Source organism: Pseudonaja textilis, chromosome 8, assembly GCF_049901715.1.
Source record: "Pseudonaja textilis isolate UNSWEBS1 chromosome 8, rPseTex1.2, whole genome shotgun sequence".
NCBI lineage: Eukaryota > Metazoa > Chordata > Lepidosauria > Squamata > Elapidae > Pseudonaja > Pseudonaja textilis.
Genome location: NC_141997.1, coordinates 24,187,196 through 24,299,080, shown reverse-complemented (window position 1 = coordinate 24,299,080; position 111,885 = coordinate 24,187,196). Strand labels below are relative to the sequence as shown.

Sequence of the window (111,885 nt, the reverse complement as noted above, 5' to 3'; positions counted from 1 at the left end):
ACCATCATAGTGTCATCATGTGACATATCACAACTTTTTCCCCTCTTCGCTAAACCGGGCCTGGGGATGGCCAGCATGCGAGACATCTGGCCAGTGGGACATGAATTTGATACCCCTGAACTAGAGCCCTGCTCTAGTCTTTGATTTGTTGTATTGTCTTACACTCCACACTGTCATGATTTAACATCCAATCACGTAATTTAGCATGATGCCTCAACCTTGCTTATTTTATGGTGTCCTCTGCTAAAACTCCTTGTACAAGGACTTACTGATAACCCAGAGCTTGGGTGTCAAACTCGCGGTGTCACGTTGCCATCACGTGATGTTTTGCGATGTTTTTTTCCCTTCGCAGAGCTGGGGTGGGTGTGGCCTGTGTGTGACACATCTGGCCAAGGGGCCGCCAGTTTGACACCCCTGAACTAGAGTATGCTTACTCTAGCTTTATAAATTTCAGTATGATCTCACTATGAAAAATGCTATAATTAAAAACATCTACCTTAACTGAAGTTTTACATAACTCTTACAATAGCCACCAACGTTTGTTACAATTAAGCAAAGACACAGGATTCATTGCATGAGTTATTTGCATAAAACATATTATGCATGCACTTATTCTGGTATCCATCCACCTCCCAAAAAATAACATAACATTTTCTCAAAAAAAAAAAGCCTTTGAAATGGTGTGTTGTGTTAAATTAGCATTAGCATTGGAAAATAAAGTGATGGAAATCTGATTTTTCTCTTCTTTTTCTGTACATTTTTCATTGTGGAAGTCTACTTAAGATTCAAGGTCATTTCCCTTTCTGGTAAAATAGAGCTTTTAAAATCATGTACCAATAGATAAAGCAATTCAAGCAATCAGCAATTTAAAAACATGAATGATTCATATAGCTGACATTGGCTGGCTCCTGCTAAGTGTATACTGGATGAAAATACAGGGTTGTTGTTACACAATGTCCTGGGAATTCTAACTCTTCCAGCTTCTCAATTCAAATAAGCCAGATTACCAAGCAAAATTGTTTGCCAGTGATTAAGCAAGAATTTGTAATAAAATTAATAACATACGCATCAGTTATCAGCTAGATTCTATCCTCTCTCCACAATTAGAGGAGAGATCTTACCATCATCATGGTGATATAGGTGGCAAACAAATTTAATTAATAAAATAAACTTTATATTGGGACTACCTCCAGGATATATTAGAAAATGACTGGTCTAAAGATGCTATTGTCTATGGATTGCCTATCCTGCTTAAAGTGGTGCATAACCAAAAAAAAAAAGGATCTAGTGCCAGCAAATTTTAATTTAACTATATCATCAATCATTTTCTAAAATGCTATCCTGCTGGGGAAAATGATAGCTTTTTATTTTACACTTGAGGTTATATTATGGTTTGTATAAGCATGATTTATTGGATAAGCCACAATGTTTGCCTTCTCAAGAAGTAAAGTTACAAATTATGGCTTATAAATCATGCATCTATCAAACCCAAGGAGTTTAGTATAATGCGTGAATTTAGCCAGGGTAAATATAGACAGAAAATGTTTAACATTTGTATTGTGGGGATATGGGGAGAGATTGTAATCTTGTTTGTTTATTAAAGCAAAAAAATGGGAGAAAATAACCAAATAATCTGGAGCTATAGCCACAAAATAAACTGTGGCACAATACAAGCTTAAAACAGAAATTTTAAGATAGTCATAATCATTCAGCCAACATTTTTAAAGCAACTATTAATATACTTGCCTGGCCATTGTCCAGAATCTGGTAACAGCCTGAGACCACATTTTGCTAACCCAACAACTAATTGGTAACATCCCCAGAGATAGTATTAAAGAGAAACTCTAAAAATGAAGCAAACCTTCCTGTAAAGCAGGAGGCAGTTTAATATAGGCCTGTGTTCCTATCTCATCTTCCTTCTATAGACCAGAGTGTGCTCCTTTATTGGAATCATTTGAGATTTGTCCTCTAGGAGCACTGAAAATGTGCTCATCTGAAGGCTCTTCTACAATTATTTGATGTAACGCTAGAGAATAGCTAATTTCCCTGAGTACACCCCAATTTGTTTGCATCCCAATGTCACCCACATGCTTCCTTAGTAAGAAATAAGAATTTGTTCTCACCCAGTCTGACAATCTAGGCATCTGCTCTAAGGTGCTGCAGTAATTGCCTTCTCCCACATCCATCTAGCTAATTAGTAATATCTTTCCCCGACAGCCAATATTGCTGTCTTCCTTGCATTCAAAGACACCAGAGTGAGGGTTCCGGAAACAACACATAAATCAGCTTACCTAACAGAATTTGACTGCATTTTAAGTAGATTTTATACACTATCTGGTTGATTTATAACATTTTCCCTGCTGCTGCCATTCTCTAAGTTTTGTTGTTGCTTTTAGTGATTGTTGAGGTTTATTTGGCTTCCATGTAGATATATGACTGAAAAATGGACTACAAATACTACTTTGTAAAATTAATATGGTAGAACATTTCAATATTAGCTTTAATGATAAGTCCTTTTACTGGGAAGTTGTGCAAACTGTACACTAAGTGACAATATCCGTTTTTGCATCAAGATGTGATGTGTATAAAAAAAATGTTGAGACTCTAGAAAAAGTACAGAGATGAGCAACCAGGATGATTAGGGGACTGGAGGCTAAAACATACAACAAACGGTTGCAGGAACTGGGCTTGGCTAGTCTAGTAAAGAGAAGGACCAGGGGAGACATGATAGTGGTCTTCCAATATTTGCGGGGCTGCCACAGGGAGGAAGGGGTCAAGCTATTTTCTAAAGCGCCTGTAGGCCAGACAAGGAATAATGGATGGAAACTGAACAAGGAAAGATTTAACCTGGAAATGAGAAACTTTCTGACAGTGAGAACAATCAACCAATGGAACAGCTTGCCCTCGGAAGTTGTGGGAGCGCCATCACTTGAGACTTTCAAGAAGAGATTGGACTGCCATTTGTCAGAAATGGTGTAGGATCTCCCGCTTGGGTGGGGGGTTGGACTAGATGACCTACAAGGCCCCTTCCAACTCTGATTATCTGTAATCTGTCTACTAAATTCAAATGTAAAGATTTATATTAAAATTATTCCATTATTCTGGATGAATCCAATTCAGAATATATTTCAAAAAGAAGTGATAAGCAATGGAGAGCCAGTATTGCCTAGTGGTTAATGCATCAGAGTAGAAACTAGGAGTTTGTGAGTACTAGTCCTGCCTTAGTCACAAAGCCAGCTTGGACCCATCACTCTTTTAGCCCACAATGTCAGGCTTGAGCCACAAGCCAGTTGGTAAATTTGTTACAGCCAATAGATCAACACTTGGTTGATCTGAAAGAAAGTGGACCTTCTATTTGTGGGAAAAGAAAAAAAAAGAAAAAAAATTAAAGCAAGAGCATTAGGACATGAGTTATATGACGAGAGAAAAGCTATTTGTTCTAAGAAGGCATGACTGGGTATAATTTTTTTAAAAAAGAAAAACATTTAAGAAAAACAAGAGATGAAATTTCTGTATGGACTTATTCAACAGATCAGGCACTGCCTAACATAAATTTACTTACTGGCCCATATTTAGGAGACAAGTAAGTAAGGGAGTTTGTTTATCTCTTCACCATTCTCTGTCTTAGAAACAATTAGATAATTAAGTCAAATAATTGAGATGGAACCCTAAAGGGATTGTTTCATTGTTATTTACAATCTAGAACTTCATGTGTTCAAATTATATGGACAACAATGAGAGTTCCATAAAGAACTGTTTTCTTCTGTGACTCATTCCTACCAGGCAGAAACCACTTCCTTTCAATGAACCACTGTACATGAGAGGTTTCCCTTGAGAGGAAGTAAAGAGATTTTGTAATTACCTTAACATAAATGGCAACAGCTAATAAAAACCAGTTCACACATGATTGAACTAGTCCACATTTCCAGGTATTAGACCTTTTTAACCAAACAACCAACATGTCCCAAAGGTGCTTTTTGCAAGAGGCAATTGGACTTTTTGGTTTTTCTTTGAAAACAGGAAAAAAAGAATGCAAATGACCAGCTGTCTGTAAGGAGTAGAAATCCTTCCATTCTCCATGATCCAGTCAGAGCTGAGGAAGCTTCTTAGATGAGAAGCAAAACCAGAAAGTCCAGTTGCTTTTTGAAAAAAACACACCTTTAGGACAACCATGGCCAACATAGAATGTCAGATTGCATGCAACTTTATTTCAGTATAGATTGAAATAAAGCATGGGCAATTGGGCAATGATCGTTTTCTCTCACTATTGTTTCCAAGAGGATTCCCATTCTATCGCCATTCTGTTACAGAAGCAATACATTTCCTCCATCTGCTGGAAAACTGCAAATCTGTTTTTATTTGGAAAATTCTTGTTTATGCCATTTTAGGAGATCTAAGTGAATGTATATGATACAGAAAAGCAAACTAAAAAGGTGTACAACTTTTCCTGTATTTCCTGTTAGACTGTGTTCACATTATATGCTAAACTGTGGTTCACTTAACTCTTATTTGCTGATGCAACATATATATTGTAAAACCATAAACTCAACAGTACTTGAGACTCCCTCTGCAGTCCAAAAACATCCCTAGAGTGAATGAAGCAATTTTAAAAATTAACTTCTGAATTTAGACCAACTTTTCCTATTCAAGTGCCAAAACGAATGCATTGAACCTTCCCCTCCTTAAATTTCCTCCAAAACAGACAACAGATCCCATCCAGTGTAGCACCATCAATGTTTACTTAATCACATAAGAATAATATTACAGCATAAAGTCAAGTCTACACTGACCTGTATTTCTTGAGCCAAACTGTGAAAAAACAGAAACTGTTTTGATCAGTCAGTGTTTATTAAACTCACATTCCCCCCACCACAATGAGGGACTTCTGAAAGCCCTACTCAGCCCTCAAGGTCATTTATCAAGCACCCTTCCAACTATTAGGGTGTCAATCAAGACTGACCTATGCACTGCTCCTATTTAGCTTCTTCATAAAGGCAATAATACCCAGACCATCTAGATTTTCACATAAGCATATACAGTTATCAGAAAACACATTGACAATTTGTTTTATACTAACAGTGAAGTAATTGTCTTGAAATTCCATATACACCTGTAAAGAGCATTGAAGCCTTTGCTCAATATTGTAAAGAAACTAATGTGTAAATAAAATACTATAAAATCAAGGCCACTTTTTAGAGGTTTTGCTTTTGCTTTTTGGAGTATGAATATGAAGAAAACTGAGCAGTTCCCATGCTTCATATACCTGATGGCTAGGTTCCAAGCAGAGGTGGTATTCAGCAGGTTCTGACCAGTTCTGGAGAACCGGTAGCGGAAATTTGGAGTAGTTCAGAGAACTGGCAAATAGCACCCCTGACTGCAGATTTTACGGTATCCTTCCCCTGCCACTCCCACCAAACCACGCCCACAGAACCGGTAGTAAAAAAAAATTGAATCCCACCACTGGTTCCAAGCCTGTGACTTTAAAATGATCTGTGATTGCTAATATTAAGCCATGATTTGTTTAATAAATCAAGATTGGCCAGGTTCATCATATAAGCAAAGCACAAACAGAGGTACCATATTATGGACTGAGGTAATGTGCAAATCCACCCATAAAAAAAACCCCTCTTACACAATTACAAACATTTACAATCAGAAGTCAGAAAGTAGGGTTCAGATCCTGCTTACAGCTTGCCAACATGGGATTTCTGAAGGCTACCCAGAGAAGGTGAAGACAAAAATGTGAATCTTTTGTTCCTCTTCCCCACCCCAAGTTGAAAGATTAGGAGAGAAATTGAAAGTCAGTAAATTTACGAAAAATCCATTCTCTAGGAAAAATAGGGATGGTGCAACGTATAAATATGTGCATTTCTGCATTACATGTAAATACAAAAATGGAGCAAACATGCAAGAAATTAATAGTTATTTTACATAGCAGAACTTGAACATGAATGAAAGGGTAGCTCTGTTAAGAGAATACCACCAGGCTCAGAAGCCGGCTCTGGCTCATGAACTGCTGCTCACTTATATGCCCATTCCTTTGTTCAGGGAAGCTAATGGCTGCACATTACAGGTGCTAAGAATCCAAAGAGAGGAGATGAGGAGCGGTGGGAAGAGATAGTTGAGAGTAATAACTATCCCTTTGAAGATATACACTGTGAATCTGGTCTTTCAGTTGTGGAATGTTATTAGTTAGAATAGGAAAGCTTGAATGTAAGAAGCTGTTCTAAATACGCTGTAATGCACAGTACATATTTCTTGGCTATTCATCACAGCAAATTCAGCATTAATGTTCTGAGAAACAAGAGAGAAAGAGCAAGGAGCAAAAACAAAACATCAGCCTTAGCATTCTTGACGGGCATTTAATGTCTTCCTATAAAGCACTCTTATTCGGCCAGACAGATGCAGTAAATAAACTGAAGACACATGGCCAGGAATGCCATCCTGTGCTACAGGCCAGACCTAAAACAGAATAGATATATCCCCCCAGTGTGTGGGGAGAAGGGGAGGAGGAGGAGGCAGAACTTTGCAAGTTAAGAAAATGATTGACCAGAGGCAAAACTGAAATGGAATCTGGTCCCAGTCTAGAAACTTAGAATTTAATAATTAGGGTAATGATTGGAGTATTAAATTAGGCATGAAATAATAAAAATAACATCTACTTAACAGTAAAAATAATATCTATGACAACCTAGACTTCTGCTGTTTTACCAGTGAATCCATGCTAGTTCTATTAGCTGGGTTTTATATATTATTCATAGTTTAATGAGTAAATCTCAGAACAATTTGGGTCTACAGAACATATCCTGTTTTTAAACCAAATTGGCTTGTTATGTAAAGGTAAAGGTTCAGGTTCCCCTCACTCATATGTGCTAGACTCCAGGGGGTGGTGCTCATCTCCGTTTCAAAGCTGAAGAACCACCACTATACGAAGACATGTCTGTGGTCATATAGCTGGCATAACTAAATGCCAAAAACACATGGGACGCTGTTACCTTCCCACCAAAGGTGGTCCCTATTTTTCTATTTGCATTTTTATGTGCTTTTGAACATAAAAGATTGGCCGAAGCTGGAAAAGTAATGGGAGCTCACCCCATTACACGGCACTAGGGATTCGAGCCGCTGAACTGCCGACATTTTGATTGACAAGCATTTTAGCCACTGAGCCAATAGCATCCCCTGTGTTTGATATATACAACATAGCTACTGTAAATTATATAATGAATTTGAATTAATACAAAATGGGAACCCCGTTCTGTGTTTCTGCAGGGCTGACAAAATGGAAATCACTAATTCTCAGGCTAGAGAGAACTTTTCAATAAACATACTACACTGTTCATGCTCAAAGAAACCTCCAATTATTGATTAATTCAGAAAAGTGGGAGGAAAAAAACTATGAGTTTATATTCAGAGCAAAGATATATAGACACCCTGAAAACTGTGCTCTACACAGAACAACTATTGTGTTGTTATGGCTTCTTTCTGACCTGCAATAACTATTTTAACCTACCTGAATCATGTTGAAGGACCTTCTCAGTAGTCGGATACTGAGTAAATGGTTAAGGCTATGGAAAGTTATGATTTACCACAAGTTCTAGTGTGAAGCCTCATGCTCTTAGCCTAAAATACCTCAAAGAGCTGCTGCAGATGAAGCAAGAGTAACAGAAAAATTATATACAACTTCTTGGAAAAGAGTATTCAATATACAGTATTTTAAAAATATCAGATCCTTGCCTGTCCCAATATTGACAGATTTGTTTTTCAAAGATATGCACTTAGGTGAGTAGTTTTCCAGATATTATTATGGGAAGAAATACATATATGTTGTATTTCCAATGTTTCCTCTGAGTACTTAGTTTTCATAATTATTTTCAATAAGTCTGGATCAACACTCAACAGCTTCAAACTCTCTGGACCTTAATATAAATAAGACGTACTGTGATTTAAAGATAAATGTAAAGTAAAGACACACGTTTCTGGTTCTAACATCAATAGTTCCTGACACTGAGACCATTTTCATGCAGAACATGAGGAAATCTTATATAAATTGTTTTAGAAAATAAACTATACCTTTATAGAGCTATATCATTACATACATAGTTCACATTGCTATTGGTTTTTCTTCCGTTCAATTGTGTCCGATTCTTGATGACTGCCTAGACAAGTCCCTGCAGTTTTCTTGTTAAGGTTCATATGTGGTTTGCCATTGCCTACTTCCTAGGGAAAAGGAACTGATCCAAGGTCATCTAGCTGGCTTTGTGCCTAAGGTGGAACTAGAAGTCAGTTCCACAGTTTCCAGACTGTCTTAACTACAACATCAACTTGGCTCTCACTTACGTTGCTATACAGTTAAGTTAATAGTAACAGATGACAATTATATGCATTTGTATCTGATTTCATGATAAAGACTAAGAAGTTAAGAGCTTTATTTGTGCAAATTCATATTTGTCTACAATGTTATCAAATGTATTATTACCTGCTCCTTTTCCTTAATTTTGGACTGCTAAATAAGATAACAGAAAAATAATCATTCCACTGATCAACATAATCTAAGAGATTGTTTGGAATCTTTGTACTTAATTCTTAGCACTTTATTTATCATTTCCCCCAGTTAGTGTTTAAAAAGCTACTACCAGCTATTCAATTTTTGCTACAGCGATGCCATGACAACTCTCACATGACCTGCAAACACACCACTGTTGTTAGAGCTTTGCTCAAGAAGGTTCCAGCTGATGACTCACACTCCTTCAAGGACTCCAGATTTAGATATACTTTAGGTTGTTTTAAGATGCATCGTGCCTACCAGCCAATTCTGCCATGTGGCAGTAAATATCTTCAGCAGAAGTGGGACAAAGCTACTTATGAAGAACATAAGCAAAAGGTAAGCATAACTTTTTGATAATTAAAGCCGTATGCTCAAAGACAAACTTATTGGAAGGAATAACTTTGCGGTCTACCCAGAATAGGGTCTGTTAGCCACCTCTTCCCTTCCTGTTAATACCTATGCACTGTATGCTGTTCTTCTCAACTTCACACTTTAAGCTAAATACAATTTTAGTACCAGAATTTAGGTAGAAAACACCTTCCAACTTTAGAATATTCAGGGTAATACTTTACCAAAAGTAAAAATGTAACATTTCCCAAAGTGTGGCTACTTTTTGTATTAGTTTCTTGGACAGAGTTATTAATTTCCACGATGAGTCAGCATTAAAGTGATTATCAATGGCATTTATTAATGGTCCTTTCTCTGTCACAATACTCTTCAAGAAATACAGCATCATGTGTCCAGGGGGAAAATACATATGCCACATCACGTTTATTAATAAATTGTCTAAGGCAAAAATCACCAGTGCTGAAAAGATACAGAATTTTATTATAACTAAATTGATTTTACATTAGTAGCATTATTATTACAATTAGTATAAACATATATATAGTGCCAATGTAATTTGATGTTTGTTTTAAAATTAAGATAATAGGAAATATATCCTTGATTTTCCATCCTTAAGATGAAAAACAATCCATTTCAAATCCAATATTGATTTCCTTTATTTTTGAAGTTTACAAGCAATAGTAATCATAGTGCTGAAGTAGAAGGATTGTAGAAAAGTTAACATTTGCAGAAATACTGTACAAATGAGCACATTCACTAATCAGTACTGGAGATCGATTACAGATAGTCCTCAACTTACAACCACAACTGAGTCCAAAATTTTATATTGACAAATATGACAAATATGACAAATTTGTTAAATATGACAAATTTGTTAAGTGAGTTTTGCCCCATTTTTATGACTTTTCTCATCATATTTGTTAAGTGAATCACTGTAGTTTTTCAATTAGTAACACGGTTGTTAATTAATCAAGCTTCCCCATCGACTTTACTTGTCAGAAATTCGCAAAAAGGGGATCATACGACTCTGAGAAAAAATTGTTAAATGAATTTGCTCCACTTTACAATTTTTCTTGAGACATTTGTTAAGTGAATCACTGCCATTGTTAAGTTAGCAACATGGTCGTTATGTGAATCTGGTTTCCCCATTGACTTTGCTTGTCAGAAGGTCACAAAAGGAGACCACATGACTCTGGGATACGGCAACCATTGTACATGTGAGTCAGTTGTTAAGCATCTGAATGTAAATCATGTGACATGAGGATGCGGAAAAGGTCATAGGTGTGAAAAATGGTCCTGAGTCATTTTTTCAATGCCGTTGTTCCATTAAACGGTCAGTAAATGAACTGTTGTAAGTGGAGGACTACCTGTATTCCAGGTGCAACATTGGGGACCACAGGCTTAGAGAAAATTCATAATCAATGTGTTGATCTGTTACCTTCTGATAAATGTGCCGTTTCATGACACTACAGTATAATTCAGCTTGATTCTACAGTATTTAAATATTTACTTCTTAAGACTGATTACAGTTCTACTTTATTATTATTCTGTTCTTATTTAGACCTTAGGCCTTTTACAGTAAATGATAAATAGGCATTCTATAAATATACTGTTCTGGAATGTGTCTTGTAAGAACAAATGTAAAAAATAGCTTTATGTCCATAATGAGATACCAGTAGAGGACATAAAGGATCAAAGATGAATAAATGGGTGCTAGATAGGGGCATACAATAGAGAGAGAGAATTCTAACTGGAAGAGACTGGGATATAGAGTGGGCCAGAAATGTGATGAATTATAAAGATGAAGATGATGATGATGGAGAAATTTCATGTATCTGTATGTAACATACACCTCAGTTCAAACTCATTAAGTTATAATCCTATGAGTAGAATCCTGGGATTAATAGCCACTAAATAAGTATGACTTACTTCTGAGTAAACCTATATAGAGCTGTGTTAGTCAGATGTCACAATTTTGAGACATTTTTCTGTAGGAAAATCTTCCAGAAATAATGAGTATACATGTACAGGATTATGTTACTATGTTATGTTACTATATTATGCTCAAGGCCCTCGCAATGTTTCAATACAAAGTAGTCCTCACTTAACAACTGTTAATTGGAACTGGGATTTCTGTCCCTATGCAATCTGTTTTGTGACTGTATTGTTTGCCATCATCAAGCAAGGATTGCAGGTTGTTAAGTGAGGACCTTCTCATGACTTCCTGCCTGCCTCCAAAAATCACAATCAATAGGACAAAAAAGCAGCAAGTCACAAGACCTGGGTGACTTGCAAGCAAGCCATGGCTGCCGTGGTGCAGTATGAGCATGGCCAGGTGGAAGCGACTACTGCCGGGGGTGGGAGATTGTGCCAGTGGCACAGCAGAAGCATGAACGGGAAGGGGGGCTATTATGTGGCAGTGCCAATGGCTGCAGCAGTACCACACAAGTGCAACTAGTTGAGGGGTGGCTGCTGATAGGCGAAGACAGGGGTGGGTGGGGCTACAGACAGATGCACACAATGGAGTCCCAGAATCTTGCACTCCATAGTCAGACTCCTCAGGAGAAAAAGTTGCAGCAGGAGCAACTTGTGACTTTCCATACCTCCTTCCCCATTGACTTTGCTTGTGGAAAGCTAGATGTGATGCTGCAACCTAGTTGATAAGTGCTTGGGTCATTATCACGAGACTACTGAGTGCTGGAATGTCCAGAAGTTTAACAACCCATCCTAAGCACCACTTATTCAGTGCTATTGTAACTCTGGTCACTAAATTAAGTGAGGGATATCTGTAATCCTGTCACCAGAGAAAAGCTGATAAATAATTATTGCTTACTAAGAGCCAATGGGTTCCACTTAAGTAAGAGCCTTATTGATTCATTATTTCAAGTGAAATTTAAACACCAAAAGAATGTTTTAACCTGCTGCAGATCCTGAGAGCCAAGCCTGTGGTAGACACATCTGCTCCTCCAACATATGGACATCTTCACTTGAAATTAAGAAAACTTAAGGTATGCTGCAATTTATACAAAAAACAGAGACAAGAGGGCTTAAAAGATCATGAGGTACACTATTATAATATAAATATTTATGAACTACAATCAAAATATTTTTTTATTCTGACTTTTTAAAATTTTTATATTTAAATGTCAGCCTTGCAATATTTCAATCAGATAAGAAAAACATTCAGGAGTACTAGTGCCATTTGGTTTGTTTTTTTCTGTGAAATACACCAAGCAAAATATAGATATGTCATGCGTGAAAGAAATAGTATTGATATACATACAGAGTCAGAAAGGAACATAGATAGTCTTCAACTTACAACCACAATTGAGCCCCAAATTTATGTTGTTAAATGAGAAATTTGTTAAGTGAGTTTTTGCCCCATTTTACAGCTTTTCTCATCATATCTGTTAAGGGAATCACTACAGTTGTTAAGTTAGTAACATGGTTGTTAAGTGAATCTGGTTTCCTCATTCACTGTGCTTGTCAGAAGTTCACAAAAGGGGGTTATAAGACTCTGGGATATTGCAACCATCATAAATGTGAGTCAATTGTCAAGCATCTGAATGTAAATCTCGTGATCATGGTGCTGCAATGGTCATAAGTGTGAAAAATGGCCATAAGTCACTTTTTTCAGTGCCATTGTATACGTAGCATTAATGGGGATGGGGTGGAGGGAGGAAAATATTAATTGGATATAAACATGATCTATTAAACTATTCTTTTTTTAATGCCTGAAGCTTGATAAGGACCGTTTGTCTACAATAGAACGAGATAACCATTTGTTACTAAAGAAGATATCTTACATCATGAAGACTGAAGGAAGAGTAGATAATAAAAATGAATATATAACCAAAAGGTAAGATTTGGAGTAAAAATGATGAACAATTATGTAGCTGTAATAGTTGTAATATTATTCTACCTGGAGCAAATCTTACGCTTTTCCCAGATTTAACCTCCTAATTTCTGCTACATCAATTGTTATAATGGTGTGAGAATTGTGTTAGTGGATGTAACATTTAATGTAACATTTACTTGAGATGTAGAGGACTATTGGTTTGAAGCCCAGAAGCACCTTAAAAGAATTAATATTTTATTTACCTAAGCTATAACTTGCATCATTTCATCATTTTTGCTGAAGAAGGGTTTCATCCCATCTTCCAAATAACTGACATAAATAAGTATTACAGATGTTGAGAAACTGCCAGCCAGTCTGGTAGGAGGGGTCAAGATGGGAATTAGCCTTGAGTCCTTGTGCAGCTACAAAAAGCATAAGCCTGCTTCCCCTCTCCTCCCCCTGCCCGGATCCATGAAAGCTTATCTACTTATTCCTGTGGAAGGCAAAGAATCTTGGAGAGTCTTGTAATATAAGCAGACTTAAGCTATTCATGAGTGGCTTTGGTTGCTTGTGCTTCACAGCAGAAAACTTATTACTCCATTTATTTGGTGCCAGGAAAAAAAAAAGAGAACTCCAGCTTTTATTGGTGGATCAATGGACTAATAAAAAAGCTCAGCAAAAAAAAAAACCCCACAGGATAGCTCAGGGGAAAAAAACCAAAAATATTTCTGCTAAGTTTCAAGCTGATAACTTTCTGTGCACTGTATTCTAACCCCTAAGGTACTGAGACTTGCTACTGCAAGTGTAACAATACTATAATTACAGATTAGGGATATTAGAGAGCTAAACAAAGGGAAAATCAAGAAATACATTTGTGCTGGTCAAGAAAACATTCTAATGTTAAAGCTGGTTGCTATGGATTGTATAGGAATGCAATGGCTCAGCCGTTAAAGCTGCTGAGCTTGTCACTGAAAAGCTGACAGCCCGGGTTTGAGACCTGAGCCTGCATGACAGGATGAGCTCCTGTTACCTGCTCCAGTTCTCGTCCACTTAGCATTTCAAAAGCATGCAAATGCAAATCAATAAATAGGTATCACTTCAGTGGGAAGGCAACAGGGTTCCTTGTGCCTCAGTATATAGTCATGCTGGCCACATAACCATAGAAGTCTCTTCAAACAACGCTGGCTCCCACGATTAAGAAACAGGGATGAGCACCAGCCCCTAGAGCCAGACACTAGTGGACAGGAGAAACCTTTACCTTAATGTACTGTATGCATGTATATGCATTTGATCTTGTAACTCTGCACACTTAAGTATTTGAAAAAGTAAAAATAAGTAGTAAAAATAAGAGCTATTTTGGTGATAACTACCAGCCTAATTAAGGGGACACTTTCATGCTATACACATAACTAGATCCATTAAAATTCATTATATTAGAACCTGGGAAGGTTTCTTCTGAGCAGCTTGTTCAATAGCCCAAGATAAAGATTTAATATTTAATATTGTGGGGATGCACCTTTCAGTCCTTGCCAATTTGCAGTATTTTAGATGTTTTACATTAGAACTTCCATCATCCACAGTCATAGTGGAAGATAAGCAGTAGCATGAGTTACATCAATATGAGAGTAACAAAAGAGAGACATGATTTCAGTTTTAAGTTCTTGACAATTAACTGAAGGGGCTTATTATAATGCAGTAAGAACTTATTTTCATTTAGCATTTTGGAGATCGGACAGAATGCTTTTAACTTTTAATGCTTGGATGATTAATTTATTGCACAGAGCTCTTCCTCCCCCCTTTTAGTTTAAACAGAGAAAAACAAGAGCGAGAATTGTTCAGAATAAACCAAGAAAATTGTGCCATTCTGGAAAGAATTGCAAAGTGTAAATCTCGGTACAGTATTCAGGAATGGAGTGAAGATTGGCGAAAGACTAAAAACTACATGAGCAGTATTACAAGATATCCTCCAAGCCTGCATGAGTTGCAGATTCAAAAGGTAATTACTGCTGTTAATTATATACATACCACGCATTTCTGTTAGTCTGTATCTCTAGGTCTTCTGTTGCTAAGCTGTATCTCTTGCAGTTTTTAGGGCAGAACAAACTTGTGCTAATGAAAAGCTGGAAAATTCCATAGTTGTTCCAGTAAGCGTGGAAAACCGTGGGCTGTCAAAGGCAAAATAGAACTGAAGTATCCTATCTTATATATTATTTATTAAATTTCAATATCTGCTATTAACAACTTGAATAACATTTGCTAACCTGTGCTTAGTTCAGGTAGTTTAATGGATTGTAATGGCAACTCACTTTGTTTATAAGAGATGGATTTAGAAGATGTTATGAAACATATATTAAATTATGAGTATGTGGGATATAGAAAGCTGCTAAGATGAAATAAAATTAATCTGTGACTCTACCGGTATTTTGGTTTAATTACTATTAAATATCAATGTAATGGCATTGTGAAAAATTTAGCTAAGAGAATTCAATGTTCAAGCATGCAACCAGAAATGGGTTTGGATTTGGAATGGATTTCTTGGGGAGGCCCTTAACTCTGAATAATGGGATGTTTGGATCTGGGGGAAATCACCGATCATCTTTGTGCTGTGGGATCCAAGGAATACCTGGATTAATTTTTCCTGTCTGCAGCATTGATAGACCCACTGTGAAAGTGAATATTTCAACTACCTATTTTATTTTAATAAGAAAAAAAATGTGACAGTTATCTATCAGATGCTTACTTTCATATACGCACACAGACACATATAATACATAGGCACAAATTTGTCTCATTTGTAGAGTCTTATTTTTTAAGTTTGTATCTTCCTCCAAAGGTCAAGGCAACATGCATGTTCTTGATTCTGCCCCTTCAGATTAGAATCAGGCCTTCCTGGGGCCTCCCTTGCCCTTCAACTGGCAAATGGTTCTTCCACCTGCTTGATCTTTTGGGCTGCACATCTTCTCTGTCTTCTCCTTTCTACAATCTATAAAGGATCTTTTTATGTTTTCTCATTAAATGCTGGCAAAGTGGAAACTTTGTGGGGAATGAAATGAAAATGAGACAGACATTCCTGCTAAAAGAGAAGATGGGGTGGATGATTTCTAAAGCAGGAATAAAAACACCATAGGAGAAAAGAAATAAAGCACCAAATGAGAAAAAAAGAAAAGACATTTCAATTACATAGGACCAATGACCAAAGAAACCTTGTATTGGCCATATTTTGTATTGTATGCATATGAAAATAATTGTTGCTTCACAGTATTTTGGTAATTCATAGGTAATGATTGATCCTTTTGAGCCTCGCATTAAGGAAACATTTCAAATGAGTTCAAACTGATGGGCATGATGTCGAGATTTGGAATGAATCCACTGACTGGTCACGTGAAGCTCCATACATAGAAATTTGCACACACATACGTTTCAATAAGCTTAAGAGTATGGGACCCAAGTTTTAGAATAGAAAACTAATCAATGTTTTTATATCAAATATTATTTGTCTTTTTTTCTTTCAAAATAACATACCACTAAAATTATCTAAAATAACATACTACTAGCACTAAAATTATGCAATCTACTTGCTTTTCCCATCCCTCTAAGGTCAGATTTTATGTACCCAAGTAATTCCTAAAATCCTGGTCTGCTTTAAGATCAACAAAAGCAATTCTTAGATGTTGGAAGCATGGGAAGGCACTTTTCTTCAAAAGGATTTTAAGACTTTTATCTTCATGCAACAAATAGCTTGAAGGGAATAAATTTGAAGTTGCAATGCTTTCTCTGCTTTACCTTAATCCAAAATCTCAAAACATGTCTAAAGCACACATTCCTGAGTCAAGGAATTTTTGCAAGAAAGCAGAGACAATGTAAGTCGTTTCCATACCTGTGAATACCAATACATTCAGTTGAATTGTAGTTCAACTAAAATAAATTAAAGAGCATTGGGACACTGTCTCAACAATCAGAAAGGCAACCAGAAAAGGACCAATATTGTCAAATCCTGCAGCTGTTATAGTTGTAATAGAATTTGTATTAAAATAATCAAGTCCATCAAATTAAAATAATCAAGTAGTTAACTTCTGTAAAATCTGCAAAAATAGTTGAAAATCCTGTCTTTTTGTTTTAAGAAAATGAAGCTATTTTTAACTACAATCATTTATCATTTATAATCACACAGGGACAACATAAGAAAATGTATAAAAAAAGACTGAAAGATAACAAACTGAAAGTTGAACATCTGACAGATAAGCAAGAACAAGGAGTAGAACTAATCCACCAAGACAAAGAACTGAATGAGGATTGTCAAGGAGAAAATCCAATAGAAAAGGCTTAATTTCAATTCTTACATTGGCAGGTCAGACAATGGACATTACACGCTTGAATTCCTGATGCATGGCTATAATTACTGGGAAATTACTATAGTTATAAATATTAAATATGTCTCATAGCATAGGTGAATAATGTTCACACCAGTTATTAAGTATGAATGTATTAGCGGGCTATTAGGGTGGTCATCCTAAGATATTTTCATTAATGATAGTTAATTTAAAAGAGCACTACTTAAGGCTGAATATAATGTATGTGATAGCCAAAATCTTCTTTTCTAAAACAAATGTCACTGTATTAATGAAAATTACAACTGGATAAATGGATGGATAGATTGATGGATGGACAGACAAATATTTAAGGCCATGATAAAGTGTGTTAATAACAGAAATCTCTTTTGTGAATTATACTCTCAGTATGCTAACATATTAATTAAGCAATAGCTCATTAATAAAACAATTTTGATGCTCTGTCATATTTTTTCACATATTCCAGTGGCTTTTCTTTAAAAGTACATTCTGAATTATACTGTCAGAGCTGTGGGATTAAGAAATTTGCTACTTACAATGCAATCCAATGCTTTACTTATGTGAAATATGAATTTAAAAACTAAGCCCTTGGTGACTTCATACATACAATACATCTATATAGTTTTCTTGATAACAATATAGAATTTTAACTTATAGACCAGGAATTCCCAGAGGGTTTCTTATTTAAATATTAATCTCACCTTTTCAATATCACCACTGCCATCTATCTGGGCTCAGAAGATTAGCTAAACATACTGTATATGAAGTATTTATCCGGTTAATACAATGGATGCAGATTTAATTACAAAGCAGAAAGTGATTTCAACTCTAAATAATTCTGAATCTGCCCCACAGAGTAATAGTAAAACCATCATGTTATAATATAAATATTTAAGCACTTGTGGTTTTTAGGATCTGCATCGACAATTAGCATTAACAGTGGATTCTTTTACCACATTCAAGTAGGTGTCAAAAATATACATCAATGTTATTGGTCCCATTCCTCTGAATACATTTCAGGAGTTTTAGCACATTCCTTGTCTAATTTGTGCAACATGCATAGTATACAATTGCAATAGTGTGTGTTCCTTTATTGCTCTTCTTCCTCTTTCCATTGTAAACATTTGGCAACATGAAATCTCATTACTTTTGTATGTAAATATGTTTGATCATTGCCTAGGAAATGGAATCATATGCAGAAGCCTATTTATAATTCAACAAATAAAAGTGTTGATGTACCTTATATTAAGGAACAAAGAACAAGTAAATTACAAACACAGTTGGCAAATTGTAATCCTTCTTCCTGAATAAACATGCTTTGATCAGCAGTGTTGGGTACTTAAATGAGATTAAAGTGCATTGGATGGATCATGTGTCTTTTCCCTCACTTAAGGAAAACCACACACATGAATAGATTTGCAATGCTGACCATAGGCTCCTGCTCTGAGAAGATCCAAAATATACAGAAGCAGAAATTCCAACAAAGGTTTATGTCACAAAAAAAATATCAAAGTTGAAACATAATCCAGAAAGCTACATAAGTAAACTCTCTAGTACTCCAGTCATCATTAAAATAGACTTTCCGTAATAAGCTAATAGTTTATTTTAAAAAAGGAAATTTTACTTTCCAAACACCTTCTGTGTGGGAGTAGATGGTTGCTTGCAGAGGTGGGATTCAATTTTTTTTTAACAACCAGTTCTGTGGCCGTGGCTAGGTGGCCGTGGCTATTTGACTGGGTGGGCGTGGCTTCTTTTTTTTGCAGCAACACCCCCCCCCCCGTTTTTGGGGCCTTCTGGGCCTCAGGGAAGCCTCCGGGCGAGTGGCGTTTTTGCTCCCACAAGGCTTTCCTGGGGCCCAGGAATGAAAAAAAACAGAGCCTGGGGGAGCCGCACAGAACCCCGCTCCCACACTCCATTTTGGGACCTTCTGGGCCTTAGGGAAGCCTCCTGGGGGGTTGCTCCCAGAAGGCTTCCTGGGGCCCAGGAAGGCAAAAAAAAATGGAGCACGGGGTATGTGTGCTACACCCGCCTCCATTTCTTGCCTTCCTGGGCCTCAAGGAAGCCTCCTGGGTGAAGCAGTAAGACAGCTAGGGGAATCCTGGCACAGCTGATCGTTGGGAGGGGGAAAAATACCTTAAGGTGTGACTGGGTGGGGAAAAACGTAGTCAGCAATGTTGGGCATGCGCGTGATGTTGCACATGCGTGTGATGTTGCGCATGTGTGATAAGGACTGCCTGGGCAGGGAGGAGAGGGGTGGGCAGAGAGGGGCAGGTCCAGCCAGGGGCACGATTTGCCAGTTCTCCGAACAGCACAGAATCATAACAACCAGTTCTATAGAATTGGTCTGAACCTGTAGAATTCCACCCTTGGTTGTTTGTTTGCAGTCATAGATTTATCTTTAGATAAAAATTAGAATGGTGTACCTGAAATAAATTTAACATGGACAAATATCATTAAAGGCAAAGTTTATAAACCACCAAATTTCATTTTTGTCTGTGCATTGCTTAGACTCAATGCTTTCTCTTAGCAAATGGGATGGCACATTTTTTAAAAACCTTTTCCCAGAAACTTCATTAATTGAATTCTTTAATTAAAAAAAACATCTTAAAATCTCTGATTAGGATCAGCCCAAGCATTTGCTAATATGGAAAGAAATTCATATGCACACCAGGCATGTTATAAAAGACAACTCAGTAAACCATGTGCAACTGTCTATTTCTAAGCACACATATACTTGTTCCTGGTAAGGGATATAATTAAAATTCCCTTCCATGACCATTGAGAGTAGGATAGAACATCTTTCTAGTGTGAAGGCCCTTCTACAAAGAGCAGGAAATCTACTACAAAAATATTTAAGAGATGGTATAAGATATACTGCCAAGTGGTGATGTACAGTTCAAATCTGGTTTTTGTAACTCTAAGTCAAGCACTTTCTCCTTACGGCTTTTTCTGTACTGAAGATGAATAAGGTGTGGATTAAGAGTCCATAGTACGCCAGGCCAGAGACTATGAACTGCTTGCTGGAGAAGGTGTGTTTATCAAAATGAGAGGGGCAGGGACTTACTCTTAAGTATTTGCTTCAATTTCCACTTCAAATGGCATTTCTGCACAACATCATTTGGGCTGTGTGAGGCATTAACCCATGCAAGGCCTTATAACACATAGACGAGCAACCTGAACTGGAATATTACTGATAACCAGAGAAGCCAGCTGCCAATACAGCAATTAAACTCTTCGATTTACAACCAGAACTGAGCCTCATATTTCCGTTGCTAAGCAAGGTAGTTGTTAAGTGAGTTTTGCCCTATTTTACAACCTTTTTTAAAAATATTTTTTAAAACTATTAAACTAATGGTTATAAACAGAAGACTACTTGTATTCATCACCCAAATCATCACATTATGGCTTAGCTGCATTTTTAAAGCTATATTCAAAAGTTGATCCATGAAGAACACATTGTAGCAGTTTCAGTTTTGAGTTATCATCATATAAGTTACAAAAGCTACGTTTCTGAATAGAAACGCACCAGAGGTGGTATTCAGCAGGTTCTGACCAGTTCTGGAGAACCGGTAGCGGAAATTTTGAGTATTATGGAGAACCGGCAAATACCACCTCTGACTGGAGATTTTACAGTATCCTTCGCCTGCCACGCCCACCAAGCCACGCCCACAGAACCGGTAGTAAAAACATTTGAATCCCACCACTGAAACACACCTATTAAAATATTTCATTGATTTAAATAGCAGCCCATTTCAACTGTATAACTCTGGGTGTCTTACAACAATTTTAAAACTACAAAAAAATCACAGTTAAACCATAGTTTAAAAATATATAAAACCAATATAATTAAATTAACAAAATCCAGCCAGGATCTAAAAACATATTCAGCAATACCACTGCACAATATACCTCTAGATCCCCATGTTCAGTGGCACAGCCAAGTTTTTAAAATCTTGAAGAAGGCAGGTAGAGTCTGGGCCAACCTGACCTCTGGAAGTATGATATTCCACAGAGAGATGATCATCACAGGAAAGCAACAGATAACTCCACCAGTTCCAAATCATATTGCCATTGCTCTGACAGAAAAAAAATTAGACCTGGCATTAAATCATTGGTGCTTGTTGGACAATGGATGAACTGAAACAGGCCCATGCCTGTCATGGTAGTCATGAATTTCTGAACTGTCTCTTACCTCACTTCTATGGAAGTCAGATTAAAGTCTCCCAGAACCATACACCTAAGAAACTCCATCACCAATTCGTTTATGGAGTCAAGGAGCACATGCAGGGAGGTTGCTACACAACAAGGCAACTACAATAGCAAGGGGCTGGGCTTCAAATAATTTAACAACTGGTTCTCTGCCTGGTTGCTGGGTGGGCGTGGCCATGGTGGGCATGGTCTACTTGGCCTCCTGCACCACCCTGGGAGCGAAAACGGGCCACAGGGACCCTGTTTTTTTGCCTTCCCTGGGCTCTGGAGGCTCTCTGAAGGCCGGAAATGGGTCCATTTCCAGCCTTCCGGAGCCACCAGGAGGCCCATTTTTCACCTTCCCAGAGCCTCCACATGGGCCCTGGACCTGTGATCCAAAATGGGTCATGTGGGGACTCCTGGGAGGGGAGGGGTGGGCGGGGCCAGCCAGTTGTCAGAACTACTGGTTTGCCAAACCAGATATAGAATTAACATCCGGTTCAGCCAAACTGGCGCAAACCGGCTGAAGCCCACCCTGATCCCAACTGATCCCTGTTTCTGGCTTATTGAATATGCTACACAGCATGTTCAAATCATGAACCATAGTTTTGGTTCACATAAGACACTAATTCTAAACCAAACCATATTAAGAATTAACATGAAGTTTGAAACAAGTTTTATAAATCAGGAATAGAGTGGCTTTGGTTTTCTTCTCCTATGGTCACCTCCATTTTCTAACTAAATTGTTCTTTCCTAAATTGTTGTTTAAGTAAAGAATTTCAAACTGACAGATCAGCAATATAACATGATTTATTAATTGCTCGGTACCTAATATGTTACATTCATATATTTATTTTCTTCAGGCTAGAATATCAGAATTCACCAAAATCAATTAGGTAGCAATATAACTACTATCCTGAAATATGTAGGCAACAATTACACATGTAAATAAAGTGTTTAGTTCTTCATTCTCAAATATAGTTCAAAAGCATATGGTTCTATTACTACTTGACTTTTAGCCTTCAGCAAAATTTAAATAAATCAAATGCTTTATTTGTTTGGTTTTTTTGTTAAAACAAATCATCAGGTTGCTTGCTAGTAAGTATTTTATCTCTCCATTACTTTGAGGTTACTTTGAGTGGAGTGGTGCGGACCTTGGCCTAGAGATGGAACTCTTGCCTCACAATCAGGAGGCTGGGAGTTCAATCCTAGGTAGCAGCAGATATTTCTCTCTCTGGGCATACTGAGAATATATCTGCTAATCAAAATTCCACATTGGTGACAGGAAAGGCATCTGGCCATTAAAACACTCCGCTAGTTCAATTCAATTGCCCAGACTCCACCCCACAAGGGATTATGGGGTCATTAAATGAAGATGATGATTAGGTTACTTTGAGCTTTTCTGGTGCAAAAAAATTGGAAGGTAAATGTAAACATCAATAAGCCTAAACTACATGGAATGCTATTAGAATGATGGCTAATTGGTAAACATAAATGTTTAAATTGTCTTTTTGTAGTCTGTGGCAATAGTCCAATACTAGTCCGGTTGTATGCTCTATGTTCACCCAAAGCCCATATTCGGGGGAGGGGACAGGGGGGAGATTGTACCAGTTCGGACAGGTTCTATAGAACCGGTTGTTATGGTTCTGTGCAGTTTGGAGAACCAGCAAATTGTGTCCCTGGCTGGCCCGGCCCCTCTCTGCCCCCCCTTCCCTCCCAGTCAGTCCTTATCGCACATGTGCAACATTGTGCACATGCCCAACATCACTGAATGCGTTCTTCCCCGCCCAGTCACTCCGTAAGGTATTTCTTTTTCTTTTTCCCTCTCAATGATCAGCTGTTCCTATGATCAGCTTTGCCAGGATTCCCCTCGGTTATTTACTGCTTTGCCCAGGAGGCTTCCCTGAGGCCCACAGCACCCCGCTTTGCCCTGCTCCATTTTTTTCCTTCCTTTTTTTTAAAAATAATTTTTTATTGGTTTTTAAAACAAACATAAACAAACAAAACATAAAAACATCGAATCATCTTCCATATATGTACATACAGTATGCCGGTTGGTTTACAAAATGTTTTGTGCTTCCATTTCATAGTCTTCAATTATAATTACATTGTATATAATCTCGTATTTTCAATCAATACATTACATTAATATCATTATTAATCAATCATTTGACTATATTTTTATTCATTCATGTTTTCCAAAATGATCATATTTTACTTAATTTGTTTTATGACAATTCAGATTATCATCCCAGATCTATCCTAGAATCATTTTGTAGATATAATAAGAAAAGAATACATCTTTATATATTTATTATTTTCTAAAAGTTTACATATTTCATTACTATATTTTATTGTCTAACCATTGATAGAATAGATCCCAAATTTTATAAAATTGTTTATCATCTTGTTCTCTAATTTCAAATGTCAATCTACTCATTTCAGCACATTCCAATATTTTCTTAATGATTTCCTCCTGTGATGGTATTTTCTCATTTCTCCAGCTTTTAGCAAATACAATCCTAGCCGCTGTTAATACATTTACAATCAGGTATTTCTTTACTATATATTTCAGGTAAAATTCCCAATAAAAATATTTCTGGTTTCAAATCTATATGCTTTTTTGTCATTTTTTCCAACCACGTGTGGATTTTAGTCCAGTATTTTTTAGCATCTGCACAAGTCCACCACATATGGTAATATGAGCCAGGTATCTGATGACGTTTCCAACATTTTTCGGATTTATTCTTGAACATTCTTGCTATTCTTGTCAGGGGAAAGTGCCACCTGTAAAACATCTTATACAAATTTTCTTTATATGCTGTTGACATTGTCATTTTATAATTTTGAGACCACAATTTTTGCCATTTCTCTAGATCAATCCCATATCTAAAATTCTTCCCCCAAGCAATCATAGTTTCTTTAACTTGTTCTTCTTCTAGTTTAATTTCTAATAAATATCCATACAATTTTTTAATCATCTTTTCATCAGTACCTGTCAAAATCTTATCTAAGTCAGTCCATTTATCATAGAAACCTTCTGTTTTAGAATCTTTATCATACCTTGAATGTATTTGCGCATATGAAAACCAATTCATCTTTATACCTTGTTCCTCTAGTTTTTGTATAGATTTAAGTTCACCCTTTTCATTCAATATTTCACCATATCTAACTGTTTGTTCCTTTTTGTATATTATAGGATAAGAAAATGCTTCAATAGTCGATAACCAAACTGGAATTTTCAAATAACATTGTCTTTTAATCTTCTCCCAATTTAACCACAGAGACTCCCGTATATGATGTCTTCTAAAGTACCCCTATGTTTTAGTTCCTTTATACCATAAAAAAGCATGCCACCCCAACAACAGGTCATGTCCTTCTAATATCAAAAATCTAGTATTTCTTAATGCTATCCATTCCTTAACCCAAATCAAATTTGTAGCTTGGTAATACAACTCCCAATTAGGCAAACCAAATCCTCCTCTTATTCTAGCATCTTGCAAAAGCTTTAACTTTATTCTCGCTTTCTTAACTTGCCATATATATTTCAAAACAATTTTATTTAAATCTTCAAATTAGTCTTTTCCAAGCCTAATTGGAATTGTTTGAAACAAATATAAAATTCTGGGTAATATATTCATCTTGATTGTTGATATTCTCCCTATTAATGACAGTTGTAAATTTTCCCATTTCGCCAAATATAGTGCTATCTGCTGTTTAAGTTTGATATAATTATTCTCTTTTAGTGTACTGGATCTTGCTGTCAAGTATATCCCCAAGTTGAAGTCCACAAGTCTTAAAGTTGCCAAGGTTGGACACCCCTGATCTAGATCTTCTTCTTTGTCCTTTCCATTTAATTATCATTGGATTGTGATCTGTCCAAGTACTTGTTTCAATATTTATTTCTTGAATATTAGTTAACAATTCTGTTGACATCCATATCATATCTATTCTGGACCATGATAAGTGTCTATTTGAGTAGAAGGTGTATTGTTTAGTTTTAGCATTTCTTTCTCTCCATGTATCTTTTAATTTTATGTCATCTACCATTTTAAAAAAAGATTTAGGGAGTGTCTTTCTATTTTACTTTATTGTTTTCTGTGATATGTAGTCCAGTTTATTGTCTACAATTCCATTAAAATTTCCCATCATAATTATATTAACATAGTCCAGTTCAACTATTTTCATATGTAATTTTTTATAGAATTCTTCTTGTTCGTCGTTCGGGGCATAAATTGCAATCAGGAGTGTTTTCATATTATTGTCCATTATTTCCACCATTAATATTCTTCTGTCGTCATCAGTATAAATCAATTTCGCTGAGATGGTCTCTTTAATATATAAAACCACTCCTCTTTTCTTACATTGAGTCAAGGAAGTGAATATTTTCCCTAATTTTGGCTGTATCAACAATTGTTCATATTGTTTTTTAATATGCATTTCTTGTAGGCAGATTATATCAAATTTAATTTATCTAATTTATGAAAGATTTTCCTTCTTTTAACGGCTGAGTTAAGTCCATTTATATTAATTGTAATCATTTTTTTCTCTTCCATGGTTATATTTTGTAATTAGGTTTAACAGCTCTCGTGGATCTTGGTTCACGTTGTTCTTTGGCTTCCTCCTTTCCACCTACTCACCTTCTTCTTTTTCAGTCATCATTTGAGAGTCCTCTTGGAATTCAATTAGTAAAATTTCTTTTTCTACCTCTTCCTCCCCTCTGAAAAATTCTGTGTAAAATGATTCAGCTTTCTCAATTGAGTCAATTCTATATCTCTGTTCTTGTCATGTAAACATTAAACCTTCTGGAATCAGCCATCTATAATTCACCTCCTTTTAAAGTAATAATTTCGTCAAGAATCGGTATTCCCTTCTCATCTCTCTCACTCTTCTGGTACTTGTTTCAAGACCACAATCTCCTTATCTTTGTATTTCAATGTTTTCTCTCTTGCCACTTGCAATATTTGCGTTTTAATGGCTTTCTTTGTAAATCTGATGTGAACTTCTCTTGGTAAGCTATTTCTCATCGCATATCTTGTGAAGACTCGATAAACCTCATCTATTCCATCCATCATCTTCTCTTCAGTTATTTCCAAAGCTTCAGCCAATATTTCTATCATTATCTCAGCTAGATTTTGTCCTTTTTCTTCCTCTATGTTTTGAAATCTTAGATAAAATTCTGATCTGTCCATCTCCCATCTCAGCATACCACTTTTATCTTGTTCAACCACAGTTAATCTGTTATCGATGTCTCCAATCTTCTTGTCTCTTTGTTTATCTTCTTCAATTTTTTGGAGTCTCTCATCATACTTCATCATCATTTTTTGGATGTTCTCTACTTTTTCATCGGTTTTCCCTGTTCTTTGTTCAATGTTCTCTATTCTCTTTACAATATTCTCTGATCTTGTTTGAATATTTTGAATTCCTTGCATAATCATCTGCAGGGTCACTTTTTCTTGTTCTTTTTCTTGTCTTAATATTGTCTGTATTGAACATTGTCCTCCAGATGGTGGAGAGGAAGAAGTGGAAGTTGAAGAACCAGGAGCTGTTAATTTCCTACTCATTTTGAGGAGTTCAGAATCTTCAGGTTCTTCTAGACCTTAATCCAGTTGTAAAATAACCAATTGCAGTTCCAAATAAAAATAGTAGGAAAAAAGTAGGAAAATAGTAAGAAAAGAGAAGCCAAATAGTAATAATAATAGAAAAAGAAGAAAAACATTTCTTCAGGTTCTTGTATACCTTAATCCAATCGGTTGGTTAGATGACAGTAAAAATTCAAAAATGAAGGAAAAGACCATAAACACACCATGAACACACACACACACAAAAGTTGTAATATCCTAAAGAAGGTGAAAAAGTGAAGAAAAAGGCTACTCCCTTAAAAAGAAAAGGAAGGGAAGCATTAATACTAAAGCTTTTCCTTTAAAATAAAAAGCAGACATAGAAATTTAACTTCCAAATACAAGAAAAAAACAAATAAAGACAAGTTCCAGAGAGCCAAAAATCCAAATAGCTATTGCAAAAAAAAAAAAGTAAACTGATGAGGAGGGGTAGCACAGCTCAAAAAGAATAAAAAGAGCACACTGCACTTTGTTTGATTATCCAAGGCTCTTGTTATAACTCTCTTCTCCAAAGACTTATCACCTTTTCTTTTCCTAAGCTTCAACACCAGACTTCAGCTGTTGATAGAAACCCAGAAGAGTACCTGTAATAATACTCTCCCGTGCTCTTCCCTCTATTTTATCAAGCAGGCAATGTCCTTGAAACAAAGTCTCAGTTCTTTCTCAGCTTTGTCTGGTCAAAAGAAAAATAGAAGTTGGCAGTGTTACAAAGTTTCTTTAGCTTTCACTTTCCCCCTCCTTTTCCAAGCAAAATATAATAAGAATTAATTAAAAAAAAGAAAAAGATATTTAAAGAATAACTAAAAGGGAGTCTCTGACTTAAAATATTATAAAATCAAAAAGGAGAGAAGAATATATATATAAAAAAACAAACCAGTCCAGTTTCAAAATATAAAATCATGTGTAGGAAATCCAGCAATGAGAAAAAAAAATTACTTTGACATTCCTGTTTAAAATCGCCGCTTAATCACTTCTGTCAAAACTTTTACAGATTCTTTCTTTCCCTTAGGGTGTCCTTTCAAGTCTTAAAATAAAGAAAAAGTTCTCACCAAACCGGCACACTCTCTCTTTCCATTCTCTTTCATTTCGGAGCTGTCCCAACTTCAGCAGCTTTAATGGCTGCTGTTGTGGAGCGGCGGTAGAGACTGAGACGGACACAGGCTTGACTTTTTACAGGCTTTATTCAAGCGAATAAAGGGTTGCTGCAGCTGCCGAGGCTAACTGGCAGTCAGCTGGCAGCAACAGCTGATGCCGTTTGACAGCTTTTATAGCCACCTGTCAAATGGCATCAGCCAATGGGAGCAGTTGGCGCTCCCGCGCAGGCGGCAGACCGGAGTGAGGACCACTGTCAGTCTTTGAACACAGCAGCTGCCTCTTTGCCGCTTTGCCGATATTTTGCGATATCCCTGGGATCGACAGGATGCGGTCTTTACATTCACCGTCTCTTCGGGACAGCTTAGATCCACTTGGACCATCCAGGAGCAAAGATATCAGCTGCGATCTCAGATCTCCAAGATCTCATGCCATATCATCACAACGCAAGCCCCACCCTCAATCATTTTTTTCCTTCCTGAGCCCCAGGGAAGCCTTCTGGGAGCAAAAATGCCCACCAGGAGGCTCCCCTGAGGCCCCGGAGGCCCCAAAACAGAGTGCAGAGGGGTACTGCATTCCCCTATGCTCCATTTTTTTTCCTTCCTGAGCCCCAGGGAAGCCTTCTAGGAACAAAAACGCCCCCAGGAGACTTCCCTGAGGCCCAGGAGGCCCCAAAACGGGGGCGGGTTTCCAAAAAAGAAGAAAAAGAAGCCATGCCCACCCAGTCACATGGCCACGCCCACAGAACCAGTTGTTACAAAATTTGAATCCCACCCCTGGGGGGCGGGGGAAATGTTGTATCCTCAGCTAGTATTGATTTAGTTGCAAACATATAAACTCTCTTCACCAACATGCACTTCAAAATATCTCATTCAGTTTTGAGGAGACAGAGTGAATAGTAGTGGAGAGAATGAGAAAATAAAGAAAGCAGGGGAAAAGGCATATATAGGAGGGTAGTGAAATCCATGAGGCTTTGGGAGACTAAACTGTGCTTGGGGTGGGGCAGAGGGGAAGTAGAACATGCATATTAATCTATAGCCTCTGAGATGCATGTAGTTCTCTGAGCTAAAAATGTTACCCAGACATGATTTATGATTTCTTGCCATGTTATAGCACCATCATGTGGTTATGTGGCTCCCTTTATGAAGGCTCACATTTTAGTACTGTTCCTCTTATTAGAATTAATATAGAATTCCTCTATTAAAGGGCTGTCCAACTTGTGGCCTGCAGGCCAGATTTATCACGCCTGGCCACACCCATGCCCGGTATAGTGAAGGGGGAAAAGTCGCAATATATCATGTGATGATGTCATGATGACACCAGTTTGACACCCCTGCTCTATTACATATATATTTTTAGGTTTATTTTTTTTAATTCTAGCTATTTTAAGCCATGCTAATTGATCATATCTAAATTGTATCAATATTATATTTGCATGTACTGTACTTGTTTCTTATATCTATAAGAAAACTGGAAGGAAAAAACACTTCTCATCATTACTGAACACTGAACATGAAAGCACTACTTGATGGGAAATAGCATTTCAATTTCTGGTCATCCACAGCTAGAAATGACAATTCAATACCCAATCCAGTAGATTATTGTTGTTTCAATTATTCAGTAATTTTGTGGATAAGAGACGTAGTGTATCAGTTAAGATTTTGGACTTGGTCTGGTGTGACCCAAATTCAAGTCCATCCTCAATTGCAGAAGTTTACCAAGTGGCTTTAGGCAGTCAAACTCAACCTTATAGGAATAAAACAGGGGAAGAGGTGCTGTGTATTTCTATCTGAAAGCTGGGGTGTAAATTTAATATGTATTTAACTTGTACTGTAATTGCTGAAATTCCTTTCTTGTTTGCTGATGGTTTACCTTTTTATTTACTTATTTATTTGATTTGTCAATCGCTTACAAGATAATAGGTATAACTATAAACATAAGTAAGAATACAGGAAATAGGTACCAATAAATGGGGACAATAGGACAGGGACGGTAGGCATGCCCCCCCCTTTTTTCTATATATTTTATTTATTTATTTTTATCTTCCTAGTGATGTCCACTTATTAAGAACTAAGTTACACTGGATACAAACAGGAGTTATTTCTGTTTTTTGCATTACTCAATTACTTTTTCTATAAGAAAAAAAACCCCAAATAGCATTAATGAATAAATCATTAACATATAAAAATAATAACTCTGGGACCCACCTATGTCGTTCAAATTAGGAATAAAAAGACTGCTGTCTCTTCTCTACAATTTCTTTCCCTTCTATAAATGATTAAATACCACCACAACAACTACTACTCTTAAAGAGTACCACATTCCTAAGTAAAGCCTAAGCGCACCAAAGTGCCTACCGTCCCTGTCCTATTGTTTCTTTTATTTTTCTTATATGTGTCCATGTATTCATAACTATGTTTTTACTTATACCTATTATCTTGTAAGCAATTGACAAACCAAATAAAATAAATAAAATAAAAAATAAATACTTCACCCTCTGTAGATCGGATATCCTCGGAACGCCAAGCGCAGAGGCCGCGTTTCCGGCGAACGGCACACAGGGCCGTACTGGGGAGGAACGTAATTGCTAACGGACTCGCGAAGCCATGGCGAGAGGAACGCGTTGAGGAGGGAGGCGGGGTGTTAAGTTTCGGAAGCGGCTCACTCGGGGTCAGGAAGACAGCGGCAGTTGCGAGGCGTCCGGTAGCGCCGTGGGGGGCTCCAGGGAACGGGGCAGCCTGGTCACCCGGTTCCTCCCGCGGGCGGGCACGGAAGGGGCATGAATCTGGAGCGCCTGAGGAAGCGGGTGCGGCAATACATCGACCAGGTGAGGGCTTCCGAAGCAGCATCCCTTTGCCTGCCGCCGCCTCTGCCTCTTGGGCGCCGGTCCACGCTTACGGCGTGGACGTGGTCTGGGAAGTGGGGCGAGTGGGACCGTTCCCGGGCGTGGGATGCGGGCCCCGCACGAGCTTTGGGGCTTAGGGCAATCGCCAAAGCAAAGCGCCAGGGAGCTGCGGGTGAGTTTTTGCCTTCCCCTCCTCTCTCTCTGACACTTGCCGCGTCCCAAAGCCGCTTCTTTGTCCCCTGGTTAATTGGAAAGAGAAAGAAGAGCATCGAAGGGCTGTTGAGGCAGGAGCTTCAGAAGAAGGAATGAATGTGCTTTGAACTGCATAAAAATGCCATAGTTTCCCACTATCTGGCCTCGATTTTGATTGATTGCTTGCAAGTCTGAGGATCCGCTATGCTGGTCTGTCTTTGTGGATCTAAAATACATTGAAGTATCATTATTTCAGGACAGGTTAATTGGAAAAAAAAGTCTTATACATAGCTCTGTATACTGATTAACATGGTAAACAAAATACTAGAGAAGCTTATTTTCAAATTCCTTTGCAGGTAGTCCTCAACTTGCCACCAAAATTGAGCTCAAAATTTCCATTGCTGAGCAAGACGGTTGCTAAGTGAGTTTTGCCCCATTTTATGACCTTTCTTGCAGCAGTTGTTAAGTCTATTGCTGCAGTTAAGTTACTACTTATAGTTATTAAGTGAATCTGGCTTCCTCCAGATTTGCCTGTCAGAAGGTTGCAAGACGTTGCACGTGACCCCAGAGCAATTGTCATAAACTGTTGCAATTGTCATAAATACAGGCCAGTTGCCAGCATCTGAATTTTGATCACATGGCCATGGGGATGCTGCAATGGTCATGTGAAAAATAGTCATAAAGCACGTTTCAGTGCCATTTTTAATTTCTGTCATTAAACAAATGCTTTTAGATTGAGGACTACCTGTATTTTCATGAAAATTACTTGATAATCTTTAGCCCTATCAACATTTCTCAACCCAGGTTGCTGCAAAAATAAGATGCAAAAAGAGTGGTGAATTCTGTATAGAGCTCTTTGTTTAGAAGATATGAATACAATAAATATAATATATTTATTAAATATACATATATTTATTAAATATACATATATTTATTAAATATACATATATTTATTTTCTAGTAACAAATTTTAATTATTTATTTCCTAAAAACAGCAACAATATCAAAGTGCTCTATTTTGGGCAGATAAAGTAGCATCATTGTCTCATGGTAAGTTGCATATTTTATCTTATATGTGTATGTGTTTTTAAAAAAATACTTTGTACTTTCCTTTTAATTTTCCCTTACTATATACTGTATTTTTGATGGGTTGGCTATTTTAACTGGGAAAATTAAGAATTAGTGAGCTATACAGATAGTCCTCACAAATAATTTGAAACTATGACAATATTAAAAAGTAATGTTATGGTCTATTCATAGCATCCCTCAGTCATGTGATCACCATTACAATCCATATATGTTGTCGTATTCTGGGCCTGTGGGGTTTTTTTTCCTTTATTTTTTTCCTTTGCAGAGTAGAGAAATTGGAGAGAAAAGAGATTGCAAGAAAATAAGCTGTTTACTCTTCTATGCATCAAAAGCAATGTGATTATATTTGCAGACTGGAGCACTAGGAGGTTTCAAGAGTGTAAGCTGTTGGTTCTTCTACACATGAAAACAATATGATTGTGCCAAAAAGGTCAGGCAAGGAGAGATTGCCTACAGAACTAGTTTGATTTTTTTTTAACCCCTCCCCCGAAGTGGAGAGATTGGAGAAAGAACTGTAAGCTATTTGTATAGTTTAGATGCAGCTCTCAGCCCTTGACTGAGGCATCGTTACATTGCTTTTGGTGTGTACAAGACAGTAAGCTGACCTTGAACAGTCCAAGGGAATGGTTAGGAGGCAAATGACAGTGTGAAATCTATTTCTTGTCTATTTCCAACTGGAAAGCTCAGTTGTGATCATGTGATTTCCCACTTAGGGAATACCTTACTTAGCTGTGCAATTGCTTATCACAAGTAGGGTTGTTAAGTGAGAACTACCTCATATAAAGTCAGTATAGTTGCTTTGTGAGGATGCCCTGGTTTTTGATACTTGGTTTATACTGAGTGCCTACTTTGCTTTCATATGGTTGCAGTGTTTATGCAGATGCATGTGAATTTCAATATTAAGAATTTATAAATGAGTTCAATTTGTATGTGTTAGAAATGTTGTGAATAAAATAATCGGTGTGTATTGTATTGTGAATTAATAGTAACATGCAAATAATGTACAATTGATAAGCTATGTGTAACATTAATTTTTTTGACATGACCGTATGATTATTTTTTAGAAGATCCACAAGACATTTATTGGTTGGCTCAATGTCTTTACCTTACATCACAGTATCACAGGGCAGCACATGCTCTTAGGTCAAGAAAATTAGATAAGGTAAGTGACCACAGACATACTATAGTGCTTCATCTTTAAAAAAATTTATAGCATGTGTGAGAAACTTTTTTTCTTGGTTAGAATATATTTGCTAGGAGCAATGTGTTAAAAGCCTGATAGCAGTAGCAATAGTATTTAGACTTATATACCACTTTACAATCCTCTCTTAAATGGTTTACAGAGTCAGCATATTGCCCCCAACAATCTGGGTCCTCATTTTACCCACCTTGGAAGGATGGAATGTTGAGTCAACCTTGAGCCTGGTGAGATTTGAACTGCCAAATTGTAGTCAGCCGGCAGTCAGCAGAAGAAAGCGGCAGTACTGCACTCTAATCATTGCGCCACCATGGAGCTGGAGATAAAAAATAGTTCAGCCACGCCACCACTTACGCAAATGCTACCACTGTTAGTTTTTTTCCTCTCTTTCCCATGGACACCTCTTTTCCACTGGGCTAGAATTTTGCATTTGGTAAAAAGTTTCTCATTTATAGAGTACATACAGGATTCCTTTGGTATTTTGCTTAAAGCCAGAAAATAGTCCTATAAGTGCAAAACAGGTAGTTCAGTTAAGTTATAGAAGAAATTATAAAATAGAATGAATGTAGAACTGGATAAAGTATCAAGTCCTCTTAATATGGTTCATCTTCAACCGATAACTAATTAGAATTTCTGTTTTGTTTAGTTACATGAAGCATGTCAATACCTTGCAGCTAGATGTCATGTAAGTATTTAGTGAGATACATCAAATTTCTACTAAATTGCCAGTAAGAATAAAAAAATTCACAAATCAAAATTTTAAAGGTTGATTTTGTCTATCTTCTTATTTTAAATAAGCTACAGTTCAGGTGATACTTTAAGCATTATAATTTTCTTAATCTTTTTTCCTTTTGCAAGGATACAAAACTACAGTATTAACAACATTGAATAAACATAAATTCTTTATATGAACAATTTTGTTTATTTTGTTTATTTATTTATTACATTTGGTTGCCACCTGTCTTGCCACAAGGCAACTCAATTGTAACTATGCGAGTTGGTGTAGAAGCATGAGAATAAATAGCTATCTTTGGTTTATTTCTGAAGATATTAATTTTAGAGGAAAATAGAGAAATGGGGAATGGAATTAAAAAGCATGGATAAGATAATTAGAATTCAAAGAATGGAACAAGTGAATGGAAATTGAAGCATTGTACAGATTATGAAACTGAGAAGGTAAGACATAATCTAATATAGTGCAGGGTAGGTAGATATAGGAAGGTAGAATCATCTTTAAACATAAAATTGTGATGTATATGATATATGTGAATTGGTTAAGCAATACTTTATTTTCTACACACTGTTGCTTCAATCATAAATGTTCATACTTGAGTTTCTCTGTGTAGTATGCTGCAAAAGAATATCAGCAGGCTCTTGATATACTTGACATGGAAGAACCAATCAACAAAAGATTGTTTGAAAAATACTTGAAGGATGAAAGTGCAGTGAAAGACTGTTCTAGTGACTGGGAAATTTCACAAACATCAGTAAGTGTTACTTGGGAGTAAGCTTTGGAGGGTGATTGTAAGATCTAACTTTAGCTAGATTAAAATAAAATAAAGTATTTTAGGAGTCTCCATTGTGTCTACATAGACCCATACCTTATTCATATCAACTTCAGTCTGATGTCCTCTAAAAAGGCCTTTCCCAACAAAACTGGAGGGTCCTAAGAGGGGAAAACCAATCTTACAGTAAAAGGATACAAGTGGGTATAATCTTTTTAACTTCCTAATTTAAATAGACAACAAACCACTTTATAGAGCTTTATATAAAAAAAATTGTTGAAAGGCACATATTATTTTAAAAAATATATTTCTCAGATATAGTTTGAGCTCAGTTTCTAACTGAAAACCCGGATTTAGTCTTTGGATTCTAACCATTCTTTCTTATTAGATCAAGAGTTCAATTTGTCTTTTGAGAGGGAAGATCTATGATGCTCTTGATAACAGAACTCTAGCAACATTCAGCTACAAAGAGGCTTTGAAACTTGATGTTTACTGCTTTGAAGCATTTGACCTTTTAACTTCACACCATATGTTAACAGCAGAAGAAGGTTTGGATATATTTTTTCTTCGCAAAATTTAAAAAAATCTTTAAACAGCATATTGTATGTAGAGTCCATTGGTTAGCACATACAAACTAGCTTCACTAATCTTTTTACAAGATTTAGATTTTAGGACATTGCTGAGTACTAGGAGAAAGATTTGCCAATTGCTGCTTTTTTCTGTGTCCTTAAATAAATTGCTGAGATGCTAGTGAAATATAAAACTCTAATAAATGAAAAAAATAGGAACATTTGAATGTTATACAGTTTTTAAACTTTTATCTATTTCATTTTCCTTTCAGAAAAAGAACTACTTGAATCTCTACCTCTTAGAAAACAGTGTATGGAAGAAGAACAAGTATTACTGCATTTTCTGTTTGAGAACAAATTAAAAAAGGTATTTTTTTAAAATAAATATTACAGGTAAATCTTAACTCATGACTTGTTGTTTAATGACCTTTCAAAGTTACCAGGCCTTGGAAATAATGCTTTACGGCCCATAGCATGTGGGGGCTCAAATGGTGAAAGCTGACAAGAAAATTGAAGATTTACAATTTTTATTAATTTATTATATTTGTATCTAACCATCAGAGACTCTTAGTAGTTAACAAAGTATAAAGAAAGACAATTCAAAATATATGCAGTAAGCATAAAAAATAAATACTGATTCAGAATTATAACTCCTCAAAAATAAAAGTCTCATCCAGGGGTTGGCTCATCTTCTATTGCCAGTGGTTAGCATTTTTAAGTAGAGGTGCCTGCTAGAGCAGTGATTCCCTAACCTTTCTGGCTTGGTGGCCCAGCAGGATGAGAGAGGGGATTGTTCTTTGTGAGTGGCAGGCAGGCACGCACAGACATGTGCAGCTCCATTTGTGTGAGTGGTGTGCGTGGGCAGCCACCTCATGCAAGAATGGATTTTTGCGCATGAGCGCAAGCAGCAACCACTTGTGTGTAAGCACAAGCGGCCACCATTCGCATGTAAGCACAAGTGACCGCCATTTGCATGAGGGGAGCTTGCAAGTGCACGCGCTTACCTGCCACTTACACAGCCCGGGTTCTGAACATACCGCAGCCCGGGGGTTGGGGACTCCTGTGCTAGAGTACTGGGGACTTCATCAGAAGCCCTCTGGAAACTATCCAGTTCCAGTGGATATCTGGGGCAGGCATCCAGCGGATTCTGTGCAAGTCACAGAGGTGGCTGTCATTACCATCTATTCTATAGGTATAATCAGAATGTGGGAAAAGGTGATCAAAATCCTTTCACGTGCAGATCACATATCTCTGTAAAAATGAGGCACTTATATAGATTACTTGAGACAAACTGATAGAGGCCTCACCAGATCCAGAAAATAAGACATGGACATGAAAGTCTCTCAGGGACATGAAGGTCCCCCAGAGGCATCGTACTGGGCAGTTGATACACCTCTAGATCTCTAGTGTATCCTTGTGGTTCAATTTTGCTCGCATCCCAGATGGGCATCCCTGATCACAGACCACCAATGCCTCTCTCCACCCCCCCCACCCCCCAAATATAGCAGATTTCTGAAGGACCTGAAACTTGGAATAAATACGGCTTTCCTTTCTTCCTCTATTAAAAAGGACATTCTTAGCATCAGATTAAATTTTTTAAAAAGGATAGGAAAAGTATTCCCTTGGCCATAGCAAGGGTTTATTTAGACAGAGGCCAATATGGGTTGAAGTGCAAAAAAGTAAACAAAGCTGGGAATTCAAAGGCAGATTTAATTTCCTCTAATAGGTTTTTTTGCCCCTAGAACTATAGGGTTTAGGGTTTTTTTCTAGAATTATAATTCCTCAAGAATAAAAGCAGTCTTGAGCACAGCGGCTTAGAGAAACGAACATCTCAGTTTTTAGCAAACAATATGGTTGATTGTGGGTGGGCGTGACTAAGGTCATCAGGCATTAATTGTGACAATGCCATTTGAGGGAGATACTAAATGATACCTTGAATATTTGAACTGTTGAAAAGATAAAAGGTGATGAGTAAATCCATCTTAGTAAACATATCCAGTGGTTTTTGCAAATGTATTTTATCTTACTAAGCAAATATTTATAGAGGAAACAGGCTTTTTGAACTGAGGTGCTATTTGTTTCTCAACTGAAATTTCTTATGCCTTTCAGTACAATAAACCTAGTGAAACACTGATTCCTGAATCTGTAGATGGTCTTCAAGATAATCTCGATGTAGTAGTGTCTCTAGCAGAAAGGCATTATTATAACTGTGATTTTAAAATGTGCTACAAACTTACTTCTGTGTAAGTATTTGCATTTGTGATCTACTTGTGATCATTCTTACATATTTTAGCATCCTTGTGAAATAATTGTTTATCCTGTTTAAAATGGTTAAAAGCTTATCTATTTTAGCTTATAAATATAAAGCAATTAATTATATGCTTATATTCTTTGCTATGTTGGATTCAGTTAAGGATTTGTAATGCAGTACAGTAGGGGATTGTCATGCAAAGAATTAGAATAAGTGGAAATGTCCTTTTCTTAGCTTGTGGTCTTGGAAAGGAACTTCATCCATGGAGAACTCTATGAGGATAAGGCCACTTTGGGGAATGTCAGAGGGAAAATGCTGTGAAGATAGGCTGCCAACACTTTTCTAGTATCAGGAATTTGGCCTATGGCATTCTGGAATTGGAAAAGGAATATTGTCTTCTCTTTTTAAGTAATAGCATTCATGAAATAGTTCTATAGGGGCACAGAATCATCTCTGTAACCCACCTTTACTTTTTATTCTTTTGGGACAGTTGTTCTTAAACTGTTAGACCCACTTAACCCTTTTTCAGTCTTAAATACTACCATTATGCTAAAAAAGAAAAGCAGACTCTGTGTAAGCATCTAGGCGGCAGCAGTCCCAAACTGGAGCCTCAACTCCCAAACAAGCAATTACTAATTGTTCCTTTATCAAGATATGTTGAAATCTCAGCCCTATAAGGTAGACCAGATTAAGAAACCAATATTTGCATTTCCCCCCCCCCTCACTTTTTCTCCATATCAACTAAGGAGGGGTCTTTTCGAGAAGATTAATGAAATTAGTTTCTTGGAATGCGCGGAAGTCCTGCTCTCATGGTGATTGCCTTGGTGGTGGCTCTGCCTCCTGTCCTTCATGGCCATTCTCTATAGCCTCTGCATAAATTTACCTCAGTTTAAGTACAACCATTTTAGCAATGTATCCCTAAACTGGAATCCCAGTTCAAGAACAGTGGGTTTTCTAAGGATGATGCTCTTTCATTCCTCATTTATACTGCTGCAAATGAGCATACCAGTCGCAGCTATTTTTCTTTAGATAAATGTCGGCCTAGCTTTACAAGGTTTCATAGCTATAGAAACTATTCCTGACTAAGGAATTAAGGGAATTTGAATGAAACTAATTATTTGGGTTTGTGTGTTTTAAGAAACTGCAGTCCTTTAGGGATTCCAACTTTAAGATCAATAACCATGTTTTGGTTGTACTTGAAATGACTTTCTAAAAAGTATAATATCTTATTTGGGCTTATTTGTAGAGTAATGGAAAAGGATCCGTTCCACGCCAGTTGTTTACCTGTGCATATTGGGACACTTGTGGAGCTGAACAAAGCAAATGGTGAGAATTTGTTTTATGTATGTTGAAAATGAGCGGATTACTTTTAAAGTTTCCAGGTATTTCCTTTATTTTTATTTTCCTAATGTTGCTTTTATTGTGACTCATGAACAGGAACTTTGTATCTAAAGATACAAATAATTTGTTATTGAGAATAATTGAGTGGGGGAAGAGGTTTTCTGAGGGGAAGGTGATGTAATTGAATGTAGGAGGAGGAAGGGGCTGCACTGCAGAGGAATAAGAGACAACTCGGTGCAGAGATTTTGTGTGAAAGAAAGAGACAGTACCTCCTTATTTGTTCTCAGAGTATATGGTAGAAGCAGATAGTGGAGGCCTGCCAGGCTTAATCTGGCAACATTCTGTTTATAGACACAGAAACAATAAAGAACTCAGCTTTGAAAATACATCATCTGTTATTAGTTTTGGAGCCTGACAGCTGGCAGACTGTAAGCATCTTGGCTTGACCCATGCCTGGAGCAAGGCTTGGGAGCTTAGCAACAATTACACATGCAAAGACTTTTGGAGAAAGACAGGGACTGTATGACACTTTACAATACTTTAATTGCTGAACCCCAAAAACATTTTATGTGGCTCAGCCAATCCTTAAGGATGTAATGAAGTTAAATCTGCTTCACTAGGACAACAGCCTCCAGTTAGTGTTCAGCTGATGACTACCAGCAACCAAAGTTATGATGGTATAAGGGGAACCTATATCTGGTCCTTGATGTTGCAACAGTTAAAGCATTTCTGTGCTCGTGTGATTGCAATTCAGATGCTTGGTAACTGGCTTGCACTTAAAGATGTTCCGCCCAGCAGTCACATGATCACCGTTTGCAGCCTTCTGGGTTCCCACAAGCAAAATCAATGGGAAACCAGCAGTATGCAAATTCCTCTGGTAAGTCAGTCCCACTTCTACTCTTTTTTCTACTGAAGAGTCCCTGGGCAGTAAGGTGAGTGGGGCCTGGATGGGCAGGCAGTATGTGCTTCATCATCCACCCCTTCATTGTACTTCAGCCAATGGGCTGAGAGAGGCTCTGTTTCCTTTCTATATTTGATGGAATGGTTTCCATATTTAATGAATAATATTAACCCAAGAGTTTGCTTGTAAGATTTAATTTCTTTTTCAGACATGGATAAATCATTGCACCATACTTTTGGATCTGCATTAAAAACTTAAAAAGATATTCCTTTTACAAGAAAAAATGATTTTGTGTTTTATAATTAATAATATGTAACTAAAATGAGTCAATATTACATTATTTTTACAGTATTTAATTCACCGTTTTCTAGGTAAGCATGTAGATTTCAGAGCAATCACCAAAACATTGTAACATTGATTCATTTGTATTGGGGAAAAAAACAAGACTTAAAAAGTTGGTAGAGATGAGACTTGTTCAGACACTTGTTTCTAACAAAAATGTTGGCATCTTACAAAATGGAAATTGGAAGTCAATCCAGTAAATTTTTAAAAAGTTTACCTGTGCTACTTCTTAATTAATAAGCAGCTTACATATTATCCTGTTAATTAGTTAAAGTAACTGATATCTGTATATTTTTGAAACTCAAAAAGGAGATTTGGAAATTAGTTTTCATAGCGTAACTTTCTACCACTTGTTCTGATCATTTTGTTATTTTTAATCATGTAAAAATATTTTTAGTCTGGTTTCTTTTCAGTTTACATATGTTTTAAAATCATGATATAATTATTGTGTTTGATGTAAATGGTGCTGAACATATTCATTCTATTTTTCTAGAACTTTTCTATCTCTCTCATAAACTGGTGGATTTGTATCCAAATAATCCTGTAAGTTGTATATTCCTTATTTTTTAATAGTACTGCTATAAGTTAAACAAAAGACCAACATTATTATGTAGATAGTGAAATACATGATATAATATGTCTAGATGAGGATTTTAAAGCTGATTCATGCACAAACATTCAAGAAAGTGTCCAATATAAACACTTCAGTTCAGACACAATTTATGTGAGAAGATTGAAATAAATCTAAATATTTGAATTTGATTAATCTGCCATGACCAGGGACAGCTGTTTTATAATTGTGGAAGTGTGCATCGGAATAATATTCTTTTTTGTAAAGTGGAAAGGCACACAGGCCTTGGACCCTTGCCATGTAAAGAATTTCTGAGGAAAGGTAGACCTTGGCATTAGATTCTCTAGTGAGGTATTGGGGGATTTCCATTCTGGGGAATTAAATATTTGCATTCCATTGTCATATGAAAGTTTGTGGCTGCAGAAAGGTGAGGTTTTGATAGTTTTTCATTAGTTAATCAGATGCTGCAGATTTTTTCCTAGAGGACATTGTTAATAAAAATGCAATATAATAATGCAGTGCTGAGAAGATCAGAAAAAGAAAAGTGAAAATTGTCCCCTCTATGTTTTGTTTTCTATTCAAGCATGTAAAAAAGCAATTATGTTTCCAAGGCCTCAGTAAAATTCTGAGGCAACACAAAATGGAATGGTAGCATAGCTAGGATTCTGGTAGGATATTCTTATTTAAACTAAAGTTACCAATATTACCATATTTAATATAGAATGCAATCGAATGAAAGAGAAGGGGCTATGTTACTACCACGCTGTCTTAAAAGCACACAATACTTATAATGTTATTAGAATCCATTCTGCTTTCTGCATGCCAACTAAGAAAAGATTTTCTTGGCAACAAAATGCTGTGGATTCAGCACTAGAAAAATAAGGAATTGCCTCAAACAGGAGCAAATTTTCAAGAAAGTATACAGAAAAAAAATCACTAATATGTATTTATCAGAGCAAGGCTATTAAAACAGTTAAAAACATACAGTAATAATTTATTAAACGTATACCACCTGATGCTCAACAATTTTGGACAACTTACTACAAATAAATTACAATAAAATATTAAAAGATTAAGAAAAACATGACAAGTGCAGCAGTGGTGGGATTCAATTTTGTTTACTACCGGTTCTGTGGGCGTGGTTTGGTGGGCATGGCAGGGGAAGGATACTGTAAAATGTCCAGTCAGAGGTGGTATTTGCCGGTTCTCCAAACTACTCAAAATTTCCACTACCTGTTCTCCAGAACTGGTCAGAATCTGCTGAATACCACCTCTGAAATGCAGTGAAGGGAAGAGTACAGTATAAACATTTGCATATATGTCTTTTAAAGATACAGAACCACATGTGTCTCTGCGTTTATATACTGTAGTATTATTAGATTCATGAAATGTTACTTTTTCTAATTTATATTACTGTAATAATCTACTCCATGTTCAATTTAATTTTTGGTTTTAGGTCTCTTGGTTTGCTGTAGGATGCTACTATCTCATGGTTGGCCATAAAAATGAACATGCCAGAAGATACCTCAGGTAAGTTTTATTCTTGAGAATTTCAAGCGAAGAATTACGTTTGTCGTTTGTTTTAAAAGAATCTATGTTTTTAAGTATAGCATTTCTGTTAAGAATTATTTACTAGATATTTATAATATTGCAAGTTTAATAAGCTGTTCTTTTGGAAAATTATTTTTTTCTTCTGTTTCAGTAAAGCCACTACACTAGAGAGAACATATGGGCCAGCATGGATAGCATATGGACACTCATTTGCAGTTGAAAGTGAGCACGATCAAGCCATGGCTGCGTATTTCACAGCAGCCCAGCTGATGAAGGGGTATATCAGAATTCCAATTCCCAGGGAATATGAATACAAGTTCTAATCTGGGTTGGTCACTGGGACCAGAAATTTACTTTTCTGAGCTTTCAGACTCATGCTGGGGCACATCTTTAGGAAACTTCTCTCTATTGGAATATGTGCTATGGACTAATCTATGAGTCATATATATGTGGTTTCCTACTGTTTGATTAGCGGGTTGATGGCCGATAATTCGCTGTTGTTTCCTTGTGCTGCCAAGACCTTGCCTCCCAAGTACCTGATAAGCTGGTGGTAAATCAGCACTCCTGACAAGGGGCCCATTTTCCAGGCTTCAATCTTTTCCCTGGCTATTTTTGTACCTGCTCATCCAACAGTCTTAGTAGCTACAAAGTCAAATGTGTTGTCCTTGTTCATTGCAATGTGAGGCTACCAATGAGTTTGGGTCTTCACGTCTGACCGCTCACTCGTATTCTTGCAGGCTGGTGGTTAGCTTCCTCCCCACCTGTCCTACATAATCACAGGGACAATCCATGCAGGGGATCCGGTAGATTATAATAGAAGTATCTCCTACCTCCAAGCAATCTATTCAATGCATGATTTGTCCTTGTAGTCCCTGGTGGTGTGTGATGCTCACTTACAGATCTTGGAAGATGCAAATGTATAGTATTTTGATAGTTTTGTGTTGCAGCTGAAAAGTAAATGCATTTTTCTCCCTTTTATCTTAAATATCTTTGTTTTTGCAGTTGCCATTTGCCAATGTTGTATATTGGACTAGAATATGGATTGACTAACAATTCAAAATTAGCCGAACGCTTTTTCAGCCAAGCTTTAAGTATTGCACCCGAGGATCCTTTTGTTATGCATGAAGTTGGTGTGGTAGCATTTCAGAATGGGGAGTAAGTATTTTTTAAGGACAGTTTGTTCACATGAAAACATACTGCTGTATTACTGCATATTATTCTGCATACTAGATTAAATTACAGGGCTACAATAGCTGTATTTATTACTCCTATTATAATTATTAAACTTAACCATTGTTTTAACAACCCCAAAATCCCTTGCAGGGTGGAGTCTGGGCAAATGAATGGAGCTGAGTGTTTACTGGCCGGATGTCCTTCCTGCCACCAATGAGGAGTTTTGTTCAGCAGATATATTCTCAGTTTGCCCAGAGAGAGAAATACCTGCTTCTACCTAGGATTGAACTCACAGCCTCCTGATTGTGAGGCCAGAATTCTAGCTCTAGGCCACCGCACCACTCAATTATTAAACTTAATATAAGAAACATAATATGTGCTGACAGAGAGCAATGACTTTTTTTTCTTTCTAGGGCTATAACAATTATTTTTAAAACCTGAGAATCATTTATCTCAACTTTAAGTAGTCAATATATTCTTGTACTAAACCCCTCCCCAATAATTTTACAAATTGCTGACTTTAGAAAAGCATGTAAATGTGTCGGCTTTTTAAAAAAGATATTTTTAATGCTGCATTCTTAATTCATTTTTGCTCCAAAATGTTTAACATAATTAAAAACAAAAGAAAGAAAAATCAAAGACATCTTTATTTCATATGTATTGAAGATATCACAGTGGACGGATTTTGTGCTTAAGACATCATCATGTTTAATGTATCAATGGTTCATACACACTTGTTCTTTTGAGAAATAGAAACTGGTGTTTATCAGCCATAATCTTTTCAAATAAGAGAAACAAAGGAATAAGAACATCTATTAACATTTTGGATGAAGAGTAACCATATTGAAAAGGTTTGGTTTACTTTGTCATATCCATATTTACAAATTATGTATTAATTTATCTGTTAAAGTAGTACTTACATGTATTTTTTATTCAAATGTGCCTGGAGGAATCTTACATTGACTTCAGCATCTTGGTCTCCTTTCACACTTATAATAAGAAAATAGCCTAATTAAATCTGTGATTATTACATTTTCACCAGCACCTTGCAATATGAACAACGATAGAATGGATTAATACCTAATTATTTCTGAGGCATTGTATGATCTATCCACAAAATAAAATATCCATTTATTGTATTGTTTTTAAATTTCAGCTGGAAAACTTCAGAAAAGTGGTTTCTTGATGCACTAGAAAAGATAAAAGCTATTGGAAGTGAGGTATTTATTTATATATATATTTCTTACTAATACTATTCACTACAAGCTGGTACTGTTTTAAAATGTAAGTGTAGAAGGTCTCTTGGCCCCCAGTATTCAGTTGATGAAGACTTCAGAATGCACATATATGGTCTTGTATTATTATGTCAGTCCATATAGGGCTTTGCAGGTGATAAGTCTATGAGTAACCAATGAAACTACCAAAGACCAGTATATTACCAAACCTACTTTTTCCTATTTTTAGCCATCTCTCTGTATTTAATATCAATTGCAGCTTCCAATTCATTTTCAAGTGTAGAGTATGTTGCGTGAGGTGACAATGGCATGAATCACATTCAGATGGGCTTTCTACACCAAAAATCTCAACAATTTTCATACCCATCAAAGCTGGGCAAAGGCCCTGGTCACTCCCTCAATGTGCTACTTAAGCAGCAACCGTACATCCAGGAAGACCCCAAAATTAGGGGCTGGAATCCAGTCCAGAGCTGAACGAGGGAATCGTATCAAGAAAGATTCATCACCTACAATTATCCACTCCATTATCAGTATTAATCTGAGCTTGTTATGACTTATCTAGTTCTCATGGCATCTAGACACATATGCTAGAATCTCTACAACATGTCTGGCTTATTCAAAGAGTGGTGATGTACAACTGAGTATCAGCAACATACTGCTGATACCTTAACCAAAACCAACAAATGAATTCCTACAGCAGTTTTCCTCATCCATATTGCAGTACAGGGCTGACATAGCTGCAGATCTCAATATTTGTACAAATGGGCACAATCGTGGTCAGTATAACGTTTATTGATTTGCTGTTTAAATTTTTATTAGCCAATATTATCTTTGTCCAGATAATCATATGCTCAAAAGAACTGCCTAATGCTGCATAGTAAATCTCGCAATAAATCTAACCAGAACTTAAAATATAAGGAGTTTATTGCTATTCAATGGGAAAATATCCATCAAGAAACCCCAAATATTCTGGCTCCTGTTATACATTACTGAGAAAGAATTTACAATGAATTCTTTATTCATTCATAGTATAGTGTATAGTGTGTCATTTTAAAAGGGGTTAATGGCATTAAATCTAATTAATTCAAAGATTTCCTTTTATGGACATGCACTCTCTCTGACATATAATAATATAAGTGATTTTATTTAAGTGGGGCCTTTCCTCACAGTGATACTTCTTTATATATGATGTTCTTTTGCTACAGGTGACTGTAGACAAATGGGAACCTTTACTGAATAACTTGGGCCATGTGTGCAGAAAACTAAAGTAAGTATGTGTATGTGGAGATTGAAAGGGGAGAAACTTTAACTAGTAGTTATTATTTTAAGTTTCTTTATTTACATTTTTCCCAGTTCTATTACTTATGAAAATCTTAGCACTGTATAAGTAGACTGGAAAAAACATCCCGGAAAGTGAAGGCAAATTATTCTTGTATTATAAGAGCTGGTGTGGTATAATGGTGAAGTGTTGTTGTTTTTTGTTGTTGTTTTGTTATTTTAATTATTTGTTTACTGTTGGATGAGATTAGGGAGATCTACCTACCTACCTAGCTTGTATATAAAAAGTCTATTCACTCCTGTTAAAATGCCAGTTTTTGAGATATAAAACAATCACACCAAGATCTATCAATTTGGAATTTTTTCCACCTTTAATCTTCTATATATATAAAAGCCAAGTACCATTCGCTCATCACGAAATCTACAAAACAATAAAGCCTACAAACTTGAAATTTGGCACATATATTCGCCTTGGCTTCTAGATGTTTGCTAAGAAAGGATTTTTCAACATGACCATCAGATCATTAATATTTCTTATATTCAGTAATTAACAAGCTCTGATGCTAAGGAATTAGACATTCCACTCCACCTCCTCACCGGAAAAGAACCCTGTTTCAGTTGCTTCACATTGAGTTCTGCTTCTGAACTCAAGGCGGCAGGAGAGATAGCTCAAAAATGGCCAGAAGAATTGTGTTTGGAGAGTTATTGATCCTCTCAACTTTGTCCTCAGTAAAATAATCCTGATCACACAGAATAATAGTGTAGCACGGGATCCGGCTAATATAACATATAAGCTGTACAATACCATTGAAAAACAAAGTCAAATCTTTGGGGGTTGGGAAAAATAACAATAAAGAAACAATGAAATGGTTGCATGTGTGCCCACTCTTAAGCTAATACTTTGTTGAAGTACCTTTTGATTTTATGAGAGTATTCAGTCTTTTGAGGTAAGAGCCTATCATCATGGCACATCTTGTCTTGGGAATCTTTGCCACTCTTCCCTGAAAAAAGAGCTCCAAATCTGATTGCAAGGGCATCTCCTGTGCATAGCCCTTTTCAAGTCACCCCATAAAGTTTCAATTGGATTCAGGTCTGGGCTCTAGCTAGGCCATTCCAAAATTTTGATCTTCTGGTAGAGGCATTTTTGTTGTTGACGATGATGATGATGATGAATTGGAGCCACATTTTGGGCCATTGTCATGTTGAAAAGTAAAATTTCTCTTCATCTTCAGCATTTTAGCAGAGACTTGAAGATTTGTTCCAAAACTGATTGTTATTTGGAATTGTTTATAATTCCCTCCACCTTGATTAAAGCCGCAGTTCCAGAGGAGGAAAAGCAGCCCCAAAGCATAACGTTGCCACCACGATTCTTCATTGTGGGTGTGGTGTACTTTTGGTGATACTCAGCATTGTTTATGTTTCCAAAACATACCTTTTGGAATTATTGTCAAAAAATTCAGACCACATCACATTTTCTCATATGCTTTCGTCAGATCTGATGTAGATTTTTACAAGATGAAGCTGGGCTTGGATATTTTTCTTTGTAAGAAAAAGCTTGTCTCGCCACCCTGCTTCAGACATGAAGAATATGGGAGATGGTTGTCACTATTTGCCAGAAATTCCTACAGCTTCTTTATAATGTTGTTGTAGGGCTCTTGGCAACTTCTTGTACCAGTTTTCTTCTTGTTTTTTCATCAGTTTTGGGCAGACATCCAGTACTTGGTAATGTCCCTGTTGTGCCATATTTTCTCCATTTGGTGGTTGTCTTCACTGTGTTTCATGGTTTATCCAATGCCTTGGAAATTGTTTTATACCCTTTATACCTTCTCCTGGCTTATACCTTCCAAAAATGAGATCCCGTTGATGCTTTCCAACCTCTTCGCAGACCATGCCTTTTGCTGTGAGGGCAACTGAGTAAATGTCAGAAAAATCCTACTAGAACAGCTAAACTTTATATGGGCTTGATCAGAGTCATTTTAATTGATTGCAAGAATCTACTGACTACTATTTAACATCAGTTTGAATATGATTGGTTCATTCTGAATATAGCAACATCCCTACCTATAAAAGGATGTGCATATTATCAAATTTATATGCTGTCTATCTCATTATCAAGTGACTTAGTAATATTTCTGTATCCCTCACCCATAAAAACTCACAGCCCATACAGCTCAACTTTTTATTGAGGGCGGAAAAAAATGTAGATGGAATGCTGTGTATTCTGCCTTAAGTTCCTGGAGGAATGCAGAATATATATCTGATGGAAATACTACAGGATCTTGCTAATTATAAATGATATTGTAGTTATTTGTCAAATGCATAATTTATCTTTATTTTAAAAGGAAATATGAAGAAGCTCTTGAATACCATCGTCAAGCTCTGGTCTTGATCCCTCAAAATGCCTCCACATATTCTGCAATTGGATACATACACAGTCTGATGGGAAACTTTGAAAGTGCAATTGATTATTTTCATACAGTATGTGTATATTTTATTCAATATATATTTATGTGTTGAAACAAAAATGTGCAGTAAAGAATCATACCTTCAAACCATAGGATATCAAAATGTTCAGGACTGTTGCCACTCCCTTACATGTTTCGCTTCCTCCAACAACATTATTTTAATATTCCATTTGTATTCAACACACTGCTTAGTTCACCTGAGTTGTTTGGTGGGAGAAATAAATTCTCACTGTAGAATATTTCTAAAAGACCCTGGTGTGTGGCAAATCGTGTGAATAATTCTTCCTAATATGCTGATATCTGTTATTGACACTATTTTGGCTACAAAGAACAATAATTTAGAGAATTTTAATCTGTTATAGATAGTTAAAAAGTTGGGTTTATTTGTTTGTTTGTCCTTTTGAAACAGGCCCTTGGTCTTAGGAGGGATGATACATTTTCAGTTACTATGCTTGGACATTGCATAGAAATGTATATTGGAGATTCCGAAGCCTACATTGGTAAGTTATTTAGTACTATTCCTCATATTTTTTCATATCTTCCCACAGTCTGTGGTGGTTATCTCAAAGAAACATGTATGATACGTAGTTATTTGGCATAATGAATGGTTGACCAGGATTAATAATAATAATAATGATAAAATAAAGAGAAAATATATTTTAATATATATTATATTTATAATTGCTATGAAGAATATCATAAGCCACCTCTTGATCCTTTTTTCTTTCCTATTTTTCTTTAACTTTTCTCATTTTTATGCACTTTTTGCTTTCTTCTTGCTTTCTTTTATTTTTCCTTTCTTGCTGTCTAATTAGTGTTATTTTCTACCCTCTTGTTTGAAGTTTTAACAAACATTATACTTGCAAAAATATATTTTAATATGTACCAAGTTGAAATAAGGTTCCTTCACTAATGATAAACTATCAGTAGTTTAGAACAGTCTTCTCAAAGCCCATATGGAACAAAAAAATAATAATCAGACAGTGAAAAACACGTCAAGCAGGCCATAATTGTATAAAATATTAACCTAAGCAATTTCTTTTAGGGACTGCAATTAAGGATAAACTCAGATGCTATGATTTTGATGTGCATACTATGAAGACACTGAAGAACATCATGTCCCCTGCATGGGGTGCATTGGAATTTGATATAGAAAGGCAAACTACAGAAGAAAGCAATATGGCATTAGAAGCACCTCATCAAAGAAAAACCACAGAAGAGCCTTCTCCATTAGATGAAACTTTTGAAATTGAAATGAATGAAAGTGACATGATGTTAGAAACATCCATGTCAGACCATAGTACATGACCTTAGAATATTGGTGCAGATTCATCACTGTGCAGACTCATTAAATAATTTGTCATTCATCCTTTTCTGAATTTGTTGTTTTATATAACTATGTATACCATGTGACCATCAGAACTGTCCAAGATGATGACAGTATTTTGTTTATATCAATTTTATTCAAAATAATGTATTTTTAACTTTCACTGCATCGTGGAACTGCTATTTAGACAGTGAATGTACAAACAAAAAATCAAATTGGATTACAATATATGTTTCTGTACCCATGAACTGCTGCTTTGCCTTTTTCCATCTTAATTATGTGTCAGAATGTCCTGAAAAAAAATAGTTTTGATATTATATTTTATTCTTTATTTCATAATTAAATTTTTCATTTGATCTTTTTGATAATTGTTAAAAAAAATTATCAACGGAGTTCATTTTTTTCACTGAATTGTAGGAAAATTGTTTTTACTGTGCTAGTAAATGTGTTGTCTGTCTAATATTTGTCACTTTCTTTGACATTATGGTTTCTTCTTCGTCTCCCTTACCCTGGAGAGATTAGTGGTTACATAATTCAGGTTTATTGCAAGGATCTAAGCAATTACTAAAGTTCAAAGATGGAGTAGGGTTATAAGTACTGAGCATCAGTAACAGGACAGTTTGGCAAAACCATAGAAAAATTCAGAAGGTGGTTAAATATTTAGAGAAGGGATAGAAGAGGAAGGAGTGTTCTTGGTTACCCCTTCATTTACACAGCAAAGTTCCTAGCAAGGCTTGTAAATATGAATCCCTTAATGACTGAGAAGTTATGGGTGGCAGTACATATTCAATTATTTTATTGTTTCTGGGCCAATTCACATAAGTAAAGGTTCCACTGAAAGCTGTAATACAAATGCTAAGCCAGATCCAAACATTATGAGTTCTGACAACACAAGAATTAAATTATAGTTCTGAAATTTAATTTCAACAGTCCCACAACTGTTATCCTGTTGTGGGCTGTATTTAATATCATTCATAAAAACAAGGGGGAAAAGCAAAGTCTGCACTCTGCAGATAGGCTGTTGCAAGAAGAAAAAAAATGGGATGGGACAGGTGGGTTTGCATTACATTTATTTTGTGATTCTCTCCCAGACGCGTCCAACGTGCATACATCCCGAAAACTCAGGGAGGGAGGGAACCCCAAAGCACCATCAGCTCAGGTGTTTGCCTAATCCGCGGTACAAACGGAGAAGAGGCTATACCTAGAAATCGTGATCGTGCCACACATGATGAACACCTGATGGGTTATTATCGGGCCCTTAGAACAAATGGGCCCAGTTTCGCAGCTATGAAAGAGGACCCGGTGCAGCCCACCGGAGACGCCGGCTTTTCTGACTGACAGCCGGGCGCTGCTGGCCATCCCTTAGCAACCCCAACCCCCTTGGCCGATTTCCCCCTAACTCTCGCGAGACCCTCTTGGGCACCGGGGGCTGCTCTCGCGATGTTTCCCGGCAAAAGGTTGGCCGTTGAAAGAAGAGCGAAAGGGAGCCCGGCTGAAGCTTTAACGCGGCGGAGTAGTCATGGAGGCTCCGTTCCAGCGAGAATCCCCGCGTCGTGTGTCAGAGACGCCCTCCCCGGGGCCGCCGCCGCCGCCGCCCCCGCCGCCCCCGCCTTCTAACCTGGGGCTGCCGCCGGGCAAGCAACAACGGGAGGAGAAAAGAGCGGCGCTGAGTAAAGTAAGAGGCCGGCGGGCAAAGGGAGGGGCTGCCCTCCAGCACCAAGGACAGCGAGCTCGAGGAAGGAGCGGCGTCGGCGTCGTGGGGGGGGGAGTGGGAGGAGCTACCCCACCTGGAGCGCTAAGGGGCCTTCGCGTGGGACAAAGCGGGGAAGGGGCGGTGAGGGCCCGGGATATGTGGAAGGGAGGGACGGAGCGATGTTGAAAGGCACAGTTGGGCTCCGGTTCTCTATCCTGGGTCCAGCCCGCTCCTGGCCAGGATACACGGTCTGCTTTATAAAGGGGAATATTTGTAGCTTGACATGAGGGGTCTTTGGTACTCTCTGAGCCTGCTGGTTGTCTTCCAGACGTTTCATTACTCAAACTCGGTGACATCATCAGTCCCACTGATAGTCCCAAAGGTGGTTTTTTCAAAAGGCAACTGGACTTTCTGTTTTTTTTTTCTTTGAAGACGTTTCGCTTCTCATCCAAGAAGCTTCTTCAGCTCTGGAGAGCTCAAGCTGGAGAGCTTAGAGAGCTGAAAAAGCTTCTTGGATGAGAAGCGAAATGTCTTCAAAGAAAACATGGAAAGTCCTATTGCTTTTTGAAAAAAAGCACCTTTGGAACAACCATGACCTGGATGACTGACAATCTCCATAGACATTTAGCACTGATAGTGTTACCTAGTTTGGGTAATAATTTGGTGCTATCTCCACTTCTCTTCTCCCTATATACCAATGACTGAATCTCAAACGATCCATCTGTTAAAATACTGAAGTTTGCTGATGACACAACAGTGATTGGTCTCATTCGAAACAGTGATGAATCAGCATACAGATAGGTTATACAACTTGCCTTGTGGTGTAACTGGAACAATCTGGAATTGAACATACTCAAAACCGCAGAAATCGTGGTAGGCTTTAGAAGAAACCCTCCTATACTACCACCTCTTACAATGCTAGACAACACAGTATCAACAGTAGAGACCTTCAAATTTCTAGATTCTACTATATCACATGACCTAAAATGGACAGCTAATATCAAAAACATCCTCAAAAAAGCGCAACAAAGAATGTTCTTTCTGAGCCAACTCAGAAAGCTCAAACTGCCCAAGGAGCTGCTGATACAGTTCTACAGAGGAATTATTGAGTCTGTCATCTGCACCTCTATAACTGTCTGGTTTGGTTCTGCAACCCAAAAGGACGGACACAGACTTCAGAGGATAAATTAGGGCTGCAGAAAAAACCATTACTACCCACCTGCCTTCAATTGAGGACCTGTATACTGCACGAGTCAAAAAGAGGGCTGTGAAAATATTTACAGACCCCTCACATCCCGAACATAAACTGTTTCAACTCCTTCCCTCAAAACGACGCTATAGAGCACTGCACACCAGAACAACTAGACACAAGAAGTTTTTTCCCGAAAGCCATCACTCTGCTAAACAAATAATTCCCTCAACACTGTTCAACTATTTACAAAGTGTGCACTACAATTACTGTTAATCTTCTCACCACTCCTTATCACCCATCCCCTTCCATTTGACTGTTTCCTAGTATGATTGATTGCTTATTGTACCCTATGACTATCATTAAGTGTCGTACCTTATGATTCTCGATTCCTGACGAATGTATCTTTTCTTTTATGTATACTGAGAGTATTTACACCAAGACAAATTCCTTGTGTGTCCAATCACACTTGGCCAAAAAAGTATTCTATTCTATTCTATTCTATTCTATTCTATTCTAATTATTTTATTGTCACTGCACCTCATATAACGAAATTAAATGCCATCTTCAGTATACATTATGACTATGAACACAAACACACATCCTTCACATTCTATACATTGAATTGAAAACCCCTGATATCCCATTAATATTGCACTATACAGTAGAATTCAGCATAGTTACTGCCCTGGGATAGAAGCTGTTTTTCAGCCTATTTGTCCTTGTTATTATTATCCTGTACCGTCTGCCAGATGGTAATAGTTCAAAAAAAGTGTGCCCAGGATGAGATAGATCTTTGAGAATGTTTTGAACTTCTTAAGGCAGCGGGAGCTATAAAGCTCTTCCAAAGAGGGGAGAGGGCAATCAATGATCTTCTGGGCAATGACGTTAACCCTCTGGAGTGCTGTCCTATCTGTCATAATGAAACGTCTGTAAGAAAACAAGCAAGCTCAGAGGGCACCAAGTCTGCTTTGTCTGCCTGGAGCAAATAGGATCCTTGTTTCAAATCCCCCATGAGGACAGAAGCAAGCAGTGCAACCATGTCATCATGATCATCATCCTTGTTCTTTACATTATGTACCATCAGAATGCTAGGATGGAAAAACAGGTGGCCATCTGAGTGGGATTAATGCACCCACCCACTTCAGGACAGAATTGTCAGGAATGAGGGAGACTGAGAGACAACCCCAGGGCACAAATTTGTAGCTAAATAGCATGTGGACAGCATTGTGCTTCTCAAGAATATTAGGAAAATTTCTAATGGGAAGGAATATTTCTAATGAATATTTTTTTAAAAATGCAGATTAGCAACAGTAAGCTTGCTTTGAATGTACTGCAGGTGCTGGCATGAGTAAAACTGTGGTATGCCCGGTTTTACTTGTATTGTTTTGCAGGTAGTTATTCGCCGGCTTCCTCCTAATTTTACTAAGGATCAGCTAGAAGAACAACTCCATCCACTTCCAGCTCATGATTATTTTGAATTTTGTTCCTCTGATCCCAGGTGAGCATTTGTATAAACCAAGACAATTGTTTATTTCATGTTTGTTTGTTGCTATTAATATCAATAGGATGAATTTTAGTATAAAATGTTTCTAATACAAAGGATGTATAAAAGTACTCTACTGTTCATTAATGGCATATTTAATGCTATTCATTCTGTCCAGAATGCTGCTGTAATTATCATGGCACTAGAAGTCAAATAAATGAAATTGATTTGTGGGAGATTTACAGGGATCAGGAATCATGTAGGGTTTGGATGTATTAAGAATATTCTCTCATGCATATTTGAGACATTAAAATTTACTTTTTCTAACTAAAAATAGTTTAAGAATGGACATTTGACCATCTAGCCAGATTGAGTGGATCTTCTGAGAGATTCATTCATTCATTTATTATTTCACCTTTATTATAACCTTTATAATAACTCAAGTTGGCAAACATATCCTACACATCTTCCTTCACTTATTTTCCCCATAAAGAACAACCCTGTGAGGTGAGGTGAGTTGGGCTGAGAGGGAGTGACTAGCCCAAGGTCATCTACGTGGTTTTCATGGCTAAGGTGGCACAACAACTCACAATCCCTTAATTTATATGCTGTTTCTTTAGCCACCAGATCAAACTAATTCTTACATATAACTTCTTATGTAAAGAGGTGCAACTAAATAAAACTAAATCACATCATATATTACTACTGCTTTTCTAATGAGACTATCAGGCTGTTTATGGACATTTCAGAGATTGGAATGTAAATTTTTTAATCTGGATTGTTAATGGATCATTGTTCTGTGATATGGTGTTGTTTTCCTCAAAAAGCAATTGAAACATTCATGGTTTCGATAAAACTTCAAAATATCAAATAGCACAGCTATTCTGCTTACAGAACTCTGGTTGTTTGATTCTGTCACCATGAGGACCATAGTGCAAAATAGATTGAATGTTGCCAATGTATAATTTTTTCCTATATTGCATATTAAAGTGTGCAAGACTGTGAAAGGTACCAAAAGGAAAGGGAAAAAGGGGGAAATACAGATTTTTTTTTGTATCCAGATACAAAATCTTAAGTTGCTTGTTTGTTATAGCATTGTATAACATTATCGCTATCATATACCTGTGTTCATGGACTAGGGTGATATACCGCAGTAGGCCATAGTATGATTTCACTATTTTGGCATACAGTATTGTGGGTTTAGAGCATAATTTATGATTTAATATGTTGTTCAAACTTAAGCAGTTGCAATCTATTAATAAACAAATGTTAAATCACACCATAGTATAAAATGTAACTAGGAAACTGGACTTCATTGGGAAAAAGTATCAAAAATAAGTTTTCGTTTTCATCACTTGCTCTGTTGCTCAGAATCTCTTCTCTTTGAATGGAAGGCCTAACCTGATCTAACTTGCCTCCATTGTTTCCCAGGCCTTTTTTGCTCAATTTACTTGCAGCCAAAGTAGGAATGAAGTTATAGTGGCTTTCAAACCTTGAAGGTCTTGTGAAAAATAGGTTGGTTTAATAATAGCACATTTGCATTGAGGTTAATGATTATTAAGAATTCATTAGTCATAGCATTTCTGATGGCCTGTCTTTTCATTAAATATATCTGCTTTCTTTGAGACATATATTTGTATAATTTTCCTTTTAGAAATTACATACAAGTAACTGAAATTCACTCTTGTTGCAGTCTTTATCCCCACCTCTACTCAAGAGCATATATTAATTTTAGAAATCCTGATGACATCCTTCTTTTTAGAGATCGCTTTGATGGCTATGTCTTCATTGATAATAAAGGTAACTCATAAATTACTCATAAAAGGATCCATAAAAATGTGTGGAACACAATAGAGCCCCAAATGTATGTTGTTAAGTGAGAAATTTGTTGAGAGTTTTGCCCCATTTTATGACTTTTCTTGCCACATTTGTTATGTGCAATTGTTAAATTAGTAACATGGTTGTCAAGTGAATCTGGCTTCCCCATTGACCTTTTTTATCAAAAGGTTGCAAAAAGGGATCACATGACCCTAAGATACTGCAACTGTTATAAATATGAACCAGTTGTCAAGCATCTGAATGTAAATTTGAATGAAGATGGGGATATTGTAATGATCATAAGTGTGAAAAATGGTCATAACAGCACTTTTTTCAGTGCTGTTGTAACCTCAAATGGTTACTAAATTAATTGTTGAAAGTCGAAGACTACCTGGATCCACAGTGCATCTCACTGATGACCATTCTCTGAATTCTCAAAAGCAAAATTCTATTTAAATGTGTTTGTTTTTTTGTTACATTATTTTCTAACACTTAAAGCTTTGGCTGTATGACTGAAAGTGAGCTCAAGCGAATAGAACACACACACACACACATTTTATTTTTATATATAATAAAAGTTAGTTCCTTTGTGGTAGACTGCTACAAAGATATTCATTGGCATCAATTGCTTTGTACTGTACTTTGAGGGGAGACTGCTTGGACTACCAGAAGTGTAATCTAAATTCAACAATAGAAAAATCACTTCAGAAAAGGGCAACGACAAACCATTCCCATATGGTTGCTAAAAAAAAAAGGACCTTCCTGATGTGTCATTTGAGTAAAGCTTAACTTGAAAGAACCTTCTTTAGAGCAATATGAAGGAGATCCTGATTAGATCAGTTACTGTAGATCTGTTGGATTCATGGAAATTTGCTCTTGGGTACTGATTTCTGGTTTGATGCTATATGTAATAAGCTGGGGTCAGATAAAATAGGATGAATAATTTTGATTCTCAAAAGAACTTCAGTTTTAAAATTAATTGTCCTTTATAATTCTGTTCCTTTGTGATTCTTTAAAGGTTTGGAATATCCTGCTGTTGTTGAATTTGCACCATTCCAAAAGATTTCTAAAAAGAAACTAAAGAAGAAAGATGCAAAATCTGGAAGCATAGAAGATGGTACACTTTTTTGTTCTTAGTAGAAACAGTTTCCCAACTTGCTTATTGTAATTTAAGATGAGCTTCTTTTGCAAGACTTTGCTTTCTATATTTTTCTTTCGCAGATCCAGAATATAGAAAATTTTTGGAAAGTTATTGCGCTGAAGAAGAAAAAATATGTGCCAACCCTGAAACACTTCTGGGAGAAATTGAAGCAAAAACAAGAGAACTCATTGGTTTGTTAAGCTAATTTTTTCCATTCCATTATTAAAAGTTTTTCTAATTAGGTGCTCATGTTTTACCTTGCTTACTGAACCTCTTAAGTCATATGAAAAATTATGATTATGGCAGTTTGTATTTGTTTTCTTTTGAATTAAAAAACTCACACATGCTTTCTAAAGGACATTGCACTAAGTTCAGACAACGTATTGATGATTTTGGGGAATTATGCATAGAAATATTTTATGGCTAGTCTAGGAAATACATAAAATAGTATTTAAATCCTAAATGAATCTAATAGCAAGACACACACAAAAAAGTAAGAATACCCTTTGGACAATAATGTCCACATAACATTTAGAAATATATCTAAAAGGATAGATAAAGAAAGAAAAATGACTCCAAAATGAAATTTGACAATTCGTTAGATAGTGATTTATTTATATATTAATACCTTGCTAAGGCCACTAATGTTAGCATTTTATGACTTTTCATATTTGTAGGAAAAGCTAGCTAGATTATATGAAGGTTCCCAAACGTTACTTACTATTACCCCTTAAAATGATAATTTAGTTTATCTGACATCCTTCCCCCATTCTTACAAAATGAATGATTTCATTTTGCCTAGGAGTAGACAAGAAATAAATATACCACTTTTAACAATTAAATTATAATCTATATATATCAAATAAAAACTTGTCAACTTTATAAAATAATACTTTTCATTGCTGTTATACAACAAAGCATTAACATATTTTTAAATGAAAAGGATGAGCTTACTTCAATTTGCATAATTTCTCAAATCTGAGTTTAATATATACATATATATTTATAACCAGCTTCACTTCTTGTACCACGTTTATTTTTGTGGTAGTTATTTTTTATTGTGATTAGATCTCTATAGCATTTGTTGTAGAATAATCTGATTATTTTGTCAACTTGTCTGGACAGAATGGGGATCCAGCTTTGGTCGCACATGCTATGCAACTTTTGCACCTAAAGCTGGAAGCAAGTAAGATTATACTTTGCTTTTTTCTCTCCACATTGCTTTAACAAGCTAATAGTCCTTTCAGTTAGGCAGAGCATGTTCTGATCTAGCTATGGATGTGCAAGCCAAATGGATCCTCCATGCAAAACTGGAATCCAGTTTTAGATGAGCAAATTATGTGGGATTGTGTGTGCAAGCTATCATTGAAATGTAATGATTTTCTTCAAAGCTGGCTTCCTCCGATATGAAGTACTTTTCACAAGGTATAGAACTGTCCCCCAATTATAGAGTATTAATTTTTCATTCCCCCAAACCAAAATGGCTGTGATTCCTTTTACCATCCTTGAGTCATCAGCTCTTTTAAAATTGTTCCCTACCCTCTTGTTATTTACACTTCTGACCTGATATTTATCAAGTTGTCCCTCCAATGGTACAGCCAACAAATGTTGATGGATGCATGTAGAGCACTCACTGTGGAGACATTGGCCTTGAGCTAAGTCCTATTGAGAGTTTTGTCTATCACTATTTAGTAGTGAACTAAAATATGAAAATTCAATGCCATGTGTCACTCTAACTTAACACTCACTGAAGGGAAAGACTGTGAATAGGATATGGAGATGAGCAAACATTATCTGTTGGTGGCAGGGTGGAGGCAGGAAGCAAATTGGAGCCCCCAGTGTTTTAAATAAGTGCCTGCCCAAACAAGGCAAAAGCAGGTTCTGCATTGATTATACTTTGCATGGGCAGTCCAACCCTCCATACCACTTGCAACCTCTGTCAATTCTGCTTGTGACCCCAATCCACTTGGGTTATAATAAAAAACATTATTTGATTATTAATATTTTTTATGTTAAGGTTTGAAGGTTTTTTTATGTTGAGGCTTTGAGTCTTTAGGAAAGAGTTATAAAATAATAGATTATTGTTTTAACCTGAAGTCTCTAAAAAGCAGTCATTTAGACATGAACATTGGTAGTATTAATAGCACTTATCTTTGTGATCTCTTATCTTTGAAATGGAACTTTGTCCTCACTTATATAAGATTATAATGAACTGATATAGAAAGAATTTTCTCCATGGCTGCATTTGATCATTATTATAAATCTACCAAAGAGTTCTTCCTTTTTTTCCCCATTGAAGTAAAAAATAGTAGCATACACAAGTGAATTGTTTCTATATTGCACTCAGCAGTTAATTGTTATTAATGTTAATAAAAGCTATCAGTAGCTATGGCATACTGTAACAGAAATTTGAAGCACAATTTTGCACAAATGTGCCCTTCAATAATTTAAAAATAAATAAAAGGTATATGGTATAAAAATCTCATCCATCAGATCAAAGGTGAAATAAATGTTTTTTGTACTCTATTGAAAATAACAAGGAAAAGTATTCGTTGTAAAAAACAACAACAACTTGTTATTAAGATTCTATATTGGTATTGCAACCGTGAGGCTTAATTTATTGCCTTTTAGACTCCTTAGCAATATGATAAATGGGAATATAGACAAATGTTTCTGTAATAGTCAATGGACCAAATGAAATATTACTAATTATATCTTATTAATAATCTCGTTAAAGTTTAAATGTTAACATATAAAACATGCTTGTTTTAGGAATGGAACACTACATCACATTTTTTGTGTTTTAGCTAGAAGAACCACCCCACTTTTGGAATATATTAAAAATAGAAAATTAGAAAAACAGGTATGGTAGCATTTTGAACTACATTTTAAATATTGATTTCAGATTTTTGTAATAGTAATATAAATCAATGCTAACCTTTCCCAATATTTCAGAGAATTCGAGAAGAGAAAAGGGAAGAAAGGAGGAGAAGAGAATCAGAAAAAAAACGGCTAAGAGAAGATGAGAAACGGAAACGCCGAGAGGAAGAAAGACGCAAAAGAAAAGAAGTTGAGAAACAAAAGAAAATTGCTGAAAAAGAAATAAGGATTAAGGTAATGCAGAAAATGAAAATATATTTTTCAATATGTTTTCAATGCTTTAATGTTACTAAGCTTTCAGTATATTTATTAATTCATGTTTGTGTGAAACATTTTTTAAAATGATAAATTTATACAATATTTCCATCACAAAGAAAAAATTAATTTGTAAGTTTGTTGTGGAAGCCAAAAATAACATTTATCTTTAAAACCAGCGTTATTTATTCCATATGCAAGGTAATTGTGAAGGTAAACCATTTCCTTCACTGCACTGCCAGACGTAAAAATTACTCATAGGAAACTCAGCGCCTCTGATTCATTTGAAGGTCCTGTAGAGCATACTTGATTTATATTATTTGTTATTATCTATGTCATTAATATATTGTTAACTTTCTACAAATCCTAATGATGTGTTAAGAATTCAGTAGGATCTGAATAGCAAGTATCACAGGGTTGGTTTTAGCTTGTAAGATGAGCTTATTTCAGTGTATTCTTACAACCTTTCTTATCCTTCCTCCTGTCTACTTCTCCTGGATGAGGATGAGGATAAGACATTGGAGTTTTATAGGAGAAGAGTCTGATTACTCAAGACAGAGCTTCATTCTAAGATAAATTAATTTAAGAGAGGTCATGGAGAAAGTTTCCAACTTTGCTTTTCCTTCATCTCAAATGCTTCATTAGAGGCATTTCAGGTGACAGTGGTGGAAAAGTAGCAACTGAAACATTTCACTGACTTTTAAAAAGTCATTTACCCTAGCATTCAAGGTATTGTTAACACAAATAAAATGGATACGAGAGAACAAACTGTAGAGTATATATTAGATGAGCTTAGCAGTGAGCTACAGATAAATCTTAATTTTATCAATTTAAATCTATTGTTTCCAGAAATCCATGGAATTGACTGTCAGGGGGAAAAATGAGGAACAATCGAATTAATAGTTACTTACATCTGGCCTACAGTAGAGCTGTTTTCCTTATAAGCATGGGGTACAGGAGACTATTTGGCAAATAATCCTAAATAGTGACAACATAACGAAGAACTAATTTTACTAAAAGCAATGGATAAAACTTAGTTTTTTATGTGTTTATAAGATACACATGAAAAAGATCAGTAAAAACACTCAGATGGTATAAGAAAGTACCCTCAATGCTGTCCCCCACCCCTCATCTCAGTTATTGTTCACTGCCTTGGTACCTACTTGATAAATATAATAACTACATGTATATTAAAATATCCCGTAGCTTCTTAAGAAACCTGAAAAGGGAGATGAACAAACTACAGAAAAGCACAGAGAAAAAGAAAAAGGTGATATTGAAGACAACAAATGGGAGAAATCACCAGGACATGGGAGTTTAAAATCTAAGCCACTGGAAGTTCCTCTAAAGGAACTTAAGGAAAAGTGAGTATTTCTTTATTGGGTACTTTTGATCACTGCTTTGAGGTCTTGTTAATTTTTTTAATCCTGTGGAATTAAATTTTTAAAACTGTACAGCAATACATTAATTTAACTCCTACAGTAAATCATTTTGCTGGAGTTCTTGTATGATGAGTAGCAGTGATGAAGCCGTCATATGCTAACTTTTATTTTCCTGGCCTCGATCATAGAAATGTAAAGCTACAATTCTCATTTCATGATTGCAGAATATTTGATAACTTATATGTCAGTTTGCAGACTGGTTACAATGAAAAAACATTATGGACATGGGGGGGAGCGGGAGGGAGGGAAAGAGGGAGGGAGAGAGAGGGACTTGAGAGAGAGAGAGACTTTAGACTTTAAAGCAGAAATATTTTTTATTGATCTGTAAACTGTAGTGGGAATTTTTCAGCTAAAGCATGGGGTATAATTTTTTAAAATAAGCTTAGTTAACTGACTTCACAGTCATTGGCCTATTTCTGTAACACTTGTAGATATTAACATTCACAATCTGCATTTAGTCTCTTGAAATTTTCTTTCTAGCACATTTCTTCTCTTTTTCAAATTTTTGCATAGGTATGAAGCAGAAGCTGTATTCCACTGTATTGAAGTACAGAAATATAGCATTCTTTCTATTTTGGCAATTTTGGGAAAGTGAGAAAGCAGAGTGTTGGGGGTTTTTTTAGCCTCTTTCCTGGAAATGAAAAGTACAGATAAGGCAGAAGAATAAACATATGTATGATAAACAGTGGAGAAGGCTCTTTGTATTTGTGAGAAACCAAGCCTTGCCTATTGTTTACTCTTGCTATATCTTTTGTTAGAATATGGCTCCAGTATGTTACCCATAGTTATACGCAGCTCTTGGTAGCAAAAAGTTCACCTCCTCCTTCTTTAACACATAGAAGTGCAAGTGGATGTATAGAGTTTAGGGGCTGCATGTTCATTATTTCTGCCGCTTATTATGTCTGTTCTGTCTGTGCAAACCAGTCCTTAGCTCCTTTCTTTGAAAAACCTTTCAATCCTTTACAGCCATCTGGTGCATCTGGAATGTAAATTTTCTCCTATTTGTAACAAAACGTGGCATTGTGAGAAGCTAACAGAAAGCATGGAGGAAATGACCAGTTTTATATACTATAATTAAGAATGTCATTTTATGTACATAGTTTAATTGGTGTTGAAAGAACTCATTTTCACTGATATAGAATTACAGCTATTGAGGCATGTGTGGTTATTAGAATTCTGTAATGAAAATGCCAAATCTTAACCTCTTTCAAGCAAAAACACGCTTTAAGAAAAAGAAATAAATGTAGCAATCTATTATCTTTCATATCTCTATCTCAAAACTAACTAGCTGCTCCAGTTTAAAATATATTTGCACATTGTATTAGAAGAATGATACCACTATATAGGTATATTTTATTTATTGATTTGCATATATATATATATATATATATATATATATATATATATATATATATATATATATTTTACCTTTTAAATTGCCAGTTATCTTTATATATTTTTCCTGAGTCTCCTTACTATTTGAGTAAAGTGTCCCTTTTTCTGATAACTTATAGTGGAACATTATTATAATTAGGTATACATGAAATTAGAGTGTAAGACTTTGGGTTCTTCAGAATCATCATTCACCTTATTGATTCAAAAAGATGCTAACTATTTACTAAATGTTGGATGACTCTAGCAAAAATATTGCTTGATCATGGGAATTTTGGTGTATTACCCATTAGACTACCACAATTTCTTTTGATTTTTCTAACAGTTCCATAGCTTTTAATATCAGAGGATTAGAAAGAAAAATAAAAAAAGTATTACAAAAAAATATTTAACCAAATGCTGAAATTCTGGAAGAAGCATTTACATTATACACCTTTTTTTATCATTTCCTTTTTTCAGTTGAATGCAAAATACAAAATTAAATGTAGGTGACCCTCCTTTTTATTATTATTTATTAAATTCATATGCTGCTCATCTTGGGGTCAAAGGGGGCTTTGAGCAGCCACGTAATAAAACATACGACTATAAAAATAATTATAAATATAAAAAGAATTTAAAATGACAAAAGATTACAACAAACTAAAAGATAAAAACACAGGTCTGTTGTCCAAAGGTGATGATGATGCCTTCTCTATTATTGCACCAGCCATCTCCAGCCAACAGCTTCTCCTTTTGTGGCATCACTAATAATAATATAACCAAACTTACATTCACTTGATTAATTGTTCAAGTTTACTCACCTTTAAAACACAGATCACAAAATGACAGTGATAAAGAACAAAGAGATTCAGAGAGAAGATTTCGTGAAAAAGAACCTGAGAGACAAAGGTATCGGTTGGAAGATGGCCGAAAGCACAGAACTCACTATGAATTTGACAAATATGTGAGACGGAATGAAGATGAACCGAAGTGGGAGAAAGGGTACAACCAAGACCGAGGAAAGAAAGTGAACTACAACTACAGCTTCACTGTGGACACAGTAGACAAACTGGGTAAAGAGGACAAGTGTGATGACATGGCATCCAAAAAGGAGCGCATAAGAAATAAGGTTCTTTTATTCATTTAGGATAATCTTTCATTAGTAAAATTACATCAGGGGCACAGAGGATTTGCTTTTGACATCACAGCATGAAACTTTTAACAACTATGTTGAAATAATGTGAAAAAAAAATCCAAAGCAGTTAAGATACCCATGTCCCATTTAAAAGAAAATTATTACAAAGCCTTTTTCTTATGAATTTTTTTCTTCCTAAAAGAAAAAAATATATTCACCTGCTTTGTACAACTGAGTGCCTGCTCTCTTAATTGGAACTTATCAGGACCTAATCCACTCCAAAAAATCCTGACCTGACATTCTCATACGCTATTACTAAAAAGCCTATTAGCCACATTAGTAGTCTAATAATACGGGTGCTGATGAATAACAAAGAGCACAAAGCAATTTCATGTGAGTGCCAGGGCAAGTTATCCCTTTAAAAAAAAGGCAGAGATTTATTTTTCCAAAATGTTCCAAAAGAACACTTACTCCGTAAGAGCCTTATTGTTGATACTTCTGTTTTTAGAAGATTGGTATTTTCTGATATGGCACTTTATTCTTTGGCTGTATGCAGCTGCAGCAAAAAGAATGCCTTGTCCTGATGATGTAGCAGCAACGACAGTACTATCCATTGTGGATCACGCAACCTTTGTCAGTTGCAACCTGATTATAATGAGTTAATTTATCAGGAATGTGAAGCTTTGCTTTAAACATGCTTTTTGAGAAGCATATCTAACTGATTCCGAGAAGTACATTCCCAACACAAGTAAGTGTCTTTTAAATTGTGGATTAATCTTACACCATTGGTTATAGGATTACATTGGAGTTGTTGTTTTTTTCCCCCCATTCCATTATGAAGATTCTCCAGCACTCAACAAAAGGCTGCAAGATGATGCATTTTGGTAGCACTCTAATATCCCAATCTCCATGCTGATTAGCTTGGTAGGCCAATGTTAGATTAGCTTGCAAATATTACACTGTATGTACCAGAAATTATTAAGTCTTTTTTGTTTGAATATTATTATATCCATATTTGTATGAATTTAACTAGCAATTGTTCTAATCAGCATGAGTGGAGACTCTAAAATTTTCCATGGGATAGTTTGGTGTTATTTGTCCTACCACATTTTTCTCAGGTTCCGTTTTCTCCAGAATCTTTTTAGTTTGCTTGAATACTTGCCTCTCAGTGAAAGGAAGAAGAGACAGAGAGAGAGAGTTCTTATTAAATATGAAGTAACAGCGGAAAAAGTTCTTTATATATTCATTCACTTAGGCTGCATTGAAATCCTCGGTGCAATTAAATAGTTTTCTCAGAGCTTTTATGTCCTTTATTTTTTTTTCTGCACAGGATCGCCCAGCCATGCAGCTGTATCAACCAGGAATTCGCATTCGAACACATATGGGACCTACAAGTAGGTTCTATGACTGTGCTGAAAAAACTTCTCAAGAAGTTTATGACAGAGGTTTTGAGGCAGACAACTCAGCTGGTGGTGGTTCTGAGAAGAGTGAAGATGTAGAATAAAATGGACATTCAGCTTTAAGATTTACTGCCCTACAGAGAACTGAATGTTTTTGGAACTTGGCCGGCATTGCCAAGAAAATTCTAGTAGGCAATCTCATTCCTTTTTAAAGTTTTCTGTAATGAGTCTGGTCCTCATGAAACATCACATAACGTAAATAAGAATGCGATTTCTTTTTTCAAAAAAAGGAAAGGACTTGTCAGCCTTGGAATCAAATTAAAGCTGGTTCTCTTCTTTCTCCATGTATGAGGACAGTATACTATCAGCATATGAGGAAAAATATGTTTTCAAAATTTCTATTGATACATATGTAGTTATTGTATGTATTTGTGCTAGGATTAATTTCATACACATCTCTATCTTCTAACACATTCAAATGTGCACATCTTTGCATAATGGAAATTGTTTTCCTACATACACAAAGGGTATTTTGATTTGAGATGTAGGGAAGTAATTTTGAGACAATATTGCTGAAAATTATGCTAGATTTTAGAATGTAGAGTTTGGAAGTTCTACTAATTCCAAACATATTTTAACTTGCTGTGTTTTGTGCAAAACTTTTGAGAAATTGCTACATCTGCTAAACAAAAGGAATATTTAAGATATTTATTTCCAGATACTTTCACTAAAGCATATTTACTATCTTCTACAAATAACATTAATTATACATGTGCAGTCCCAAAGGTGCTTTTCAAATGTCTCCATAGACATTTTCACACTCCCAGGTTTGTATGTACATATCTGTGGGTGAGAAAAAGACAATTACAGTACCTTAGATTTGGTCCTGTCAGTAGTTTTGTCCCAATATGTAATAATTACAGCAACTGCAATTTTAATATGAATCATCAATAAGGTTATAATTAATGCAATGTTTGCATAATTATTGTAGGACAGTGCTCAATCTGCTACATGGTTAAAGGTACATTTACAGAAAGAGATTGATGAGGTTTCTGGTAGGTTGCAATGACATAATGACACAACATTCAGGGCTGCTTAAGGCTTGTTTCTTTCAGGGCCTTCATTCCTGCCCTCCAAACTCATATATCCACCAAAAGAACAGCAACAACTTAAGCAAAATAACTTTCAGTGGGGAGTATGTGGACAAGCACTAGCTTCTGACAATTCTTTATAGGACTTCAGACAAAACAAAAATGTGACGTATAGGCCTACCCTATCATACTTGTCTCTTTTCAGTTTCATAAAATGCTGGGTAAGTGTCAATCTATTTTTAACTTTCTTAAACAGTATTTACCTTTCATTCTATTACCTGAAAAAAGGCTGACTCAAGTCTGAATATTTAATGCAACATAGGCCTTTCATTAAATTACATTTTAAAATCCTTTTGCCTTTTTCAATACAAGGGTTTATTAGTTGTTTTTTGTATGTAAATATTTCATGAAATATATTTTTACATGGCATTGATGGAACTATTTGGGGTTATAAACAGATTATTCAGCAGAATGCACCGTGCCTGCTAAAGGTTTCCACTGTTCATTATGCTGTTAGAATACATTGTGATATATCTTCTCATTTTTTGTGGAAAAAAAATATGTCATAAGGGCAACTCATAAAATCAATAATGTTGATATGCTTTCTGTTTATAAGAAATGCAGGCCTTTTGTTAACTGTTTTTTAACCTTGTGTTTTGATTTTTTTAATTACTGTATTATCAGCATTTGTCTTAATGTAAATAAAAGACTTTTTGTTAATTTCAGTCATTGGAAGATTAAACTGAAATCTAATCATCTAAATATTGGCTTGTTTTGTTTTCTTAACTTCTGGTGCAGAAATGTGTATGGAAAATAATTTATAGGATCAATGAACATATCCATTGGATGTTTATATAATTTCTTGTTTTCTGAATAGCTGTTCTCTCTTCTAACTGGGGGAAGTGAACCATTTATGTTGAGTTGCCCTTTAGTGTATAATGTTTCTGTTTAAAGAATTTATCTTTAAAAAAAAATAATTATAAGCTTTTGAAGAATCTTCCTCATTTAACTGGGAAAATCATTTCTCATTTAACTGGAAACTAAATACAATAGGTTATCATAATTTGGTACCCTTTAGACAGCATGAAACTGCATCTCCCAGAATTCCAAGCCAACACAGCCACAGAATTGATGTATCTTGAGGAGTGTATAGAGTAGAAGAATGAAGAAGAAAGAGTCAGAAGCCACAGATGCTATGAAACATTGATGGTCCAGGAAAGTTATGCAGTCTGAATAGTAGTCTTCATTAAGAAGAAGATATAAATGCAACATTTTAGAAGAATGTGGTGTGCCTTCTCTGCATCTGTGTCAGATAGCCTTTTCTTTGATGAAAGTTCCTTTGCTTTTCATAAGCTAGAATTTTGGTTGACTGTAGATCAAGAGTAAAGTTATTTTGCAATTTTTTTATTCTTTCCCAAAATTCATCGGTGTTACACAGCTGAAAAATAAATATCCACAATGCTTATTATTAGTATATTCACACATATGAGTAAATCAAGTTACCATCTTAATCAAAATAGATGTTTATACCTCACCTCCATTGCATTAATTCTTAATTTTTTGATATACCTCAAAGCTAAATATTTTCTCTTTATATGGTAGCATGTTAGTTGACTTATAACTTCTGTACCATACCATATCAATTATAGACTATATTATGACAATTATTTAAAACAGTAAATCTGTTTTAAAATAACAATGAAAATTGTTACCTGCTGAAACTTTTTGCAGGTTTTTGACAAATGTTCAATATCCTTCACATTAAGAAATGACATGATATAAATAATCAAATTTTCAGGCATTCGAACTAGGAAATCGTAGTGTCCTTGGCACAAGCTGAGAGTGTATTTCAGCATGCTTTTCCCAAAAATGCTTTGAACTTGCTCTGAAAGAAATAAATAGAGGGGGGGGATTTTTAGCATATGTGCTGCAACAATAGTCCCTACTAAGGCTGTGTATTATGGTTATAGCAATATAATGCAGATTCATACTCCAATAATAAAGGTCATTGCAAAAACTGATCACCTCATAAATTGTGGAATGGTTGCTAGATAAGACTACAACTGTACTGCATTATTTGTTTCAACTTTCATACGTCAGCCTTCTTAATTAAATATCTACAACTGAGAAGAAATAATTTGGAAAAAGAAGCTACCCAGAATGAAGAGGAAAAAAAACTCTGAAGAGACTAGGATATAATACTTGATTTAAGACTGCTTTTAGAGAGTTAGGTAGTAGAGCTGAATTTTATCAGTTTTATTTGATGTCTCAGTTGTGTCCTTTACAGTCAACATGAAGAAATCTTGGTGTGTCTCTTCAAACAGAAAGCAACTTAAATCATGTTGTAATTACATAATATCAAATAGAATTATAATTTTAAATGGAAGGAAAAAAGTTGAAGACCTGGCATATTATGTTTACAATTACAATTGTTTGTAAGAATTTTATTGTTACAAAAGTGTTAATTGATTATATTCAATTGGTCTTCTGAGTAGATGAGATAGAGTCTACCTTTTCTGTGTCTTACCTGTGTTTTAGTATACTTGGTAAAAAGTGGTATGAAAGATGACATTTAGGTTCACCCTTTACTATAAATACTCTAATAAATTTATGACTTATCATGGCAAAGAAATCTAAAGTATATTTAGCGTACCTTTTGATAGGAAAGTTTGATTCCAAACACTAGAAAAGCCATTAATAAGCTAGAAAAGTATCTCCTGGAAACTACAAAACTCAAGCCATTTATATGCAGTGGTGGGTGAACTCTGCTTTTCAACAGCATTTGTAGTCAAGGTCTTATATTAATAACACCTTAATATGAACTGCTAGATCAGGCTCATGCAGTTTTCTGTTGCCAGAGTGGCTATTCAAATTTTGGGGAGACTATAACATGAATGCAATAGAGCTCTTTTACTGTGATCCAAGCACTATTATATTGAAAGGCATAATACTGGAGATACAGTACGGATATACTGTAGATAGCAGCTACTGAAAGCCTTATTTTATATTAATTGTCTAATCCCATTTTAAAGCCACCCGTATTGGTAGCCTTTACTACAATTTAAAAAAAATCATAGTAGAGGTAATCCTGGACGTATGACCACAACTGAGCTCAAAATTTCGATTGCTAAATGAGACAGTTGCTAAATGAATTTTGCCCCATTTATGACCTTTCTTGTCACACTTATTAAATGAATCACTGCAGTTAAATTAGTAATACAGTTGTTAAGTGAATCTGGCTTGACTTTTCAGAAGTTCACAAAAGATTATCATATGACCCTGGGACACTGCAACCATCAGAAATATGAATTCTGATCATATGACCATGGGGTTGCCTGCAGTAGTCATTAAGTGAGAAAAATGGCCATCAGTTACTTTTTTCAGTGCTGTTGTAACTTTATTGAGCGCTGATGGTGCAGCAGTTAAAAGTGCAGTATTGCAGGCAAAACCATAACTTGCAGTTCAATTTTGATGGGGTCACGGTTGACTCACCCTTCCATCCTTCTGAGGTGAGTAAAATGAGGACCCAGATTGTTGAGGACAATATGTAAATAATGCTTACATTGTAAAACACCCAGAAAGTGCTATAAAGCACTATGGGGTGGTATATAAGCTTAAATGCTATTGCTACTGAACAGTGACTAAATAAATTGTTGTAAGTTGAGGACTACTTGTATTAGAAGAAAACTTCTAGTCCAACGGCTTGCCCAATATAGAAATCCTATTCTGGATAAATGTCTGTCCAGCCTTTTTGTCAATCTGATGCAATTTCCAAAGGTTAATTAGCCACCATATAGAAAACTTATTTGTCTTGCATCTCCTGCTGTTCCATTCTTTGGAATAACTTATATCCTAGTATATTGAGAGAATATTCATAGTACAGATGTGCAAAACATATCCTTTAAGGAACAGAACATTTTATTGAGCTCTAAAATGTTCCATTCTTCTTGAGAATGTTGCTGTACTCACATCCTCTTGTCACACTAAGTAGCATTCCCAGGCTTCTAAAGAAGTTGCCATAGTTTGTTTATACTTGGGAAATCGACTCTCACAAATTAATCACCCCTTGCATTAAAGTCCAGAGGAAACTTGAATGTGTATGAATCCCTTTGAAATAATATACACTGCTCAAAAAAAAAAATAAAGGGAACACTTAACCAACACAATGTAACTCCAAGTCAATCACACTTCTGTGAAATCAAACTGTCCACTTAGGTAGTAACACTGATTGACAATCAATTTCACATGCTGTTGAGCAAATGGAATAGACAACAGGTGGAAAGCATAGGCAGTTAGCAAGACATCCCCAATAAAGGAGTAGTTCTGCAGGTGGTGACCACAGACCACTTCTCAGTTCCTATGCTTTCTGGCTGATGGTTGGGTCACTTTTGAATGCTGGCGGTGCTTTCACTCTAGTGGTAGCATGAGACGGAGTCTACAACCCACACAAGTGGCTCAGGTAGTGCAGCTCATCCAGGATGGCACATCAATGTGAGCGGTGGCAAGGTTTGCTGTGTCTGTCAGCGTACTGTCCAGAGCATGGAAGTGCTACCAGGAGACAGGCCAGAACATCAGGAGATGTGGAGGAGGCCATAGGAAAGCAACAACCCAGCATCAGGACCGCTACCTCCACCTTTGTGCAAGGAGGGACAGGAGGAGCACTGCCAGAGCCCTGCAAAATGGGTTGTGTTTACAGCCCAACACTGTGCAGGACATTTGGCATTTTCCAGAGAACACCAAGATTGGCAAATTCGCCACTGGCGCCCTGTGCTCCTCACAGATGAAAGCAGGTTCACACTGAGCACATGTGACAGACGTGACAGGGTCTGGAGATGCCGTGGAGAATGTTCTGCTGCCTGCAACATCCTCCAGCATAACCGGTTTGGCAGTGGGTCAGTAATGGTGTGGGGTGGCATTTCTTTAGGGGGCTGAACAGCCCTCCATGTGCTTGCCAGAGGTAGCCTGACTGCCATTAGGTACCGAGATGAGATCTTTAGACCCCTTGTGAGACCATATGCTGGTGCGGTTGGCCCTGGGTTCCTCCTAATGCAAGACAATGCTAGACCTCATGTGGCTGGAGTGTGTCAGCAGTTCCTGCAAGACGAAGGCATTGATGCTATGGACTGGCCCACCAATTCCCCAGACCTGAATCCAATTGAGCACATCTGGGACATCATGTCTCGCTCCATCCACCAATGCCACGTTGCACCACAGACTGTCCAGGAGTTGGGGGATGCTTTAGTCCAGGTGTTGGAGGAGATCCCTCAGGAGATCATCCTCCACCTCATCAGGAGCATGCCCAGGCGTTGTAGGGAGGTCATACAGGCACCTGGAGGCCACACACACTATTGAGCCTCATTTTGACTTGTTTTAAGGACATTACATCAAAGTTGGATCAGCCTGTAGTATTTTTTTCCACTTTAATTTTGAGTGTAACTCCAAATACAGACCTCCATGGGTTACTAAATTTGATTTCCATTGATAATTTTTGATTTGGTTGTCAGCACATTCAACTATGTAATGAACAAAGTATTTAATAAGAATATTTCATTCATTCAGATCTAGGATGTCTTATTTTTGTGTTCCCTTTATTTTTTTGAGCAGTGTATATCTCCTGAAATAGTATGGGATAAAGTTATGTAATAACATACTATGGAAAAGACATGTGCCCCCAATGATTTCTCTATGGTTTATAATCAGTGGTCATCAGTGTACAAGTAACTGCTTCACCCCATTTGGCAGTTTTGCTATCTATCAGATGGTTTAATACAATGATTTGCTTGCAGAACACAAGTTGTTGTTGGAAATTATGTTCCTGTAAATCTGTCAGAACAAAAGCTATTTTTATTCAAATATTATTTAGATATATAAATACCAAATCCAGATATCTTAGTACCAAAACCACCCAAGATATATTAACATATACATAAAGAAAGCATATTAGCACTACACAAAAATCAAAGTGCCATGATCTTAATGAAAGAGAATGCTAACTCTGGATTGCCTGGGTACTTCATATGAAAGTTTTTTTTCTTGTCCTTGGATAAGTATGACTAAGGCATTTTTTGTACATAAGTGATATAGACATACATACAGGACTACTTTGCACTCTTGCAAGTTTTTAAAGTTTCAAATATAAATGAATTTGTCCTGAAGTATAGTTATAATATTTATCATGAAAGATTCAGGACTTTGCTTCCGTATATGTACTTAAGATATTTGGAATGATGAACAGTTTTCTCTATAGTAACCATCCCCATGCAGGAGTGGCACCAGTCATTAAGTACATAAGCAGAACAAACAGCTGATTCTATACATGGAATGAATAAGTTCCCCAGAAACAAAGAAATTAAAAGAAATTAAACAAACTCCATGGATAGAATCTACTAACTGTTTGGCACTGCACTTCATTAGTGTCAAGTAGTTCTCTGGAAGAAACAGGTGAAAACATCCCATCTATACACTACTAAAACTCCTTTAACTGGGCAAAACAGTGCATTGTAGAGCAACAATTTTTGAAGGTAGGTAGCTCAAATAGGCTAACTTACAAAATGTCTCCAAAATCCAAGATCTGTGACACCCAAGGGAATGAAATTTGGGAGACTTGTGGCTGATTTAATGCTGCTGGGCCATTGCTGTTTCTTACATTACTAAACTAAAACACCCGAGGCCCAGATTTGCAAATTACATAAAACAGCTTCAGAAGAAATGAGGGTGTTAGAAGAAGTGATAAGAATAAGAGATAAGTAGAAATAGTATGCAAAACATAGATCTTCATAAGTTCAGATGCTATACTTTATAGAAAAGATGAGTTATGCTGGTAAATGCCATTCATATTTATGTGTACTTTCAGAGGTAAAATTTCTTTGAGTGATTTATATGGAACAGGTGGGAAGTTTAACTTTGCCTCCTTTCAGCAATCCTGGTGCAACAAAGATCAAATCTCTGTGCTGCAAACAATAACATTAACAAACAATAACAAAGAACCACTCTGGTCATTAGAGTGTCAGGCTAGAACCAAGAAACTGTAGTTCTAATTTCGTTTTAGGAATGAAGTTCTGCCGAGCTGGCTTTGAGTTTTAAAAGTGGAACCTTGTGTGCATGCAGTATGACCGTGTGTGCACGTGTGTGTAGAGAAATAAGGAGAGGTACACAATTATTTTCCCGCTTAATACTTGCTATGTAATTGTTCATCCAACAGAAAATCTCTGTGCGTCTTCTTCAATTCCTTTGGAAAAATCTTTTCTTGATTAGGTCGGTAAGTAATTTGCCATGATCTCCAGATAACCTACAGTATTGAGAATTTTAAAAAGAGTTCAGTAAGGTATTATCACTTTCCCATTTTGTCAAAAATCTAAACATAAAGCAAGAAATTGAGAATATCATTTGCAACCATTTGTGTTTGAATTATGGTACATTGTGTAGGAAAAGAGTAGTATGACACACGAATGCTGTCATTTGTTTTTCACTCCATGACTACAACCACACCACCAGATTTATATATATAGACATAACTGGGCATATCTGTCAGAACGGCTGTTTGGAACTGCTCTCTGTTTTATCTAAGATTTTGGTCTCTTAACTGACTTAGCAGATGCTTGACTATACAGAAGAACAAAAAGTGCAGCTTTCTCATATCTGCACTTTTTTCAATAAAGGTTTTCATTTCAGAATAATGAGATCTATGCCATTTTACCTCAGTTTTTGTGATGGTGAAGTAATGAAAATCTTTCTGGGGAGCAGGAGCCTGAATCTGAATTTCACAAAGTTTCTCCTGCAGTAGTGAAGACATTCTGTGTCCCAAAGTTGCTTCTATAACTTCTGTAGAGCTTGAACTCAGCCTATTTATATGCTCAAGAAATAAATGGCTGGCTTGTGTTTACATTACTGAGACCAGTTTCTTTACCTAAGGAAGGCTCTGGTAAATAATGTCTTCAATCACCAGTTGAGCAATAGTAAAAACAAAAAAGAAAAGCTATGAATCTGATTAATGTTTGAATTTGGAGGTGGGGGCGGATTTAAATAAGACTATAAAATACAGTAATCCTTTCTTTTTCTTCTGCCTTCGAGTCAATCTTGACTCCTGGTGATCTGGACTTGTCAGTTTTCTTGGTATGCGGATTGCCATTGCCTGCTTTCTCGGCTGAAAAACAGTTTTGCTCCACTTTCCTCTTCACTGGCCTCTTCCAGTGACAAAATGGGTAGCTTTAGTGGCTATAACAGTCACAAGCTATTAAAACACTTTAGACGAGCAACTGTAGCTATTCCTAGAAGCTGTTGTTGACTGTCATTCCAAAATGGCATCAGAGTAAGCCCAGGGAATTATTGTACATATTAATAATGTCAAGAAGCATGTTTTAATTTGGCACTTTTAAGAATTGTATTTATTTACTTTCTAATTTCATTTTCCATTATTAGCCATTTTAAGGACCTTTTTTGGCAGGAAAGATTGAATACAAAATTATTAATAACAATAATGGTTCTTTCCTCACCAGACATCATATACAGGTAGTCTTTGACTTATGACCACAATTGAGCCTGCAATTCTGGTCATGAGTTATGATGATCATAAAGTAGATCACCATGTGACTGCACCCAATTTTATGAGATTTTTGTGGTGGTCATTAAGCAAACTGCATTCATTAAGCAAACATTGTTATTTTCCAGAAACCGGAAACAAAAATATAAATTGTGATAATGTGAGCACAAGTTGCTGCAAACAGTCATAAATGCAATTATGGGACCATGGGTGGGGTCTGGATGACAAAACTTTAAACCTGGGTTGTAGGTAGTTTTGGGGAGGGGACTTGGTTTAAGCAACCAGTCATATGTTGAGGACTACCTGTATTCATACTTTTTCATCACAGCAGCCAGTTCTTACACAGATGCCGAAAATGAAATGATTAGTTGAGATCAGGTCTCAGAAGGAGGAAATGACAAACCATTTAAAGTTGAAATGGCAACTTTGCAGACCAAATTAGCATTTGCTAAACAAACTTAACTGGAGAAGTTGCTATTGAGTTCATGGGCTCTTTCTTCCAATTAAACTTGTGGCATAGTTAAATGCATGTAGTTGATGGCTGCTATTGAAATCAATGAAAGTTTGAAATACTTAATCTTGGCTCAATGTCTTCTATGTTGCTGTAGTTAGGATTAGAAATATTTTCTAGAATGGTTTTGGATAAGCAACAGGGAGATCCACCTTCAGCTCTATCCCCAGCCATGGGAACTCACTAAGAGCGTGGGCTAGTCACTCTCAACCCAGCCATCCTCCCAGGGAGCTGTTTCAGAAAAAAATGGACAAGGAAAGCCTTTGAATATTATCTCGAACTCCAGAAAGAAAGGCAATAGAAAAATATTTTTTTTCTTCCATTCAATCATGTTTGATTCTTGGAGACTGCTGAGACAAGGCTTTTGGCAAAGTTTTTCAGAAGTGGGAGGAGAGAAAGTGACCAGCATAAGGTCATCTGACTGGTTTTATGTTCCAGGCAGGACTAGAACTCATGGTCTTCCAGTTACACTAATTTTTTCTCTTATATGGCATAATCACTTATGGGTTTTAATTAGAGAGCCTAGTCTAGTGATTAAAGCACCTGGCTAGAAAGCAAAGGCCCATAAGATGAAGTCCTGCCTTGTCCATGAAAGGCATCTGGGTGACGTTGGGCCAGTCACACTCTCTCAGCCCAACTCACCTCAGAGTTGTTGTTGGGAAAATAGGAGAAAAGTGTGTTGGATAAGTTTGCAGCTTTGAGTTACTTTGTAAAAATAAATAAATCATAGCATATTTTTAAAAGGAACTTAGATAATTCTCAGGTGCAGACATATATGTGATTTACATATTTTGAATATTGTTTTGTTTATACTGACATGCTTTTCTTTTAATGCTTTCTCTAAGTTAAAGAGAGAGAAAATCTCTCAGTAGGTTTATCTAATTTCTCAGACCAATCTATACAGTACTTCAGTTGTAATAGTTTACTATTGATTGTAAAGTTGTCAACCACTAGAGGTCAGCAGACAATGCTTTAGTCCACAAAGAAACCTGGATAACCCTCTTTACCTAAAAGAAAAGTAAAAATCAAATGAACCATAGTAATTGTGGCCATATCACTTTTACAAGCCTTGGAAAATACAACTGGTTTTAAAAAATAATAATTAATGTGTAGGCTTTTACTTTAAGTGAACTCTTACAACTTGCAGAGGGTCTTTACATTTTGAGGCCTCAAGTTTCTTTCAACCACTAGGTAATATTGCACAATTTCATTCAAAACACACCGAGATATGTTTTCAGAACATGAACTTTTTCTTTATTCCAGATTTGAAATGGAGTTTCTATGCAACGATTAGTCCATATTCAGAATTCTGGGATTATCTTTTAATTTCTCTTGAATTTTATTTTATTTCTCCCCTGAATTTTTTCCTTACAATTCAGTCCTACATAGATTGGCTTCATACATTGTGCCAATCCATTGACTAAGGTTTAACCACCGCCCCCCCCCCTCAATTTGCTGGTCAAAGGTGCTGAGCTTCTGGACTAATTAGGCATGGAACTCATTGCCATTGGATTGATGCTCACACCGTGAAAGTCAGCCTTGATACAGGTAATCTTCAATTTATGACCATTCATTGAGTAATCACTCAAAGTTATGACAGAGCTAAAAGTGACTTATGACCAGTCCTCATAATTATGAGCATCGCAGCACCCATGCCATCACATGATCAAAATTTGGGTTCTTGGCAACCTGCACATTTAAATGGTTGCAGCCTCCTTCAGTCATGTGATTACCAATTGCAACTTTTAAAGTAGGTTTCTGACAAGCAAAGTCAATAGAAGAAGCCAGATTTACTTAATAACTAGAGCAAAAATGTTAATATAATCAGGCATGGTCACTTGAAGACTCACTTGATTCATCCAACCACTTGACAATTGTGATTGTAAATCAGGGGCCACCTGTATACAATTTCCTGTATTTGCACAATATGCTAGTTCATTTGCTAGAAGTCACAATTTTGGATTCATTTACCAAAATATGAACAAATTTTTCTAGAGCATGAGCCACACTTGCACTATGAATAGATTGCACTTGTGAAACTGCATGAAATTGCAGTTGAATAGTTAAGAGATGGAACAAAATCCTTAGCTTTGATTTTAAAATATTGTATATTTGAAATTAAATAGTCAATTTTTTTTCCATTTTTGACAGTTTTTTTTAATGGCAGGTCCTAGAGGCACACTGGTGGTAAGTCAAAGTCAAATCTTTATTGTGTACAATTGTTTTGTGTAAAGTTACCAAAGCATAGTGACATTTGAAACACTAAAATTTATTATGGTATACACTTTAATGGGCTTTTAAGCATTAATTAGCACCTCATTCATACATATACAATTTGAGAATAGAGCCAATTAAACAATGAATTCACCTGTTCAATGAAATGTTAAGTGTCTTGCCTTGGTGCATGGCAAGCCTTTTTTTAAAATACTTGGATTCAAATCTATCCAGCTCATGAGGAGTTTCATCAATAATTATCCTCGAGAAAAGCTTATTTATTTTCTCTAAGCTTTTTGAAAGCTTTTAAGCCGATGGCCATTACTATGATGGCATTCACATGAGGTGCTCAGTACGATTCCTAAACACCTCATGAACCCAATACTCAAGGGTACCCAGAATACCCTGACCCGCGTGCATAACCCACGGGCTGAACTGGCACACTTCGAGACTCCGACACGGCCTCCAGTTGACCCGCCCACCAAAATGTGCGCGAGCCGCGTCGCCCTCAGGGGGGCGCCGTCCTCTTTTGCCTGGCGCCTGCGCCAAGCTTAACGACGGAGGAGGGGCTAGTTCCAAGCCGCCCCCGGAGGGGGGGAAATCAAGTGGGCGCCGCTAGCCAATCAACAAGCGGTTCTTCGGTCGCGTCAGCCCTCTTTTTCTTTGTCCCATCCACCGCGGTCGCCCCCCGTTCCCCGCCCCCAACTCCCATCTCTGTAGTTTCTGTCGCCATTATCGAGGGGCTGTTCGGTCAGAGCGTCTTTCTCTCTCTGTCTCTCCCCTCCTCCGCAAACTGTCGTTTTCTCCTGGTAGGTATATTGCCCTTCGCTTGCCTGGCAACGGGAGGGAGGGTCGGTTAATCTCCTGAGGGAAAGGGAATCGGGAAGGAGGCTCGGGCTCGGTGTGGCTCTGAGTCTCCCGCCCTGCTCCGGTTTTCGCGTTCCCACCACGCCAAGTTTGTCCCTTTCGCTTTTCCGTCGCAACTGCCCAGGTTCAGGCGTTGTTTTTTCCTCACGTTTTCTCTATGAGAGTCGCAGGAGCGCTGCCCGCCTGCCCCCTCCCCCAAAAAAACCCCAGGGTCTTATCGGATCCCTGCCAGAATTTAGTCTGAGCTTAAATTTAACCGGGCGGCGCAATTGATAGGCTTCCGACAGTGGAGCTGAGGGGGTGGGGGAAAAGAATGGGGTGTCAGATGACAGCATGTTTTCTTGCATCCAGCCAGGAGAGACGTTTTCCGGGTTTGGGGGCTCGCCAGCTGCGCCAGACTAGAGCTCCCCTCGTTCTTCTTGGTGAGCCATGTTCAAGACCGACGTGGAAGCCTCTAGTCTGGCGTATCTGGGGGTCAAGGATGCAGGCAGCGTTTAAACCAGGGTCTCCAAACTTGACCACTTTAAAACTTGTGGACTTCAACTATGCTGGCTGGAGAATTCTGGGAGTTGAAGTCCACAAGTCTTAAAGTGGCCAAGTTTGGGGGGGCTCTGGTTTAAACTATCATGCATATATATGTTATATATAATTATATGTTAAATTACTCTTATGCGAAGTTACAAATCATTTAGGATTCATTGCCATTACATATGGGAGGGAAAAACCTTCAAACCTGTGTCCATCAGCTATTCTTAACCATGCTTATCTAACCATTGTTGAAAAAGAAATGTTACTTTCTGCCGAATTGCATATAAACACAGATTTAAATTATGTTGACATGAGTACTTTGCTTTTAAACATAGTGTAACTTGCAGAAATGATGAAAGAAGCCAAAATCTAAGGTCAAATATCCAAACGACAGCACTTTTGATGAACTTCAGCTTTGTTTTGGCAGAATGAACCTGGAATGCTTTAATTATTTTGGATTTGGATGAAGGAAATTTCAGGCAAGTGACCAGGTCACATCTATTCTTCTTCCACCTCATCAATTTTCAATTTGCCATATCCCACCTAGCCCCCATCATTCCAATACTTTCTTTCCCTTTCTCTCCCAGGTTGCCATCAATGTCAGCATGGCATATCCAACTCATCCACCTCTGATCTTCCCATGACTTTTCCATGATCTTCCCATGACTTTTCTTCCCTTCCCTCATGCTTTGCCCATGTTCTAGCACAGCTTATCCCACTAGGCTGCCAATCCCTGACTTTCTAAGCACTTACTTTCTACTCCCTCTTTTAGGCACCGGTATCCTTGTTCCCATCTCTACATCTGTTCAAATTAAAATAAACCCATTTTATTCCCTGCATGGATCCAGACTCAAATATGTATATTTCAGTAGGGCTTGGACTATTCAAAACTGACTGTTCTGCCCTTGGAACAATTTGTACACAATATTTTGCACATCCCTAAAAACCAGAAAATCACTAATTCTAATCCTGTCTTAAGTACAAAGCCAAGTGGGTAACTTTTTTCTCTTAGCCCTAAGAAGAAAGCATGGACAAACCACTTCTAAAAAAAGAAAAATGTAGGGAGTTTGATTCCAAGATGTGCACACATGTGCACAAAAATTACAGCTTTTATTTCTTTATAGTTGAATTTTGAAAACTTGATTAAAAGGTTCCTTGAATTATTCTTAGTGACTACAGGGATATGATTATTTTTCTTTTGCATAGTATCAAGGTTTGCCTTTGCTATCTGTTAAAGATTTTTTCATGATTTCCTAGTCTGGCTTATAGGCAAATTTCCTGGCAGTCTCCCTATGAAGCACTAACTAGGTATGATGTACAGTACCTAAGGGGTTTTTTTTAGATCAAGGTTGTCTAGATATTACCATTTGGAAATTTCAAAGCTTTTATTGCTTATGTGAAAAGTTTCTATTCTGTATAATTTGCTTTCATTTACTGCAGTGCTGCTGTTCAGATGCAGTGTTCTGTTTTGAAATGTCTATCTAAGCAGACAAAAATGATATAGTTCAGCATCATACAACAAATATTTAAAATATTTTAAAGTAAAATATTGCACACCTTTCTACTACCGTATTCATAGCATTTTGCCTCTCCCCCAAAACCCCTTAGGAAAAATAGATTTATCCCACTGTTTCAAAAAAAAAAAATTAGATTTTAAAAGCTAACCATAAGGCCTATGTGGTTAAAATATTGTCTTTACAGCTCATTTACAGCTCATAATCTGAGACAGTTTATCTGGTTTTCCAGAGGACTCTGAAATTGGAGCTGCAGATCAATTGACCAATCTGCAAGGAAGGAGAAATGTTTGAGGCACTGAACCTTGCCATTTCTAAACCTGTTGAGCCAATGTGTGAGAATTAATTTGATGGCACCAAAATAGCATAGATTTATTGGAAACATGTTCAGATATCAGGTATTTGAGTTGTCTACCACTACCAGCAATTCCTATCCAATTGTCCTTTGCGCATAATTCAGCCTCACATACTTAGATAATTTATATGCTGTTTCTCCAGATAGCTGCATTATTTTATTGCTTATGATAACATACAAGATACTACAATTAAGCATTTTAAAATTTTAAGTCATAACAAAAAAGTAAACTAAAGGATAATTTCCAAAGACAGTCTGATTAAAAAAAAACTTTAAAAAGTTTAGATAGGCAGGTTTTTTTATTAAGATAGTCCTCAATTTATGACCATAGTTGAACTTGGCAATTATGGTATTAAGTCATTATGGTCATAAAATGGGTCATCACATGACTCCAAACCACCTTTTTGACTTTTTTGTGGTGGTGGTGGTTAAGCAAATGTTGCAGTCATTAAGCAAAACTATATAGGCTATTTTTTGCTGGAAAGTATAAGTAAACACTAGTTTTCCACAAAACTGTTGTAAATAGCAGTCACTGAAAGTGATCATTACAGTTCTATGTAAACCAAACTGTTAAATGCTTTAATCTCTAAATGGTTGAACTGTGTAAAAGAAACAGTATTTCTTTTGTAAAGCAGAACATAAAGAATTCAAAAGCTCTTGACCATTTTTTATTTCTTTTGACTCTGAAGCAAGGCTATGGTGCAAAGATCATTTGGTTAACATGAATTGTTTATTAAATGCTGAAATAAGACAATTTATCAATTAAGCAATGATTGTCCAGATCAGAAATAGTGTCTGGTCTATACAGTGTATAGTGTTCATAAAGTATCAAGTTCCACTTAACTTGAGTGTACATTAATAATGTGAAGTATACATTACTTATTTTCTGAAGAAGGTAAGTATACATTATATAATATATATTGTATAATAAAATAATGCATTGTGTATAATTGCAGAAAATATTGTATATTTTCTTTATACATTGTATAATTTAGGTATTTTGGATTGTTTTTAACATAGCATCAGTAGACTTCTATTTGTGCAACACTCTGTGTTTCCCTTCCATCTCCATTATGCCTCCTGAATCTGGTGTGTTGTGTTATTAGTACTATAGTATCCATTCTAATAGAGTTGGATAAGTTTGAAGTAATATACACCTTAAAATAATCTTTTAGCTATAATTGCCAATTTTGAAATAAAGTGTCAACAAAATATGTTACACTATTTTAAGTAGAATATAATACTTTCAAATATATTCGATATTGAGCACAAGTTGTGAACAAAATGAATAGTTATATGTTCCTCCATCTGGGATTTGTTTATGGAACATTCCACCAGGCTGTGTATATGACCCCCTCTAATAATAGTATCAAGTGCATCAACAGCCAAATTGAGAACTATAAACCAAATCTAATTCACAACCCATGTATTTAAATAAATGAATAAAGAGCAATATATTAATAATTTCTTTTTCTTTCAGAAACTAGAACTAGCTGGGTGTTCTTTATACAATGTTTGCTTTTTAGCCTTTGTAACAAAATGAGCCACGTGGAGCTGGTAAAAATAGCTTAAATTCATAAGTATGTTGATGCTTCTGTAAGACAGATTTATATTAAAACTTTTAATAAAGAATGAAGGATTGACAATATTAACATGTTCCTCTCTAGTTGGGTTGTGGAAGTATAACATTTAATTTTTTTCTTTGTGTGACCTGCATTCAAAAATTGATTATATTTTAACAATAATTGAGTAAACATTTAAGAGTCAAATTGTATTTTAACAATTTATGAACTAATTTTTTCAAAAAACCTTTTATTTCAGGTATAGTGCAGTTTGCAGTTTGGAACATGTGTAGTGTTATGCAAGCTGACAGTAGAAAAATGGACATGTTGAAGATTTTGCATAAAACAACAGAACGCTTAGAATGCGATCACTGTAATTTCAGAGGCTCTGACTATGAAAACATACAAATTCATATGGGTACTATTCACCCTGAGTTCTGTGATGAAATGGATACTGCAGGATTGGGGAAACTTATATTTTACCAGAAAAGTGCAAAGTTATTCCACTGCCACAAATGCTTTTTTACCAGCAAAATGTACTGTAATGTCTATTATCATATCACGGCACAGCATTCATTGTCAGACAAACAGAAGGAAAACCAGAAAGGGGTGTTGGAAACTGAATCCCTCAAAAAGCCTGTCTTTGTGGAACCTCAAAAGCCTTCTCTGTCTCCTGAAACACAAAAATGTACTGTGTCTCCCGATTCTCAAAAGCCTGCTCCCCCTGAACTGCTAAAGTCTGATGTGGGGCTACATTCCAAGATACAGAAGCCTACTTCAGCAACAACTGTAGAACATCAGAAGTTTGTTTCAGTTGCATGTTTGGAGGCACAAAAACCTGCTCCTGTTGTGCCAGAACTTTCAAATACAGTTCCACTTGTGTCCTCAGAAACACTGAAACCCCCTCTTTCTGTCACTCCAGAACCACTGAAGCCTGCTTCAGTAGAGACTGCAGAGATACCAAAATCTCTCCCTGCTTTGTTATTGGAGCAACAGAAACCTGTGACACCCACATACAATGAAACACAAAAATCCCTCCCTGTTGTAGAATCAGAAAAACCCGCTTCCTTTATATCTTCCGAACCACAGAAACCCATCCCATCTGTATCGCCAGAGGCCCAAAAGTCTGCTCAGCCTTCATCTCCACCTGTGGTCATGTTTGAAACACAGAAATTTGCTCCAGCTGTATCTCCAGAGCCCCGCAGGCACTCTCCAACTGTGTCTCCAGAGCCCCGCAGGCACTCACCTGCTGTATCACCAGAGCCCCGCAGGCACTCACCTGCTGTATCGCCAGAACCCCGCAGGCACTCACCTGCAGTGTCTCCAGAACTTAAGAAACCTATTGCTGGTCTATCCACAGAATCTCGTAGGCATATTTCTCAAATCAGAAGGCCTGCTTCAGCACTTTCACCTGAACCACGTAAACCTGACCCTCCACTGTCTCCAGATCCCTGGAGGCCTGTTCCAGAAACCTGGCGATCTGCTGGTAGTATTTCACATGAGCAGCAGAAATCTATCACTATTTCACCTTGGTCCCCAAAACCGCCTACATCAATGTCACTTGAGCCCAGAAAACCTCCTTCAGAACCCCGAAGGCCTGGAAATATGATGTCCTCAGAATCTCAGAAGTTTATGCCGGATACTTGGAAATCTACCTCCATGCCTGAATCTCCAAAATCTAGTCTTGCTTCCTCAGAACCATGGAAACCCATTTCTTCTGTTTATCCTGAAGGTTGGAAACCTGTTTTGTCTCCTGACACTTGGAGGCCATCACCATCTGTAGCACCACCTGCTCCTCCTCCCATGCCTGCGGAGCTGAGGAAACCTGCCCCTCCTATGTCATCTGATATTTGGAAACAGCCCTTCTTTTCTGAGCAGCGTAAGCCTGCTCCTCCTGTATCTCCTGATCCTTGGAAATTTTCTCCTGAGTCCAGAAAATCTCCTTTCTTTCCAGAGACTCAAAAGCCGACCACTTTTGTTTCTTCTGAATTGCAGAAACGTGCTTTGTTTTCTGAATCCCGAAAAAGGGCCCTATTTCCTGAATCCAAAAAATCTGTACCTCCTGTTTCCACAGACACACAGAAACGTTCGTTCTTCCATGAAGCTCACATACCTTTTCCTGAAACCCCAAAACAGGTTGTATTTTCAGAATCTCATAGACCAACTCCTGTCTCCCCAGATGCCCCAAAGCATTCCTTCTTCCCAGATTCTCAGAAACATGCTGTTCTTTCTGAAATCCAGGAGCATACTCCCTTCTCAGACTCTCAGAAGTCACCTAGTCTCTCACATGAATTGCTGAAGTCTCCTGCGGTTTCTCCTGAAATCCAGAAACATAGTACCTTTGCTGAATTGCAGAAACCATCTCCCGACTCCTTCGAGAAACAAAGTTTCTTTGCAGAACCCCCAAAACTTTCACTTTCACCTGAGTTCCAGAAATCAGTTTCTTCAGATCAGAAGCCAGTACAGAATACAGATACCCACAAACCAGTTGAAGCAACAGGCATGGAAGTTCACAAAACTATCAACGATTTCAGTCAGCCTGCTGTACCTGTTTTTTCAGATTTGCAGACTGATAATGAATCCAGTAATAAAGATGGCTTCACTGAGCACCCAGAAGAAGAAAATCCATTCAGTAGTTTGTTAATTCCAAAGGAAGAGCCCATACAACTGAAGGAACCTACAAAAGAAATATATACCTGTCCAAAGAAGAAAGCTAAGAAAGAAAATCCGGAAATTTCTAATACAGAGTTAAATAGTAGTGAAAGTGGAAATACCGAGATGGAAACATCAGACATAAAGGAACAGGAATCCAACAGTGATCAGGAACAATTTGATACAGAGTCTCCTGACCAAAATAAAGAAACTAAAATTGATGTTACCCCTACTCCGCCTCAGTGTGTATTGCAGTTTACAGAAGAGAAGGAAGCTTTCATCTCAGAAGAAGAGATAGCAAAATATATGAAGCGTGGCAAAGGGAAATACTATTGTAAAATCTGTTGCTGCCGGGCTATGAAAAAGGGAGCTGTTTTGCACCATTTGGTTAATAAACATAATGTGCATAGCCCATACAAATGTGATGTGTGTGGAAAGGCATTTCTTTTGGAATCTCACCTTAAGAATCATGTTGCTGCTCATAGTCAGAGTTTGCTTAAATGTCCACGTTGCAATTTTGAGTCAAATTTTCCTAGAGGGTTTAAGAAACATCTAACCCATTGCCAAAGCCGCCATAATGAAGAAGTCAATAAAAAACAGTTTGATATTGCTTCTGAGCCACCTAATCAGAGCCGGCAGAGTGAGGAAGCTGGTAAGGGGCCAGAGGAGAATGCTGAACCATCAAAAGAATTCCTTAATGAACTGCAAACTGAATAAAATTGGTTTTGAAAATTCAGAAATCTCCAAATACATTGGATTGGCAATGTAGACACTGTTGTTTGTGTATAAAACTATGTCAGTATACAGTAAAATTGATGGCAACAATTTGATGCATCGTTAAATGCATTTAAGCCACTAATTAATTAAACAGTTTTGTGTTTGCTTAACTGTGTTGCAATGTAACCTTTATAATTACTTTACCAAAATAGCAGCACTACTGCCAAATTAATAAGCTTGTTCTGGATTGCACAGAATGTCACTTTTAAAACAGAAAGGAATAAAAGTGAAAAATATACAGCTGGAAAAGTCAAATTCTAGCAATTTATTCAACCAAATCTAATTTTGTATTTTGAAAAGCCTGAAACAATAGGAGCAGCACCAAATGAGGTCACATTAATTCTTGCATGAAGTAATCTTGTTTGCCTGCATTTGTATGTTATGATTTTTAATATGTACTTGAGTTCCCATTTGAGTGAATTGCTTGCTTAGGTTATTGAAATAATTAAAAAAATTCTCACTGTATTTGAAACACAATATGTGTGAAATAACTACAGTACTGTCATATATTGGAACATGTATTGTCTTGATTTCAAGGAATGTTTCCTATTAATAAAAATAATTTTGTGTATTTGGAATTATTCAGTTGTATGTGTAGCTGATGTTCCATCAACATATTTCCAGCATTGTTTACAGTAAGGGCTTGATTCAAATTCAGATTCTATACCACACCCAGTTATATTACAGATGATCTCAATTTTCTAAATAAGTATACAATTTTAATGTACAGTAAATGGTGTCAGATGCAGAAGCAAGATACAATTCAAGTACTGTATATATTGTCCTATATGTTTTATACAGAGCTGCTGGCTTCAATATGTTTGGAGGAGGGGGATTGGAGTTTCTGGGCTGATGTACTGCTCTTAGATACATTGAGTTAAATCCAAACATAAATCCAAACATACCTTTTTACTAATAGAGGCAGTCGTAATTAATTTTTACATTACAGCTTTATAGACAAAAAATAAACCCAGAGACACTGTGCTAGTGCAAACATATGGAAGTTCATTATGGTATAAGATAAACTCATAAGAATTTGCAAAATCGTGCTAGTGCAGCCTTTCATTCATTAGAGTTTGTCACTTCAAATCCATGATGTTTTTTTTATAGAAAGATAATGACATTCTGTATATGTTGACGCAATCAAAGTATACAGCTAGAAGGTTAAAGCCTAAAGATATTAGAGCTGTACTTGTACCTAGAAATACTTAGGTAACAGCATTACTAGGCTTTGAGCAATAATTGGATTTTTAAAAAATAATGCAGAAGTAATCTTAGCTTTCATAGCATTACCATATTGTTCCCATGCTTTTTGCCTAGAACTTATGAGTATTTTAAAGTTAAAAATCATTTCAGAAATCTGTGTCATGTCTCACTGAATTAAGATATGAAAGAAATTGGATTTAGGATATACATAATGAGAATAAATATGTACCAATTCTCAGTGTAACAAGGCTTTTTAAAAAGCTATATTGATTGGCTTTAAAAAAAAATTCTGAAGGAGTTTGGCTTTTAGAAATTTCACCCTGCCGAGAACCACTACATCGGTTAGAATGGACAGCATTACTTGTAATGCTACAAATATCTATTCTGCTAGATATCCATGTTATATAGTTTCTGGCTTGCATCACACAGCTAATTAGTACAAAATAGAAAAATACATAAAATACCTAAATTTTAAAATATTTAAAAATACCTAGATGACACATTGACTAAAGTGATTTGTTTGGTTTTGATTTAGTGCGTTGTGAACTTTACTCCTGCAATTTGTAAACCACACTCAGTATATTAGCAGTTGTATAGAACTGATATGCTTTGACTCTTCCAATAACTGTTATCATTTCTGTTTTGTATATAACAATTGGCTGGATCCACAATGTACTATTTTATATAAATAGTGTACAAATCACTATAGCTGGGTTAATAAAATAAACAAGCCCAAACTAACTATGCTATGGCTTATTACCAATAAAACCAATTAATCATGACTTATTGCAACGAGTGAAATATAAACACCAGAAAATAGAGCAAGGCAGCTACACAAAACAATGGCAGCACTGTGGTTATTTGATTGTTTTCTCAAGAACAAAAGGTTTTCCCTGTAATGTTTGCTGCTGTTGTAGTAATTCTGTAGTAACCATTTAGGAATACAGTGAGACATTCAGATATTTGAATCTTAACACGCATGCTAAAAACTTATTTAAAATATTAAGAATATTCAACCAGAGGGCATAACCAAGTATCTTTTTTCAACATACAAGACCAATCCTTTTTTAAATATTAGCTGAGGAGTCCAATGTCATCCCAAATTAGTTTCATCTTAAGATAATAAGAGAACATTTTTAAAAGTCTGAGGCCATTGACTTAGGGGAATCTGATATCCTATGTATTCCAAATTTCATGTACGTTATTAACATAAGAGCCTTCATTTGTTAAATTGTTAATTTAGCTTTTAAAAACATTTAACAATCAGGAATTTCTGTGACCACCAACAGAACATAAGTTGTGGGAAATTAACAAATATGTTGAATGTGTTGCCATTCTATAACTTTAAACATATTCTTTTTGTAACTTTTCAAAAGTCTTTAAAATATGGTTTAAAGTAAGCTGATCTATTCAAGTAAAATTATTTCAATCCAGATTTTTTTAAAAAAATGCCCTCTTGCCCTCCATTTTAAATGATTTGAGAGTCAGTTTCTTATCAGAAAAATCTCAAACTTCAGAACTTTAATTTCTCAAAAACTCCAACTGAAACTATATCAGGATTTCAAAGTTCCAAATCTCCGGAAAACTACAGCAATTATTTTCTCAGTTCAAAAAGGGCCTAACCATTTCATAAAAACTATCAATAGCTTGTTAGTTTGTCTAAATATCTAAATTCAATTTACGTAAGACTGAAAAAATATACCAGCTGTGAAGCTATATTTGTTTTTACATTTATTCTCCATCAGCCCATGAATATTTTCAGTCATCAGTTAATAGGCTTTATATACGCTACAGTAGTTTAAAATGTATTACCAATTATTTTAGAAAATCTAAACAATTAGAATTTTTTATTTTTATATACACGGTGCATAGGCACCAAGCATATATTTTTTTTATACTGGAAATGCTGGAATCTGCTGGAATCTACAAAACCTTAACAGAAGTCTTTGGCATCTAACATACTGCTATAAAATTACCTTGGTTGAACAAATAAGATTTTTAGTGGTACAATTCTCTTATTTGGCATTTAAATAGTTTTATCTGTGAACAGAATCCAAAAGACTTATCGGAATGTCAAATTTTGTTGCAAAGGAATGCGTAGGCAGGCAATGCCAGAACACTGAAGAATGTTCACCAGTGGCCACTTCTGTTTGTAGAAGTATTCTCTAAGCCCTCAGCGATCCTTTACTCTAAACAAGATTGGCTTCAATTTTATGGAACAGTAAGTGCCTTTAAACATGAATATAAATGGAATGTTTTAATATTTAGCTAGTGAGCAAGCTATGTAACTTTACTTTCAGCCCATATGTTGTTTGCAATGAAGCATTAATAATTCAGATGTAATGTTGTTTCTTCCTATGACTGCCTGTATATAACACTACTACTCATTTTTTACTATGAGCATAAAGATGTGGCTTTAGGAAAAGATTGGAGTTACCTGAGTTGCCAAACAGGAGTGGATGGCCTTAGTCTCTTGTATATCTCCTATTTTTATCGGTAGATAAAACTTGGCTTTCAGGACATTGTGGGGAAAGCAAAATGTTTCTTGATTCCAAATTAACTCAAAAGCACCAATTGGCACCTGTGCAGACTTTTTTTTAATGAAAAAGTCTGCTACATTTCTGATAGCTATGCAATAAAAATTCTCTGTCCACTACAGGTAGTTCTCGACTTACCATCACAGGTGAGACCAGAATATCTTTTGTTAAGCAAGATGGTTGATCAGTGAGTTGCACCCAATTTTGTGGCCTTTTTGTCATGGTTGTTAAGTGAATCACTGCAGTTAAGTGCATCCTGCGGTCTTTAAACAAATCCCACCTTTACCATTAACTTTGCCAGGAGCTGACTGCAAAGGTTGTTAATGGCTGCATACCCCGGGAGACAACAACCATTGTAAATACATGCTGGATCGGGTGGGATTCAACCGGTATTTTGCATGCGTGTGTAAAACCACCATAGACTGTGCCACCTGGACAGCTGAAAAGCGCTTGAATTGGCATTTGAAAAGCCTCTGTTTCCTTGCTTTTTCAACCTCACCTTGGCTGCACAAAGCAGCTGAGGTTGGAAAAGCAGGAAAAGGACAGGTAAGAGCCCAGGTGGGCGGGTGGGGCAAACAGCAGCAGACACAGAACCGGTTTGGTGTCTGCTGCTCTTCAGAGTTACCGGCTCTATAGAACCGGGCAGAACCAGTAGCATAACACCCCTGTGCTGGATGCCAAGCAAATGGTGTGGTAACATTGAATGGGCGTTAAATGAATGGCTCTAATCAAGAACTACCTCAGAAGGTATATTGATAACCATATATAAAAGATTGTTTTAATTCTTTCATAGCTGTAGAATTATTTTAAGCCTGCTCACATATTAAAATCTAAACATTTAAAATAAAAAGATACAAGTTCATAGTAAAAACATCAACACTTGCTGAAAATTGGCAAGAAGATTGTAATCTTTTAATAGCCACAGCCAATCTCAATTAAAAGCTATTCTAAGCAACCAATTTTAAGAATCTAATTTAGAACAATCATAGACGTAGGCGTATTTCTAACAGATTTTCATATTACTGGGATCAACAAAGAAAAGGTCATATCTCTTGCTCTTGACAGTAGGACATAAGGCAATTTTTTTCAAGACTAGTAGATCATATAGTAGTTCATTCTGCAAATGAACCTGTTTCAGATATTATGTGTCTACAAATTGTAATACCTTTCTTTCATAGAACAGCATCACTGGGAGAAAGAGATGATGATTCCCGTCTGCTATAAATTTATTTCTTTCCATAAGCATGTATATATTATGGCATAATATAACCAGGGCAAATTAAAAAGATATTTCATTCCATGCCCAGATACTTTTTTACTAATTTATCCCAAAAAATTTACCTCAAATATTTTACTGAAATTCTTTCTACCTTCTCACTTGAATTTTCAGACTGCTTTTACAAAGATAGAGTCCCTTTCTTCTTGCATTATCACAAAACATTATTCCACAGTTTCATTTGCACCTAGTGTTTAAAAGCATGCCCTATGAGAGAATCATACCTAAAGGACTGGTAGCAACTTATGAAGACCATAATACAGCTATAATTATACTATGCTTTCTGGCTAGTTTATAGCTTATTGTAGCTGTTATTTTTTATTATTTCATTTTTTTAAAAAAAAACAATAGCACTTAGATTTATATACCACTCAGGGATGGGCTGCTGGGTTCGGGAGAGCCCCTAGCTAAGATTCTGTGCAGTTTGGAGAACCCCCAAATCTCAATCCCGGCTGACCCTGCCCACCCTGCCCCTCCCTGGAGTCCCCACACAGCCCGCTTTGGATGCAGGTAACTGCAGAGTGTGCACGGAGGCTCAGGGAGGCTGGAAATGGGCCTGTTTCCAGCTTACAGAGAGCCTCTGGAGCCCAGGAGGCCATTTTTGCCCTCCCAGAGGCTCAAGGAAAGCCTCTGGAGCCTGGGGAGGGCAAGAACACCCACCACCACCATGGTGCAGGAGGCCGACAAGACCATGCCCACCATGGCCACAACCAGGCAGAGAACCTTTTGCTAAACTTTTTGAAGCCCACCCCTGATACCACTTCATAGAGCTTTGCAGCCCTCTCTAAGTGGTTTACAGAGTCAGCATACTACCCCCAACAATCTCTATCCTCATTTTACCGACCTCGGAAGAATGGGAGGCTGAGTCAACCTTGAGCTGGTCAGGATCGAACTCCTGGCACTGAGCTGAATCAGCCTGCAATACCTCATTCTAATCATTGCACTACCATAGTTCCTTAGACAGTTCCTGCCACATAAGTTCTCCCCACCTAGGTACACCCCAGTATCTTACCAAAACCTTTGCCTCAGGATCCATCCATGTAGTTGATAAGAGTCCACACTGAGTTGATGTCACATAATGAAATAATATTACATTTTTTTCCTCTGGTTTACTTTCTGGTCTTTTCTTGGTAATAGCATATTAATAGTTTTCTCTGAAATAGCTGTAGAATAACTAAACGTTTTGCAGCTTGTAGCATGCAAGATATTTGCAATGTGATTTCCATTCTGAATCAACTACTGGAATCTAACTTTCCTGTTGGATGGATGTCGGGAGCAACGTGTCCCGTACTTTCGCTGAATTATTTTCTTCAGTACTTATAATGATGTTCCATGGTTAGTTTGTTTTTTTTTTCCTTTTTTTTCTTCTCTGTATTCTTTCTATTTAATCTTACAGCATGTTGTATCAAAATGCTTGGCTTTGATGCTGTTTTGTTATTTGGTCTGTGGAGAAAGACCATCTTTTGTGGTTGTTGGGGTTTGTTTTTTTTTTGTTAATTTGGCCATGTAATAAAGTTGAATCAATTAATTGCTGTCCTCTAACATTTTATCCCTTGACAGAAAAATTGTGGGGGAGATCCCAACAACACACAAAAATGACATTGACTGACATTTTTGTGATTTACTGATTAGTTGCCCTAATACATTGTTTCCTCTTCTTCATCCATCACCTTAATTTTTTTTTTTTGCAATATTTATTTATTTATAATTTTTATTGGCTGCCCATCTGACTCTGGGCGGCTTGTAGTTATAAAAATATATATCTACATTAAAATATTTTTTATCTCTGAACTGTGCAAAATCTCAGCTAGTAGATCTCCTGAACCCCTGTGAACCCCCAACAGCCCATCCCTGGGCTTCAAGAAAAATGACAAATTGGCAAAAATGACCTTCTTCTGTCAGTGGAATCCCTCCAATGAACAGGAGGAACCCTATTTGCAATAAGTCCAAGTTCAGATTCACCCTATATTTTTATTTTTTTGTGTGTTTTAAAGTTATTTTTAATCTATGAATTACCCCAGGAACTTTATTTTGATGGATAAACCAGAAACAAACAAAATGAAACGAATCAACGAAACAAATAAATAAAAATAGTAGCAAAATGGACTGGAAGGGGAATATTATTCAAAATGTTGATGTACAGATTTATAATGTAGGTGTCACGTAGGTCTTTTCTCAGTGTCAGTGATGTGACAATTCCTTGTGTTGAAATGCTGGCTTGGGAGTTGCAATGAAAGAGGCAAAAGGATTTCAAAAGACGGATTGTATTTGATTCAGTGCAGGCTTTCTTCCATGGCAACTGAGCTAAGAATAATCAGTAATCTGTAAACAGAGCAGCTCTAATTTCTGGGCCGTAGAGCAGGGAATTCAGATTATTAACTAGCTCCAGATCAAAATGGAAATATTCAAGTTATTGAAAAAATGTAAATGATGTTTAAGAGTAAACACCAAACTTTCAGGCAGATACAATTTAGAAACTGGTGCAAAGGCAATTAATTTGATTAGCAAGTCTTCACATTACTTTAGATTATTTTTCAGATTTATACCATATCTTTATGTATTGCTTTTTTCTTTTTAGTTTGCTACAAATAAAAATAAAATGTGTATTATGTATATAAACACACATACACAAACCCTTTCTAATCTAGCAGAGCTGAGAGTGGCTAACAAAGTTAGCTGATTAGAATACTGTGAATTCTTACCTAAAATGTATTTCAATGTTTATGTGTTTATAGACTGCCTGACTCCATCATGAAGCTGCAGGTATACAATTTGTACCAATTTAAATACAGAACCAACCATCAGGGAGAATAATACTAATATAAAAGCAAAGATCCCACAGACGTGTATCACCCCTGCTAGCCTGAAATCTGATGGAGCAGCAGGAGTTGTAAGAGCTTGTGTAGAGGTAAAAGTTGTGAACAGGTAGAGACCCTCTGAATCTCTGGGGGTGCATCATTCCAGAAGGCAGTAATGTGACAGAGAATGCCTGCTGATGGTTCCCACAGGGGAACTTTAATTCTTTTATATTATTGCTGCTGATTCAAGATAAGTAGCCCTCCCGGATGATGGCTGCCAGCTGCTTTTGCTCCAGATCAGAGTTGCAGTCTTAGAGATCTAAGCCATGAGAATGTCATGTGTGTAATGATGTTGCAACATAAATTATGCAATTTATAAGTCACCGTTCCGTGGACTCCCTTGATTAGTAAATTGCCTGTTGCAAGAGGATGGCATTGAAAAAAAGTTTTGGCTGTCATGCCTTTTTATGGTGAGCAAAGAGATAGAATATAAAATAACAAATCAAATGAATACAAGTAAATGGGCACTCTGCTTTTTATTGGCATTTAGTGGACCATTATGAAGGATTAGTATATTGCTTTTAATGAAAATAGATTTTCATAGATTTTAGTCCTATATGGACTCAGTTTTTATCCTTTCCTGACTACTTTTTAGAGAGTCCTCAAAAAATCATATCTTAGAGCCTGAATAAAGTTCTACTCATTCCAGCATATTTAAAGGATCAAGTTATTGGCTTCATTCCAATGTAAACAAGCTAAAATTATGTTTGCAAGAAAACAGGAATGAGGAGTAAAACAAGTAGTGTATTGTGTACAGTTAACCAGTACAGATGATCCCTTGTATGTACTGTATAGATCACTTTGGGCTAGATTATAACAATTATATTAGTTCATAAATTCCTGATAACTTTTTAGAGACAGAAAAATCTCATTTCTGCACTGTCCCTATAATATAGACCGGGGGTCGTCAACATGTGGCTCCAGAGCTGCATGTGGCTCTTTGGGCCATTCCTGCAGCTCCCTGTTGGATGATCCCACTGCTGGCTGGCCCCTGCTTGCCCTCCCCCCGCAGTCACTCCTCACCTGAGAAGGTAAGGGTGACAGTGGCGAATGAAGACTCGTTCTATATTCCAGAGCAGGAGCAAAGCACCCCTCTACTTGCCTGTTCTTTCGGCCCTTGGTGCTGCGTGCACCTTGGCCACTAGGGGAGACATGCAACTTTCTTCCCTGAGACACTGGCTGGGCTGGCTACAGCTGATGCTCTGCATCAAAATGGGCTCCAGGAGGAGGTGGGGATGCCGTATAACCCATTGTGAAGCATGCTAAATTTAAGTGTGCTGTGCAAGGCGCAGCAAGAGCAGCAAGCATGCCATGGAGGCAGTGAGAGCAGCAGCGTTAGCTGCAGCTGGTCCAGCCAATCTCTCAGGGCAGAGAGAAAGACGCAGATCTCCCCATATTCCTCTTGCAGCCTCCATGGCCTGCTCACTGCTCTTGCAGCGCCTCATGCAGCACACTTAAATTTAGTGCACTTCACAGTGGAGTTGGCATCCCCTCCTCCTCCTGGACCTCATTAGGGACATGCCAGTCAGTGTCTCAGGCAGAGAGAAAGTCGTGCATCTCCCCAGTGCATGCAGCACCAAGAAAGGTCGGAAGAAGAGGCGAATAGAGGGGCGCTTCGCTCTCGCTCTGGAATACAGAGTGAGTCTCCACCCGCCACAATCAACCCTTCTCAGAGCAGGCGAGGACTGAGTGGGAGGAGAGGGCCAGGGCCAGCCAGCGGTGGGTTCAGTCGACAGGGAGCCACAGCAGGGGGACGAAAGAGCTTCCTTTATGTGGGAACCTGAAATGACTCCTGATTTAAATCACATGCTAAAAAGCACCCAAAGAAGAAGAAAGACCAACATCATCAGCAAAAAACAAAAAAACTCAACCCTTGTCTGTTTTTGGAAATGGTTTAAGAGGGAACACACACACAAATGAGAGGAGGGCAGAAATGAGAAGGGGGAAAGAAATGAGAGGAAGAGGGAGAAAAAGAGAGAGTGTGACAGAGAAAGAGAGAAGAGAGAGAGGTGACAGAGACAGAAAGAGAGAGACAGATATCTGTTTCCCAAAGAAAAGAAAATACCCGGAGCCATAAAACCTGGGTAGTGTGGCTGGGGGAGTGACTGGGTGAGAATGCGTGATGAACTGGCCACTCCCACCCAGGTTTTGTGGCTCCTGGTGTTTTCTGTAGGAAACTGGTCCAAATGGCTCTGAGTGTTTAAGGTTGCAGACCCGTGGTATTGACCTTGGTACAGTAGGGTGTTTCAAATCAGAAACCATTGACAATACATCAGTGGGGATCTCTTACAGAAGAATAAGCCAAAGAGGCAGACTTTGTAGTAGCCCAAGGAACTACCTAAAATGGGTCTTTAGATTAATTAAGCATTTAATACAAATTCTTTGTGGGCCTTCAAAAGATGTCAGATTAAGAAAATGTTAAAAAGACAGCAGTTAAACCAAGTAGGGTTTAAAGGCTGAATTAATATTTGAACCTGTAACTGAGTGATATGAAATTATAACTAAAATATATTTTCTATTTTGAGAAAGATAAAATTAAGCAGCACTTAATATTAAATCCCACTCACATCCCCAGTAGAATCTTTGAGTTGTCTATGAACTTTTATGCATTTGGCCAATATATGGAGACAGCACCAAACTGAATGAGCAAATTCATCATTTAGAAATGCAATCTCTAGATGAGCAAGAACATTATTAACTATTATTGCACACTTCTTACACTAAATAGGACAATCGTCAAGAAAGTACATAACATCAAGATAATAATTTCAGATCATAAATGTAACAACCAACTATGTTGGGCATCTCTTGAGCGCTGTCCATAATTCTGTATAATACCATTCAACTGTTTTTATTCAGCTTCTAAAGAAGTAATCTGTAAATACACTTACCTAAGCTGCGTGGAATTTTTGACCTTATGTAAGGTTGAGTGGCAGAGTGAACCACCCCTTTGAACAATGCTAAGATTACAAAAAAAAGCCTTTGGAAATGGGTACACAGAAAACTCATTGTATGACAGACCCTCTAATGAGAATTGGCTTCATTAACGGGTAGAGAACTTTCAGTTTCAGATGGGAGGGAGGTCCCAGACCTGCTATGTACACCAGCTTGAACATGGGACATTTGACATGCAGAATAAATCTTCTGTCTTCTTCTAGGTTGTATTTTTCCAATTTAATCAGGTTTATTAATAGGGAATTATTCAACAAAAATAGCAGTTGAATTGTGCTATGCACTTTTGTGCACCTGAGCAATAACACAACTTTACAACACATTATGATACCTGAATCAAAAGAAGTCTCCTGTTTCAGTGAACTTGAATCCTTGAGCTTTCAATGAAGAAATATTAGCCAAGAATTAACAATGGACTATTTGTGGGAACCTTTTTTATTTCCCTCCACATAAATAATTACAGTATGCTTTCTTTGACATGGGTTTATTGAGTTATACAAGGTTGGTTTTGTATACAAGGTTTTTTTTTTTCTTAACAAGAGTCGTAACAAGTGAAGTAACAAACAGAAGAACCTGGAAAACTGCTGCAGAAAAACTAAGGATACTTTCCCTTGCTTGTGAAAGTAAGAAATGCAAACATTGCAAACGTGCAAATATTGCAAACATCCCTGCCACAAGAAAGAAAACTCAAAATCTATGAGTATTTGGAGACGCAATGCCTTTTTCATTGAAACAGGAGGTTGACGTAACCCAGTGTAATTGGGGATTTCTAAATTTTGTGTATAAGGGAATAAGTTGCTAAATTGAATAGAATTCAATCCATAGGAATTAATTCAATTTAAGAAATACATTAAAGATCAAAGAGAGTGAACTTATTTGCTCTTGCCTTTTAAAAATGCCATTCTTCACTTTATTTATAAATTAAGATAAATATTAATACTGTGTGTCATTTTATTTATTTGCTGGCATGGCAGCTGGTTATTATGTGTTTCATTTTCAATATATTCTCTCAGAATGGAATTTCTACCATGACAGCTTCCATCTGCTATGCAAAAACAAGCAGAGCCTTGCTTTCTTGGGTAGGGCTTCATGTTAGGCTGCAGGCAGGAAAGCTGGGGCCAACTCTGGGAAAAAAAAATCACATGAGTTTTTCTTTGTACAAATATAAAAACCAAGCCATGTTGTTTTCAAATATAATTCTCTTTACATTTTATAAAGAATTGAGGTTAATACATTTTTCATTTTACTCTGTAGCAAGACTTAGATGCCAATACAGTGTGGTAGAATGCTCACTAGCTTGTTTTATAAATTATTATCCTTACAAATTCAAATGTAGTTCTAAGTACAGCAACTTTGAATAAATTACCTAGAGTGCCCTGACATAATTTATATATGTATTTCATCTATTTATATAGTCATCAATCTTATATTTGCAACTCTTGGTAGGGCACACCATGAGATTAAAGTAAAAAATCAGAATACAATAAAACATTTTACTGATCAAAGTCCAAGAGTTAGGATTTAATTGTTCCTCAATCATTGTAAAAGTACAGTTGGCAGTGGTTGAATGCCTGCATTCATTTCACTGAAAAAATTACATTTTAGCAATTATGGAAAAGAGGTTCCTTAGTATTATAGCTACAACTGTTTATATATGCAAACTATCATTTATGATGCATCTTTCAAGTTATTTTACTAGTAACAAAGAGATTAAATCAAACATTTGTCTTCAGACATGTTAGATCAACACTCTTCCCAATTCCCAAGATACCGTCTTCTGTTAGATGTAGTCTGACTATATGCTATAGAATGAGAAACAGGCTGGAAAAGACCAGAACAACTGAAAATCAGCAATATAGGAATCCAAATACTTTTAGGAAACTGTATTTCAGAGAGCCGAGCAATGACTCAGCAAAGCGAAATTAAGCTGAACAAATTTTCCTGAAAACTTGCTGTCTCCTCCTACAATTCCTTGCCTAAGCATTACAGGAAAGTGACATTGGATATGTTCTGGTTACCCTGAGAGTTAATGTCCTACCAGGCAATTCAGTATAACTTTGTAAACCAGCATATCTCAACCTGACATCTTTGGCACCGTAAGTACCAAAAATTCTGATCTGTTAACCAGAAATTGTCAGGATTGTAGTTCCAGCATATCAGAAGAAACCAGATTGGGCAAGGCTTAATAAAGATGAAAGATACCTCCACTGTTTCCACTCCCCAACCTATCAAAAGTAGTTTACTAATAACCTTTTCTAGAACAAGGAACAAAGAATCACCATGCTGAGGAAGCCAAATTCCGTCATTCCAATTCCATGAAAAAGAGAAGTAAAATATATTTCTTGATCTCATCCATTAACCCCCACTCTATCCACAATCCTACACTTCATGTTGTGCATATTTATCTGAGTATATGCAAACAAAACCAAGCAATTCCTATATAGCGGAACAGCAGCTGCAAAGCCTTCAAGACATATTTTCTCTTGAAGGACCTATTGAAACCAGGGAGGTAAGGCGAGGCATTCTAGAAAACAGGGAAATGGATTATCTGCAGAGGCCCAGAGTGTTTCAATATTAAGTACCAAACTTTGGAAGGACACCTGTCCCTAAATATAGTATTAAACTACTTACCATATTCTGCATTGCTCAGTTCCATTCCCTCTTTCTAAACACATCAAGCCAATGAAACTATTATTCATTGTACTCTTTTGAGTTTCCCCTTCATTTCCACCCCCAAAGAGTTTACCAAACTGCTAGGTATGTCTTCCTTGGGCAGGTACAGGTAGGGCCAGGGAAGAAGGGAAAGAACCTTATATTTTTACAATTAATCCATATTTTCAAAGATTCATTGTATTATTTCTATTGTTCATTTGTGTTCATTCTGGTGTTTTTAAAAGAGGTGTTCTATATTAAAAGTATACTAAAGGATATGCAATGGCAAGAGTATTGGACTTGTCCTAAGCAGTAGGATAGCAAGTATGATACTCATTGCGCTCCACTAATGAGCTTGTTGCTATTACATTGCACTTCGATAATATTCACATACACAATATATTTAAGTATAATGAAATAGTGATCAAATAAAAAATGATCAAAGATACAAAGAGGAATATATTTTTTTCATCATACAGTGTGCAGTGAAAGAACCTTCCATTCAGAGATGAATAATACACAAACTGGAAGAATACACAGCCTTTACAAAGCAGTGCAAGCTGAAAAAAGGAACTTTTCTTGCCCTTTAAACCATTATGAACTAGTTCAGCTTCTGAAATTGCTTCATTGTTTGCACAGTTGAGAGTGATAAAAAAAGCCATAAATTTTACTATGTAGCCTATATTTGCTTTAAATTATTGAAATACAAGGTGACAATACCCTGAAAACATCACTCTGCTGCATTAAATAAAGTTCTACATAAGATTGTAGCACATATATAATTAAAATATGTACTTCCAACTGTACACATGAGAAAAGTGCATTTTCGGCCCTTTCATGGGCAAACTCAAATATTTTGTTCATTTTTTAGTTTTAAGAGTGCCTTCCAAGTAGTGCTTGACCAGCTATTCCCTTCAAAGGTACATGAGCTTCAGGAATGCAATTGTAAAGCTAATTTATAATTGAGGCTGTCTCCTTAGATCAGTTATCTTTTCTTTGAAAAAGATTGTCTATAGTTTTAGCTTATCAGTAAACCCTAAGGCAAAAACCAGCAACCTTTCAGGGAACAAAATGTGTACTTTCCTTTTTTATATAGTTCTTGTCCTCCAAGAAGCAGAAAAAGCAGAACTGAAACAAATACATGAAACCTAAGATCCCAGTTCACTTCATTAATTGCTTGTGTCTTGGAAGAACAACAAGATGAAGAAAAAAAAGACCAGTAGTCATTGCCACCTTAATTTGTTGCTCCAATCTTTATTGCCTTTGATGATCTCTGGCTTTGTCAGCCTTTCTTTACTGTATCAAAGGATACTGAGTATTTCAATCTAGATCTGGGCAACCCAAGGCCCATCAGTCTTGATACAAGCATGATTCACCAATCCCAGCCAAGCAAAAAGTTTATTAGGTTATGATGGATTATCATACATGGCTAATGGGATGCATTTGCCTCTGGGGATCACAACTTAATTCCTTCTGGCTTGATATAAACAGGATTTTTCCTGAATCAGGAGATGATGATGACAAATATATTGTTATGATTGATTTAATTGATATACTGCTCTTCATTAGAAATTATCCAGAAGGCTGCAAATACATAACATCCTAAATTACAAGTCAGCTACCTTTAAAAGCAATAATAAAAGCCCAAGCATTCAGTATCAATGGCATTAAAATCCATCAAAGATATTCAGTGATTTCCTAATTTCTAAAAGGAAAGATAGGAGTATGCTTTTGTTTGCCAAGCAGTCACATATGCTAACTAGGTTACAAATCCTTTCTCTCTTCTAGGAATAACATTCAGTACTAGTCAGTTTTCTTGGGACTGGAGATTTTAAAAACAAAATAGGATTCTTAAAAATCAACTCTAGCTCTACTTATCAGATCAACAGCTAATATCTACCATACTGTGTGAAACAATATGAGTCTGCATTAAAGATGGTTTTTTTTCCTCAATAAATCAATATATAAAGTTTTTAAGATGTGTTTAATTGGGTTCTACTTATCTAGTTTTATGATTCAGGTGGCCAAAAATATTAAAAATCCCAAAGGGTTCACAAACTTTTGAGAACTACAGTAGAGACAACCATGAAATGAATATAGCAGAGACAAATTTCTCACATCTATCTGAATGAAGCAGATAGTAGTCTAGCTTTTTAGATAAAACATAGGAAGAGCCCATGAATACAGTGGGTAAACATTGGGTTCTTAGAAGTTCTTTCTATCTTCAGCACCCATTTGTTAGGCCAGAAAATAGGCTTGTTTGGGAAATAAAACAGAGAGAAAAGCAGAACTGATACAAAGAGAATCAGTTGAATTATTTTATTTTTATTTTTTATTTAATTTGATTTTCAATTGCTTACAAGATAATAGGTATAAGAATAAACATAGTTATGAATACATGAAATGGATATATATAAGAAAAATAAAAGAAACAATAGGACAACCTATGTAAGTTGGGTTGTCCTATATGGTTTTAGCTAATTGTTTTTAAAAGGTGAGGTGGTGGTGAGACCACATTAATGATTTTAGAGAAAGAATGTACCTCTAAATATATTAACACATAGAATAAAAGGGCGTTGCTTGCTAAAGGATTAGTATTGAGCTCTTCGGAGCCTTGTTCTCTTGCTGCCAAAACACACCCCACTCCTTTCTATGCCCATAACCATCAAAATGTTTTCTTTATACAGATATATTCATATGTTCCTGAAAGTAGATAAGAATGACTGAATTTAATAAAGTTCTCTTTGTTTATAGTTTGTAGTGAGTCCTTCTTATAATGATTTCATACAATGGCACTTTCAGATACAAATCAGAACAAGCTATAGGAAGAAAGCATGTTTTTCAAACACTACTCTACAAGGGAATGACAAAAAAATTTTCTGAATTTTTCGTACAGTCAGAAGTTTGTTGTTTTCCTACTTTCAAATGTAGGAAGCCAAGTTTGCTTTTGAAAGACACATGTTCTAATGAGGTACAGATTTCTTCTGCTTTGAAAGTTCCCTATCAATGCAGTTTCCAAATTGATATAGAGATAGATCAGGAGTGTCAAACTTGCGTCGTCACAGCAGTGTCATGTGACATATTGGGACTCCCCCCCCCTTCATTAAACTTGGCATGGCCATGGCCAGCATGTGAGACATCTGGCCCATGGGCTGTGAGTTTAACAGCCCTGAGATAGACCCTGCTGCTGTATTCTTTCATTTTAACTACACAATGTTTTGAAACAGCAGTAATGACCTCACCATGGGAGAGAAAGGTATTCTAAGTGCATATTTTACCCCATGCATTTATCTTTGCAAGAGAGATGTTTTAATTATACTGGAAATTTGGAAAGACGTGTGAATCACACAAATTGTCTAATTTGTCTTTCTTAACAATCAATCTATTCTGTTCTTTACTAAAGGCATGACAAGTAGAAAGTGAGGAAAGTAGAAACTGAGGACATGAAAGATTTAATGTAAGATTTTTCTCTCTTTGTAAATATAAAAATAACAAGGTTATCCTAATATATTATTTAAATTACATATTCAAAATCACTATGTCATTTTAATATTTCCCCATGTATAAACTCTCCATATTCCAAGAATGATATTTCATATTTTGTGCATGTTCAATGTACTTTTGTTTTTTTTAGAAAAAAAAATCTGGTGTTAAATACAAGGAGCAAGATTTTATAAGTATTGAGCTTTCTTATGTGACAAATAGAATCACCTTTAATATACTGTATAAGTTAAATAATTTATCCCTTAAAAATTATCATGAGAATTTGTTTAGCAAACATCTTTTCCATGGTTCAAATCATGTAATTCCTCTTTAGAAACTTTAACAAATGTTAAAAAAGTAATCACAACCAGTTAATATACTGCAGTAAAGTCTAGGAGTTGCAATGCAAAGACATCCGCAACAACAAAAGGCTGTTTTTGGATACCCAATGAGCTTCATAATCTTTACTATGGTAATAAGCAAATGCATGTGTACTACTCTCAAATTTCTGCTGATCCTACAAAAACAAAGTGAAATGCTTAATTAACTAGTAACTATTATAAATCAGGAGTCAGTAGCTCCTTTTCTGACTAATACATTTCATTAAAAGGAGTCTGTTTTCATAAGCTGAAGCTGACTTCCTAAGAAGCAAAGAATGGCATATAGTATATGATACTTAGTATCTATGCAATCTCTGTTATATGCAAATATAAGGAAACACAGTTTACAAGGCAGTGTGACCTGGTGTAACAATCCTGTTATTGTGCAGGAAAGCAGATATTGTGGGTGTGGTGTTTATTGGCAGAGGTGAGCATTAAGTGATGATCAGACTTTCTTGCCTAATTTAAAAGCTGTTGGGAGTAGGTTAGAAGCCCTCGGGATGGTTTCTAGACACAGCAGCTTACTGTCCTTTTCAAGAGGGCTTTTTCCATGCTGACAATCATATTTTGAGTTTTCATATTGGTATTGATGCTTGTGTGCATATGTTAACAACAGTTGAGCTGAACAAACATCGTAATCCTGGATAATGAACCTCACTTTTTCTATTTACTGAAATCTGATTGTTCAATGCTTCTATGTTTTAGGTGTGGCTCCTTAAAATATTGGACTTGATAGCTCTATTTTTAAAATAAAAGTTGATGTATAGCTATTTGCTGTCATTTCCTAAGGCAAAACAAGGACAGAATTATTTTAATTACAGGTACACACTTACTGAACCATTTATGTATGGAAGTGTTTGGCGAATTTGCAAAACCTATGAGTCACCTAGGAAACATTTATATAAATATCTCAAAGAATCTGAGAACCTCACCCTGGCCAGTCCCTCAGGTATGCATCACAAGAGTATCTGAGTTTTTATCTTCTATCATAAAAAATGGAGGGACAGCTGCATTTATCAACTTGAGCTCCTAGAGCAGGTAAATCATCCATCTTATCCCCCTTAATAGTCTGGGAAGGATGCAGGCATGTTAATTTTTTTATACCAACCTTCTTGAATATTGTCTATGATTCAGAGATGGACCACAATTACCAGTAATCAGCATACCTGTAAGCATTTCTGTTAAAAGAGATGCATGCATTTTTTTCAGATTTGAGATTGTCAAAAGTGTGAAGAGCAAAGAATTTTGAAAGGCAAATGTAACTGAGAACGAAATGTGTTATTTTGTTCTGTCCTAGCTATATAAGGCAATCTATAGTCCTAGCATTGCAATCAACCAATGAAATGGCAAATATACTTCTTTCTATGATGTAGTTGTGGTAAGCTCTTTAATTGCCATCTGTTTGTTTTTTTAAAGAAAAATTATGTCTTCAAGGAACAAGTTCTATGACCTTCTCTAAACAAACATATTATGTACTCTATATTATGGCAGCAACATGCAGATGACATTAGCAGAAGTAGTGACCAGGGGCTGGGATAACAACTGAGTGGAAGGATACATACCCTGTTAAAATGCCAGGTTTTGGAGATATGAAAAAAGCAGACCCAGATAAATCACTTCAGAATTATTTCCACCTTTAATGCAACATATAAGCTATACAATTCAATTGAAAAACAGGCTTAAATCTTTTAGGAGGAAAATTGCACAAAAAACTTACAGTAACATGGTTGCATAAGTGTTCGCATCCCTAAACAAGTACTTCGTTAAAACACCTTTTGATTTTATAATAGCTTTCAGTCTTTTAGGATAGCAGCATACCCTGCCTTCAGAATCTTTGCCTAGTCTTCCTTGCAAAAATCCTCCAAATGTGTCAGATTGCAAAGATATCTCCTGTGCACAGCCCTTTGGAATTATGGCCAAAAAGCTCAACCCTGGTCTCATCATTTTCCCACGTGCTTTTGTCAGACTTGATGTAGACTTTTGCAAAATGTAGTCAAGCTTGGATGTTTTTCTTTGTAAAGAAAGGCTTCAGTCTTGCCACCCTTCCCTACAGCCCAGACATGTGAAGAGTACAGGAGATTGTTGTCACATGTAATACCCAACCACTATTTGCCAAACATTTATAGGACTCCTTGAATGTTGCTGTAGGCCTCCTGGCAGCCTCTCAGACCAGTTTTCTTCTTGGTTTTTTTCATCAATTTTGGAGGAATATCCAGTTCTTGGCAATGTCATTGTTGTGCCATACAAGTAGTCCTGGACTTAGGATCACAATTGAACCTGGAATTTCTGTGCTTGAGACATTTAAGTGAATTTTGCCCCATTTTATGACCTTTCTTGTTAAGTGAATCACTGTGGTTGTTAAATTAGTGACACAGTTGTTAAGTGAATCTGTCTTCCCTATTGACTTTTGCTTGTCAGGTCTCAAAAGGTGATCACATGACCTTGGGACACAGCAACCGTCATAAGTATGAACTATTTGCCAAGCATCCGAATTTTGATCACATGGTCATGGGGATGCTAGAAAGGTGATAAGCATGAAAAATGATTGCAAGTCACTTTTTTCAATGCCATTGTAACTTTGAACAGTCACTAAATAAACTGTTGTAAGTCAAGAACTGCCTGACATTTTCTCCACTTGTTGTTGACTGTCTTCACTGTGATCCATGATATCACCAATGCCTTGGAAATTTTTTGTATCCATTTTGTACTCTTCTCCTGACTAGTATCTTCCCACAATGAGATCCCTTTGATGCATTATAAGCTCTTTGCAGACCAGGCCTTTTGCTTTAAGAGGCAACTGAATAGCAGGAAAACCTACTAGAACAGCTGGACTTTATATGGACTTGACCAGTCATTTGAACGGATGGAACATCAGTCAAACATACTGTATGTACTGACTTCCATTTGCCATCAGTTTGAGTGTGATTGGTTAATTCTGAACACAGATACATCCCTGCTTATAAGAGGGTGTGTGTATGCTTATGCAACCAAGTTGTTGTGTGTTTTTTATTATTTTCTTCCCTAAAATATTTGTTTTTCAATTGAAGTCTAGATTTTTTATATTCACTGTAGATGAAAGAATGTGCCATACTCTGGCCATCTATGGACTCAGCTATTGAATCATTATGATTACACTAATTTCACCAGATGCTTGACGTGCTATATGGGATAACACTTGATATCAGCATTATGTCTGCAGCTGTACATATGAATGTTGCATGTATCAATTATGTATGATTGATGGTATCCCTTTGGAGGCTAGCCAAAAATGTGACCAATGTCATTTTGGTACTGTACTCAAGTACAGTCTGAATCTTGACTGAAGTGGTTCCAGACAATTTCATCCAGGGCTCTGTTGAAGTTATAGTCTGACTACCTTCTACCTTTTGACATTTCCTTAAAAAAAAGTTGGTTGAAAACTGGACAAAAATTATCCAGTATTTTCAGATAAGACCTTGATATTAAGTTTAGTAGTCATTACAGAATAAAAATAGATTTTGGAGAATAGGGTTTGAGAAATAAGGAGTACAAAAAGAAATATCAAAATGACCCCCCTTATGTTTGAGTTCTAATATTTCCAGAAACAGATTATATTCAAACATGGCTTCAGCGGGTAATTTATAGGTTTACAGTGATGGGCACATTTAACACTCTCCCTTCTCTTAACTGGAATTCTCCTTCTTTGTTCTTCTTAGACTGATAAGAAAACATCAACTTTATTATTCTAATCACTTGTGCCAGAAGGGGACAGTTGTTGATTCCATGTTTATTTTTAAAAACAGGTTTGACTGAAGTAAAACTAGTGTTACAGGACAGGATAATGAGATACAATGTTGCAGAGACTGAATTAACCTGGAGTCTGTTTTGGAGTTGAGTTAAAACAATTCTGGATGCCTTGGCAGAAAAAGAGGATAATTGGATCTGCATTCCGAAGTTTTTCTAACTCTGATAATATGAGCTTGGTAATTGGATGTTGATGAAATAATAGTTCTGTAAAGTAGCTCAATTTAAAATTTTCAATTTACATCAATAAGTCTGTAGTATTATTCTTAACAAGTAAAAACTGCAGCTCAATTACTGTTAAAACAAAATGGATTTCAGTCTTGAAAGTATTTTGTAATGTAGTTTTTAGTTTTCAAAGTGCTCCATATGGTTTGTTTTGAAACAATCCTGTAAAATTTGCCAGTATTTTGATACTGTAGATAAAATAGCAAATGTTAAGAAAGAAAAACTTGTGTAAGGTCACCTCATTAAGGAAAAAGGTCAGAACGAACTAATGATTTTCTGATGTCATTTGTTTAATCGAGATTTACTCCTTAAAAACATTTGACTCTATTCACATCTGTTAGCCTCAAAACTGAATCAGTTTGCTTTCACTGTTATGTGTAAACACATTCTGACTCATTCTTTGGTTTATATCACCAGTTCTTTATGAAGGAAGAATTTAATTTTGCCTGAAATATGTTCTTAAAGAACTGTCAACCAATTAATAAATGTAGATTTAAGAAATGTTACTTTAGCACTTTTGGAACTCTCATTTTTGGTTTAGTGCAAATTCTCATAAAAAATTGATAAAATGTCAGGCATTGTTATTCTTACAATATACAATATGTATTAACGTTAGAGCAGCAACACTAGGCGTGCCGGCCTAGTGGTGAAAAGGCTCACCTCCCATTCAGAAGTTTTAGAGTTCAATCATAAACAGTGATTAGGATTGAACTTCTCTCAAGGCACAGGGAAAATATCTGCTGCAAACTCCGTGTAGGCATCAGGAAGGGCATCTGGCCAGTAAACACTCAGTTCCATTCACTCACCCTGACTCTACCCTGAATTAAGGGATTACAGGGTTGCAAAAAGAAAAAAATGTATAATGTTATTCCTGGATATTCAATGCAATAGTGATAGATGATAAGCAAATGTGTGAAGTTTTGTTATTTGAAGAATTTTAAATCAAATCTTCCAACATAGTGCAATAACAATCCCTTTTGGTTTTAGAATATTAAAATAATATACATACTCTGGATGGGATATGTTCCATATCCAAAGATAGGAAACAAAGATAGGTTTATAGACCCAATGCTATCCATCAAGATCCAGGCAGCTTCCATAGTAAACTATGCTAATGTCAGTTGGTATGAGTTATGTCTTTTCCTGGGCAGATAGTTTTGATTATTATGACACATGCCGTATAGTTAATTTCAAATCTGTAAAGTAAGACGTGTGGGATTTCCACTGAAATTAGTTCAACAAAGCCAATATTAAATGAGTACAAATTCCAAAATGAAAAGTACAATGACAATTAAGAGTTAGCTTTACTCAAGCATTCTTCACTCAAGCATTCATTCAGACATGTCACTCAAGCATTCATTCAGACACTCTTGCAAAATTCTACTCTGTTCAAGGATAAGGTAGCAAAAAACCCCAACTTATTCCCATGTAGAGTTGCTAGGATTAAGCAACCTCAATAGGGGCAAAGCACTGATTTTACATTTCCTCAGAAAGAAAGGCTCAAGATTCCCGCTTTCATTCTGTGTAAGTCAATGTTGGTATGTCAGTTATGTCACAAAAATTAAAACAAAACATTTCTATTAGTGGGAAGTAGACTTACATGTTTGGGCTTGGTAAATATGAACTGTGGTTTGAACAAAAAACTGCTAGTGTTCTCCATGTTATGCAATATATATATATATATATTAAGTCAAACTGAAATTTGTATTATCAAAATTTATTTTTCATATACTTCTACAATTTGCAGACCTTAATTTCTCATGTACATCTACCTGTAGTTGTGAAAATGCAATCTATACACAAGACACTGGTTTTTAGTATTTAGAATCAAAGTATTACACCTCCTGTAAGTTTTCAAAATTTTACATTGTGCTCCAATGCCAAATAATATTTACAAATTCTTGCATTTCTGTTACTAGTTTGTGACATAGGAAAGAGTGCCTAAAATTTCTGAAATTGCTACAGTGATAACAAGTTTCAGTTGTTTGAGGAATACATTCAAAATATTTTCTGTGATTCTCAGATGGATTGTGTAGGCCTAAATTTCAGATGAACGTTTAAATACACATCTACAAAAATACAACCTCAGCTATAAATATGAGAGAACAATTTAAATATGTTACAGAGTAAACACTTTAGAAAGGATGGAGGGAGTAGAGTATCCTGGTCTTTGAAATATCATACAATGAAGCTGAAATTATTTCATATTCTTCTAGTAAGATTTGTAATAATATCGGACTTCAGACACTATTCTGTACCACAGAATTTTTAACTTTTACATAATCTTTGCTAAAGTTATAAAACCTTTAGTGCTATAATGCAGAATGACACTTTAGAATATTTATTTTGCTACAAGTAGTATGTTGGTAAGACACCAGTGGCCTTCAATCTACTGAAATAAGAAAAATCCTCAATAAACTCTTTTCTTCATAGTTTGCAATGGTTAACAAAGGCACATGTAATTATAGCTTATAAACTAAAATTGAAAACAAATTTGCATTTGTTTTACTTGTGTGCATAAAAAAGTACCAAAGTAGTATAACAGTTGTATAGTGAGCAGTTCTTTGCAATTTAGTTTTTTTTCAGCAGTTTTTAGACCCTGTTATATATCTCAATAAGGATATCATTATGACTTTTGTCAAACTTTTCTCATATTTCTGACAAGAGTATAAAAAACATTAATAATTTTTTCCACTTTCTAGGTAGAAATTATGCTTTATACATTAGTTGGGTATAGATAGCTGCCTACAGTGCTGAAAAAATTAAAACAATTAAAGTTAAATTACCAATACATGATCATTAGATTACAATTAACGTCCGAAAAGATAGCTGTAATGACAGAAGGGACATATATACTTTTATTTTTAATATCATTTTTCAATTTATGGTAATTGTGATATTACTGTAATATCTTTAAGAAAAACAGTGGTATAACTATTGTTTTAGAATTGCAATCTGCCTTTAAATCAGTATAAAACTATCATTTCCAAAATATTCAAAAACTAATTTGGAAACATGTGTTAGCTAGTTTTATTTGGCAGCATTGAATTGTTAGATACATAAGCAGCATCTGAGGACCAGCCCAGATATTCTTTGAAGAAAAAGTGCTAGTACACATTTAATAAAAATCACTACATTTGGAACAAATATTTTTAAAAATATTACTAACTTTCCAGGCACTATTACTACTAAGGTAAAAAATGAGTTTACTTTTCACACTGTAAAGAATTCTGTGCTTTTTAAAAATCACAGGTTTGTTCACTTTTTAAAAAAACGAATTGTAAAGCAAAATGTAAGTAATGAAAGAGTCTCTAATATCGTGTAACATGCATCAGCAAATGAATCACGTGTTTTTTTATTTCTGTACCTTATATATCAGATTAGATAAGCAATCAATAAATCATTTACATTTCACTTCCAGTTATACAAATATGGATTCTTGTGGAGCTGTTCGAATTTATCTGTAGAAATACTTATGTACATATTTATAAGCTAAGCACTATATTTATTGGCATTAAACTACACTAGACAGTCTTCCATTGTCTCCCTATCTCTGAATCAGCACTGTTCCAGAATGCTAAGAAAACTACTTAAGGTTTTAAGATTTTTCTTAAATTCTAAATTCCTATTTCATATTGAGCAAATTAATGGCTAAACACTAGAGCTAATAGTCAAGACAGCTTATCCAAATGACTATATTGTTTATAGAAATGACCACATAAAAAGAAAGTTGTGCTACATGCTCATTACCATTGCTCTACTGTAACCATTCAAGTGGAATGTTTAAATTATTTTTTAAATTAAATAGTTTTCAGGCATAGGACAAAAGTTGACCAATGTTGTCTCACAACAAAACCAAGTTAACTTTATCTGTTAGTACCACATTCCCAAAGGCATTGCACTCAGTAAATAAACATAGTCAAAGGTCAGAGCTCAAAAGTACCATTAGAAAACTTTACAAATTAGGTTCAATGGGTATTCTATAAGTCAATGGCACAATTCCTGTCAAGTTTAGATTCTGGGTAATTAATACAGCCTATACCAGTTGTCACGTAACATTTTATATGGGTTTCCCAATATATGTCTCTTAATTCATGTCTATTCCGGCAAAAAAGCATGGCAGCACAGGTTACCTTGCCATGCTAATATGCATGAGAGGTGACAGAGAATACTTGGAAAGGACAGTAAGAATGGTTAACTGTCCCCAGGTGCCATTTCTTCCTGCACATATACTCCCTAAGCAGTTTTAATAACCTGGTTCAACTGGAATCTGACTAGGGTATCCTGGAAATTGCCTTG

The 111,885-nt window shown here is 36.3% G+C and overlaps 5 protein-coding genes across 8 annotated transcripts; 4 read left to right on the top strand and 1 right to left on the bottom strand.

Annotated features, from left to right (window-relative positions):
* The first annotated feature begins 8,584 nt into the window (after window positions 1-8,584).
* On the top strand, window positions 8,585-18,408 carry CFAP97D2 (CFAP97 domain containing 2). The gene is made up of 5 exons (XM_026707527.2): window positions 8,585-8,881; window positions 11,821-11,901; window positions 12,634-12,752; window positions 14,535-14,727; window positions 16,903-18,408. The coding sequence occupies exons 1-5, from the start codon at window positions 8,678-8,680 to the stop codon at window positions 17,056-17,058; spliced, it is 753 nt and encodes a 250-aa protein (XP_026563312.2). The 5' UTR covers window positions 8,585-8,677; the 3' UTR covers window positions 17,059-18,408.
* Window positions 18,409-30,548: 12,140 nt separating this feature from the next.
* On the top strand, window positions 30,549-50,274 carry CDC16 (cell division cycle 16). Of its 2 annotated transcripts, XM_087938543.1 has the most exons (19): window positions 30,683-30,808; window positions 31,375-31,439; window positions 32,014-32,068; window positions 33,172-33,269; window positions 33,952-33,990; window positions 34,652-34,792; window positions 35,199-35,358; window positions 35,652-35,746; window positions 37,489-37,622; window positions 38,877-38,956; window positions 40,708-40,757; window positions 42,242-42,315; window positions 42,488-42,613; window positions 43,339-43,491; window positions 44,666-44,729; window positions 45,950-46,011; window positions 48,365-48,500; window positions 48,897-48,987; window positions 49,533-50,274. In XM_087938543.1, exons 6-19 carry the CDS (start codon window positions 34,694-34,696, stop codon window positions 49,793-49,795), a joined length of 1,587 nt encoding a protein of 528 aa, XP_087794669.1. In that variant the 5' UTR covers window positions 30,683-30,808; window positions 31,375-31,439; window positions 32,014-32,068; window positions 33,172-33,269; window positions 33,952-33,990; window positions 34,652-34,693; the 3' UTR covers window positions 49,796-50,274. The 2 variants fall into 2 exon arrangements, with proteins under 2 accessions (XP_026563259.1, XP_087794669.1); XM_026707474.2 differs by lacking the exon at window positions 31,375-31,439 and having other exon boundaries at window positions 30,549-30,808.
* Window positions 50,275-51,250: 976 nt separating this feature from the next.
* Window positions 51,251-66,797, top strand: UPF3A (UPF3A regulator of nonsense mediated mRNA decay). Of its 3 annotated transcripts, XM_087938542.1 has the most exons (11): window positions 51,251-51,489; window positions 54,091-54,197; window positions 55,876-55,982; window positions 57,019-57,117; window positions 57,222-57,332; window positions 59,949-60,004; window positions 60,097-60,255; window positions 61,483-61,640; window positions 63,924-64,218; window positions 65,555-65,668; window positions 66,738-66,797. In XM_087938542.1, the coding sequence occupies exons 1-11, from the start codon at window positions 51,334-51,336 to the stop codon at window positions 66,795-66,797; spliced, it is 1,422 nt and encodes a 473-aa protein (XP_087794668.1). In that variant the 5' UTR covers window positions 51,251-51,333. The 3 variants fall into 3 exon arrangements, with proteins under 3 accessions (XP_087794668.1, XP_087794667.1, XP_087794665.1); XM_087938541.1 differs by lacking the exon at window positions 66,738-66,797 and having other exon boundaries at window positions 63,924-64,162; window positions 65,555-66,466; XM_087938539.1 differs by lacking the exon at window positions 66,738-66,797 and having other exon boundaries at window positions 65,555-65,843.
* On the bottom strand, window positions 66,318-74,879 carry LOC113440797 (F-box only protein 36-like). The gene is made up of 4 exons (XM_026707420.2): window positions 74,412-74,879; window positions 73,895-74,003; window positions 68,428-68,600; window positions 66,318-68,153 (listed from the first exon to the last, which is right to left on the bottom strand). Exons 1-4 carry the CDS (start codon window positions 74,505-74,507, stop codon window positions 67,989-67,991), a joined length of 543 nt encoding a protein of 180 aa, XP_026563205.1. The 5' UTR covers window positions 74,508-74,879; the 3' UTR covers window positions 66,318-67,988.
* Window positions 74,880-78,628: 3,749 nt separating this feature from the next.
* On the top strand, window positions 78,629-86,812 carry CHAMP1 (chromosome alignment maintaining phosphoprotein 1). The gene is made up of 2 exons (XM_026707418.2): window positions 78,629-78,788; window positions 83,065-86,812. Exon 2 carries the CDS (start codon window positions 83,091-83,093, stop codon window positions 86,172-86,174), a length of 3,084 nt encoding a protein of 1,027 aa, XP_026563203.2. The 5' UTR covers window positions 78,629-78,788; window positions 83,065-83,090; the 3' UTR covers window positions 86,175-86,812.
* Window positions 86,813-111,885: the final 25,073 nt, after the last annotated feature.

Bases quoted from the DNA above. Each gene is read 5' to 3' on its own strand.
- CDC16 (XM_026707474.2), top strand. From the start codon at position 30,761: ATGAATCTGGAGCGCCTGAGGAAGCGGGTGCGGCAATACATCGACCAG. The intron at 32,069-33,171 runs GTAAGTTGCATA...ATTATTTTTTAG, and splicing joins AGTAGCATCATTGTCTCATG to AAGATCCACAAGACATTTAT. The intron at 42,316-42,487 runs GTAAGTTTTATT...CTTCTGTTTCAG, and splicing joins CATGCCAGAAGATACCTCAG to TAAAGCCACTACACTAGAGA.
- LOC113440797 (XM_026707420.2), bottom strand. From the start codon at position 74,507: ATGTCTTCACTACTGCAGGAGAAACTTTGTGAAATTCAGATTCAGGCT. The intron at 74,004-74,411 runs GTAAAATGGCAT...TCAATACTGTAG, and splicing joins TCACCATCACAAAAACTGAG to GTTATCTGGAGATCATGGCA. The intron at 68,601-73,894 runs GCAAGTATTAAG...TATTTCTTTCAG, and splicing joins GTTGGATGAACAATTACATA to AGCAAGTTCAAAGCATTTTT.
- UPF3A (XM_087938542.1), top strand. From the start codon at position 51,334: ATGGAGGCTCCGTTCCAGCGAGAATCCCCGCGTCGTGTGTCAGAGACG. The intron at 57,333-59,948 runs GTTTGTTAAGCT...TTTGTGTTTTAG, and splicing joins AAAAACAAGAGAACTCATTG to CTAGAAGAACCACCCCACTT. The intron at 64,219-65,554 runs GTTCTTTTATTC...TTTTCTGCACAG, and splicing joins AGGAGCGCATAAGAAATAAG to GATCGCCCAGCCATGCAGCT.
- CHAMP1 (XM_026707418.2), top strand. From the start codon at position 83,091: ATGTGTAGTGTTATGCAAGCTGACAGTAGAAAAATGGACATGTTGAAG.
- CFAP97D2 (XM_026707527.2), top strand. From the start codon at position 8,678: ATGACCTGCAAACACACCACTGTTGTTAGAGCTTTGCTCAAGAAGGTT. The intron at 8,882-11,820 runs GTAAGCATAACT...AACCTGCTGCAG, and splicing joins ATGAAGAACATAAGCAAAAG to ATCCTGAGAGCCAAGCCTGT. The intron at 11,902-12,633 runs GTATGCTGCAAT...TAATGCCTGAAG, and splicing joins TGAAATTAAGAAAACTTAAG to CTTGATAAGGACCGTTTGTC.